This window comes from Mus musculus, chromosome 12 (genome assembly GCF_000001635.26).
Source record: "Mus musculus strain C57BL/6J chromosome 12, GRCm38.p6 C57BL/6J".
Lineage (NCBI taxonomy): Eukaryota > Metazoa > Chordata > Mammalia > Rodentia > Muridae > Mus > Mus musculus.
Window position 1 is genome coordinate 27,139,051 of NC_000078.6, and position 144,179 is coordinate 27,283,229.

The 144,179-nt window shown below is 43.1% G+C and overlaps 2 long non-coding RNA genes across 4 annotated transcripts; both read right to left on the reverse strand.

The window, feature by feature from the left end:
• Nucleotides 1-1,745: 1,745 nt before the first annotated feature.
• Nucleotides 1,746-21,466, reverse strand: Gm9866 (predicted gene 9866). Of its 3 annotated transcripts, NR_045868.1 has the most exons (4): nucleotides 21,180-21,466; nucleotides 14,267-14,555; nucleotides 3,525-3,668; nucleotides 1,746-3,112 (listed from the first exon to the last, which is right to left on the reverse strand). It is a non-coding gene; the product is annotated as a predicted gene 9866 (long non-coding RNA). The 3 variants fall into 3 exon arrangements; NR_045869.1 differs by lacking the exon at nucleotides 3,525-3,668 and having other exon boundaries at nucleotides 14,267-14,324; NR_045870.1 differs by lacking the exons at nucleotides 3,525-3,668; nucleotides 14,267-14,555.
• Nucleotides 21,467-30,721: 9,255 nt separating this feature from the next.
• Gm40872 lies at nucleotides 30,722-69,001 on the reverse strand. Its single transcript, XR_872613.1, has 3 exons — nucleotides 65,078-69,001; nucleotides 34,425-34,593; nucleotides 30,722-31,150 (listed from the first exon to the last, which is right to left on the reverse strand). It is a non-coding gene; the product is annotated as a predicted gene, 40872 (long non-coding RNA).
• Between the last annotated feature and the right edge of the window lie 75,178 nt (nucleotides 69,002-144,179).

Below are 144,179 nucleotides of genomic sequence, written 5' to 3' on the forward strand. Positions count from 1 at the left end.
TCTTGAAACTTCCAGGAATGAAGCCGCACATCCCACTTCATTTCAAATGACAGCGTTTAATGTATTTTTAAAAAATGCTCCCACATATGGAGAGGCCACCAGACAGAGCTCCCAGGAGGAGATGGAACAAGAATGGCCTGGACTACATCTCTAATGTGGTTGTAGTTTCGCCATCCCATTTCTATAGGACCCACCATCTTAGCCTGCTGTTTGGATGGTGGTAGGAGGGAGGCACAAACAAGCCTGCAGGGCTCCCCATGCTAAAGACACAGCCCCACAGGTTCAGCCTCTCTCTCTCTCTCTCTCTCTCTCTCTCTCTCTCTCTCTCTCTCTCTCTCTCTCTCTCTCTCTCTCTCTCCCCTTCCCCTCTCCCCTCCCACCCAGTGATGCATAATTCACCAGTGTGCTCCAGCTGAGTCAGGCAGAGCAGAGACTGGACAGGGCAGCTGTAGGAGGGAAAACATGGAGGCTAACAAAGCCTGTCTCCCTTGCAGCAGCCCTGTGACATTGCGGGACACCAGATCCCTGTTTCAAGTAATGCAATGTGGGCTTTTAACAGGATATTCGCAGTTGATAATTTTTAAAATGTGTATGCAATCTATGAGGGGTCCATTAACTCTCAGACTCTACCCCCTTCTCTAAATGTATGGCATCCATGAAAAAAAATCTACCTAGGGAACAGCGGAGCTTGTTGGGGGCTGTTTGCTGGCAACCAGCCACTAGGCCTGGTCAGGCCTGTACTGACTTCTTCCTCTATTCCTCCCTCCAGCCCTAGAGTCAGCAGCTGCCCTCTGGGCCCTTAACAAAGGAAGCTGCTGCTCAGGATGGGGGAGGCTGCGTTGGAAAGGAATGAGGAGCGGTGTGGGGCTCCTGGCGGCTATAGTGAAAGAACGGTCAAGATTCATTCGTTAACACAGTGTGACCTTCTGGGCCCCAGGTCGAGCCTGCCATCTATCACGTCAGGATGGAGGTGGGCATGGGGCGTTTATGCATGTGTGTGCCTGAAGCATATTAATTCACAGAGTAACCCAAGGGGACAGTATCAGCCACAAAGTATCCTTCCCAAAGACAGACTTGGGAATAAATCAGTGCTTACTCCCTTCCTCCTCCTCCTCCTCCTCCTCCTCCTCCTCCTCCTCCTCCTCCCTCACATACACACACGCACATACACAGACATGAGCGTATGCTCGCCAACACATCCAAACATACAAAAAAACTAAAGTCTGGTCCACGGAAAATCTGACCTTGAGACAAGTCATTTTGAATGCAAATTGAAGTCTAACCTGGTAGGCTGTTGCCCTTGAGATGGCCTCCCACTTCCTGACAAACCTAGGGGACAACAAGCATGCACATGGTCCCACTTGGCCTTGAATGAGGCTGGAAGAGCAGCAGCAGCTTGGGAGCAGCCCCTGTGAAGCGGGTGCAGCTGGCCAGAGCTGCCAGCTGCTGGGCTTCATAACAATGGCTAGGCTGAGGTTTCCTCCGTCCACGCCCACCAATGCAGAATGCCCGAGGGCTGAGATGTGCTTTTGTTACTATTCCCCACTTAATAACCGGCTGCTGAGAAGGGGTGGAGGGAAGCCCAGCCAACTGAGTGAATGGAAGCAGAGCCAGCCATGGCTGGGGGACTCCCTGATGGGCTCTGAGGCCTCAAGGTCCTGAGTGAGCACACCTGTCACCTCTCCATCCTTTAGAGACCATTTGCCACATCTTCCCAACGCACTAGAGAACCAGGCAATGGCCATGCGCTTCCTTCTCTCCTGTATTTGTCTCTATTTGAAAAAAAAAAAAAAAGCAAAAACAAACAACCACGACAACAACACACCTCTTAGGATTCAGGGGAGAGCAAAGTTTCTAATGCAATTGTTAAAACCAAAGAAATGTATAAAGCCTGCTTGTGTTGCAGTAATGCATAGTTTTGTGTATTTATCCACAGAAAACACAGGAAGTCTTCTGCGATACCCACTCTCAGGGAGCTGACAAACGACACCCACACTTGTTTGTCTGGAAGCTTCCAGAGACCTTTGCTCCCATGCTAGGTCCCTCCCTGCCACAGCTCACAAAGCCAAGGCCACATCTTCTTCTCTTCCTTGTCTGGGAGAACGTGTTCTCTGCCTATCTTCTCAATAACACCATTGACAGGACATATTTCCCAAGAACATGAAATCTACTATGCTGGATTCCATTTCTCTTGGTTGAATAAAATATGATCCCAATTTTTCTTCGTCTCACTCACTCACAGCCACGCTTTGAGCCACTCATCCTGGGCTTGAACATAATCCATGTAGTTCAGAATAATCCAGACACTCGAGAAAAGCTGAGGTTTCTTTAGCTCCCGTGTTCCCCCAGGAACATTTTCTATCCCTGAAGACAGGATGTATCAGAATGGAGGAGTCCAACACGGAGATCCTTCCTGGCCATCTAATGATGATTCCAGGAGAAGCAGAGGGGCTCATCTGCACATAGTGTCAGCTCACTGATGACCCTAGAACGAGTGCACTTAAGATCCCCGTGCCTTCTGTGACCCTGTGTGTGAGCAGAGTGCGTATTTCAGAGCTCATCAAACAGCACCCCAGGAGGCATCAACAAGCAACCACCCATTGTCTTTCCCACAGACACATTATTTTCATGGTCCAAAGGCACTCACAGGTTAGCACAGAAGTGTCTGCACCTCTATTGTATTCCCTCCAGTCAAGTCCTGGCTTGCGAATGCAAGCAGCTTGACTTAGCTCCTAGTTGTCTGGACACTTCTGCCTTGGGTCTCATGAGTTTCAAACATCATGGATCTTCAAAGGCAAGAGAGCACACGGTCTTGGGCACAAAGAGAGGGAAAGACATCATGATAGCTCAGAAAGCCAGCTTAAGAGTTGCATTATCGGCACTCTTTGCAGATTTAGTCAGTAGAGTCTTGAAAAGTCCCCAGAACTGCAAAAGAACACAGATCCAACTGGTAGGGGAAGTACAGACGTTGGAGAATATGGTCTGCATGAACTTGGGTTTGCCATTGGAAAGTGGGTTGGTTTCTTCACATGGTGCAGAGGCAGGATGCTGGATAAAGGAAGTGATGCCCCTGCAACCTGGTGACCAATGCTGAACAGGGCTCCGCTTTTCCCTGCAGAAAGCAGAATATGTGTTATAGCCAGAAATCAGCAGCGTTTAGGAGAGTGAAACCCAGTGACTCATTCCAATATTGTTAGCACATTATTTCACACACCTATAAAACTCATCTCCGACGTTAAATCTAAAAGTTCTCTTGGTATGTGTGCATGGGTGGGGGCTACAAATTTATGTGTGTCTGTGTATGCAGAGGGCAGAGATCAATGTCTTCTGTCTCCTTCAACCTCTCCAACTTATTGCTGAAACAAAGGCTCTCAGTGAAGGTGGAGTTGGCTCACCAATACAGCTAGACTGGCTGACCAGTAAGCCCCAGGGAGTCTCTTGTCTTTGACTCCCCAGCCCTGGGATTATAAGTGTGTGCCACTGTACTGCTTAGGTTTTATGAACTTGACACCAACTATAGTCACCTGGGAAAAGGAGATCTCACTCAGCTGAAGAATTGTCTCCATCTGCCTGGCCAGTGGCTATGTCTGCTGGGCATTTTCTTGGATATTGATTGATGTGGGAGCGTCCAGCCCACTGTGGATGGAGCCACCCCTAGGCAGGTCATCCTGGGTTGTATAAAAAAGCAGGCTGAGTGAGCCACCAACAGTAAATCAGAAAGTAACACCCCTTCATGGTCACTGCTTAAGTTTCTACCTGCAGATTCTTTGAGCTAGCGTTCTGACTTCCCTCCATAATAGACATTTCAGTAAGCTGAAATAAACCCTTTGCTTCCCAAGTTGCTTTCTGTTATAGTAATAGACTTACTACCAAGCTTGGAATTTTATGTGGGCACAAAAATGCAGATCCTCCATGCTTGGGTGAGAAGAACATTGTTGACTGAGCCATCTATCCCTCTAGACCCCACCCCACCCCAACAATTTCTCTTTTGATATCTTTTTTCTTTTTCCTGAAAATTGCACTCCTGACATGAGCTTCATGAAGACAAAGCCTACCTCAGGAAGGACTGTGAGGCAGCGAAACACCAGGATGAACAGAAAAGTGGTTAATGTGCTTTTCTTGGTGGCCTGGCAACTGGAGATACCGAAAGGGGCCTGGAAATGTTTCCAAAGGGAGACCAGCCCGTCTAAGCAGAGACTAGAGAAAGGCGTTGGATACCAAGTAGGCGGCAGAGCTGTCTTCATAAATCGCCGTCTGCAGGCCTTTTAATGTGTCAGTGTACCTCAGCCATTAACCATGTTTAATTGCTATCTCCGGTAAGTTCCGTAGATCATTACCATACCAGTCATTTTTCAAAGATCCTCGTTAGCACAGGACTAGGGAACACACATACAAAAAAGGGACCTGACAGGAAATGTCTAGAGAGATGCCGCAGAAAGGGGGTTGATAACAGTGAGCCAGCCCTCAGAGGGGACCTGTCTCTACTGGCACTGTAATAAGATGCAGTGCGCACACCAGGGCTTTTCTACCAGAGCACATCAGACAAGACAAACGAGCTGCCTGCTTCTAGCTGCTATTTCCCAGAGCATAGTTAGCTGTTGTCCACAGTGCCCGCTAGGGCAGAGGGACCTGGCAGCGGCCACTTTTGAACAGTGTCCAATGGGTTCTGGGAGCACCTGGGGGCACACACAGCGGGAAACCATCAACAAGCAGGGATGTGTGTGTTCTGCCACGGCCATTGCCAGGCTGTGCTGACCACCTAGCTTCAAGGTCATCTGAGACCAGATCCCCAAGGCTGTTTCAACAGTCAATCAAGAGAGAGGGAAGAGAATCTCCAAGTGAGCGCACTTATTTTGTTTCAGCGACTATTTTCATGTTGCCACGCCCTCTGTCCATCCAAGGTGTGTAATGTGAGCCACATCATGTTCTTTTATCCCTTAAACCAGAATGATGGAAGGCATCTTCTGTGTTTGCCAGTATGTCTGCTATGAAGACAGTCACATTGGGTACATTTATGTTATGGTAATGAATCCCCACAGGTGATCTGGACTCGCCTTCCTGACATCTTATATCCCTATAGAGTCACAGAAATGGCTCCCAGAGTGCAGGCATCCCACTGGAGTGGTGGTTACCCTCAAGTTTGGGCTGAGGGCCTGGGAGTTCTGGTTACTTTTTAAATCAACTCCACTCCTACCTCAGAATTCATCGACAATGTGGATTGGTGTCTATTGAGGTCTCCATTCCAGACATTGTAGATTCTTCCCTAGGGCCCTCATCTCAACCTTGGGCTGGTGTCCATGAATATCTTATTGCTACCTGCTCAGAGATGGCATGCTAACCATGATGGGATTTATCCAGATCAATCTCGGTTCCTAGCTCAGCAAGCTGCTCAGCTCTAAAGCCTGTGCCACGTGGTGCCTACAATCTAAGACAGAAGTGTTTAAGGGGAGCCTTAAAAGTGAAGTGTGTCGGGCTCTGAGTACATTTCTCATTCCAATAGCTCACAGAAGTTCGGGCTTCCATCCTTGTTTGCTGTTCTAAGTTTCATGTCTTCTATGTGGACTTCTATGGAACTATGTGGCCCTGTGCTCAGTAAGGGTGCTGGGCATTCTCTATAATGTCTGTTCTCTTACCTTGCATCCTGCTACGCTGAAAGCACTCTGAGGGTGAGAGAGAGAATGGGGTATGTACCTGCTCAGATTGTAGCCTTTACCTCATCCCATTTCTATTTCATAATAGTAAAAATAAAACCCTGGCTGTTAAAGCAGAGACAAACCTCAATCAAGTCACACCATCATCCCCTTTCCACACACCAACATACTTAGAGTGGATGCCAGTGAGGGATTCAACAATGGGACCAGGCATTTGGCCTTGGACTATGACATTCTGCATCCTAGCTTCGCTGCTTGGATGTTGCATGACAGACAGTGGGTCCTTTGCTCATTTTTCAATACTTTCATCTCCTACACCACGTGAAAGGGGAACAGAGAGACAGCCACACTTGGGTGCACAGGTTCTGTAGTACAGTGGTTGCACATAAATGTTTGGCACTCAGAGTGGCCAGCACAGCATTGCTTGGCTTCCTCCTTCGGAGGCACAGAGGGCAGGCAGTATGTGATAGACTTTTGCCCAAGAAAACAAACCACCTTATGGGAAGTGTGTTGCTCCTGGAATCAAAATTGAAAAAGTACGGATGGGACAGGATCAGGCCTCACCTGGGACCCAGGGCCTGGGACTGTAACTTTGACTTGTCCTTGATGCAGGGAGTATGATGTGTTCAGGTTTTATGGTGTTCACTTCAAGGGTGGCTGTATAGCTTGGTGGGCTTGTCATTTAAACATGAAACCGGAGTGCCACCCTGGAACCTAAGTAATGGAGAGAAAGGACTGCAGAGAGTCATTCTCTGAACCCTATATGGGCATGCTGTGACAGACATTCAGACAGACAGACACACAGACACACATTATTTTTATTGTTGTTGTTATTAACTACTATTGTTAGTAAATGAAGAAGGACAGAAAACTGTCCTCACAGCAGCCAGTGATGAAGGGCCGATACAGATGTTGATAACACAGCCACTGACCTTCCTATCCAGGCACTCAGCGCATTCTAACACATGGAGTTGTGAATGACCATGTAGGACAGAGTTCTTAATGAAAGTGACATTTAAATATGAGTCGCTCACCCAAAAAGACACTAAGAAGTATAGGGGATGCTAGCAAGATAGAAAGGTTCACAATTCAGGCGAGTGAAGTAACCCTGATTTATCTAATATCTGATTTCATTTACTTGATCCAGTTCCTTATTTGAATCACAGTGGACTGCTACATCAGTTTCCTCAGTGACCACAGTGAGAACCTTCCCTCAATACGTAGCTTCCATGACTATGACACAGAGTCTACATAAAACCCAAGGTATCTAGCACGCTTGGTCTTCTTCTTCCCTTCTGAGGGGCTCAGTGTTCTGGGGGACATGTACCACAACTGCTACAGTCAGCCAAGCCTCAGTTTATACTCTGGTTCACAAGCCAAGCTCCCTGGCTTATTTCCCTTAGACATGAAAGGGAACAGCAAGGAGGATGGATTCTTCCACCTGTGTATGATGGTTCCTTTCCACTGGGAATGTGACTGCGCTGCTTACTTTCCCACTGCTGTGATAAAATATTGTGACCAAGGCAACTTACAGAAGGAAAGGTTTATTTGTCGCTTATGGTTCTAGAGAGATAGGAGTCTGGCACCATCAGGGCAGGGGGCATAGCAGCAGTCAGGCAGGCATGGTGATATGAGCACCAGCAGGTGAGAACTCACACCTGATCCACAAACAGAATACACACACACACACACACACACACACACACACACACACACACACATGCACACACACACACACACACACACACACACACTCAAGGGAGAGAGAGAAGATGCTGGGGATGGTGACAGTCTTTGGAAGTCTCAAGTCACCTGTCCCCATGTCATACTTCTTCTACCAATTGGGATCCAGTATTCAAATGTATGAACTGAACCTATAGGGCCAGTCTCATTTAAACCATCATATTGACACAATGTGGAATCACTTGAGAATGGAGTCTCCATCAGGTTGGCCTGATGGCATTTCTGTAGAACATAGTCTTGATTCCATTGAGGGGAGAAGACCCAGACATTGGGGTTAAATCATACATTATCTCTCTGCTGCTTGCTGAATTCCTGCCTTGACTCCTCCTAGATGATAGGCTGTAACCTGGAACTATGAGCTAAAAATAAGCCTTCTTCCCTGTGTTCCTTTTCTACCTGGGTATTTTATTGAAGCAACAGAAAGGAAACTAGGACAGCAGTAATACCTAAGGAGCTTTTATGAAACCATTCTACAGTTAGCTCAAAAAAAGTATAGCTATGATTATCAGCACTGTTATAAAATCAGCAACAATTTAAAAAAAAAAACTCACCAACAGCAATGTTATGAGAAACACCACAATAAACTAGACCTCAAAGAAATGGTCACATTATTATTAGTATTTGTCTAGCAGTAATCAAGTCTGGCTTGTAGATACAAGCTTAGTTAAAGGCATTTGGATATATATCTGACAGCCATGTTTCCCTACACATGATGTCTCTTTGCTAAACCCCCAAAGAACATTTTTGTTATTATTTTTGTTTCTTGAAACAGTGTCTTATAACACACAGGCTACCCTGGAATTCATTATACCTACAAGGATGACCTTAAATTTCTCCTCTGGCTGCCCCCTCTTCCCTCCAGCCTCTGAGTGCTAGAATTTTACAGGTATGTGCCATCACACCCATCACAGTGAGAACAGCTACCAGTGAGACAACTCTCAGAGATCCATGTTGTTCTACAAGTGTGCAAACTCACTCCACTACCTCGGTACTTAAAATTGAAGTCTTGGCCAACATTACTCTGTAGATCCCAGCCCTGTGCTTCAACTTGCCATCTCTTTAAACTGGCCTAGATGATCCAGGCACAGAGTAACCCCTGATTGCAATTGTTTCTCACCAAACACCATGAAGAACAATTTGCTTTATTTATGACTGAAAGACAAAATTTCTCTCCATCTTAAAAAAAAAAATCTTACCCAGATGGAAGAAACATGTTAGCCTGAATGTTTTTCTGTTCCTCCAAGCAACTTGTAGGACAGGCCCTGGACCCTGGTCTTTTTCTCCCAAGTATGGCCTCTGGAAACAGTGTTAGGTGAAAGGTGTCATAACAGGTCATGGTGGTGGCCCATCCTGAGATGTGGGCAGAGAGGAGATGGAGATGATGGCAGAATCAGCTCTCTCACATGTCAAAGAGGCAAAAAGTTATTTCCCCAAAACAGCAGTGTGGACTCTGGGGTCTTTTCAAGTCTGGGTGTCCACTGATCCCACAAAACAGCTCTGACTCCTCTTGGCACCAAAGGCATTTAGCAAGGGTCAAAGTTAAAAGTCTCAGCATCAGCTTCCACACAGGAGGAGCCTTTTCAGGGTCCCTGGTGTGAGTGGCCTCCTACTACAGCAGCCACCACAGCAAATGAAGCCATTCAGGGACCAAAAAGAAAAGGATAAAATGCAGAGACGAAAGGAAGAATCAGTTTAAAAATGTGTCACTCTTGGGTGGGGTCATCAGGATAGAACCATACAAAAATAGACACCCTTGAACAGTAAAAGAGAAGGTATCAAATGGACAGCAAAGTGTGTCACAGCCACCTGGTGGGGCTTTCCCAACTTTAAAGAATAGGTGGCCCACCCTCCTCCTACAGGATCCTGTACCCTAATACCTGAGGAAGGTTTTTCTTCCTGTTTACTCCACATTATACATGTTCCTTAAAAGGAAGGAGGAAGAAGAGGAGGAAGGAAGAACAGGAGGAGGGAAGAGGGAGAGGAGGTAAAGGAGAAAGAAGAGGAGGAAAGGGGAAGGAGGACTTGGCTCCATTCACAGCCTACCACCTGCAGGTACTTCTCTTACTGCATGTACGGTATGGCCATAGACACCCAAACAGTTCTTACTACTTACAAACCAGTCTACACCATCTGCTGAATATGCCACATGCACCCCAAAGATCACCATCATCCTTCCCCATGTCTTCCTATCTCCCCAACATGGAGTGATCAACACAGGACTCAACACAAATTGCCATCAAGGAAGGGTAGTTTCACAGGGATGAGTCACCTAGTCATCAGGGAAACCCAAGTGCTCAGAAGCATGGGGCTGTGTCTCCCAGTGCAACTGTGCTGGGATTGGATCTCCCAGCTCTGTGCTGCCCTTGTGAACATTATGGTGGTTATTATCCAACAGAAGCCATATGTTGTGACTATCAATGTGACAGGATCTACAGTCACCTAGGAGTCAAATATCTAGACACATCTGAGAGTTTCTACATTAGGTCAATTAACACGAAAAGTCCCACCCTTACAACGCACCAGCAACCACGTGGGAAGCCAAACCATAGTCCCTGAACTCCTGTTCCCTTCCAAAGTGCCTTGTGTGGCAACTTCAGGCACCTTAGGACATTTTATATGACTTCTGCCTTGTTCCCCCCAGACCTATAGTGAACCACCCTGGAATCCAGAGACTTTACATGGTGACACTGTCCTATCCACTCCAGACTTCCAACCAGAGTCCTGAGAAAGAGGAACATTTTGACAGTCTGCATATAAACCACCTTGTGAACATGGCTCCTGGAAGTATGTTATCCCTAAAGAAGACAGCAGGTGTGGGAGCTCCCTCAGAACTGACTCTCATTTCCAAACATGTGATACTGGACTCCCACTCACTTGTAGAAGTGGAGAAAGTGTGTTTAAGAAAGAACTTAGATGCCAGCCTGAGCATGCATAACACAACTCTCTCTCTCCACAACCTGTGTCTGTTCCTATCACGGAGGACTCATTGAGCACTCAAGAAGCTAAATACAAACCTCTTCTATAGAAGGAGGCCTGGATCTGGTCAAAGCCTGTGGCAAGGGACATAATGGTCCCAAGTATGGGGCATATCAGTCATATTTCCCTAGGTGGCCATATTGTCAAACTTTCTTCTAAATATTGATATTTATAACCCACAGACTAATGGCACTCTCATTCTAGGCCAGAGAAACTTCTTTCTGCAGAGTGTGGGCTTTTAAAAACAAAGGTGCATATCTGTCTGGTCTAAGGGCTGAGAAAAAGAATGATTGCTGAGCCTTCATCCTATATAGGACCCCTATATCGCCCCTCTTCTTTAGACCCAGAAACCATAAAAGAAGGAGGGGAGAAATGAGGGAAGAAAGGGAGGCTGGGAAAGGGAGACTGCCATCCAGGTTGGACACAGGACAACAGAGACTGTGATGGTTAGTGTTCTCAATCCAACTCGAGTCATCTGGGAGGAGGGATCACTGACATCAGATTGCCCTATAGCCAAATCTGTGTGGCACCTTCTTGATTGATTGATATGGGAAATTCTAGCCCACTCTGGGCCCTGCTACTGCTCCTAGTTAGGCGGTCCTGGGAGCTATAAGAAAGGTAGCTGATTTTCAAGCTTAGGCAGCAAGTCAGTAAACAGCTTTTCTCTGTGCTTTCTACCTTGACTTCCCTCAATGATGGACTGTGACTGTGACATAAGCGTCGTAATCAACCCTCTCCTTCCCAAGATGCTTTCAGTTATGGTCTTTATTACAACAACTGAGAAGAAAGCCAGGATGGTGGCCATGAACACAAGATGGAGCCCTCTCAAGACCCATCATGGACAGAGGGGTGTCCCCAAAGCCCTATTCCTTCCCAAGGAGCTATGTCTTCAAAGGTGTTGCCAATGGGAGACAAGTTAAGGAGGGGCTCAGACAGAAAAGGAAGTGGGTGGTTAAGGGAGGTGAATATAATCACAATATATTGTATATTGGCATGAAAGGAGAAAGAGAGAGAGAGAGAGACAGTTCCAAAATAATGGAACACTTTTCCTGAGAAAATATGGCACCCATTATCACAGCTGTTACAAGATTTCCTGCTTTCCACAATCCCTGCCTGTGTGCTGTTAAAAAAAAAAAAAAAAAAGTAAATAATTTTAACACTTCCTCCAACATTTAGTATCCCCTCAAAATATCCTGTTTAATAAGATAGCCAGAAAACTGGCCAGTGAAAAGAAAGCTAGTCCTCGATTTTTGGTTACAATTAATTGCTTTAATTTTTTTTTTCTACAATCAGTTGCTTTTGTGATTATTTAATTAACCAAACTTTTCACACAAGCCAGGCGCTCATTCAGTTCTCACCTGTGACCTTTCCCAAGCTTGTTTACCTGGAAAGACACAATGTAACTAAAGCCAGGCTGGAGAGGAGGCTCGGGAAATGGCAGGCTTTGGTGTCCTCTAAACTTTCCAGGCCACGGAGGTTTAATTACCCCCGCACAGCTTACTGTGGGGGGGATGGGGAGGGAGTGGGGGGTGGGGTGACCGAGGCTACAGAACTGACAGGCCCCCATCCTCCACCCACTCTGCCACAGGAGCCAGCTGCACACCCAGTGTACCAGGGACAAAGAGGGGGCAAAGCTGACTGCTGGGGAGTCTGCATTCAGCTGGCAACTTGAAATGCTACATTCCCCCTTTTCCAGTAATTTCTGTATGTTGGAAAGATTGAGGTCTCTCGGCAGGGCTCTAGGCTGGCCTGGAAGGCGGAACTCTAAGGCTTAATTTCCAAAAGGGGTGTGAGCTAGAAACCCCTTCAAGACCCAGGGACTGGGTTTTGTTTTGTGACCAGCTACTGCCACAAAAGAAGGACCCACCCCCACTCCGAGTATTCAATTAACCCTGTGTGTGACGCCTAGGATAGGAGGTTGGTTCAGTCCCCATTCAGGAGATTCCGAGGGGGGCTTTCTTTAAGGATTCTTTTTTAACAAAGGAGGCCAACTAAGTAGCTTTTTGTTGTTGTTGCTGCTGGGCTCTGGCCTATTGTTACCTCCAGAGGGACCTTTTCCACTTAATTGGGCTTTAGAATCCCACCACTATTGTATTTGTATATACGGAATACCAGCTGAGGAAGTCTGCAGGTTTAAGTCTATAAGCACTTGGGCAAGCAGATTCCCAAGCCAGCTTAGCTGTACTGCCTGATGTAACTCATCCCGATAGAAAGAATTTCATAAAATTAGAACCACAACAAGAATGTGTTTCTTCTACTGAGCTGCGGTCAGGCATCAGACACTGCTTTCCTCTTTGTATGCTGGCTTCTAGTGAATCCCTTGTGTTCAGGACTGGCATTTAGGAAGAAAGCAGTCACGATTAGCTCAGCTCACTACAAATGCTTCACCCTCCCCAAAGCACACAACACGTTTTGGTTTGGCTTCCTTTGGGGTTCCAGTATTTTGTCTCTCCAGTTAGATAAGGAGTCCCATCCTCAAACAGAAAAGAAGCATATACAGTAGAAGACACCTTGGAAGAACCAGTGGGGAATATATATATATCAGGCATGATGTCAGACAACAGGGCATGCATGGTGAGGCCTGAGGAAAATCAGGCCTCATCTCATCTCTCAGAGACTCACGTTTGCAGGAATTACACTATTTCACTCCCTAATTTTTTTTTCTTCTTTGAAGCAACAGTTCTACTTCTTGCCTGGAGGATTAGACAGATTTCTCAGAGGGTGGTATATCCTAGTGGTGAGAGTAAGCTGGCATCATAAATAACGGCGGCTCTCTCAGAATTGCTGTCATAGACAGTACTAGGGACAACTAGAAGACTCCATGCTTAATTTAGTGCTCTCTGGCCTCTCATGGGAGTCTAGAATAAGTATTAAAGTCAGGCCTGTCTGTGATGGTGACAACTGTCAGCAGCCAATAAGGAGGCTCTACCTGTGCACAAGGCCTGATTCACCTCACTAGTGGGCATTAGTTGCCTAGCCTGGGTGGCTGCTTGCGCGTGCCACTTCTGTGCCACGCTGTGTATCCAAAATACACATGCGCAGCATACACAAGCTAAGAGTGGCAGCTGGCCTCTGACCCATAGATAGGACAATGTGCTCCAAAAGTAATTTTGACAAACTTTATACAGACAAAAGGCATCCAACTCTAGGGGCAGACAGTGCTGCTTGTGACTTACCCCTTCATGCGCTCTGTGAATGAAGAGAAGAGACGCATTTGATGCTTGGATTAGAATGTACGGGGCTGGGGAGAGATGGCTCAGTCAGGAAAATGCTTGCCTTGCAATCATGGAGACCTGCATTCCATATGCCAGAACATACAAGCAAGGCACAGTGAAATGTGTCTATAATCTCAGAAGTGTTGTTCGGCAGAAACAGGCTGATCTCTGAGGCCCCCTGTCCAGCAAGCCTAACCGACTGTAGTTGAGCAACTCCTGGTCAATGAGAAACCCTGTTTGGAAAAGCAAGATGGACTCCACCTGAGGAACAACTCTCGAAATTGTCTTCTGGTCACCATATACATACAAGTGCACCTCTGTGCATACTTGAGAACTCACACCCACACCACAAATGATACTACTCAGGCTGCCCTTGCATGAAATAACTTTTGCCCTTTGCATCAATGAATACGAGAAGCCATCTCTCTTCATATAGCTTACATCACCCACTAGCCAGAGAGTTGCATGGAGAAAACTCAGCAGACTGGATGAGACTGCGTGTTAGGGAAAGCATGACCTTGTCCAGGACAGGGCTATGGACCGTCTTACCCTTTCCTGCAGCCCCTTCAGGGACCCTTAAAAGGGCTTAATGCATGCTAGTGAGCCTCCTTATAGATTTGAAGATCTGAGTTAAATCTAAACATTTTAAACCTTTTATCAAGTGTCATGTTCATAGTGTACCTCAAAGAATGAGAAGCGAATCTCCAGAAATCTCATCTGTTAGGAAAATGGTCCAAAGCTGCAAAATAGAGAAATGACAACAAGGCGTTTCCATAAAAAGAAGCAGAGATTTTCCATCAGTTGAAGCAGAAGCCAGAAAGCTGAGATGGTCTTCAGTGCAAAGTGCTCTCTCTGGACCCCACTGCTTGAGGTTGACACACACCTGCCAGCTTTCTCAGTCAGGGCTCCGGTTCATACCCAGTAAGAAGATGGCGATTCCCTCTGAATGAAGCTGTTGTGAGGGATAGACCTGTCTCGGAATAAATAAGAACTGACAACAGACAGGGAAAATGCAAGTTGAAGCAGCTGTGAATTTTAGAGGCCTGATTAAAGGGCAGAGGATGTCACAAGGAAAGACAAGGAGATGATATGTTTTAAAGGCTCCTCATTGGGCTGGAGAGATGGCTCAGAGGTTAAGAGCACTGACTGTTCTTCCGGAGGTCCTGAGTTCAAATCCCAGCAACCACACCTGAGTTCAAATCCCAGCAACCACACAGTGCCTCACAACCATCTGAAATGAGATCAGATACCCTCTTCTGGTGTGTCTGAAGAGAGCTACAGTGTACTTACATATAATAAATAAATCATTGGTTTTAAAAAAAAAAAGGCTCGTGCGCACAGTGGAGGCATGGAAAAGTTAAGCTGCTTATGAAACTGGGCTCTGTCTGCAGCTCAGTGGTAGAGCACTGGCTTGTATGTTCTCTGCATTGACATCCAGGGCACCTCAACACAAACAAGCAATAAGTAAACAAGTGCTAGTTTTCTGGGAATTTTTCATTCCCATGCTGACATCTTATTCTGTGGGGGTGGGGTGGGTGGGTAGGAAATGCCTGACACTACTCTCTCTTTTGGGTCATTAAGTCCTTCAGCCTATAAACAATTCAAACTATGTATGAATTGTCCTGGCATCAGCCAGCAGTTAACCTTTCAGGGCATCTCTTGTTTCTAAAGTGCCAGACAGTAACCAATCAGAATGTACGTGCTGTTTCTTTAAAAACAACAGGGCTTCTCACTCCTTCCAGCATCCTTACCCATTAGTAACAGGCAGAAGACCTCAGCAGCTAGGGAGTCCCCCTGGGTGCAGCTGCCAGCCATTTTGTTGAAAAAATGCCAGCCCCTAGGTGGTACCCCAGGCTAGTTCACTTCTTGCCTATTGTCTGGGCACATGTGGCTTTTGTTATTTCTTTGGGTCATCATGACCTTTTGTCAGCTATGGGTATTGAGTGGGGATGGAGGGAAAAAAGGGAGGAACTCCACAGAGAGGGAATTGGATATAGATGCGGAGGAACGGGCATCTAAGGCCAGCTGGAGGGAGATGCCATCCTGTGTGCATGGAGGACGTGCCTCTTTTGTTTATCTTATGATTCCACAGCCTGGAAAGGAACACAGCACCTTCGTGGGGCATGCAGAAAACCAGGCAGGGCTAGAGCAGCAAGGGTAGAGCTGTTCAAGGACCTCACCTACAATACAGAGCAGAAAAACAGTGGGAGTGTTGGCGGTCCCAGGCCCAGCATCCCACTTTCCCAACCTGAACACCAAGAAGTTTCAGACCTCAGTTCTGTCTCCAGCACAGGCCCCCCACAGGCTTTTCCCAGCCTTCCTCTTCCAAGCTCCTCTACAGGACCCCCCACCCCCACCCCCAAGAGGTTAGCTTCAGGCCTTGATATTTTAAAATGAATTTCACCGACCCATTAGCTCAGGTGGAGTCTTATTTATAAGACATCCTTGCCTCTTCTCTCTCCCCCCTGGGGCAGTTAGTGGCTTGTTTACAGGTCATTAAGCCACAATGGGGGTGGTGGGAGTGGCTATGAGAGGCAGGTCTACAGTTCTGGCTAGACCCTGTATCTAGGAAGCCGAAGAGGCAGAGGGGTGGGATAGGTGGGTAGATGGGTAAAAGCTTAGTATCCCAGAAAGCTGGAGGACCCCAGTCCAATACACAGAAGCCCCACAAAAAGCTTGAAGTGATGACAGACATGCCATCCCAGCTCTGCGCCCATGAGATGGGAGATGGAGATAAGACAGTTGCCAGGATGCTCTAGGGCTAGCCTAGAGTACAGATCATCATTATCATCAGCAGCAGCAGCAGCAGCAGCAACAGCAGCAGCAGCAGAAACAGCAGAAACAGCAGACGCAGCAATAGATGTGCTATTGCTGACAGTCATTCTGGGTAAGAACAACTCTTACAAGGGTTGAATCTTTTGAACCTGACATTGTCTGCCCACTTGCTTTCTTGAAAGCATGACCATGGGGGCAAGCAGCCACCGTGATGTCACATGTGTGAATATCACATGATGTTTAGGTAATTTCTTGCTCTCTAGAACATTAAACAATCACTCACCATGCTTTTCCCCAGTCCAATCCTGCCAGTGCACACAGGGGTCTGTGGACCTCTCGGTAGGGGACATTCACTCCTGATCCCCTCCTCACTCAGGGCAAGGCACATTTAGATGGCTGCCTAGATCTCTGCCAAACTCCTCACCAGACTCCCTGTAGCCCACACCAGCCTCCATTAAATAGTCTTCCTGAAGCTTAGCTCTTGAAGGGTTAGAAACTATCACTGCCTGGCTACAACACAGCATGTACATGCATGTACACACGTATGCACATAGGTGCACACCCATACCTACAATACATCCTTCTTGCGGCCTGCGTCTGACTTAATCCCTCCCCATTTCCATGGCCGGCTTTCCTTCTGCTCCTCTGTGTTTCCTGAGAGACCTACCTCCAGGCTTCTGTGCTTGCTATACTCCTATTTCCTAAAGCACAGCCTTTCTTTCCCTTTTGGTCTAAGCAGCCTTCCAGATGCTTGGAACTGCCATAATTTTCATTTTCCTTTGTTTCTCTGTCCAATTTGCTTTCAGCTGCTTGGACATGAGAGCCCCCAACAGTTTCCCTAGACACCACGCTGAGGGAAGACCTCTGCATAGCGTAGGTGACAATGGGCACTTGTTTACTTCTTTTGATTTTTCTTACTGAATTAAATCTGTTCTTGAACGTTTTTTTTCAAACACGTATAAAAATGCATTCTAATTGCTTTTCGCCCACGGCTGCTGCCCCCCTCCTCCTCTCAAGTCCTTCCCTTACGTTCATGGCTTCGTTTTATTTTATGGCCCACTGCATTTAATGAATAAAAAGGTAGATGTGGAGTTCCAGCCTGCTGTACTTCCCCCACGCCTGTGGCCCATTGGCATCTTCCACACTCAGTCTCACAATCCTCTTTCCTCAGCACCTGAGAACTCCCTGCCTTACTCATTCAGGTTAAATACATACACCTTCTCCATCAGGTGGTAAAGTCACCGAGACGAAACCTAAATGGGCTCTCTCTTATATTTTTAAGGATGTATGAAGAGAGCCTTTTGGTAAGCCCTGAAGCCTCTCCAGTGTCTTGATAATGAGAATATCCTGCCTTCCTTGACTTTCCCCACCTGCAGAGGGAAGAATGGGGTTGAGGAATCAGGCAAAAAATCCAAGTACCTTATGGATTTGACATGAAATGAGCCTAGAGGTTTATGTGTTGAAGGCTTAGTTCTCAGCAAGTGGCTCTATATTGGGGGCTCCTGGTGGCGGAACCTAGTTAGAGGAAGTGGGTCACAACAGGGAGCAGGTCTTTGGAGGTTGTAGCTTCTTGATCCCTTCCTCACTCTCTGCTTTCAGTCTACTATGTGGTAAAGAGGTTGTCACGTTACCTACTTCTGTAACCTTAATGTTCTACACAGTTCCGTAAAAGCCAAACAAGCCCAGAACAGATGCCCTGATGCTATGAGCCAGAATGACACCTTCTTCCTTGGAGTCAATATGTCAGGTATTGTGGATACAGCTACACAAAAGTACGCTAACATAGATACATTTAAAGGTCATTACAATATTAAAAAAAAAACAACCAAAAATTGATATGATGGCTAGTGCTGTCAGCTTAACAGAATCTAGAATCATCTGGTAGATCTCTGCATATCTCTATGGAGGACCTTGATTACATCACTTGAGGTGGGAAGACCTGTCCACTGTGGGCAGCACCATTCCCTAGAAAGCTGAGCACTGATGTGTATGCAGTCAATGTTCTCTGATTCAATCCTGTAGATGTGTTGTCATCACCTCCCTCAAGTTGCTGCCTCTGGCACATCCCCAACATGATGAACTATGCCTTAGACCTGCAAGCCAGAATAAACATTCCTTCCCTTGAGTTACTTAGGTCAAAATATTTTATTACAGCAACAAGAAAAGAAACTAAAATTTTGGGGACTAGGATTAAAATAGCAATTATTACTCCAAAATGTAAGTAACATTCACAATTAATATACAAAGCTTTAAAATGCATTTTGGAAGATAGTGAATGTTGAGGGGTATACTTCCATACTTAATCATGATGCATAGTGTCTACATTCATCCTAATAAGGTACACTGAGTTGTTGCTGCTAAGTATAAAGTATTTTCATGGTGTGACTCTCCTCATTTCTCGAATGAGAGCAAGCCAGGCATATCTTTCCTCTTGCCTAGCTAGTAGATAACTTAGGCTCACCAAGTCCTGTTAGTGTATGCTTCCTCTACCTTTCATCTCCCACTCCATGTGTGTGTGTGTGTGTGTGTGTGTGTGTGTGTGTGTGTACACGCACTGCATTCTAGGGCAGGTTCAGTCCTCTGTACACTGTAGCTCCTTAACCCAGGGTGAAAGATCCCCTCCATCTTTCTGCTAATCTGTTCTGCTAATCAGAATTGCCAGAGGCAACATCTTTGCCACCAAATAAGCGATTTGCTTTAGAAAATCACTTAAGGAAAAAAAGCTGGTCCTAGGAATCCACAGTATACACCAGAGCAGCAGTTTCTGGTGACTGCACCATATGTACACAGGCACATAGATCAGCTTTGTACACGTCTTTCTGGTCAGTTGCTTCACTTCTCCAGCATCCAATGTGGAGAGACAGAGACAGGTGCATGCTAATCTTCCCTGACACTAGGTTGCTTGTATTTCTTTCCTATACTAGCTCTGGTGCGTTTGTCACAGCCGTTGGACTAACCCCAGCTCCCGGCTCATATGCCTGCGTGACATCTGGGCTAAGGTGGTGTGGTGGATCTGGAAGGTTAATGGGGACCATAGTCCTCAAGCTTGCTGCACAGTGAAAGAAACGGTATGGTGGCAGCAGTACCCCAACAGATGTGTGGCTTAGTTTCCATATCAAGAACCTAGGATTTGATTATGGGACGAGAATCTAAGCTTTGAGATTATCCAGCTATCTAACTGTTGATGCTGATTTATCATCAAGAGCCACATGATGCTGAGGTAGGTGCAGCCAAGACCTCTCTCTCCGTACCACAATCCAAGCTCAGGGATTATAGTCACACTCTATGCAGCGCAGATCAAGGGTCCTATTGAATGCTATCCTATATGTTCAGGCAGCCTGCAGTGGGCCCTAAGCATGCATCTCATAGCCTCTGAACTGCAGCATTTTGCAGCAGCATCCACTGTCTGCAACTCCTGCTGTCTCCCAGATATACTCCTTGGGTTTGGATTCTCTTTGTCTCTCCCTGCAGTTGAATGAGGTCCCCCCTCCCATGTGCCGCATAATGGTAGTCTCCTGGAGTGTGGAGTCATAGACTGGACCCATGAGGAATATCAGCTTTGGGCTACTACAGATCAATATAATCTAGAACATAGCAAACACTGGGTGCTTCCAGGAAGAGAGACGTGAGCTGGAAGAGCTTTTTAGAGATCATGGCTAGGCTTAAACAATATATGCATATGGCCTGCCTCAGTACAGAATGGCATGAGAGCAGACAGAGACTGCAGGGAAACAGAACCCAAGCTCGTTGTTAAGGAATGAAGCAGACATGCCACCTCCAGCATAAGATCAAGAGGGAGGTCAGGAGTGCATACCCACTTCCATCAGTACCGTGGGTTCTTGCACCTGGCCCTAAAGGTAGATAAAGATCAATGAGTGATTAAATAGCAAACTCTCATGACAGGATGAGCCTGCCTGCTGCACAGTAAAACAAGACTTACTTCTCCATGAGCCAGCACTACCTGTCCAGAACCTTACTATGGACCAGACTTCTAGTGAACTGACCCCAGCTGGGCTTTCAAGACCCCGGAGTCTAACCTAGCCCTTGGCTGCAGCCACCAGGGCAATGTTCTGGCCTAAGTCTGAAGCTGTTACAACCTGAGCTAATGTGATTCTCTATACCAGATACTGCTCTACGACTCCTGCACAGACTCAGCGGTTCCACAAGCCGCTTCTACAATGTGCTGTGGCTATGACCCAAATCTCATATCGCTTTTAGGAAGGCAAACCATTCTCATCTGTGTCAAAAAGCCCTATGCCAGGGATGCAAACACAAATGCGAACCAGGGCCTAATTCTGTCCCCTAAGAATTGCAAGCTTGTTGCAGCAAGGATAATCACCTTTTCCTGTGAAGAACTCAGACACTACCAGCTTATGTGATATTTTCCACCTAATACCAACCAGCTTCCTGTTAAGTCTAGGATGGGTTCTGAATTAGAAATTGGGCACCCCACCCCCACTCCCGTGTATTCCATGGCCACCATCTCAGTCCCTTTTGAAGCATCCCAAGAAATCCCCCTGGGGACATGTTAATCAGATTCTGGGCTTCTGGGACTCCGGCAGAGTCTGGACTACAATTCCTCCTTGGCTAGGTCCCCTCTAAAATAATCCTCCTGGTTTTGGGGGGGGCTTTATGATCCAAGTGCAGGCTCAGCCCGGTTCTTGTTTTTTAACAAGGAATTAGGAAAATACAAGAAATCTTCCGGAATCAATCTGCTTCACCGCAACAGCCAGCCTCAGCAGAATGCCCGCTCCTATCAGCACGGCAGAGGCATGGCCCAGACAGCCCACATTATCTGAGTCCCCCATTCCCGACTCACCTGAGCAGCGCTACCCAGGTCCGGCTTCCCCAGACTCCCAGCCTGGAGAGCTCTGTCTCATCTCAGAGGCAGTGTGCAGTGCGCTTTTCCCTGTAGCCCGGCAGCCGTCAAAACACTCTCCAGACTGCAGCATGAATCTAAATTTGGGGGTCCTAGGCAGGGGCTTCCAGAGGTGCTTGGCACTGCTTGGCACGGGCAGTAAGTGTCTCAGCTCCATTCAGACTGCTGACCTTGGCATGGGCGCTGTGTGGTACAACTCATCTTGCTGGTGCGTGGAAGCTTTAACTGTCTCTTCCCCAGCTCATAACCCTCAAGTCGCAGGCTGAAACAATGTCCCGTGATGCCACAATGCTCATACCCCAAGCTACGTACAACCAACCCCTGCAAAGTGTGCCGGCTAAAAGGAAGCCATCATTTTGAGCAGAATGAGTCTGGGTGGAAGTCTGTTTATCTCCACCCCCTCTGAACGGTATCAGTTAAGTCAATCAACATCTTAAGTGTGAAGATACTTTATTTATTCTCGTGTTCTCCCATAAATTCCTGCCTATTGAAGCCATTTGCCCCCGCCCCCACGTACACACACACAAACAGCTCTATAGCCCTCCCCTTACTGGAACAACATATTGTTCTGATTTAACTTATCTGCTTAAAGCTCCTTGTAGAAAGGATATAGCTGCCAGAGGAAACACAGCTATTTAAACCCTGTAGCCATTTCAGAGGTTAATAATACACACCAGGACAGGACTGTGTAGTTGGAGGATAAAGGGTTATGTGAGAAGAACAGAGTTGAAGCCCCAGAGATCTGATATCCTGCTATAGCAATGATGTCACTGCATAGATGTTGATGCCCTAGCCAGCTAACAGCATCATTCCTGTATTTGGGGTTTGTTTGGTCAAACATATCTACCCATAGCTTGAAAAGTCAATACAGCATAGGAGAGAGTCCTAAAGGGTTTTGGGGTTCAGCATCTCCACCCTTTTCACTTAGCCCTGTAACACTTAACCTGCTTCAGTAACAACAGCCTCAATGTCCCTATTGATGAGACAGGAAAATGGGGCATGGCATGGGCTGACCCCATGTGAATAATAAATGAGCTAACATGTGCAAAATCACCCAGAAACCATGCTCGGTCCACCATGTGATTGATAAATGCAGTGACTACTGCTGTAGGCAATGGTTCTGACTATCAAGACTGTCTATCTCATTCACTCTTATAGGTGCTGGGTGTGCTCAGCATCTGGCTGTAGTCAACACTCTTTATCAACGGTCTAAGAACCTATGGGGTTACCCAACTGTGGTTTTCAAATTCTAGGCTAGGGCATGCCATAGGCATAAAGAGCTTGCATTTATAAGGCCCTGGGCTGAATATTCAGCATTAGAAAAATAAAGGAAAAAATAAAGGAAAGAAAATAACTTCAAAAACTAACTCCTCTAGTGCTGACATGGATGGTCTTTTTCTCATGGTTCCCTAGGCAATGGTCATGCACACCTCTCCCCCATAGTATATAAAGGTACTTGAACATCCATGACTCTGTGAATCCTGTTTCTTGTTGGTCTTTATAGACATCACTTTCTGTAAATGTCACAGCTTTAAAGAAATCAACTTCTACTGAGGCTTTTGAGATAACGTCACACAATTGTGTCTAGCCTATCATAGTGGTTGGGAAGAGAGTCTCGCTGAAGGACTGGCTGGCCAGTCTGCTGTCTATGAGGGGTTTTTCTTATTTGGTTACTTGAGTGGGAAGATCCTCTGTGAATGTGAGCAGCACCATTGCATAGGCTAGATGGTGTAAAAGTGAAAGAAGCAGGCTGAGCAAGCAGTAATGCACGCACACATTCACTGTGGACTCCCTGGACTCCCTCTTGGAAGCGACATGACCAGCTCTCTAAAGCTCCCGCCACAGTGACTTCCCTATCGTGGTGTATTTGTAATTTGAAGCTAAAATAAAACGTTCATCTCCTAAGTTGCTCATTGTCAGGCTATCTTGTCACAGCCACAGAAAGGAGTCAGTAGAGCCTCATCCAAACAACATTCCAAGGGCAGATACTTAGAACTTTCTGTACGCTCAGCTTGACACACAATACCATAGTCTGTGTGTTCACAATCTGTCTTGAGTGATGTTCCTTCCTGGGGCATTTAAAATGCATTCGTGTTTGCAAGACAGTACCAGCACCTCGAAATCATCTAACTCCCTAGGTTACTCTTCTGGTCAGTGTTTATTTTGGCTTGGAATGAAGTTTTCTTTCTTTTTTTTTTTTAAGATTTATTTATTTATTTTACATATATGAGTACACTACTGTTCTCCTCTTCAGACACACCAGAAGAGGGCATCGGACTCCATTATAGATGGTTGTAAGCCACCATGTGGTTGCTGGGAATTGAACTCAGGACCTCTGGAAGAGCAGTCGGTGCTCCTAACCACTGAGCCATCTCTCCAGCCCAGTAATGAAGATTTTTAACTTGATGTCTTTGTCTTCTGTGGCATTAACTGTCTAAGCTAAGGAATATTACACATAGAAGGGAAAGCAGAAAGATGATTTGGGGGGGGGGTGGCCAAGCAATAGTCTTATCTCTTTCTCTCTGCAAATTTGACCACAGGGTCCAATTTTTCAATGCTATATGGATCTTACAAAAACTTTTAAAGTATGGGTCTCCCATACACTTCTTGCTAAATAGTTATAAATGTATTCTGCCCTTAATAGCAACAGCAATGCTAATGGAATCAGAATTCAGTTTGTATTACCTGTCACTTACAGAGGCCAGTAAAGCAAAGATGGAATTTGAATCTTAAAATGTCACTTCATCTCGTCAGCTAGCAGTCTGAGAAGACAGCTGATTAGTGTCCTAGACACCTGTTTTCATCCCATCTCCTGCGCGCAGGTTATATAGGAAGAATGGGGGTTCGCCTTCCGTTCTCTTTGATTCTGTTTCAATATTTCTCAACAAGCATGCAGCCAGTCAATTCTTTTGTGCAGGAAGGGTGACAGGAGCTGGTGTATGAAGGTTCTGGTCTAACAGGGATTTGGTTCATTACAGGATGCTTAGCGATATCCCCAATTTCTACTTACTAGATTCCAGTGCCATCCTCAGTTGAGATAGTAAGATGTCTCACATATTACACATATCTCCCAGCAGGGGTCGGGGGAGGAATCTACCTCACTTAAGAATAGCCATACTAGACAGGCTAATAGGTCAGGTTGATGTTCAGAAAACAATAGTTCCTGAGACAATTTCGAATCATGACAAAACTTTCAAATTATGATTTAAAAAATTATGTGTCACAGGTCTGAGTGATTTAGGGCTTTGTTTCCATCACTCTCATTCTCTATAAGAGCAGATGGCAGAGGTGTCCATATATCCATCTGACTAGAAAGTCAAATGAGTATGCAGGCCACTTGTTTTGGCTTAGGGTCTGCACCAGTCCTAATTTCTGCTCAAACAGGGGTAGACTGGCAAACTGAAAGCCTTCTAAAAGAACCAATAAACACTAATAGATATCATGCCCAGTCATCTACTAGCATATTTATTTAACCATCTCTTAAATGCTATGGTCACAGCTCAGATGAAATACTTATTCATTCAGTAACTATTCAGCCAGAGTGTGACAGGCCAACAATACTACACTGAGCAAAAAGGACATGACCTCATGGAGCAGGCAGTCTAAGGGATAATATACACTAACTGAAAAAAGAGGATACGACAGGGGTCAAGGTAGCTCTGGGCTCTTGGATGAAAGCTCCTGTTTCTAGAAGAAAATGTGTGTGTGTGTGTGTGTGTGTGTGTGTGTGTGTGTGTGTGTGTGTGTGTGTGCGTGCGCACACTTGTGAATGGATGTATGAATGCAGATATACATGGTACAGTGTGGGTGTGGGTATGTCAGAGGCCAGCTTTCTGGGCTTGCTGCTGTCCTTCCACTGTGTGAGCTCTGGGGTTCATACTCAAATTGTCCAGCTTGATGGTGTATTAACCCAAGAAGCCTCCCACAGCTCCTATTCTAGATTAGGAATGTGTCTGTATTGACTTTAATAAGACTGTAAGTGGGGTGTGCGTATGTGTGTGTGTGTGTGTGTGTGTGTATGAGAGAGAGAGAGAGAGAGAGAGAGAGAGAGAGAGAGAGACATATGCCATAGCGTATACACTAATGCCAGAAAAAGGTTTTGTGGAGTTGGCCTCTCCTTCCACCTTTACAGGCATTCTGGGAATCACATCCACAGTGTCAGGCTTGTGCAGCAAATATTTTATCCTCTGAGCTTCTCCCTGACTCTAGGTTATAGGATTGGTGATGTTTCTTCCAGTAAAAGAGGCCTAGTTCACCTTTGGATGTGGGTTGACTTTAAGGACGCCTCTCTAGCAGGATGAGGGTGTGCACCGTGACTCAGAGCTCTGGCTCTGTTTCTTTGCAGATCATTCCACCTTGGAGCTGGGACCCCATACTGTAAGGAAGTTCAGGTCATAGCTGAGGTCCTGGTCAGTGATGACATCAACATACATCAGTGAGTGAGAGAGCTTTAAGACAGGTTCTGCTTCTAGATTGGCTGCCTGAGCCTACATGAGCAGAGAGGAGCAAGTTCCACCGAGCCCTGCTCAGATTACACACGTGTGAGTAAAGTCAACACTGTCATGGTTCTAAGTCACTGAACTTTAGGGTAGCTTACTATGCAGAGGAATAACTAACAATATCATGCATGTGGAATTTTAAAAAATGAAGCTTTATTGCACTGGGCACATCAAGTGTCTTCCAAGTAGCTAGGGGTGGGAGAGGAATCCCACAAGCCAGTCTTAGGAGTTCCACATCAAAATGCGAGTGTATGTGCCAAGGAGTATTAGCCAAGCAAGGGTTGGGGATGACAATGCAGGGGCAGGGTGGCAGTACAGGGGTGAAGGCTGATAGCGCAGGGTGAAGGCTGACAGTGCAGGGGTGGGGGTAACAATGCAGGAGTGAGAGGGACAGTGCAGGGATGGGGGTGATAGTGCAGGGGTGAGGGGTGACAGTGCAGTGGTGGGGATAGTAATGCAGGGGGTGACAATGTAGGAGTGGGGGTGACAGTGCAGGAGTGGGGATGATAGTACCGGGGTGGGGTGACAGTGAAGGGGTGAGGGCTAACAGTGCAGGAGTGGGGAACGATAGTGTAGGGATCACAGTGCAGTGGTGGGGGTAACAATGGAGGGGTGGGGTGACAGTGCAGGGGTGGGGGTGATAGTGCAGGGGTGAGGGCTGACAGTGCAGGGGTAGGGGATAATAGTGCAGGGGTGAGAGGTGACAATGCTGGGGTAAGGGGTGACAGTGCAGGGGTGAGTGCTAACAATACAGGGGTGGGGGTGACAATTCAGGAGTGGGGGTGACAATGCAGGGGTGGGGAGTGACAGTGCAAGGGTGATGATAGTGTGGGGATTGGATGACAGTGCAGGGTTAATGGATGACAATGCAGGGGTGAGGGGTGCCAATGCAGGGGTGGAGGTGCCAATGCATGTGTGAGGAGTGGCAGTGCAGGGGTGACAGGGCAGGGGTGAGGGGTGATAGTACATGGGTAGGTGAGACAGTGCAGGGAGTGCCGATTGAGGATACAGCACTGAAGATGGCTACTGTCTGCCAGTGAGGTCTGAGCGTGTCCCTCTGGCCAGCCCACAGGGAACAGGGCTGGAATGGGAGAATGGGTAAAAGCATACATAACACGAAGTGTGTGACTCAGAAATGTCTCACACTCTCCGCGCCGTCCCAGCACTAGCTAACTCCAAGGCACGGTCATCATCCCCCTGAAAGCACCAATACTCATTCGGTAATCACTTTCCATTACAGTTTCCAGCAACCAATGACTTGTCTTCCATCTCTATGGACTTCCCTGTGGTGGGCAGTGTATGAAGTTGAATCACGTCTTGGGTAGCCTTTTGTACCTGGCTTGTTTACCACTTAGAATGTCTTCCAGGATTACTCCAATAATGGAATCCTATCATACTTCCTTTGTTTTTATGGCTAAATAATAATATCCCATTGTGTGGGTAAGCCACATTGTTTACTCATTTAGTCTTGTGTGATGGCTTGGCAGGATCTGTGAGCCAGTGGTCCAAATTGGTGATGTAAGCAGTGGAGCAGAAGGACCAGCTGATGGAATGGTCAACATCCTGCCAGTGCCCCCGGGTCAGGGCCCTGAGTACCCTGGAAGAAGACTTGTTCGCTCATTCTGACTTTCAGCCTGCTTCCATTTAAATGAAATCACAGGTATAGCTAGAAGAGGTAAGAAAGCCTCCCCTACGACTTTTTTTTTTAATTTTTTATTATTAGGTATTTTCCTTATTTACATTTTCAATGCTATCCCAAAGGTCCCCCATACCCACCCCCCCCAACCCCCTACCCACCCATTCCCCCTTTTTGGCCCTGGCGTTCCCCTGTACTGGGGCATATAAAGTTTGCAAGTCCAATGGGCCTCTCTTTGCAGTGATGGCCGACTAGGCCATCTTTTGATACATATGCAGCTAGAGTCAAGAGCTCCGGGGTACTGGTTAGTTCATATTGTTGTTCCACCTATAGGGTTGCAGACCCCTTTAGCTCCTTGGGTAATTTCTCTAGCTCCTCCATTGGGGGCCGTGTGACCCATCCAATAGCTGACTGTGAGCATCCACTTCTGTGTTTGCTAGGCTCCGCCATAGTCTCACAAGAGAGAGCTATATCTGGGTCCTTTCAGTAAAATCTTGCTAGTGTATGCAATGGTGTCAGCATTTGGAAGCTGATTATGGGATGGATCCCTGCATATGGCAATCACTAGATGGTCCATCCTTTCGTCACAGCTCCAAATTTTGTCTCTGTAACTCCTTCCATGGGTGTTTTGTTCCCATTTCTAAGAAGGGGTAAAGTATCCACACTTTGGTCTTTGTTCTTCTTGAATTTCATGCGTTTGGCAAGTTGTATCTTATATCTTGGGTATCCTAAGTTTCTGGGCTAATATCCACTTATCAGTGAGTACATATTGTGCGAGTTCCTTTGTGATTGGGTTACCTTAATCTCATGGCCTTTGACATAGCCTTGTGACTTCAGTTTCTTTGTGCATTGACAATAATAGCCATTCTGCAGTGACCTGAATGACTGTGTCCCTTACCCCACCTTCCCAGTTCACTTGATAAAACATTAGCCAGAGTTGGGAGGTCTAAGGACTTGGGAGACCTTGGGGTTGTTAGCACTGGGTCGGGTGGTTCCTGGGTGGGGTTAGTACCTTTACAGAGATCATTGAGAGTCCATTTGTCCAGTGCCAAGTCCATGCTGCCTGTGAGAAGAGGCCTGCAGCAGTTACTGTACCTGCCATTTGTGCTTCCCTGCCTCCAGAAATGTGATGGGTAAATTTGATATCTTGTGTGCTCTGTCAGTGGTAATGATGCCATAAACTCCCGAACCGAGTTTGTTCTCACCGGAAAATGGAAGGTAACTGTCCTTCCTTTTGCAAATGCTATTTATCCACCGCCAATTCTCTTCAGGAGGCAAAATAATTCCCCAGACAAAGGAAATGAAACAGCTCGAAAACTGAGTGTTGTAAACTCCAAAGCGTCATAAACTACAAGCGCGCACAGGCAGACGCAGCCAGCAGGAGAGTAAGCCAGAGTGTTACTGTACAGCAGCTCTCAGGCTCTCGACCCTGTCTTTCATTTCTTTCTCCAGGTTCTAGGTGAATTCAATAGCACAGGGCACAAAAAGTCAAGGAAGCATTGACCATGCCTGGTAACTTCCGCAGATGCAAATGGCTTGAGTGATACTGAGGTTGATGCAAATGGCTTGTGTGATACTGAGGTTGATGCAAATGGCTTGTGTGATACTGAGGTTGATGCAAATGGCTTGTGTGATACTGAGGTTGATGCAAATGGCTTGTGTGATACTGAGAGGTTGTCCTTGACAACACAAGGTTAGCCCCCAGAGTGCTTTCTAAGAACCAGCCATTCCAAGCTCTCAGTGTGACTTTTATCCCTCTTTTCCAATAACTCAGCTAAGAATGGGTTACAGAAAAGACCCTGAGAATCTAGACCCTGTGGTCCCAAGGACTGGGGCTCTCTGTCATTACCTAATCAAGGAGCAAGTGAAGGAAGGTGATCTTGAGAGAGACAGAGGAGGAATTCAGGCGAGGGTGCTCATCATCAGTGGGAGGTTCAAACACTGAGGTCTGTCCTCGACAGGACCTACTTTCCCCATCCACCTCACTCCTCAGTCAACCTTCATGGGCTCTTCAAATGCTTGCACAAGCATCCTGATGTCTGTTAGTGCACAGTAGCTTTTTAAGAGTAGCTACAGCGGGTGCTTTTTCCTTCCGGGTTCCCAGACAGATTCAGAAGAGAAGAGCAACGTCTATGAGTACTTCATAAAGAAACTAATGTGGCAAAGCAAAGACATCCCATAATGTCAGGGAGAACTTCTAGCCAGCAGATTTCCTTTCCTCCCTGGGTGAGTAGTTTTCTTTTCTGGCAACTTCCGATCCAGTCAGATATAGATTTAAAGTCAAACCAAAACACTTAACACAGACCAAATATGCAGGGCCAGTCACCCAATGGACTCTATAACACATCACAAGACACAAGAACCAGGGAGATGTTGGTTGCTATGTATGTGTTTCAGATAGGCATGCTGTAAGGAAGAGTCAAAGGTTCCAAGCAAATGGCCCCACATCATACAACGACACCTGAGGGCTAGAATGGACACTTGAGCTATTGTCAGAGACCATGAATGGTAACTGAGTAGGTTGACCAACAGCTTAGGCATTCTAGATTTTTTTTTGTATAATCTGCTTTTAAATGAACTTCCTCTTAGTTTGGCTCTTAATTAGATCACAATTATTGGCTTAATATGCTTTCTCATTTCCGGCTCTGAATTAGAAGTGGAAACAAACCATGAAGGCTTTGCAATTCTACTATATGCCTTGCAATTTTCTATTATCCAAATAACTTCAATATTTTCTAATTGCACAAATCAACATCAAAATGACTAGGTAGTACCTGAAGAGATGGCTCAGCAATTAAAAGTCATGCCTGCTCTTGTAGAGGACCTAAGTTTGGTTTTCAGGACCCACATTGGGTAGCTTACAACCATCGATAAATTCCAGCTCTCTTCCATCCTACTGGTTACAAGAGTGCAAACCTCCACATATACACACATATACACACATAACTAAAAATAAGTCTTCAAAACGACCCGGGTAGGTTTGGGGTGTGGGTTATATACCATGTATCCTAATACATTTGATATCATTTGTAGTTTTACAGAATACCTCTTCAAATAGCCTTTTAACCTCCTCCCAATGAATCAGCTTAAGGAAACTAAGCTCTCTTTTGTTTCATAGTTGGAGAGTCCATGATGAAGAAGATGTGGTAGTGGGAGAGGCTCTCAGCTGCAACAGCAAGAGCATGAGGCAGCTGTCACATTGCATCTTCAGTCAAGAAGCAGAGAGCGCTGGGCATGGTGATGCACGCCTTTAATCTCAGCACTAGGGAGGCAGAGGCAAGCGGATTTCTGAGTTCGAGGCCAGCCTCGTCTACAAAGTGAGTTCCAAGACAGCCAGGGCTATACAGAGAAACCCTGTCTCAAAAAAACAAAACAAACAAACAAAAACAAAAAAGAAGAAGAAGAAGCAGAGAGCAAGTGAATGCTGGTCCTCAGACTATCCTTCCCCCTTTTTTAAAATTTAGGCTAGGACTCCATCCCCTAGAATGGTGGCACTCACGTTCAGTTGAATATTTCCTTCTCAACTAAACCTCCTTGGAAAATCCTAATAGACATGCCTAAGGTATGTCTTCTAGATGATTCTGAATCCAGTCAAGTTAATAATGAAGTATAGTCCATCTTTTGTTAACTTAGGATATGTCGTTTTAAATCAGCTTTATCTTGTGTTATATAACATGGAAATGCTCAGTCTCTGAAAGTGCCCAAGTCTTTATAATTCTAATATTGTTCAGAAGTCTAGAGTCTCCACCAAGGCTCAGTTTCTTCCCCATGAGATCCTATAAAATAAAAGAGGTAACATTAGTAATAAACAACTTACAAAGTTGTGTTCGACAATGGCACATATTAAACATCACATTTCCAAATGAGAGGAATAGGGACACAGAAGTAAGACCAAAGGGAGACTGAAACCGAGCAGGGTGAGTGTGAATTCCTTCAGCTCCATGTGCAGCATCTGGGGCTTGATTCAGCATCACCTGGGTTCCATCAACATGGGGAGCCTGTGGTGCATATGACCTCACTACTGCAATGGGTCTACTATGTGCTTGTGATTTTTCTTCCATAGCCATCCCATGGTCCTGACATTCCCCACATCCTGGGGTCCACCATAACTTAAGCTTCATCTTCACAGCTGTGCTAACTGATCTCTTGGGTTGTCTGACCCAGCCACACATTGCCTGATATTAAGAGCTTTGTGAAATCTTGATGGAAGCCATCGTGACTCCTCCATTCTTTCAACATGCATGCTGAAAAATACAGTTGTGTAGATGTTGCTGCTAGGATTTGCTATCAGCCTCCTCCTCCTCCTCTTCTTCTTCCTCCTCCTCCTCTTCTTCTTCCTCCTCCTCCTCCTCTTCTTCTACAGCTGTAATGACTTCTGTGTACCTCAGTGGTTGAACCTGAGAAAACACTTCCTTGTGTGGTTGTTTCTAAGTTAGAGTCATTACAATTCCAGGTTCTTTTGTATCAAATGAATTTGCATTTTCATATGTTGGCTTTGTTGGACGAGTTCTTTCTCCTGAGTCCTTTCTTATTGTTCTGATACAGAGTAAGACATTACCTTTCAATGACACTAATCTAATCATTTTCCCCCTGCCAATTGCAGCTGCTCTCTTTCTACCTTTCTTGTCTCCAACGTTAAACCTCTCATGCTTCTCTTTTGTCAACAAGCATCTGTCCCTGCCTTTTCTTATTTTAGATATGACTAGGAGCAGTGAAAAATAACCATGCCATAGTCTGCATATTATATTAAAACTTTATCCACCAAACAGCTCTATCTACAACTTTTTTTTTCTTCTGAGACAGGGTTTCTTTGTATAGTCCTGGCTGTCCTGGAGCTCACTCTGTAGACCAGGCTGGCCTCGAACTCAGAAATCTGCCTGCCTCTGCCTCCCAAGTACTGGGATTAAAGGCTCCGGGGTATCTACAACTTTTAATCATCCTCACTTATGTTTTCAGGACTCAGACAGAGAACAGTCAATTGTTCTTGTTTTATTGGTTTTCTGTTTGTTTTGTTAGAATGTAACATAACTGGACTCTAGGGCATTTCCAAACACAGTATTTACTCCTTGTCAATGTGATCTTTGGTGTGTTTCTATTGCCATTCTTCTCTTCCACATTCTGTCAGAATTTCTCGTTAAGCTCTTCTCACAACTTTCTCTATCCTTTACCCAAACTGTTCCATATTCCTCCAGAAAACAAATTCCAAAGGCCTATAAACCACATAGTCAGACTTATCTCATCAATGGCCTCAGTTTTCTGGGCCAATTTACTGCTGCAAGTATCTGCCAAAAGCAGCTTAGGGAAGGATGTGTTTATTTTGACTCTTAGTTCAAGGATGTAACTCACAATGGTAGCAGGAAGCAGTTGGTCACATGACACCCACAGTCAGGAAGTAGAGAGATAAATGCTTGTACTCATCTTACTTTCTCCTTTGTGTTCAGTTTTGGTTCCCAGCCCATATGATGATGATAATGATGCTCCCACTCAAGGCAGGTTTTCCCTCTCAGACTACTCTGAAAGTACACTCATAGGTCCATAAAGTTTCCTAGGTGACCCTAAATCTTCTCAAGATGACAATCAAGAACATCCATCACACTGATCTTGTAGAGACTTATTCTCTTCAAGAAGCCAGGATTCACTTGTTCCTTCTTCTTTTTGAGGTACGACCTTGGCTATGTAGCCTATGACAACCTGGAACTTGTGACACTCTTGATTGTTGGAGTAAGGGAAGGTTTTGAATCTCCTATGTAAATATGTTCCTTCTCAGAGCAGAAACATTGATTATGTAGTGTGTGTCTATGCTTTCAGCTGGAAAGGGCAGCTACAGATACTGGGCAACCACCTCCAAGTGATTATATAAAGCCTCTGCAACCCCCAATACACACACACTTGTTTGAGTTCATATGAAAGATGTTTGACTTAATACTTCTATTATATTTAATTTCTATTCTTTTGTCTAGAGATTAAAATATATTTGTAAAAATTGACATTAGACACATGCACACTTTCTACCCTTACTTCCCTAACAACATCAGCCCCATGCCCTTTGCTCTTGCATCACAGTTTGATGGAGACCAGAAGAGACCGGTTCTGTGTGTGTCAGCTACTGGTCCTGAATATCCAGTTTGCACCAATCACTTAACTCCCAAGAGTCTGCCATCAGCAGGGAGTCATCCGTGATCTACCCAGCAACAATCTCTCTCTGCTTCGTCCTCAGCAGCATTGGTGTAGAATAGGCTGACTGTTGTTGGATGCAGCCTTCGTGATTGGGTAAAAACTCCATGGCCTAACTCACTCATCTCTGTCTTCCTGTTAACTTCAGGGTCTCATTCCTATGTGTGTTCATCTACTGCTGAGCTTTATCCAGTAATGTTTAAATTTCTGAGTCATAGTTCACACAAAGCCCACTATCTGCTCAGTGGGATATAGGTGCACGTATCCTGAATTCTTTGGTAACAACTATAAAGCTATCTTTTTTTTTCCTTTGTCCTACCTCCCAAGTCCTATCCCTGACCTTGACGATTGACAAGTTCAAATTCTAAAACAATAGCCTTGTACCAGTGTGAATGTACTCAAGCAAACCAAGTTACTAATTAAAGATTAACACAGATGCAGGGAAAGGGCTCTCTTAGGAGCTGGCATCACTTCTTTTCTACCAACTTTAAAACACAATATTTGGTGAACATGGAAACTCGCTCATCTCTTCTCTCTTTTTCCATGCTGCCTACAGGAGCTGCCCCCAACCCTAGGTCTGTGCTCAATGTGATTCCATGGTCCTTCTAAACCCCAGGATGCCCCCCAGGGGTTGACTCCAAGCAACATCCCTCCCCTGTTCCAGAGATCCAGTGCAGATAGCCCAGGGTGCACTAGGCTATGCTCTGCTTCTCTTGCAGGCAGCAGTTTGAAAGCTGATAGCTCAGTCATGTTAGGGTCTAGGGTGGTTTTTCTCTTCTTTAATTATTTTGGTCACACTGCATATGCTCCGACTCATGTTACACACAGACCTCTGATGACCGACCAGTCAGAGGCATTCATACAAACCTTAATTACCTTTCGAAATAACATCAGGCCAAGTCCAGTTTTCAGAAGACATCTCAGTGTTCATTTCAGCTCCAATTACTACGTGGGTTCAATTTCAGCAGGCAGTTTTTGCAAATCAATGTGGTTCAGTTGAGTTTGGGTTCATGGTTCGGGTCAGGTCAAGACCCTTGAAGCATTCCTAGATAAGGCGGGTGATATTAATTTCTTACAATAATAATGATGAAGACAGACATGAAAATAACCCTTTGTCTGCAACTCTATAGTCCTTGCAAAAGCACAGATGAAAGATGTCTGAGAGATTTTCCTAGCTCAGCACATGGCTGGAGCTTCTGTGGACATGAGGGTCCATGTGTGTCCACGCCTCCTGGTTTATGATGAGGCTCACGTAACTTCCCTCTAGAAAGACCCATAGTGTTGTATTTGCACAAATTATTTCAGTGGGTTTACCTGAAAAGCTAGACTCATGTGACAAAGCTAAAATGTACATCAATATATGATAGGATGCTTTGGGTATTTAGGTTTTTTTTTTATGACATATTATTAATTTGAGAAAGGCATCTTAATAAAGTGTTAGAGAATATCATCATTGGAGGTATCATCATTCTGAGCTGCTGACTCCGGTCAACCAAGCCTCTGCACTGTGAGAAAGAACGCTTTGATCCTTCAGAGAGTAGACCTCCTCTCTAAGAATGTTCTCCAGCCCTCCACCACCCCTTCCTCCCCTCATGTCTGTGTTTATTTAAACCACAGAGCCCTGCTAATGCCTGCTTGGAAGCTGCTCCTCACACATGGCCCACACCTCCTCGAAAGTTTCCCTTCTGCAGGGACAACGTTGCCCTCCTCCCTCTTCTCATCCAGAATGAAGGTCTTCTTGTCTCCAGACTGAACTTTCTTTTCTTGTTTCTCCATTCCCATTTCTTGGGATAAATGCTCACAAAATGAAACTAGGAGTAAAAATTCCTGGAGGAATGGGAGGGATGGAACAAGAAAAGGAGGAAAACTGATTCTCACTGGTAAAGAGCAAAGAAAAGTTGAAGACATTGTCTCATAATAGGTAGGAATCACAGAGCACGTGGGGCTGGAGCACAGCTGTGGCCAGGGTGGCCTGGACAGAGGCTGCTCAGTGAATATACCTAATGAAAGTTATAAAAGAGACGGCAGCTATATGGATTCCTGGGTGGCAGAGAGTGCGTGTGGCACCAAAGAGGGCTCATAAAAAGTTAAATAGGAAGTTGGTTTCTAGTGTTCTTATGATGTCATTGTCTGGTTTCTGGTTTCTGAGTAATATTGAATTCTTAGAATGAACTGGAAAATATTACTTCCTCTCTCATGCTTTAATTTGTCTGTGGATGAGGATAAAGAGACTTGGCGTGAAATATTCCTTAAAAGTTTGGTTACATTCAGAGAAACTATCTGGTGTGAGTGCGTGTGGTCAGTATTTTTTCACTGAGACAGTTTCATACAGTTCCAACTGAAAAGGTTTTATGCATGCTATGCATGGTACCTAGGACTTTATATTTGTTGGGCAAGCATTCTGATAACTGTTTTATTAACATATCTCCAGCACTGGGTGTTAGCCTACTAACTAGTTACAAGTTTATTCGGATTTCAGCTTCTTTTAAAAGTTACTGGTTTTCTTGGTTTGGATATCTGTCCTCTTTCCTCGAGCCTGCTCTCAGAGTTATGTCTCTTTCTAGAAAGGAAGATCTTGGTGACTGTTTCCCCCCTCCTTCCCTTTGTGCAGATGTTGACTCTTTCTTTCCTCCATGCTCATTCTCCTCTCTGCACTTTCACACGTGGAAACTTGCTTTCAGGGTTGGAGATCTCCCTTAGCCAAGCTCAGTAAGGTGTTAACAGCTGTGATTGTCTGGGTTCTGCTCTATCTGGGCACCATTAACTTTTGATATGTTATATTTTTCTGTTTCATTTGTTCAGACTAATGTTTACTGTCCTTGTGATTCACTCCTCTAACCCTAGATGTGTTTTGACTTTTACATCACAGGGAGTGTCCCAGGTTTCCCCCATTACTCCTATTTTATCTTATCCTCGGAATTTAGGTTTAAATTCTTTTACATTTATTAACTCTTTCATGTTATATCTGGATCTACCTGGGCATATCTCCTGCATGTGAGAGGCCTGCGTGTTCTGTAAAGGTCCATTTGACACGCGTTAGAGCCTGTTGGCTTCTATCACTGGTGTCCGGTGTTGTTTAAGTCTTGTCTTTCTTTGTTGATACTCTAAGTGCTTTATTTATTGTTGACAGTTGGGCATCAAGTTTCACACTGCGGTTAAACTGTCTATTTCTCCTTCAGTTCAGCCAGGTGTCCCCCACAGTTTCCTGCTCAGCGTTTACATGCATGTATTTATGATTGCCAAGTCTTTCTAACTGAGCCATTTGACATTATAAAATGTTCTTTGTCTCTGTCAAAAACTCACTGGAAGTGAAGTGGCTATAGCTATCATTCACTATCTCACTATCAGTCACTACTCACCTATCAGTGGGTTCTATATTTCATCTTTCACCTTTGACTGCCTTCTTTTATTCTCTTACTTCTGGGTTGTTTCTGCCTTTAAACATAAACTGATTTTCTCAGACATCTTAAACTGACACTATTTTAAAATCCATTCTTCCAACCAGTGCCTTTGATTGGAATATTTAGTTACATTTTATTTAATATGGGTATATAGAACCATTATGATGAGGAAGAAGGGGCCAAGAGTTCCCTTCTCTGTGCAGAGCTTCCAACTCTGGTGTGGGACGACTAAGACCATAGGGTAAGGATTCCCAGGGGAAACAAAGCCCCAAAGCACATCTAGACCAGTAAAATAGCAGATGGCAGCATAAAAAGGCCATAGCAACAGAGAACTGATGGGGACTATTGATGGCTCTCTTTCAGTAACTGGATGTGGTTAGAGATTCAGGGGATCAGAGTCCTGCTTCTCTTCAGACTTGATGGTCCTTAAGCTTCAACACACTTTCACCCCTGGAGGAAGAAGACACAAAGATTTCAAAATCCCTTGCCAGGGCCAGACTCCTGGGTATTGTCTTAGACATGGAGATTTGAGATTGACTCATTATGTGAGGAGTACAGGGAATTCTCCAGAGACAGACTTAGTTCCCCATACCCAAAGCTTCTAGTTGTCAGAGAGTTCTCTGAGATGAATTTGCAAGATCCCCATGCCTGAGGTTTCCATCTGGGCAGGGAGCTCACTTAAAGAAGCCACAAAGACTCAACTAGAGGCTGTAGGCTAAGAATCTCATTAGTGCCTCAGACATCGGACACCTGAGACTCCATGTTTTAAGACCTGTCTGAAACAGACCTCCCACTACTCCTGTAGGAGATCTGAAGACCCACTCTGTTGGGACTGATTTTCACTAGCACACCAAAGTTTCCCAGATCTTTGAGCTGTATCACAAGCATCTTACTGCTGCTGGGACTTCAAACTTGCTTCATTTAAATCCCAAGCAGAAGTTCCTTTAATGTCCTTTTACCTGTTTAAAGACTTTAATCCGAAAGTCACAAAAAAGTACCTCTGCTCTGTACTTTCCTTTGTCTGCTCACTCTCTTCTTGAAGGAAGCAGAAAAAAACAAAAAAACAAAAAACAAACAAAAAAAATTGTGGGAGGCAGAGGGTCGCCACTCATGGATGCTTTTAAGGACATCTCCCAGCATTTGTGAACATGCTCCACACTACATATATGAGAGTATGGTGACACCTTAGCCTTTACTTCCTGTCTACTGAACCAATCAGAGGTAAGGGTGTTCATCCCCTGACTAAACTTTGTACAGCACAGTTGGAAATAAGAACTTGCATATCTTTGATGCTTTTTTCCACTTCTGATTAGTCTCAACAGGTAGAGACTCAGCCAGCAAACAAAACTAGATTTCCAAACAACGCCCTAGGATAGAGCTGTTCACAAAAAGCAACTGTGAGTCAGGTCAACCCAAGTCCAGCTCTGCATAAACTCCTCTTCTGCTGCCCCAGAGGCAGGTCAAATGGTTATTGTTCTCTGGAAAGGGGCCTGGGGAAACTTCTGACCCACTCTGCTCACCCTGAAGCATTAGATTACTCACTTTCACAGACCCATGCTTTCTCATCATGGTAGAACAGTCAATTAAATGCCAGGCTTATTTCTCTTTGTGGCAATTCATAACTGGCCGCAAAGATGAGGACCAATAAACACTTACAAAAACTTACTGTTTTTTTTTCTTTTTTAAACCAGGATCCAGCTATTTTTCTAAATACTTTTCAGGTGATCATAAACATTCAATCTTCAGTGTACTGGAAATAGTGATTATGATGGCTGATCTCCTTTGGGACAAAGGAGAAATTGGGCTGAGCACCAGGATTTATATGTCTTTGGTTTTTGACTTAGGACAAAATATGGCTAACTACTTCATACTCCTGCCACCATGCCTATCTCACTGTGATCAACTATATCCTAAAAATAATGAGCCAACATAAAATCATAATTCCATATATATATGGTCAGGCATTCTGTTACAGCAGAGAAATGAACTAATTCTAAATACTGGTATCAGGAGTGGGGTTCTTGCTGTAATTAACTTGACCACATGTGGGTTGTAGGTTTTGCAGCTGCTTGGCAGGTAGAATGAGGAATTTCTTAGAATTACAGAACCCCAAGAATGTTGTAAGTAGCACTAAATGAGTCACTCTAGTGAGATCTTGGAAGAACATAATTTCAAGAGAAATGTGGACCTTGGGGGCCTTGTACAGAAGACACCAGTGGGAATAAACACTCTACTGTTAACTGGGTTAGAGATCATCATTCTATATTCTGGCAATTGATATAATATATTATGCCTATGTCCCAAGAACTTGAATGAGGAAGAATTAAAAAGGAATGAATTAATGTATTTGTTGGAAAAAATTAAAACAGAAGAACATTTGGGCTATGCTGCAACTGCTGCTTGTGGCTTTTACTCAATGCATGTCACAGAACAGAAAATAGCAGGAAATTTAAAAATTGAGCAGCTCAGCATGAAAGCAACATGAGAAATATAAAAGTGAGGATGAGTATATGGGCAAGGCACCTGTAATTGTGAGACACACAGAGACAGACAGACAGATATATGATAGAGAGAAGATAGATAGATAGATAGATAGATAGATAGATAGATAGATAGATAACAGACAGACTGGTAAATGATATATAGATAAATGATAGATTGATGATAGATAAATAATAGATGATAGATAAATAGATAAATTAAGGAGAGATAGATGAGAGAGAGAGAGAGAGAGAGAGAGAGAGAGAGAGAGAGAGAGCTTTCCACTGATACAAACTACATCTCAATCTGACAGCAGACCTTGGCAGTGATATCCATGTGTTTTTGCAAAAGGAAAGAGTAATGGAGTCACAGAGGCTTTCAACAAATTCCAGATAGTCACCAAGACTATACAGTGTGTGGCAGGATTCTTCTAAAGGAGTGTCTAAGATATATGAAGCTGTGAGGAGGAAAACAAGAGAGTGACAGAGGAAAGTGCTCACCCTCAACCTCCATCCTTCACACACATGTACCTACATACACACATGCAAACCATGTACATATGAACACTACATACATTACACATATATGTACCTAAAGGTTTAAATTAAATTAAAAGCTTAAATACTTTTCTTTTAATAAATAGACAGGAGCATCAAACAAATTAAGCAAGGAAATTATGTTCAGCTGTTCAACAAACTGTAAATCTTCTCTGGGGCCAACTTTTGTCTTGAAATAATGTTCATTTCTATTGTATTTTAAAACATCTCCTCTGTACCATGCTTTTCATTAATCTCAAGCCAGTCTGATGATTAATCCTTGTGTGTTTACACTTTTGCCAAGACTTAAGAAAGCAACCATGATGGCCAGTTTTCAAGGGACAGCAGAAAAAAATCCAGATACTCAGAGGATGACTATACTATAGTCTCCCAGACACATGTATTTGAACAAGAATGTCACAATGTAAGCACACACACACACACACACACACACACACACCAGAAAAACCATATAAATGGACACATAAGTGCTGAAGTAAATGAACAGTTGTTGGGCTGGAGAAATGGATCAAGGGTTGCTCTTACAGAGGGTCCAGGTTTGGTTCCCAGCATCCCATGGTGACTAATAACTGTGTGAGGGGACCCAACAAACATTTCTGGTGTCTGTGGGTACTGCATGCTCTTGGTACACATGCATATATATACAGGTAAATACACATACACAAAATAAAATAAAGATTAAAAAAATCAACTAACAAATCTAGTTAGTGAATAGACTAACAAAAAATTTAAAATACACAGAACATTACTATATTACACTGGAGTACTCTTGGTTATTTAGGAAAAACTGTTTTTGTTTTTGTTTTAATTTTTATTGAGGTTCAAAATTGAAATGGAAGGAAATTAAAAATCCAGGGTACTCAACTTCTCTTTGTGTTCCCCTTTAGAGACACTGAGACAATCAAATTGTCCTTGAGCTATTGTCCTGAACCTGCTATTTCTGTCCTGCTCAGTATAGCCATCTACTGGGTGTTGGACATTCCCAAGGGCTCTGCGGAGGATTCCCAAGGCTCAAGTGGCTAGCAGTTTCCCCACGTACCTTGGAGACTTTCTTTGAATATACCATGTTGCATCTTTTTTTGCATAGATTTCATAGACGGTAAAGTACATATACAGCATTATGAGAATCCACAGAACTTAATTTTATTTATTCAGACTTTGTAACCTTTCACAGTTCCTTTTCCAAAACAAACAAACAAACAAAAACCCAAAAAAACAAAAAACATTGCTCAATGAAGTTTAAAAATAATGAGAGATGAGCAGGAGAGTCCATCTAAGGGAAGAGATTGAGTCATAAGTAGAAGATTATAAGACAGTACTTAGAGAAAGACTGACCAAGATACTGTAGACTGTACACAAAGAGGAAGGAGAACAGATAGGAAATCCATAGGAAGAAAAAGAAAAAGAAATAGCAAGGAGATAGCAGTCTGAGTGTGCTTTGGATCTGAAAATGTACCACATCAAGCCATTAGCTCCTCAGGTGTCACCTTAGCAGTGACTTTGAATGATTTGTCTGCTTCGGTCAAAAGCAAGAGAGTAGCTTAGGCCACCCATGGGACCAGAACGTATGGTGACATCTTCCTGGATAAGCCATAGATAATTCCATTTGACTAGGGAAGTGGGTGTGGATGTACCTGTGCAGTTCCACATACTTGGTGCCTGCGGTATTTATTATATGTAGCACAGAGGGGTGGAGGAGAAAAAAAATCATCAGAGTGAGGCTGGGTAGGCCCGTGACTGTGAAGCCTTCACCAACAGAACCCCTCCCACAAAGCTGTCCTCTGACCTCCACAGTCTTAGCACGTGTGTCATCGAAGGTGTCAATTGTTGTGGAGAAACTGGAGAGGCACAACACAGAACTTTCTCCAGCAGGAGGATTCAATCTTTAGGAGCTTCCACCTACAATCAGACTCCTGACCATGCTGCAAGGGAGTTTCAGGAATGATCAGAGTAGAGTGGAATTGGCAAGTTCATTAAGTAGAGAAAAGGAATCAGACACCAAAGACTTGGGCACGGTCCTTTCAAGAGAGAAAGGTGCTGCCAAGGAGAGTGTAGACAGCCCCAAGATATGTTTGGAAGGGTCTTGCCCAGGGGTATGCGTGTTTCTGTGGCTTTCTAAGTTACATTTATCCAAGGTAAAGGACTAAACAAAATTTTTAAATTTTCTGTTATAAAGCTAAGTTTAAAAATAGATCATTGAAGTAGCTTTCGAGTAAAGGCATTGCTGTCAACTCTAACAATGTGAGTTCATCACTGAAACCCACATGGTAAAAAGAGAAAACTAACTCATGCAAATTATGCTCTGGCACATATATATATATACACACACACATACACAATGGCATGGAGAATCACCAACATACATGCACACTCATATACAAAGTAGATATAATAAAACTTTAATGGAAAATGTATTAACCAATTTACATGTTACTGTTAGCTTAAAAGGAGTCTTTTAATAAGTGAAATTGTTAGGTGACTTGGTGCAGTTTAGATTACAGGGTTAGAGAGAGTTAAAACAGTAAATCCTGGCCCCACCTCAGTACTTTTATGTTAACATCCTTGATTGAGCATTCTTTCGGAAAATGTCCACCATCTCAGTCAGGAGTACTACCCTCACTCCTCTCAGCAGCCTGCAGCTCTGTTTTGGTTATGGACCATGTCTTTGTGAGGCTTATCGGTAGGTTCTATGCCAATCACACTGGCTACAATCTCCCCTTTCCTTAAAGTGTTGGGGAACACCCTCAGCTGGTTCCTATTACTCTTGTCTTTCCACTTCCCAGGCTTGCCCACCCTCTTCTGCCGTTTGTAGTGAGTACAGGAGGGAGGGACTCTCTCCCTCAGATGGGTCATCCCTAGGCTTGAAACCTTCTGTTAGGACCACTACACTCAACAGAGACCCCCTACCACCTTGGCATGAAGGCAGGGGGATAAATGTTTTGGGCTAGGAGAAGGTTGGACAACAGTTGCTTTATTTTAGTTTGGTTTTTGGTCTGGGGGCAGGGGGCAGGGGGCAGGGGGCAGGGGGCAGGGGGCAGGGGGCAAAGGGCTGGGGGCAGGGGGCAGGGTGTTGAGAACCAGAGCAAGTCAGAAAGGGTACGGCAGAGGAGAAGTAGATGACAAGCTTGAAGAAACCTCCACTTCTTCCTCTCTGCACAGTAGATCAGTCTATGTCTGGCCTTGGAAGAATGCAGCCTCAGGAGGAAAGGAGCTTGCCTGATGTGTAGGCTGGACCCTCAGGCCATCATCTGAATGACACAATTCTATATATCTAGAAACAAAAGAGAGGCCAGGAGAAGCTGTGTGCCCTCAGAGCAGATTTTCATGAGTGGTGATAAATTAACACTTCCTTCGGCCTAAATCTGTAAGTCTGGCAGGACTTTAACGCAGAAGAAAAGAGCAGTCCTTTGCTAAAACAGGAGCTGAAACCTGCAGTGTGCCTGTTGACCACAGAAGCAGCTGGGGCAGCATCCCTGCCCTCATCCAGGTCACATGCTTCATCTCAAGGACTCAGACTTGGGTCACAGAGCCCTCCTGTCACTCCCTGGCTACCAGACACAGCTGCTTACAATCCAGCAGCCAGCCTGGAAAATCCCTGTAATTTTAAACAGACCTCTTCTTCCAACCATGCTCCCCATGACCCTGAGACTGCAAGGCAGAGACTCTAGCTGGGTCTGTCTTGGCTGTAGTTTAACTTACTGACATCGCAATAGGAAATTGCAATAGCCCATAGTTGTATGGGGGCTCAGACTTCAGGTATGGGACATAGGGAATTCTAGAGGAGAGGTGCTCTCCCTGGGAGTTGCTGGCTACAGTGGTCCTTTAAGCCTTGTGTACCCTTGGAGTACACAGCACTCAGGAATGTCCCCTGCACAGCTGACAGATGGGTCTGCCTTTCACTCAGAGTGGGTGAGGTTGCTGGCTGCCTGACCCTCCCTTCCGGTTTAGAAGATGCCAGCAAAGCCTTGAAGATGAATGGAATAAAATGTTACAGTCCAAGTTTGTGTTACTCTCACTGTTACTCTGAACCCACCCTGGCTGATGTAGACATGAGAGCAATACTTTCTATTTATTCAGTAAGCTTTCTTGTCCATTAACACACGTGATCCTCCAGACAGCCCTAGGAAGCCTGAGGGAAGCTATTATTAGCCTCCCTCACTCCCCTTCCGTCATTCTGCATGCATACCTCCTCTCAGACACTTATCTCTTGGCTCTCTGATGCTTGAAGCATATAACAGAAGACAGAATACACCCCTTAGTCTCCAGAAACCTGCCTGGGAACCTGGTCTACCACTCCTTTGCCCTATCTCAGATCAAGGGCTATATTATCTCCTCATATCAAGTCAAGGTGATGCTACTGAAGGCTTTGACAGCTATTTCCAGGATTAAATAGTGGCATTAAACAGTGACACAGCTGTGGAAATCCGAGGACTTTGTTTAAAACAGCCAGCATCCCACAAAGACGGCATCCTATCTTCTACAAGAACGATCTCAATGGCCTGAAGGTCAGCCTACATTTCTTATTTTGTATTAACAAATCTCCAGAGCTCAGCACAGAATATGGCCAGCTGACATTGTTTGAAAGCAGGACAGGGTGGGGGAGGGGCAAAACAAGCTGGTAAAGTGCTGAGTCTAACCTCCAGCAAGTATGTACAAAAGCTGGGCCAGCTAGCCTAGCTTTAAAAAGAGTGATCTTCAATCTCACAAAAGACCCTATCTCAAAAGATGAGGCAGATAGCTCCTGAGGACTGATGAGGAATGAGGTTGACCTCTGCCCTCTACCTAAACACACACACACACACACACACACACACACACATATGTACACACATACACACACACATACATGCACACACACACATTTGCGCATATACATGCACACATGCACACACGTGGTGCGAAGGGGAACAAACATAAGCAATTAAGTTTTCAATGTGGCTCATTGTAGGGTCCACATCAGAGTTGTGCTACTGTATCCGATTTTCTTTCCCTCGTCTTGGGCTGACAAATCTCTGTGATCAATCTTCCCATTACATTATTTGATTGGACTTCTCCAAACAAGGACCCTGACTGCTGCTGCTCCTGGCTTTTCCCAACTGAATCAACTCTTCAGAAAAACTAAAGAAACTTTGCTACAGAAAATGTAAGAGAGCCCATTTGCCCAGCATCTCTCTGGCTCTCAACTACATCTGCACAAAATGGTCCAGCTATTGATCCGCAAAAGTGCAGGAAGAAGGCTGGAAATGGCGTGTTCTAGGTCTAGGTAACTTGCAATTGATCCAAAAACTGTTTCTGGTTAGTCTTATCTGGGAAAGTGGATGGCGAATTGATCCTTTCAAGTTCAAATCCAATTATGTCAACCTCCGGCTTAAAACCTTCAGTGGCCTCTCCTTTCCATTTAGGATCAAGAGCACAACTCCTGCGGGGATGAACCCCTCAGCAGCCCAGACTTCGCCCCAGCCCTCCCTCTCAGTACTTCTTCCACTCACTGGCCTCCAGTGCTACAACTAGACTCATGGCTCCAGGATCTTGCAATCCACCTCAGGCTTATTCTGTTCTGATTGTGGGTCTGTTGTCATTTCTGCAGGAAGCCCGGCCTGGAGACCCAGGTGAAGTTTTATTCTTTTATTTTATCATAAGTAGTATGTCCCTTTCCTTCAGTTCTCTCTCTTATATCATGGTGTGTGTGTGTGTGTGTGTGTGTGTACGCATGCGCACACACACACACATTTGAGTGCACATCTATCTGTGCACGTAGAAGCTAGAGGCCAAACTTGAGTGTTAGTCCTCAAGCACTTCAACTGTTTACTGAGTCAGGGCCTCTGTCTAGCCTGAAGCTCACTAAGACTAGGCAGGCTAGTGAGGGAGCTCTAGCTCTGCCTGTCTCTACTTCTCCAGCTCTAAGATTATAAGCATGCACCCCCATGACTGGCTTTGTCATTCACTCATTTATTTATGTATAAATTTGCTTAGTTTTTTTTTGTGCCTGTGAGGGGGTGAGAGGGGGGGATGTATATGTTTGCTACATATTCTCGTAGAGGTGAGTGCAAGACATTGGGTAACTTCCCTTGCTACTACCTTAGTGCCCTGAGACAGGCCCTCTCAGTGAGTCTAAACTTCACAATTTTGTTCAGCTGGCCAGCTATGAGCTCTTGGAGTCTGACAGTGTTCATTGTCCAGTGCTGTATTTCTGGCTTTTTTCTATGAGTATTAGGGATTTGAACTCAGGTCCTCATGCTTGCAGAGCAAGTAAGCCATAGCCTGACTCTGAAGGCATCTGCACCCTCAGTGGTTGGCACTAAGTAAGTACTTGACATTTGTGCCTGGCACCTAGTGGGTGCTTGGCACTTGTTGAACAGACCAGTGTAACTAGAAAGACACAGGTTTGACTGCTGTAGCGGGCAGGCCATCTGACTGTTGGCCCCTCCACACACCCCAGGTTACAGGGTGGAGGCCACCCAGGTCATTGGCTTGGAGAGGTTTCTTGAGCTCAGACACTGTTGAGAACAAGCTATGGCCTTCTCCAAGTTACTCCATGTTGAATGTATCTATGATGTTTCAGGCTACACTCTACCCTAGTAGATTTCATTTCACAAGCAGATACAAACTCCATTTTGAGAGAGACAGCACTGTAGGCCCTGGACAGACACTGAAACTGTACCATATTTCAGACACCACAAGACGGATTAATGATACTCCTAGGAATAAAAATGGAGTCAGTCTTTCTGTTAGTGGGTTGAATTGAAACTATGGAGATGCATTGATTATTAAAATCTTATCAGGGAAGCCAGGCCTAGGACCTTATGGACACATCAGACTGAGGAAAACATATAATGTCCTCACCTATACCCCATTAAGTGATAGGCACCTATCATTGTGATGGTTGTGCCTTACAACACCAAGCATTGTCTGAGACTTGGTATATGCATTGGGGGACTAAGGATTGACTAGACTCAGTTCCATCCCCTGCTGTATACAAAGAACCTACTCAACTGCCTCGCTGTCTGTCCTTTCATCCATCTAGACCTGGACTTGACCCATCAGGACCCCATTTAACCTTTTACCTCTCAGCCAGATTCTGCACTTTCACTCTCAAACCTGACCCCACAACTCCAGCATCAGCTCTAGAAGCCATATCCTTCTGCCATGGTTTATCATATCAACATAGACTCTTTTAGCCTGCTTCAAACCCTCTTGAGCCCAGTTCCAACATCTTTGACATGTATTTATTCTGTAACCTGTACATATGCATATGGATATGTGGATATACTAAGTGTGTGCTGTGCATTAGAATGGTTAATATTAGCATTGAAGATTAAATAGGAAACTGTATTTGCTTTAGGCAGTTGACTGAGGTAAGTGTACTTTATGACAAATTGTTGCTATTGAAACCTCTAAACCTTATGAGATTTATTGTTATTCAGAAAGTTCTGACATTTCAGAAAGAAACACACAAGCTGAATGGTCTGTGTTTCTGCATGATGCACTCATGACAAACATCTCTTGTAAAGTGATGATATCAGAGACGAAGATATCAGGCATGACTCAGTCCCAATCCCCTCTCCTTTCAAAGCTGCCAGGGCTTGCCTCCTGCCTCACAAACAGCCTCCTAGCTTTTGCATGGGCTCCATCCATTCAAGAGCCCTACATAAATATGTAATAGGATTCCACTACCAGGAAGAACCTATAAGAAATATATAAAGACAGGTAAGGGATGAGAGCAGCAGAGAAATTTGTCCACAGTTGAGAACAATCCACGTTGCACCTAATGCAATATCAGCATCACGTTCTTGGAAAACGGACATCAATGAGTAGAGCTGGTGTTTTAACCTTATCTTCTAGTTTCTTCCTTCTGGAATAATGAGCTCTCCTTTCTCCAGATTCATCCCCACACATCCACCCTCCTCCTGTCCTCCACTCTCTCATCCTCCACCCCGTGCCCAGCTTGCTTCATGTAGCTGCACTATAGAGTGTTGGTCTCAGAATTCCACCACCGGTAACAGATGGTGAAATAGCTTGAGCATTGGTCGTTTCCTGTCGAGATATTTGATCAACTGAGGACTCTCTGAGTCCCTCTCATTTGCTCAGAAGTCCACACCTAAAAGATCAAATCTTTTTGCTTAAATTACAAAGGGTTCACCATGTGCTTTCTGTTTCCTTTGCAGAGCCTCTGTGTTTCATTAATCTCCATGTGCCCAGGATCTGTTTCAGCACCCTTGATTCACACCAAATCCTCGTTCTAGTTCAGTCTAATTTCTAGAGTGAGACCCCAACACGGAGTAACTCTGATTTTTGTAGACACACAGATGCCAGAGGACCACCCCTCCTCCAGCAGCTTCCTCCAGAGTCCATAGATATCTACGAGGACCAAGAGGCTCACAATCATTACACACGTAATTATTCTCAGGCTGCATGTAGCCTGAAAAGTTCTCTTCTACTTTCCATATGTTCTTTTCTCTTGATCCATCCCCCTCTCCTTATTTTTTGCTACAAAAGTCCCTTGACAGTGTCCCACATTACAAATACACACTTGCCCCAGGCTCTGACTGAATTTGCTGTCTGTTTAATACTTACTCCATATGGGATAGATTAACACAAAAAGCTTTAGCCTTGTACAACACTCAGATACTTTCATGTAGTGGCTGGGAGTTTGGGGGGTGGGACATGAGCACATAAGTGGGTGCATGTACCAAGAACAGAAATCCATTGAGCTCCCCCAGACCAGACGTCTACATTCTGCAGGGCTCTCAGCAGCCAATAAATTTGACTTGAGCTGGTGAAGCAAACCCTTCTCTCTAAACTAAGCATAATTGCGAGATGCTATTCTGAGTGCCAAAAACGTCAACCTTGAGTTGCAAACATGGACACATTTAAACAGAACCATATGTAGGATTGAAAAGAGAAATTAAAAAGAAACCAACAATTCTACCTTTTGCCCCACAGATAAATTACAAGGCAGCAGCCATGTCAGGAGAGAATTACAAAGCCAATGATGATCGGGCAGCAATGTGTGGATGTGTTTTCAGCGGGGAGAGTGTGATCAGTGTTCTACAGACACCATCCATAGGGACAAGCCTTGTGAGAATACACAGGTATTGGACACAGTGGATGATAGTCCTGAAGGGTATTCAACACATTATTAGCTTCCTATTTTCTTCATCAGTGTCACTGGACTCAGAAATAAGAATGTTTCATTGTATCCATGGTCTGCAGTTAAATAACCTTGAACGGTGGCTTTCTATTCAGAATGAATCCAGTCTTCATAAGGGCCTGTGGCCTCTTTAACCAGTAGCACCCCATCTTAACCCTTCTTCCTTGAGCTCCTTTGACACCCAGAAATATCTCCTGAGCTCAGCTGTCACTTAAAGTACAGTCCATCGTATAGGAAAATTAAGTTTTACAGACCATAACCAGCTCCAAGTGTCAATAGTGGGAATCTGAAGGATGAGGCTTAGATTACAATTTCTACAGTAGAATCATGGTTTCCCCATCAGTCCATGGGCTATATTTTCTATTATGTTAATATGACATAGCACCTTTAATTGGCTCACCTGAAGGTAGAGACATTGGTTCACAATTTTACCTCCCAGTTCTGCTGTGTGCACAGGGGAAATATGCCAATTATTTTTACATGGTCATGGGTATGTTTTTCAGGGGAACTGTTGCATTTTCACAGCATAAAATCAGCTTATTAAATTCAAGGTTTATTGTATATTATTTTTAAAAATAATGTGAAGCCAGACAGTGGTGGTGCGTGCTTTTAATATTACCACTCAGGATACAGATTAAAAGGCAGGCAGATCTCTAAGTTTAGGATAAGACCAATGTGTTCTACAAAGTAAGTTCCAGGAAAGCCAGGGCTATACGGAAAACCTTGTCAAAAAAAACCAAAAACCAAAAAACATACACAAAACAAAAACAACAAAAGCAAAAGAAAAAAACAGAGAAACAAAAGCTATTTGTAATAAATGAAGTAACTGAGTGGAGTGCAGGGACTGTGTGTATGTGTGTGTGTGTGTGTGTGTAGGTTAGTGTGTGCATGTATGTGTGCATGTATGTGTAAGCCTGTGCATGCATGCCATCCAGAAATAAACATTTAGTGTCTTTTAAAATATTTCTCCACCTTAGGTTTTGAGACAGGGACTCACAGTAAACTTGAAGCTTACTGATTTCAGGTCTCCTCCTGTTTCTGCTTCACCAGCTGTATTTCCAATATTTTTGTTGTTGAGATTAAAATAGTGTGACTAAAAGTCGCTTGAGGAGGAAAGGGTTTATCTCAGCTTACAGTTCTGGGGGATAGAATCCATCGTGGTGAGGAGGACACCGCAGCAGTCAGGGAAAGCGTGGCCATGGGAGCAACAACCTGCCTAATTACATTGTGTTTTTCATCTGCAAAGAGAAAACAGTGTGCATGTGTGTGTGTGCTTGCATGCATTCACGAGCGTGCTTGCTCGTGTGACTGTGTGTGCATGCACGGTGAAATGATGCTGTTAAAACTCTCAAAATTTTCAAACACACGTGTCTGTGGGGAACATTTCTCATTCACACCACTCCAGGAACTCTGAGGCTGCAGGTATGCACTGCTGAGCCCAGGTTACTACATGGATCCTGGGGCGAGAATTCAGGGACTTATGCTAGCAGGCTGTCTACCTAGTTCCCCCAAAAAGTAATATTTGAAAATAGGTAGAAATATGGGGGTGAGGAGCTTGTTTTATGTTCTATCCTCAACAATGATAAAAATATATTGGGGATAATTGTAGTATATATGGACAATGAAAACACAAAACCGGAAGCTGATCCTTGATGGAAAGTTAGTGAGATGAATAACCTAAGACCACTCTTATCTCTGATATTTTAAAAAGTAATGAGATCCCTTCTTCTGAAAGAGAAAACAATATTTTTTAAAGCAAGAAAGCCCCACTTTAGACTAATTTAAAGATGGGAGTGTGGGGATCCACCAGAATACAGTAAAACCCATTGCCTATTGCATCAAGGACTTGGAAGATTGTTAATCTATCTGTCTTCTTTCTGGAGTATCTCACATTGCCACTACAGTGGCCACCTCTCTGCATGTCTAGAACTTTCTGCACTCTCTGTGGGGTCAGCTAGTGATGGATGCAGCTTCCAAGTCCCAAGGTGTGCACAGAGGCCTGGTGGCAGTTAAATCAACATCACCATTGTGCCGCTCAGGAGAATTTGCCAGTCCTTCGGTATAAAGTTATACCGAAGAAACATAAATGGAAATAAGGTTTTGACAAATGCTCTGCCTTTAATAAGTAGCTTTCTGATGTGTGGCTTGTTTAGTTGCTTATTTGGTTGGTTTTTCAAGACAGAGCTTCTCTATGTAGCTGTCAGGGATCAGGCTGGCTTCAAACTCAGAGACCTTCCTGCCTCTGTTTCCTGAGTGCTGGGATAAAGTTTTCTGCCATCAAAAGCAGATTATGGTGTGTTTTAAACATCCGCATAGATAATCTTAACAAATTAATGAAGCATCCTAGCTAATCTCAGAGCAGTGCATAGAATGTAGGTAGCACGGGATATCTAAATTCTGTGAATAAAACTGGAACTTCATTCCTAATAGAAGAAGAGCAAAGCAGAATATCTCTATCTTCTCAACACATACAGAAAATAGAATTGTCCAGAGAATTTACTCATTAAAGAATGTGGTCCCCAAGTCTCAGTCTGGCCTTCAGAATATGCTATAATTTCCTCTCACTGTTGCCCTTGGACATTCCTTAGCCACAGAGGACCATTTAGAGTTCTTAAGTGCAAAAACTGTATTACCCTCACAGTTACTCACTGTATCCTTTATCTAGAGAGGCATCCCTTTCTCTTCTCTTCCTCAGCTCAATCCCCTTCCTATTTCCTGTTCAGCTTCCAAAATTCCCTTGCTGTGTTTTGTGCACCTTTCCTTAATTAAGCCTGCTGGTGAACTGTTTCCCTCAGCTTGATTTTTGGGCACTGGTTCAGATCTCTGTAATTTCTCAAACATTTTGCCTGGCCTGTCGTTACAAAGGAGAATATAGCAAACTTTGCCTTCAAGTATCCTATCATATAGAAACTGGTAGAAGCCAAAGAACCATGAGGCTGACACTAAGTGTAAAACTGGGCATCAGCTGGGGCACAGAGAAAGTCACTAGCCAAGACTGGGAGCATCAGGAAGACTTCCCAAGGTCAAGGGGGTTGAGCATAGCTTTTACATGGCATGAGAAATTGTCTAGGGTAGAGAGTGTGGGTGAAAGTTACACTTCTTGGCAGGGTATGTGAAGAACAGCTATTAACAATGGTGTATTTAAAACTCATTAATTTCCCAAGACATTGTGGTGCTTGCACACATCACTGTGACTTGGAGGTTTGTGAACTCAGTTTCTTCTTGGGTGTGAGTACAACTCCTTTTGCTTGGGAAGGCATGTTCCCCTCCATTATTCGTAGAGCATTGTATTGGAAAGATGCCGATCTGTTTCTGAATGGACAGGACAAAGCCAGAGTGTTTTCTCCAAGCCAAGTCCACTGTGTTTCACATCCTTTGAGAAGCTCTGCCCCTCACTAATAAAAGACAGCAGCCAGGAAGCATTCACTGCAAAGAATCCTTGTTACTTCTTGCACATAGCTCTTCCCTTTCTCAGGCCTGTGAGGCTAAAAGAGAAACTATGCAGTTGTAAGCCACCGAGCCCAGGAGCCCAAAAGAAGGGGTGTTTTGTTCACCTAGACTCTACCATGTTGCTCCATCCCTTTATCTTATACGGCACCTTCAAGGTGACCTTCAGGAGCATCATTAACTAATGGGAAAAAACCATCAGTAAAGGTGGCTGTATTCATGCTTCCGGGAACAACTGGTGCAGTGTGGGTAGGTTTCAGATGCCAGGAACTTTGTTCAGGGTGAGGGGTGGTCACTGGAAGCCCTTAGAATGCTGGCATCTTTCATTCATTCCATGTCTTGCAGAGCACGGACTATTGTGAAAACCATGATAAGAAGCACAGAGCCCATGCATGTGAGCTCACACGCAAATTGTGCATGTACCCAGAGCCATAAGTGATGTGTTCAGTCTATTGATTGCATTTATGTAGGAGCCACGGGAGAGCCTTCCTCTCAGCGTGGGTGCAAGTAAGGGATTCGGCAACATCTGAAGGCTGATGAAGGCTCTCTGGCTGTCGGGAAGGCTAATTGGCTGGTATTTTTCAATCCTGGCAGGGGTGGATTTTTTTTTTTGAAACAAAGTAGAAATATCACAATAATTCAACCAATAGCATTTTTACAAGGCTCCTGAAGGCTCTCTTGGGGACTTCTATTTCTTCTCTTCCAAAACCCCTTAAAGGTTATCTTTTTATCAATAGAATGCTCATACTTCATTTTTCAAAGGTCTCCAGTGCCTGTAGAAGGGTTGAAATAACATAAGCCTGGAAAAAATATGCTTTAGGGACAATGGTGACATTTCTTGGCAAACAATTGGCAATTTCCAACATTCAGTTTGCCTTTGATTGGTAATTAGTTCACAATGTTCAACTCGGTTCACCTTTGAGGAAGTTGGGAAGATAATGCCGTTCTATTGCCTTTTAATTATTTTAATCATTAAAACTTTGCACAGAATAGATACATGCTGCTCTCGTTTTGTGGGAGGTGAAGCCTGTAAACTCAGAGAGGGAAGCCAATTTAAAGCTAACAGAGGCAGAGCGGTAAACTCCATAGTTAATTGAACAAACTCTCATTGGGCACCTCTCATGTGCCAGGAACTGTGCTTAAAGCTGGGGAGACATAAAAAAGAATTGGCACATTGAGTACCCTCTAGAGGCATGCAGGCTCACATAAGTAACTATAAACCATTTGCTAAAGACCTAAGTGTGCTATCTCCCAAAAAAGGCATTGTGCTGATGTGGCGACAACTGTATTCCAACCTGCCTGGAAGAGCTGGCAAGAAGGCTCATCACTGTCTATCTTCTGTGGAAAGTTCTCCAAAGCACAGTGCACACCAGATTAAAGAATCCAGTGTCTGTAACGGGGATGCTGAGACCAGGGGTGGGGCCGGATTCAGGTGCTGAACTGACTTCAGCAGGCTCTGCTCTCACATCCTTGACGGGTTTGTTTCCCAGCTAACGGTTGGCTTTGTTGTCAATTCCTCTGCTAAGACAAGGTGCTACAGTGCCACATTTCTCTTAGGCTCAAGCAGAAGCCCAGTGATTCTTGCATGTTGCAGAAGGACTCAAGGGTAACCTTTCTGTACCTTTCGGATTCAGAGTCAATTCTGGGGGAGGTATTTTCCTGATTATGTCAATTAGAGCCAGCAGCCAAGCTGAAAGAAGTATCTACTCTGTCCAAGCCTTCTGGGTTAAAGACCTTAAAAGATCAATCGACTTCCTCCTACATTAAAATAAACAAACAAAACCACATTATCCGTTTGGTACACATTTGAATAGATGTGGGTGAGAGAAAAAAAGAAATGAAATGTTTGCTTCATGTAGAAGTATAAAGAGAGCATTGACAGGTGTGTACAGAGGGAGGCAAATACAACAAGAGAAAGTATACACACACACACACACACACACACACACACACACACACACACACAACTTCCATACACAAATTAGTGTTCAAACCCAAAGGGATGGAGACTAACTTATTTCTAGAAAGCAGCAAATGTTTGGGGTGGTGTTAGGATTTGAGAGGAGAGTCATGGGTCAGTCATCATCTTACTGTCAAGGTAATTTGCATCTATGGTCTTTAGAGTACACGGGTTGTCTGTTCAGAGGCTATTACACAGGGGTGGCGCTTGGGCTCTTTGAAGCACCTCCTAGCAAACACTTGGAGAGGGAAAGGAGTGCTCAAGTCCTTGTGTGCAATGGCAGATATAAATGTTTTGGCTTGATCATCAAATTAATTACAACCAACTAAGATCTCTCTCTCTCTCTCTCTCTCTCTCTCTCTCTCTCTCTCTCTCTCTCTCTCTCTCTCTCTCTCTCTCTCTCGTGTGTGTGTGTGTGTGTGTGAAGGCTTTTTGAGAAGGAACCCCTGAGAGGTGAATCTCCCAGTAAAGTGGGGTGTTCCTTCTGATGGTAGGTCAGATGCAAAGAGGTCTCAGGAGAAGGGCATGTTGCTTGCCTGCTTGCTTGCCTTCACCTCCTGGTGGCCCTGCACCTGCCTTTGCTCACATCTTTCATTGCCAAGTTGGACTGAAGACAAGAACTCTGCAGGGATCCTACACTCTGGGCCAATCAGTTACAGGGTCTGCAGATCTCCATCATGCAGGCAGCCATTGTTTGACTACCTATCCTGTATCACATGAGCTAACTTAATAAACTCCTGTTAGTCACACACACTCTTTTTATTGGTTCAGTTCTTTTGAAGACCCCTAATTAATATAACATGTTCAAGTAAATATTTCCAAAGCCATGTTCTGTGCACTTCTGACCATCATTTCAAACTGAATGGGAACTTGTTGTCTAGTCTCGGAGGCTTTCAGTAGACAAGGAGAGATTCTTGGCAGCACAGTACTTCCAAACAGGAGTAAATCTCACCCTTTCTGAGTCAACAGTAGAATCCACTCTGCAGCTCCACACTCAATTCAGCCAATGACAGATATGTGTGAGTATGTGTGTGTGTGAGTTCATGTGTGTACATGTGTGCATATGTGTGTTTTGCCTCACTCCTGGGTCTATAGTATTGGTATTTTTTCAATGTATATATGTGTGTTCCTACTTGTCTGTATGTATGCACATCCCATGCACGAAATGCCCACAAAGTCCAGAAGGGAGGATCAGATTGCCTTGAAACTGGAGTTGCAGACATTCATAAGCCCCCTGACATAAGTGCTGAGAATTAAAGTTAGGTCCTCTGCAAAAGAAGCAAATGCTTTTAACTGAAGAGCCATTTCTGCAACCCCTAGGAGTATAGATTGGTATTGCAAATCATCTAGAGCTGATTTAACCCATAATCTACTATTGGCAAAAGCCACAAGTAGAAAACATCCCACAGTGTCCACAACTTTCCCGGTGATGGAGAAAGGGTATGATTCATATATGTATATGCCTATTTCTTTCCATGTGCAGACTTCATGCCTCAGACATTATGGAAAAACTGTGGTTTTGTAGATAGGCTCATTGAATCAACTACCTGGGCTCATTTCATGATTGTAAGCCCTGGTAAAGTTTCCTTCTAGAGGTCTTGGCCAATCAGAACAAATAAGACCATGGGATCCTTGAGTTATACTCAGCAATCACCAGGAAGGTTGCTTTCTTTAACACTGCCCCCCCCACACACACACACCAGCACCAGCACCGGCACCGGCACCGGCACCGGCACCGGCACCGGCACCGGCACCGGCACCGGCACCGGCACCAGCACCACTACCACAATGCTTCAACTTTACCTGGCTGATTCTTTCTTACACATGAAGTCTTAACTGACCTGCCAGCTGGTTCCTTTCTGAAAAGTAGAGGCCCCAACAATGTTAATGGTGTAGCATTCTTGGGCGTCTCCCACAGAGACTCACACACCCCCAGAATCCTCAGACACCTGATTAGTGGAAAACTGAAAAAGACTGATAAACTGAGCAGCTAAGCCACACACCCCCTGGTCAGTCCTCCAGCTTAACCTTAGGGACAGAGTTTGACTGTGGTCAGTTTGAACTCAACTCAAGAGACACCAGTGAGCTTCTACATGATGCAAGCTCCTTTAGAACTCCTGGGGTCCTCATGCCTTCTGATTCAGTCAACCAGTGACATAGCTAACTCAAGGCAGTTCTAACATAGAAAAGAGAACCAAGCTTTGGAAAATCAGGTTCTAGCCATGCACAAACACTGAGAGGTCCTATCTCGAAACAGGAAGGCGTAAAGCAATTGGTGAAAGACACCAGTATTTTCCTTTGATGTCAATATGCATACAAATACACATGAACCTGAACACATATGTACACATGCATTAACATGCATTCATACAAATGACTTATTTCTGTGTAGCTCAAGATATGTTTTCTATAGGATGTACTAATGTTGAGTAACAAATATTAATATGTATATACACAATACATAAACTTAGACATATATTATATTCCTATTAGAATTATTGTGAAAGTCGCATGAGGAAATAAGCAAAAATCTCTGTAGAATAGGAAGTGACATTTATACATGAGTAATTACAACTATGCCCAGCATATATGTGATACAACTCTTAGAAACCATTCAGATGCAGTCAGTAAGACATGGTCAGTTTTCATAATAGGAATCCACACAGCCCCTCTCTGAGCCCTGTTCAGTGAATAAGTGATCATTGGCTACCAACATGTTAGCTTTGCATGATTTCCTGCCTGTCACTTAGATAAAATGGCCTGCCTCGGGGAGTGGTTCCAGGAGGGTGGGTTTCACTATGGGCACATGCACTTCTCCTCAGTGTTTCATTTGTAAACTGGCACAAAACATAAAGAAAACTCATTGCATCTTCTGATTTTTCTGCTTTTCTGTCACGAAAATGTTTCCACAAGCAATTTCATGTCCCAAATCCCTTGGGTTCATTTTCTAGGTCCTGTTACAATATTTTTGCTTCAGAAGCAGAAGAAACAGGATTATATTCTGCATTTCCCCCCTCTCCTTCAGTACACACTTAAACAAACCCCCACAGACTTGAGATTGGTTTGACATTTAGATTTCAGTATCCATGCTGATTCTAAACGCAGTGAAGAGCACCCTTCTCGCTTTCAGTAAATGAATTTTCAATTTACCAACAAGAAAATCACAGTATTGGACTTATAGAACCAGTCTTAACTTTGCATTTGCTGTATAATTAATATTAATTGAATATGCATTGATTTTGTTCTTTGGACTAATGGAGTAATTTTAAAAAGAAAAGCCTGTTTCAGTAATTAAGCAGATTAAAATAGATAACATATATTTCTTACTTAATCAGTCCAATAATTGAGTTCCACTAGTTTAAATTCACATCTACTCTTTATTTAATCAAAGCTAAATGCTGTGTATATTCTGAAGCTAAATAATATGTGGACAGTGAATTTAATTCAGAGAATAGCATTTCAAAGCCACCATTAGTATATTTATTATTACTCTATGAACATTATCTATTTATGAACATTTCAAAGAAAACACTAGACCACCCTCTTGGGGTGACAGCCCAGTGAGAGTAGATCCCACCTTTCATCAGAGAAATTCCTTTTGACAGAAGACAGAGACAATAACTACAATATAAAATACTAGTATATTTATTATTATTAAAATCTGCTAGAATTGCATTTTCTAGGTTTCTTTATTTATTTAAAATATATCATCTTCCCTCCTTCCATACATAGGAAGTTTATAAATATATGAATGTAACTTAGTATTGCTTATATATTTTCAGGGCTGACCACTAGATATTGGATCACCATTTAGAGGCATTGTCTCTGGGGAAGACTAATTCCCCTCTTTCAACAATCTTGTTTCCTGTAGTTTTTTATCTAGGGGTGAACCCTACTGAGATATTCTCTACCCATTCACATTGGCCTGTCAACCATTGTGTGGGTCTTGTTTCATCAGCCATACTATGAAACTGCATAGGCTCAGCTTCTCCATCATACATAAAAGATATTACCTCACAGCTGACTTTAGGGCACTCTGGCTCTTACAATCTCTTTGTCTCCTCTTCTGCATTGTACCCTGAGCCTTAGGTGTAGAAGTTGTGTTGGAGATTTATTATTATGGGCTGGGCACCACATGGGCAGTTGTTCTTACTCTTCAACATAGTTGTGGTGCCTTGTTATGGTCTCTGCTGCAAAAAGGAACTTCTTTGATGAAAGGTGGGAGCTACTCTCATGAGGCTACCATGGCAAGTGAGTGGTCTAGTGTTTCCTTTGACATGTTCAACACATGCAGCAATGATTGACAGAGAGACCCAAGGGAAATTATTGAGCCCTTTTCTGGGCCTCAGTTTCCTCATTTGTAAAACAGTATCACAATGCAACCTGACACATACTGGCTTTTGATTAAACAGGTGACCAGTCCTTAGATTGAGTGTCACATAAAAATCCTGCTAGTATTTGATACTATCACCTCTTTTATTGTTGCAACCATACCTTGGATATTCTTCAGGATACTGGTAAAGTCAGGAGTCACAGAAGCTGAGCCACAGGCCTCCCTTCCTCTGGAGAAACTTGCCATGCTTGCCTTGCTCAGAAGTAGAGGTACAGCGAGAACCTTTCTCTGTGTGTGGACCTCACCTTCAGAATTATCTCTTTGAGAGCAAGCTCGTGCATTTTGTATCACCATGACTCTCCTCTGACATGGCAGCTGCCATGTATAGATCACCTCTGACTATGGAGGCTGATAGTGCTGGGTTTTACATGGGTGAAGTAACCCTGAAGCTCCACACTCACACACTGAAAAAGCAAACAAGACTTCCAGGCATTGCATAGTACAACCTGTGACTTCATCTTTTTATCAGATATGCAGATTGTATAGTAGTTCAATGTGTTCCATGATATTTAACTGGTAGAAATGAAATCTAATTTAATTTTCCTTTTACTGTGAGAATTTCATTTTGAAACTTAGCAAATTATGTAATTCTTACTGGGGAAGAAAACCATTTTAGTACCTAAAGTTCATAAAAGAAGACAGTATTTACAGTTGCTCTAGGCTGCACCATGGCTCAGTGGAAAAAAGCAGAGGGGGCAACTGGTCTAGCGTTACATAAATGTTTTCTTTCCTTACCTCATGTCTAAAAAGGTTGCTAAATGCTATTTCCTTTAAACGTAAATGTAGAAATTTATCAAACATCAAAAGTCAATTCTTGATAGGTAAAAGTACCAGGAAATACTTCATATATGCACATAAACATCATACTGTGCATGGCTGATGTTGTATGCTTCTCTAGTGAACCACGAGACTCTCAGGATGGGTTTGTTCATTTGCCAACATGAAGACCAAAAGCTAAAAGGATAACAAGTCTCTCTCTCTCTCTCTCTCTCTCTCTCTCTCTCTCTCTCTCTCTCTCTCTCTCTCTCTCTCTCTCTCTCTCTCTCTCTGTATTATAGAATATAAGTCCAGTCAAAAATCGGAGTGGTGTAAATTACAGGCTGAGTTCTACAAAAATTCCAGACAGTAGATAAGGCAGAGGGAGAAAATTCTCTTATTCAGTCTTGTGTCCTGTTGAGGCCTGAACAGTTAGGGTAAGTTTAGCTCACATGGAGGAGACCAGTCTGAACCAAGTGTAAATCTTATTACAAAACAACCATGGACATATTTAGATAATGTCCAGAAAGAAATCTTGTTGCTTTGTGATTCAGTCATGTGACACATAAAACTAACCATGATAACCCAAGCAAACAGAAATTCCCAGAGAGCCAGCCTCACACCCAGAAGGCCAGGAGCTTCACAAGTACAGGAATACAGATGTGATAACTCATTGGTGCACAGAGCCCCAATCAAAGTGTGCAGCTTCTGAAGTGGTGCATCTGGCTGGAGGGGAAAAATTAATAGCTCTGTGGCTACAGACCATGGATGAAAAGCTGAATCTCAGACCTCAAAGCTCACTTCACACAAATATAATGGGAACGCTGCATGCTAAACCATCCAAAGGTATGAGTCTGGTAGCAAAAACTATGCTTCTACTATCATTACTATCATTATCATACATTGCTCATGTTTGCCTATGAAAATTGATTGTAATTCAGCAATCTTCACTTTCACAACAATAGGTATTACCTTAACATGGCAAAAGCTACCACTTAGATCCCCAGGACACTGAAGAGTTTATAAGGATTCAGCTGGAAGAGAGGTGCTCACAGTTGAAGGTATTTACCTTGAGAACATGATAGCATTATGTCCCAATCAACTTTGTCCATTCTCATTCCTCAGGAGATAATTACAATGTACAAAACTACCATTTTTAAAACAGGCTACTGGGCTTAACCAAGGCTGCTTGCATTCATGTGGCTGTGAGGTGACTAATGGGGACATAGACAACTTACCAGTAGTCACACCACCAAATAAAATGACTTCCCTACGCAAGCACCATGAACTGCCTCAGGTGGGGTGCAGCTTCATGAAACCTACATCCACCCATGAGGGTATGTTGACAGGCAGGCGAGACCTTGGACATGTCTTACACAATATCAACAGCTACACAGAATTTCTGGGTGGTACCATCATGTTTTGCAGCCCTCCTCCTTATCTCCTGGCTCCCATAGCCTCTCTGCTCCCTTTCTCCCTCTCTCCAACAAGACTCCTTAAAGATGTCACGTGACTGATACATTACATGTGCCCCAACTCTCAGATACTACAGTACCTAACACTTGACTTCTTCAGGAAATGGCCAGTGCAAGGTGTTCTAGCTCTCTCATTATCCAGAGCACCCTGGGAGGGTATCAGAGCACCTGTTCTCCATGCTGCCATGAGTCACTCCTAAACTTAGACTCTGCCTCTCATCTTGCCTGGCAGTAGAATTTTACTTGCAAGCAAATACCTTTCCATTGAATCCTAGGAAACAATGACTAAACAAAATTCAAGGAATTTCTTAGGATAGAAGAGGTACACAGAAAAGTGGCAAGAGCATGAGTGAGAGGAAAACACCACATAGAGAATTGGGAAACAAACTAAGGTCATAGTGGATGAGGTGTAAAGGTTGTCTGGAAATCCCCATACCCCACGTCTAAGCAGGCTTCGTGACTTCATAGGCAGCAGAGCGTAAAGGAATTGATACTTGAGAGCAGTTGAGGACTGTCTTAACAGTGCTCTGGTGCTCCCTGCTTCTTGGCTGTTGTAATCTTTGTTCTTTAAATTCCATTGCCATTCTGTGAACAAGTCAAAGGAGAGGCTCACAGGCAGAGGTGATGAGCAATAGGCCAGCTTCCCAAATAGCCATTACTGGCCCTTCTGTCTGGGGGAGCATCTTAGAACAGACCATCCAGTCTCTGCTACACATGCCATAAGCAGGCTGTTCCCACTGCCCATGCTGGACCCATAGGAAATAGAAATGATTGCTGTGATATGAGCTACAGGATTCTGAGGTGACTTTTTTTTAAATATCTCAACAGATTAAGGGAGAGCTCTCATTTTAAATACAAGTTGCCACTGTGGAATCTTGTGAATCCATCTCCATGTTAGCTAACTATGTGGCCAGCCTCAGATCCTTAGACTAACCAAGCAATTGCCATACATTTTCCTTTCTGATAGAAACCTGCAGTCTAGCCATGCTCCTGCCCAAACCCTTTTCCTCTTCTTCATGGTATATGAGAAATGCAGGCATACACAAGGAAATGAGGAACAGATTTCTTATCCAGGAAACCAGAGCTTTACATAATAACAAACATCGAGCTTCCTGCTTTGCGTGCCCTCGGGGACCAGTGGAGATAGTACATGTGCACATTGGAGCCAATTGTTCTGAAACTCATTCTGTTGTATACGTGTGACAGATTGGCATCTGGATAGCTTCCTCTGGGAACCCCCCTCGCCTTACTTCCTGCAGGGATCCACATGTGTGTTTAGCTGTACATACCCGAGGGTGCTGGGCCTTCTAGGGAGGCCATTATACTAGGCTGGGTGTCTGGCTGTCACCAGACTCTTCTAATGGACTCGGCACTGTTGAAGAAACAACTGCAGAGTAAGAATACAGGGATGAGATGCTTCGGAAAGATGAGCCCCTGGGGTACTCAGTGAAAGCAGAAGAAGAGTCTGATCTGTATGATGATGTTACAGGGTGGACGGAGAGACATTTAACCTCTTTAATCTCTTGTACCTCAGACCCAGAATAACCAATGTCATTGGTTTGCTTTGAAGCTGAATCAGTTTGAGATTCCTTCTACCTTCGGGACTGCTTCTTTGGTCGCCAGTCTGGAAAGACCTATTTGGAGACAATTGCCACTGGAGCTATGCCCCCTCTGTGCCTTTTACTGGATGCATCACTCCTGACTATTAAATCCTTGGTGGTTTGAGATTATATCTATCACGGGTGATTCGATGATCTAGCTTCAAAGAAAACTATTCTGTTTGATTCTGCAAAAAATTAGAAGCAATGGTCATGTTGTTTCTTATCATAGAAGTCAGAACAGATCACAACATGAGGAGAGTATCTGTTCTTCTGGTCTTGACAGAGGATCTTAACAACCCTCCCAACCCTCTAGTGACATGTTCTCATGTATTGGTGTTAGAGAATAGCCTGATACTTCTAGACCACACTGTGAGTGTTAAATCTTCCAAATGAAAGAGCTGAGTCCTGTTAGCTAGGAAACTCACCAGCCAGCAGGTGCAGAGCATGGCTCTTGCATGCTTCTCCCCTTCCTGATTCTCTCTGAATCTAATACAAGACTGAACCAGCACTAATCCCAACTCCTTTCCACTCAAGATGTGTCTCTTTATTACTTCTGTAGTAACTCTCATCAGGATGGGCTCCTGGGCTGCCCAAAGTCTATCGCTGCAGGGGTATCCATTATATCTTGCCTTTGACTTTGAAAGTTCACTCCAACTGCACAGATACTAGCAACTGGGCTCCCAAATGCCTAGGCAAGGCAACTTTCAATTCTAGATTACAGAACCTGCCACCATCATCTCAGTTGCCTCTCAAGTGTCCCAGACCTTCCCAATAAGACCCACAATCTTGGCATCTTTACCAGGAAGACTTGGATGCGTTTGTTTCTCAGAAGTTCTGATAGCTGACAGAACCATTCTTCATGTTGATCTTTATACAGTACATTTTATAGTTTTTCTGTAACAGCAGCTACATAGGAACAGAGTTTGGAAGGGAAATGTCCCCTCAAAGATTCATGTGCTGGTGCTGTTTGGGGAGATTGTGGAACCTTGAGTGCATGGAACCTAGCAGGAAGAAACGAAGTTCTGGAAAAACAGACCTTCAGATAGTCTGGCCTTTCTTCCTGTCTTCTAGTTCCTTCCTGATTTGCCCACTTGTTGGTGAGGTCCCATCAGCAATGGCCCAAATCCCATCCCATTGTCATGCCTCCCCTGCCATGATGGGGCATGCACTCTTAAAATCATGACCAAGAAAGGTATTTTCTCCCTTAAGTTGCCCTTACCAAGTATTTTATCACAAAATGAGAAAAGTAGCTAAGAAGTCAGTCAACACTATCATAGAGTTGTCTTTAGTCTTTCTAAGAACACTTCTCCTACTCTCTGTACCTAAGTTCCATGCTCTGATGATTCCCTGCACTCATAGGAAGGAGGTTCTGTCTTTATACAAAAAACATAGTCAGAATTCAGGAGCTACTTCACACACATGGACCCAGTCTTAACACAGTGTACTAAAAGAACAACTGGCACACTTCTGGAGAATTCTGTAGGTTAGCTCGATTCACAAGTTTATAAGATAGTACGTGATGGCTCTCCTTCACTATTGAGCATTATGTAAGAAGAAATGTGACCTGGTTTTCTAGACACTTGGTAAAGAAGTTATCCAAAGAAAATATCATCAGTTCATTCAAATTGAGTGTATAACATAGGAAAGTGTTAGGGAATGTATTTGAAATATAATTTTAAGAACATATAAGACAAGATAAAACAGGAACCACAAAATCTACACATATAAGAAGATCTAGAAAGAGTTTGCTGGAGCAGATAGAGTGATTTACAGTAGGCACTGGGATTGTTTGTGTGCAAATAAATGATAATACAGTTTTCTTTTTTTTCCAATTTTTATTAGGTATTTTCTTAATTTACATTTCAAATGCTATCCAGAAAGTTTCCCTAAACCCTCCCCTACCCCACTCACCTACTCACCCACTCCCACTTCTTGGCCCTGGTGTTCCCCTGTACTGGGGCTTATAAAGTTTGCAAGACCAAGGGGCCTCTCTTCCCAATGATGGCTGACTAGGCCATCTTCTGCTACATATGCAGCTAGAGACATGAGCTCTGGGGGTACTGGTTAGTTCATATTGTTGTTCCACCTATAGGGTTGCAGACCCCTTCAGCTCCTTGGGTACTTTCTCTAGCTCCTCCACTGGGGGCCCTGTGTTCCATCCAATAATACCATTTTCAAATCTATAAAAATTTTTTTTAAAAAATTCCCCTGAAATACTGTTTATTCTTTAAAAGAAGACTTTCGCATTAATTTCTGCAAGTAAGTCTGCCCAAATTAGGGTTTCTATAGCTGTGATCAAACACTGACCAGAAGTAGCTTGGTGAAGAAAGGGTTTTGGTTTACAGTTCCACATCACAGTCCATCATCAAAGGAAGTCATGGCAGGAACCTGGAGGCAGGAAAAAAAAAAGCTGAGGTCATGGAAGAGTGCTGCTTACTGGCTTTCTCTGTATGGCTTTCTAAGCCTGTATACACAACCCAGGGCTACTGCCCAGGGGTGACATCACCCAGAGTGGCCTCAATAATAATTAACTAAGAAATTATCCTATAGAGTTGACTACAGGCAATCTGATGGAGACATTTTCTGAATTTCTCTTCCCAGATTACTCTAGCATCTGTCCAATCATCCCCAAGTTAGAATCTGCCCAGTCTAGGCTTACAGCTCGTAAATGGAATAACTGGATTGTGTGTCTTTTATATGGACTAACCAGAATGTTCAGTTCTTTTTACAGATTGTCTTGAGCTTGAGGCCAGTTTGTAGCACGTAATGACGATGTGAGACCGCATGTAAGACCATGACTCACACAAACAGGACAAACCAAGAGAAACTAAAGAAATAATAATAACATTTGTAGATAGTCCAGAAAAAAATGTATCATCACTTGTGCTTGCTTGGGCTTTAAGTAGCTCTGGCAGGGAGACTCAGGGTCTGCATCACTGGCCTCTAGCTTTTATCCAAGGAACTTTACTTACCCTGTTCACAGGACCTTGCGATACTTAATTGTATACCTGAGATTCCATGAAGATTTTAGATAGGGTTTAAAAAGTCTTAATAGAACTTTATATTTGATATTTATATATATGTATAAACATAATGCAGGAATATCAATATCATACACATATAACATATATGACATGTATAACATAAAAAAGAGAGGGTTAGGGAGCATAAAATCTAGTATCCAAACCTTTAGGTTTCATCTTCCTCCTTCTGCAGAGCAGCCGCTGTGGGAAGGTCTCCATTTTCTTTTTTTCTTCTCTTTATATGGGAAATCCTTACACCATTCTTGAAAGAACTCTAGACATCGTTGCTTTGAAAAGACTTGTGACATTTCAAGATGATGGCATTTCTGCCATCGGGAAACCCAAGCCTCAGTAGAAGCCAAGCATCTCTGGGTTTCATGCTACCTTGAGTGATCCCAAATGCTCTGAGCTTTATCTCAATGCAGCTCACTGTCAGTTAGCATCATGTTACTAATACTCAACCAGCTTCCCTGGTACAGGGGACATGTTTATGAGGGCTGATGCTCTGGGTCTCTTTTATGATGTCCTCTGACACCAAGACTTCTTCTCCTAAACATCTTTTCAGAGATTATGTATCAATTATAAAGGCCAAACTATGCTGGTCACCTTGAGGCTGCTTGATCAAATATTATTCCCCCGTAAATAAATTTACCTAAATGTATAGTATCCATATACTTCTTCCATGTAGTTCTCTTCAAGACTTTCTGATAAGCATGTTCTATTTTTTTCTCCTTGTCTCACTGTTCTCTCCTTTCCCCTCTTTCTGTCCTCTATAGAAGTCTCCCTCAAAAGGCGAGTCATCAGCCATGAAATAGCCTCTCTTGTCATTGAGGAGAAGAGAAAGGCTGTGAGCTTAAGATTCAGGCTGAGTGTGACATCACAAGTGGGTGTGCTGGTCCCCAAGTGAACTCTGCACTTAAGCAGAGGTGGTTCCTTAAGCAGAACTATGCCAGCTCTCCACAAGCAAGGACCCTGAGGTATCTCCATCTATATTTCATAGTGAAAAAAAATTCAGGTAGTTACCAAAACAAACAACCTTATATAGCTGGCTACTTCCAAAGGACTCTGGAAACTTGTTTGAAATGCCCTTTCTGTGACAGTCAGTTGTCAAATCTTATCCTAAAAGAGATTTCCATCCATGGATATTAAAATGTCAGCTTTATCGAGCATCTTTCTCTTCCCCCATATGACTTGGCTTCTTTGACAGTGGCCCCATGGCTCTTCTGTGTTTTTACCTTTATTCTGAAAGATCAGAAAATATTAAAACACATACACACACACACACACACACACACACACACACACACACACACACACACAAACAACTTTAAGAATGGGCTGCATAAGATTACCTTTCCCTCTGCTAACTGTTCTTGCAGAGTACAAGACAGCTCTTCTGTGTGGATTATTTTGACTGGCATCTAACCTGGCTGCATGTATTCCCACATACTAAAATAGCATTAGCAAGCCAGATCAATTGGGTTGTGCCTACAGTCTCATCATGGGAGGATGAATCAAGAGTATTGTTGTAGTGGGTTGGTCTGATGCTGCTATGTATTCTAATGGCAAATACTGGCTCCCAAGATCTGATTGTCCCCCACCCATGTGCAGATCCTCACACCAGGTAAAGCTATGTAACCCCTCCCCCCCCCCAATTAAACTGTTCAGTCAAAGGCTACAGCGTGTGATTGGGCTGGAGAGGAAGAAAGGTGGGACTTGAGAGTCAAATGAAGGTCTCAAAAGAGACCAAGGGGAGAGAAGAAAGGATACCAAGAGAGGAGGAAGCCACCATGAGAGGAGATGGACCTTGAGCACAAGGCCACGAAAAAAACGGCAAATAATAAGGGACATAGTGGCTAAGAAATAAGTTAGAAGAGCTCCAAATCTGCCCAGTCTAGACTTCTAGGCTACAGCTTGTAAATGGAATAACTGGATTGTGTGTCTTTTATATGGACTAACCAGAATGTTATAAAATTCTTTTTAAAGATTGTCTTGAGCTTGAGTCGAGTTTATAGCACATATTGACTATGTGAGATCGCTTGTAAGGCCATGACTCACACAAACAGGACAAACCTAGAGAAACTAAAGAAATAATAATAATAACATTTGTAGATAGTCCAGAAAAAAATATATCATTGCTTGTACTTACTTGGGCCTTAAGTAGCTCTGGCAGGGAGACTCAGGGTCTGCATCACTGGCCTCTAGCTTTTATCCAAGGAACTTTACTTACCCTGTTCACAGGACCTTGCGATACTTAATTGTATACCTGAAATTCCATGAAGATTTTAAACCTTGTCCCTCATTTCTCTACAGGAGGGCACTAACAGAGTTCACTGTGCCTTGTCACAGAATTGATGGCTACTGTCAGCACCAAGCTAAGCTCCAGCTTCATTTCAACCTTCATGACTAGCTGAGCTCATGAATTAAAAATGGGGCTTCCTGTATCTGCAATGTCTTCCCTGAAGGCTTTCATCCATGAAAGCCTCATCCTGCACCCTAGCTGGGGCCTGCACATCTTCGCCGTGGCTCTCCTTCGGCTGAACAGTATCTCTATGAAGAGGTTTGAACATAACAATTTTTCTTGTACATTTGCTCTTATTAGCACAGAATTACTTTAAAAAGAAAGAAAGAAAGAAAGAAAGAAAGAAAGAAAGAAAGAAAGAAAGAAAGAAAGAAAGAAGAACCTGCCTTTCTATAGTACAACTATTTTTTAAAATAAAGACTGTTTATTTTGAGGTAGTGCCCAGAGTACAGGCACATTGGTTTTAGTACCACTTTAAGCTAAAATAAAACTGTACATTAAAAAAAATGTATGTATCTTGCCAATATTTCATAATGACCATGGATTATTTTTGAAGTCAGAGCAAAGAAAAGATCACTTCAGAATGGTTTTCTGTTCAAAATATGTGAAAATGACACCACTGTGGTCTGGGTGACAGGCTGAGCAAGGGTACCTGGTGACCTTGATTGTTTTAACTACAGTACTAATATCTGTGCATTTGTAGACACCTTCCACTGTAGATAGGATTCGAGAGGAATCTAGTGTCAAGCAATGTGTTCATACAAGCACAGCTCAGTGCCTTAGGTCTGGGGTTTAGCCTAGTTCTCCCATGTGTATGCAGCCCCTGGCTTCTGTGTATCTCTCTCTGTCTCTGTCTCTGTCTCTGTCTCTGTCTCTGTCTCTGTCTGTCTCTCTCTGTCTCTCTCTGTCTCTGTCTCTCTTTCTCTCTCTTTCTCTCTCTCATTCTCTCTCTCTCTCTCTCTCTCTCTCTCTCTCTCTCTCTCTCTCTCTCTCTCTCTCTCTCTCTCTCTCTCTCTCCCCACTTTGTGCCTAAAGGGGATTGTGCTAAACATCCATGCTCAGACCTGGGCTGAGACCTGAGGGTCTACATGCCTGTTGATTCCCCAAGTGATGGTGCCAATCTCAAATCACACTCCTAGTGGCAAGATTCCATGCTCATTGCTAAATCAAGCTTTCCAATATTATTTTCTGGTCCTCTAGAATATTATCTAGAAACCCAGGGAGCAGATTATGCACCCCTTTGCTTCATAAGGCAACTGCGATGTCTTCAGTGAAATCAGTTCTCTGAGTTTTAAAATCGCCAGCAAATCAATCTACATTTGTGATGTTCCAGGGTCCAAGCTTATGCTTCCAATCTCTGTTTGTCTACCTCAGGTTTATATGAGTTTATATGAGCTCCGGGTTCAGGGAGAGACCCTGTCTCAAAAAATAAGATAAAGAAGCATGGTAAGGACATTCAGTGTCAATCGCTGGCCTGCATATACTCAAGCACACATAGCAAACACTCAATAACATCCTCTTCAACTGTGTTACTATGATTTAGTCTCACTGGAAATCCTGTTGTTTCTGCTTCTGGACGATAGTCTTGCTGTTGCTGGTTTGAGGTTTTATACACTGCAGAGAATCAAATTCATTGCAATAACTCTACCAGGGTCTAACACTAGGCTACACGTGCAGCAGGAAAACATTCTTATTTATTTAAATTTTATTTATATGTTTGTTTGTTTATTTATTTTGTGGGGGATGGTACTTCTATGCCACAGCAAGTAAGAAAACAACTTTCAGAAGTTGGTTTTTGCCTTCTGCTACACAGGTTCTCAGTATCAACCTTGAACTTCACGTTTGGCAGCACTGGTTTGGATACCCATTGAACCATCTCATAGGCTTAACTTTCATACTTTTAGGACTTTTCATGGCTTAGACCATCCAGATATGAGTGTTTTTCAAGCCACACATCTTTGCTATTGAGAATCTTTGGAGTTCTCAAGTTGGAAGACGGGAAGAATAGTGACTAAAAAGTATGAAGGGGAACTTGTGGGCATTTTGAGAAGGTCTCCTAGAGCAAATGGCTTTCATGTTCTTCCTCCTTACCTGGAGTTTTCTTGTTTGTTTAAGGCACTCTTGATGTGTAACCCAGACTGACCTGGAACATGTGACCTTTTTGCTGTGGGCTCTTGAGTGTCTGGAATTTCAGATGTGCATCACCTTGCTTTACAACTTTTAGGTTCATAAGCTGCATTCCTTATTTTAGCCAATAGCAAACATGATTTAAACCATATTTAGGAGACAAATGCATGTGTGTGTCCACACACATGTCTATGCATGTGTCTATGTGTCTGTGTGTCTGTGGGTCTGTGTGTCTCTATGTGCACACACAGACCCACAGACACACACAGACACACACACAAAATAACATTTTGGAAAAAAAACATTTTGGGGTCTCCTAGAGCAAGTGGCTTCCAAATAGAAAATCTGATGGCAGAAATCACACGAAAGAAAGAAAGAGAGAAAGAGGGGAGAGAGAGAGAGAGAGAGAGAGAGAGAGAGAGAGAGAGAGAGAGAGAGAGAGAGAGAGAGAGAGAGAGAGAAGAAAGAGAGAAAAAAGAAAGAGAAAAAAGTATAGAAAGAATTTCATAGTAGTTTTCAGTAGCAAAAGCCCTTTGTTTGAAAATATGCTTGTAGATAATGCCCCATCATCAAAATTAGATTCTGAGCTAAGAGGAATGGGTGCTATGTGGAGCTGTGCATTAAAGAGAAGTCATTTATGTTGAGATAATGAAACAGAATTATGGACAAAATGGGGCTTAATGAATGCCTTCACCTTGTAAGTGAAGAGATAAAAATGAGATTTAGCTTTAATTCTTCCAAAATATCATGGTAAAAAAAAAATCTATCCTTGAACATTGGTAGCTGAGCCCTTCATTGTGCAGTATTGTTGATTTTTGTAAGGTTTGAACAAATATTTGAACTGTATAGGAAAGTATGTGTTTGTTTGGAAAGAGTTCCCAATATGCTCTTTTCAATTAAAAAAAAAAGTCTGTAAACAAGTGTGATTACTACTGTGTCTCATGTTGTTTGATGTTTACAGCCTTAATAAGCATGTACACTAACAAGACTCCTATCCAGTGATGGGAAATTGATGGCATGAGCTTATCAAAGATACTTTAAGCAACACAAGCTGTTTGGTACTCAGAGCAAGGCTTGCTTTACCCAACACCTACAAGCCTACACATGCAATGCTCTCATATTTATTTATGTGTTCCATGTCACCATGCAGTTTAATGTGATGCAGACATCAAGTCCTGTCTGATTTTGATATATTTTGAGAACTGGACATTGAATTATGGCTAAAATATTATTTTCAAATTTTTAAAATAAAGTCATGAAAATCAGGCAAGATCCTTTTCATTCTGGATATGAGATTTGGGATTTTTTTTTACTCTGTGTGTGTGTGTGTGTGTGTGTGTGTGTGTGTGTGTGTGTGTGTGTGTGTGTGTGTGTGTGTATGTGTGTGTGCTCGCTATGATACATAAGTCCATGCATACCCAAAAGCCAGAGGGGACATCAGATGTCCTGCTCTGTCATTCCCTGCTTTACTCCCCTGAGGCAGGATCTCTCATTGAACCTAAGCTGGTAGCCAGCAAACCCTAACATTATTGCTCTCCTGTCCCTTCCCTGACAGCCCCCAACCCCATACACAGTGATGGGCCTGCAGGCATGTGCATGACCACCCCTGTCCTTTTATATAGTTACTTTCTGGAGATTTGAACTTGGGTCTTCATGTTTTCACACCATCTCCTAGTTGCTGCTTCTGCTGGTTCTTCTTCTTCTTCTTCTCCTTCTTCTTCTTCTCCTCATCCTTGTCCTTGTCCTCCCCCTCGTCCTCCTCCCCCTCTTCCTCTTCCTCCTCTTCCTCCTCTTCCTCCTCTTCCTCCTTCTCCTTCTTTACAAATTCTAACTTGTATAGGTTGGCATTGAAATCATTGCAGTCCAGACAAGCTGAACTTTCAATCCTCCTTCCTCAGCCTCCTAGTTAGAGTTCAGGACCTGGCTCTTAGCCTTTGACTGCACTTTCCTGTTTCCTGGTGATACAAAGAAACTTGGTGGAATGGAGAGTGAACATAATAGGGAGATTGCATGCTTTCTTTGGCAGATTCCTGAACTTGTGTGAAAGATTTCTTCTTGTTCACATCTGCTAAGAACACCTGAGGAGCTGGCACCCCAGGGTGAGCCTAACATGAGTTCCCTGATAACACAGGAAGAATGGCCCTTCTTTGGCTATTTGGACAGGGGCACATTATTTATTTTTTATTCTTTTAATTCTATCTTAATTAGGTATTCTCTTCATTTACATTTCCAATGCTACCCCAAAGGTCCCCCATATGCTCCCCCTACTCCCCTAAGCCCCTACTCCCACTTCTTAGCCCTGGCATTCTCCTGTACAGAGGCATAAAAACTTTGCAAGACCAATGGGCCTCACTTTCCACTGATGGCCTACTAGGCCATCTTCTGCTACATATGAAGCTAGGGACACGAGCTCCGGGGAATACTGGTTAGTTCATATTGTTGCTCCACCTATAGGGTTGTAGACCCTTTTAGCTCCTTGGGTACTTTCTCTAGCTCCTCCATTGGGGGCCCTGTGATACATCCAAAAGCTGACTGTGAGTATCCACTACTGTGTTTGCTAGGCCCCGGCATAGCCTCACAAGAGACAGCTATATCAGGGTCCTTTCAGCAAAATCTTTCTAGTGTATGCAATGGTGTCAGGGTTTGGAGGCTGATTATAAGATGGATCCCTGGATATGGCAGTTTCTAGATGGTCCATCCTTTCGCTTTCGTCTCAGCTCCAAACTTTGTCTCTGTAACTCCTTCCATGGGTGTTTTGTTCCCAATTCTAAGAAGGGACAAAGTGTCCACACTTTGGTCTTTGTTCTTCTTGAGTTTCATGTGTTTTGCAAATTGTATCTTGTATCTTGTATTCTAAGTTTCTGGGGTAATATCTACTTATCAGTGAGTATATATCATGTGAGTTCTTTTGTGATTATGTTACCTCACTCAGGATGATGCCCTCCAGGTCCATCCATTTGCCCAGGAATTTCATAAATTCATTCTTTTTAGTAGCTGAGTAGTACTCCATTGTGTAAATGTACCACATTTTCTGTATCCATTCCTCTGTTGAGGGGCATCTGGGATTTCTCGAGCTTTTGGCTATTACAAATAGGGCTGCTATGAACATAGTGGAGCATATGTCCTACTTACAGGTTGGGACATCTTCTGGATATATGCCCAGGAGAGGTATTGCTGGATCCTCCGGTAGTACTATGTCCAATTTTCTGAGGAACCCCCAGACTGATTTCCAGAGTGGTTGTACAAGCTTGCAATCCCACCAACAATGGAGGAGTGTTCCTCTTTCTCCACATCCTTGCCAACATCTGCTGTCACCTGAAGTTTTGATCTTACCCATTCTGACTGGTGTGAGGTGGAATCCCAGGGTTGTTCTGATTTGCATTTCCCTGATGATTAAGGATTTTGAACATTTTTTCAGGTGCTTCTCAGACATTCGGTATTCCTCAGGTGAGAATTCTTTGTTCAGCTCTGAGCCCCATCTTTTAAGGGGGTTATTTGATTTTCTGGAGTCCACCTTCTTGAGTTCTTTATATATATTGGATATTAGTCGCCTATCTGATTTAGGATAGGTAAAAATCCTTCCCCAATCTGTTGGTGGTCTTTTTGTCTTATTGACGGTGTCTTTTGCCTTCCAGAAGCTTGCAACTTTATGAGGTCCCATTTGTTGATTCTCGATCTTACAGCACAGGCCATTGTTGTTCTATTCAGGAATTTTTCCCCTGTGCCCATATCTTCGAGGCTTTTCCCCACTTTCTCTTCTATAAGTTTCAGTGTCTCTAGTTTTACAAGGGGTTCCTTGATCCACTTAGATTTGACCTTAGTACAAGGAGATAGGAATAGGTCAATTCACATTCTTCTACATGATATCTTCCAGTTGTGCCAGCACCATTTGTTGAAAATGCTGTCTTTTTTTCACTGGATGGTTTAGCTCCCTTATCAAAGATCAAGTGACCATAGGTGTGTGGGTTCATTTCTGGGTCTTCAGTTCTATTCCATTGGTCTACTTGTCTGTTACTATACCAGTACCATGTAGTTTTTATCACAATTGCTCTGTAGTACAGCATTAGGTCAGGCATGGTGATTCCACCAGAGGTTGTTTTATCATTGAGAAGAGTTTTTGCTGTCCTAGGTTTTTTGTTATTCCAGATGAATTTGCAGATTGCCCTTTCTAATTCGTTGAAAAATTGAGTTGGAATTTTGATGGGAATTGCATTGAATCTGTAGATTGCTTTTGGCAAGATCGCCATTTTTACTATATTGATCCTGCCCATCCATGAGCATGGGAGATCTTTCCATCTTCTGAGATCTTCTTTAATTTCTTTCTACAGAGACTTGAAGTTCTTATCATACAGATCGTTCAGTTCCTTAGTTAGAGTCACACCAAGATATTTTATATCATTTGTGACTATTGTGAAGGGTGTTGTTTCCCTAATTTCTCTCTCAGCCTGTTTATCCTTTGTGTAGAGAAATGCCATTGACTTGTTTGTGTTAATTTTATATCCAGTACTTCACTGAAGCTGTTTATCAGGTTTAGGAGTTCTCTGGTGGAATTTTTAGGGTTACTTATATATATTATCATATCATCTGCAAAACATGATGTTTTGACTTCTTCCTTTCCAATTTGCATCCCCTTGTTCTCCTTTTTTTTTTTTTTTTTTTTTTTTTTGTTGAATTGCTCTGGCTAGGACAAGTACAATGTTGAATAGATAGGGAGAAAGTGGGCAGCCTTGTCTATTCCCTGATTTTAGTGGGATTGCTTCCAGCTTCTCACCATTTACTTTGATGTTGGCTACTGGCTTGCTGTAGATTGCTTTTATCATGGTTAGGTATGGGCCTTGAATTCCTGATCTTTCCAAGACTTTTATTATGAATGGGTGTTAGATTTTGTCAAATGCTTTCTCCACATCTAAGGAGATGATCATGTGGTTTTTGTCTTTGAGTTTGTTTATATAGTGGATTATCTTGATGGATTTTTGTATATTAAACCATCTCTGCATCCCTGGAATGAAACCTACTTGTTCATGATAGATGATTGTTTTGATGTGTTCTTGGATTCAGTTAGCAAGAATTTTATTGAGTATTTTTGCATCGATATTCATAAGGGAAATTGGTCTGAAGTTCTCTCTCTTTGTTGGGTCTTTCTGTAGTGTAGGTATCAGAGTAACTGTGGCTTCATAGAATGAATTGGGTAGGGTACCTTCTGCTTCTATTTTGTGGAATAGTTTGTGAAGAACCAAAATCAGATCTTCTTTGAAGGTCTGATAGAACTCTGCACTAAACCCATCTGATCTTGGCCTTTTTTTGGTTGGGAGACTATTAATGACTGCTTCTATTTCTTTAAGGGATATAGGACTGCTTAGATCATTAACCTGATCCTGATTTAACTTTGTTACCTGGTATCTGTCTAGAAATTTGTCCATTTCATCCAGGTTTTCCAGTTTTGTTGAGTATAGCCTTTTTAGAAGGATCTGATGGAGTTTTGGATTTCTTCAGCATCTGTTGTTATGTCTCCCTTTTCATTTCTGATTTTGTTAATTAGGATGCTGTCCCTGTGCCCTCTAGTTAGTCTGGCTGAGGGTTTATCTATCTTGTTGATTTTCTCAAAGAACCAGCTCCTCCTTTGGTTGATTCTTTGAATAGTTCTTCTTGTTTCCACTTGGTTGGTTTCGCCCCTGAGTTTGATTTTTCCTGCAGTCTAATCCTCTTGGGTGAATTTGCTTCCTTTTGGTCTAGAGCTTTTAGGTGTGTTGTCAAGCTGCTAGTGTGTGCTCTCTCTAGTTTCTTTTTGGAGGCATGGGACAATTTCAATATTTTTGTATCTGTTGAGGCCTGTTTTGTGACCAATTATATGGTCAATTTTGGAGAAGGTCCCGTGAGGTGCTGAGAAGAAGGTATATCCTTTTGTTTTAGGATAAAATGTTCTGTAGATATCTACAAAATCCATTTGTTTCATAACTTCTGTTAGTTTCACAGTGTCCCTGTTTATTTTCCATTTCCATGATCTGTCTATTGATGAAAGTGGTGTATTGAGGTCTTCCACTATTATTGTGTGAGGTGCAATGTGTGCTTTGAGCTTTACTAAAGTCTCTTTAATCATTGTGGCTGCCCTTGCATTTGGAGCATAGATATTCAGAATTGAGAGTTCCTCTTGTAAGAGTTTACCTTTGATGAGTATGAAGTGTTCCTCCTTGTCTCTTTTGATAACTTTGGGTTGGAAGTTGATTTTGTTAGATATTAGAATGGCTACTCCAGCTTGTTTTTTCAGACCATTTGCTTGGAAAATTGTTTTCCAGCCTTTCACTCTGAGGTAGTGTCATTGCCATTCTGTTCTTGTGGCTGTCTTCTTTTAGGGTTGTTGAAGGATTACTTTCTTGCTTTTTCTAAGACGTGGTTTCTGTCCTTGTATTGTTTTTTTATTTTTTTTCTGTTATTATCATTTGAAGGGCTGGATTCATGGAAAGATAATGTGTGAATTTGGTTTTGTTGTGAAATACTTTGGTTTCTCCATCTATGGTAATTGAAAGTTTGGCCGGGTATAGTAGCCTGGGCTGGCATTTGTGTTCTCTTAGTGTCTGTATAACATCTGTCCACAATCTTCTGGCTTTCATAGTCTCTAGTGAAAAGTCTGGTGTAATTGTGATAGGCTTGCCTTTATATGTTACTTGACCTTTTTCCCTTACTGCTTTTAATATTCTATCTTAATTTAGTGCATTTGTTGTTTTGTTTATTATGTGTTGGGAGGAATTTCTTTTCTGGTCCAATCTATTTGGAGTTCTGTAGGCTTCTATGTTTATGGGAATGTCATTCTTTAGGTTTGGGAAGTTTTCTTCTATAATTTTGTTGAAGATACTTGCTGGCCCTTTATGTTGATAATCTTCATTCTCAAATACTCCTATTAACCTTAGGTTTGGTCTTCTCATTGTGTCCTGGATTTCCTGGATGTTTTGAATTAGGATGTTTTTGCATTTTGCATTTTCTTTGATTGTTGTGCCAATGCTCTCTATAGAATCTTCTGCACCTGAGATTCTCTGTTCCATCTCTTCTATTCTGTTGCTGATGCTCGCATCTATGGTTCCAGATTTCTTTCCTAGGTTTTCTATCTCCAGCATTGCCTCACTTTGGGTTTTCTTTATTGTGTCTACTTCCCTTTTTAGGTCTAGTATGGTTTTGTTCATTTCTATCCCCTGTTTGGATGTGTTTTCCTGTTTTTCTTTAAGGACTTCTACCTCTTAGGTTGTGTTTTCCTGTTTTTGTTTAAGGACTTGTAACTCTTTAGCAGTGTTCTCCTGTATTTCTTTAAGTGAGTTATTAAAGTCATTCTTGATGTCCTCTACCATTGTCATGAGATATGCTTTTAAATCTGTGTCTAGCTTTTCGGGTGTGTTGGGGTGCTCAGGACTGGCTGAAGTGGGAGTGCTGGTTTCTGATGATGGTGAGTGGTCTTGGTTTCTTTTAGTAAAATTCTTACATTTGCCTTTCGCCATCTGGTAATCTCTAGAGTTACTTGTTATAGTTGTCTCTGGTTAGAGCTTGTTCCTCTTGTAATTCTGTTAGCCTCTATCAGCAGACCTGGAAGACTAGGTCTCTCCTAAGTTTTAGTGGTTAGAGCACTCTCTGCAGGCAAGCTCTCCTCTTGCAGGGAAGATGGACAGATATCTGTCATTCGGACCTGCCTCCTGGCAGAAGATGAAAGCCCGAAACAAGGCTTTTCCCAGAATCTGTGTAGCTTCTGTAGTCTATACTCTCACCTGCGCAGACAAATCTTGGAGGGATCTGGAACCAAGGTGGCTTCCCCAGGTGCTGCAGCAAAGCCCTTCTGGGCAGGGCGGACACCTCTCCTCTAGCAGGGAAGGTGCCCAGATGTACGGAGCCCGAAATGTGGTCTGCCTCAGAAGGTCTGTGGCTTCTGCCTGTCCCAAAAGTTGTTAGCCTCTGCAGTTCACACTCTCACCTGCGCAGACCAGTCTCAGTGGAATCCAGGAACCCAAGATACTATTTTTTTTTATCAATTTTCTGTGTTCATATATGTTGATCTCTTTTTATTTAATACTGAGTCAGATAACTGCTCTATATAATCTAGATAGAAACAATATAAATTTCCAAATATACCTAGAATATTTTCTACAAGTTAATGGGAACATTTTCTACCAGTTGTTGCCTTTGCTTGTATACACATACACATACATATACATATTTACTTTGTAAATACATTTCTGTATTTGTGTGTGTACATACACATAGGTGGGCATATGTGACACAAAGCAAATACGGAGGTCAGATGACAACTTGTAACAGTTAATTCTCTCCCACTAGGCATGGAGAATTTAGGGATCAAACTTATGTTTTCAGATTTAGCTGTAAGTACTCTCACCCAGTAAAACCTCATTCCAGTCTATGCTTCTTATATTTTTAATGGTTTATTTTAAAAAGCAGAAGAGTTTAAGTGAAAAAGATAACTGTATTTTTCCATGATTTATTCTTTTTGTCTTATCTGAGAAATAGTTGTATTCTTCAAAATGCAGAGTCTTTCTCCAGTATGTTTTATACAAGAAATTTCAATTTCTATGTTTAGATTAACGTAAAAGTAAGACTTTTAAGTCTGGTTGAACTAACCTTCTCAACTCTTCAGGATATCTAGATAGTCTATGCTCTCTGCATATATACAAGTTTTAAGTATCGCTTTCCAACTTCCTCCAGAAACTTTCCAGGAGTTTCTATTATGACCACAGTTAGACTGTAGCCCTACATATTGGGAAATAGATAACATCCCATGATTTATTTGTCTCTTCTTACCTTCACCTTTCCATCTTCCCTTGTCAATATTTACCAGACTTTTTGAGTTTTTGGTTTTGTTTTCTGAGACAAGGTCTTGCTATATGTATTCCAGCCTAACTGACCTCAATCCCACAATCCTTTGGCCTCTACCTCCCATTTGTGTGATTCTCTGCTAGAAAGCATCATGCTGGCTAACAATCATTATCATCATTTTATATATTATCACTCATAAAACATGTTTCTGGGTATTACTGAGTCTGTTCTGGTTATATGCTATGGTCTTTTCTCCACTATTTGAGTTTTTATATGGCATGTTATCTTACAGTCTTGTTAAATCTATTTGTGTTCCCCAGTGGGCCTTATATTCCTGCCCACAGACAGCTAAACCATCTGTGAAAAGAAACCCTGGCTACTACTCCTTCCCCTTAGCTATTTGCATTCCGTCTCTTTGTGTTAGTGATCTCACTTTAACCTCAGCTACAGTCTCAGTGGAAATGGTGAGTGTTAATCTAACCCATCCATCCCAGTCTCCAGAGGAGAGACCTAACATGTCCCCCAGCTCTAGTTTGCTTCTCTGTTACTGTGATGACTAAAAGCATCTTGGAGTAGGAAAGGATCTATTTCAGCTTATAGCTTATGGTCCATCATGAAGGGAAATCAGGGCAGGAACTAAAGGCAGGAACTGAAGTCCCAGCCATGAAGGGGGTTGCTACTGGCTCACTCGCCATGACTTACTCAACCTGCTCTCTTAAACAATCCAGGATCACCTGGCAAGGGATAGAACTGCCTAAAGCAGTTTGTACCCTCTCACATCCATCAGTCACCAAGAAAATCCCCCCACAGATATGCCTGCAAGCCGACCTGATCGAGGCATTTTTTTTAAAATTAAGGTTCTCTCTTTCCAGATGTCTCTAGCTTGTGGCAAGTTAACATTAAAGCAAGCAAGGAAACAAAATCTATAGTATACTGAAACATTTTTCCTTATTGTTCTGCTGAGGGATTTTTAAAATTTTGTCACAAATAGCCAGCTAAACTGTAGATTTTAATTAGAGTACATACGTAAGGAGAACCTTCAAAGTTAATGTGGGTTGTAAGAAACAGAAAATACTAATGTTAAAAATGAGCACACATCTCCCTAACTAAATATGTACCTATTTAGATTTATTTAAGTTTATAAAACAGTGCTAACTTGCTTTGCTAGGCACTTTGTCACAACCATGAGAGAAGTGGCTAACATATTCACATTTGCCACTATTGCCACTGGGAACCAGTGAGAGACCTCAAACCTGGATGTAAGTCCTTGGTGTCAGGAGGAAGTGCCCCTTGGTACCTTCTGAGGAAATTGGCATGGCCAGGTGGATACCAAGTCAGGGTCATGGCTGTGACAGTGCCTTCAACAGGGCTTCCTTCCTGATGACTTTCAACTCCTACCCAACTAGCCCTGTAGTGAAGCCATCTCAGATGGTATTGCCCTGTTGCCAGCATACAGAATACTGCATGCCCAGTAGTGGACACAGATGGCTCTGGTGTCTCCATGAGGAGATATCCTGTGGAACAGCACTGATTGAGGACTGCCTATATCCATCCTTAGTCTTTAAACAAGAACAACTCTTGTACATGATGATAGTGTGCAGTTTTCTCTGGCTGCAGCCCATTGGAACAGAAAATTAAGACAGGGCAGCCATCCCTGTATGCTACACAAGGGCAAGTATACTGCCTGTGCCAATCATTGTGACTAGCACCCAGGACTATACTTCTAGGAGCTTGAGAGGAAGCAGGCAGAGAGAACAGGGATGAGTATCTCTTGGACCTTTGTGGGGGCATATATGCTGACTAGATCTATGTCGACTTGACACAAGCTATAGTCATCTGAGAGGATGGATCCTCAATTGAAAAAGTATTTCCATAAGACTCGGTTGTGGGACAGTCTGTAGGTATTTTCTTAATTAGTGATTGATGGAGGATGTTCCTCATGTGGGAGGTTATACCCCTGGGCTGGTGGTCCTGGGTTTTCATGAGTAGGCAGGCTGAAAAGCCATGGAAAGCAAGCCAGTAAATAGCACCCTTCCATGGCCTTCACATCAACTCCTGCCTCTGGGTTCCTGCCCTATTTGAATTATTGTCCTGACTTTCTTTGATGATGAACAGTGATATGGAAGTGTAAGCCAAATAAGCCCTTTACTACCCACCTTACTTTGTGGTCATGGTGTTTTGTTGCAGCAATAGAAATCCTAACCAAGTTACTGTAGCCACAAAGCAATCTGAACTTTGATGCATGTGATGATGAAGTTCATGTTCTCCTGTGGGGCAGAAACTCAGAAAAGTCCACATGGAACTGGTTAAGAGCTGAGCTGAAATAGAAAGTTAGCACTATGCCTGGCTAAGCATAGAAAAATTAAGTCTACAAAGCACACGCAGGGTGCCACTAGTATGTTCCCATTACCCTAGGGATTCAGGAATTTCCCTGAGTGGGGCCTGGTGTTGAAAGGGTCAGCAGCATCTAGAAGAAGCACTAGAGATCCTTATCATAGCACACTGCACTGTGAACCCACAGCTTCCTTCTCTAAGCATGGAGCCTGGCACACTCTCCAGCCATGACCCAGCTGACTTCAGAACACTCAGCAAAGATGGTTGTGTGCCTTTGCAATTTTGTGAATACAAGACTGAAAAATAAATAAATAAATAAACAAACAAACAAACAAACAAACAAACAAACAAACAAACAAATCCAACTCTGACAAAAACCAAAGGACTCCAGTGTGGGTGAGAAGCACAGCTTGAAGGTGTGGTGAGCTAGTTTGCCAGAATGCCCCAACACTGACCCACAGTACTAGGAATCTCTGGTTCTCTCTCCAACAGCTGTTCTGGGCCGTGCATAGGAATGTGTGAGGAGTATGTGCAGAATGGCAGGCCAGAGTGTCAGAGGCTCATTCTTTGCAGATTAAGAAGCCGTTTTCATTAAAAATGAATTGATGTAACCTCCCACCATGGAGCACGAGGGTGTCTTACATGCCTTGTTTTCAACATCCATCACTTTAACACAGTCAAATAAAATGGAGATTACTTGAAAATTCAAATTCTACAAAATAAAGCTCTTTAGAGATGGAAGACTAAAACTCTTTATGGAAAGTGTTCTTGAGATCCCCAGATGAGACCAGAAGACACCCGACAAAGCTGATTTCTTAACTTGTCCTCAACTGTATTGGGAGAAGCTGTTGTGTTTTGTGTTGTGGTATCACACAAGGTCTGACAGCCATCTGTGTTAGTGAATGGGTGAGTGGGGAAGCAATGGACCTGGGTATCCTTAAAGCAGGTAAGCCACCCTGTCCCTCAAAGGCTGAGATCATAGCTGCCTGATCTCCAGGGTACCTGATGTTGGAAGGAGCCCAAGGGAGTGTGGAAGAAGAAAAAGCAGAGGAGAGACAAATTAGCAGCCCCAGCTTCACATTTCCTTCTTGTCCAAAGCCAACAGACCTCTAGACATTTGCCTATTCCTGGCTAAGGCAGCACTCAGGGTGGCCACACCCAGGATTTTCCAGGGATCATGAGCAATTAAAGAGCACATATTTTTTTCCAATTTCAGCAGTAGATCCCCAGGCAATCCCCGGAAGTCCAGAAGGACACCTCCACAAGAATGCAGCGACACCCTTCCTAGAAGAAAGCATCAGGTCCCAGGTGGCAGCTGTGCCCTGGGCCCACCCTTATCCAGACTCCTCATCATTTCATGACCTTGGAACCTGTGGTTGTCCCTGCATATGGGCACAGATGCCTGTGGTCAAAGCCAGTGGAGTCTCTGGAAGAGTGGCTCCTAGTATTTATATCTATTTGTTTGTCATCGTTTCCCCTTTGGCAAAACAACAATGTGTCATAACTTAACCCATTCTTGTCTGCTCCTCAAATACAGGCAGAGAAGAACACAACTGGCCTACACAGCTTTACCCTGATCAGTACATTCCTTTCCACTCCTGGGAAAGGAGAGCTAAAAAACAGAGGTGCTCCTGTGCCCTGCCCAGTGGCTATCCATTCCACAGTATAATGAAGCCATGTGCCCCAGGGACACTTCAGAGAAAAACTTTCTTGCCCCATTCCTGTATTAGCTGCCATTTCATTGCTGTCAGCAGGTGCCTAGAAGTAATCAAGCTAGGGAAGGAGGGGTTTATTCTGCCTCTCAGCTACAGGATATAGTCCATCCTGGCAGTCAAGGCATGGCAGCAGGAGCATGAGGCAACTGGTCATGTTAAAGCCAGTTAGGAAGCAAAGATAGAAATACAGGTCTTCAGCCTACTTTCTCCTTTTTATGTAGTCTGAGGTCTCAGTCTAGGGAATCGTGCTACCTACATTTATAGTAGGTCTTGTTTTCCCAGCTCAATCAAACCATCTAGACAGACCCAGAGGTTTGTGTCCTATGTAACTCTAGAACAACCATTGACAATCACCATTAACTATCACAGTTTCTCATGCCTGTATCTAAGGATATGATCATCCCATGTAGCCTCTCTGTATGGGGAAGTGAAGAGAACTCAGTCAAGATGCACTTCTCATAAAAGAGCAAAGAGGACTCCCCAAGTTCAAAGACTGCTTGTACTGGGTCTAACTTCAATGAGTAAGTGCAAAGAATTAGATTAATCCAATGGTTCATTTCAAAGGAGCTGGAGCCACGTTTCAAAGATTTTAATGGCCATATCACAGAGAGTCATCACTATGTTTTGCAAGCTTTTAGAGCTGAACCTGGTACCCAGCTTTGAGAACTTGAGTATAACTCTTCTGTACTGAGTCTCCACTTTTAAGAGAAGTTCAAAGAATTATAGCTGATTTCAGGGGCTTGTCAAGAACAAAAAAAGCCTAAACTTCAGCAAGTCAATATGCAGAGAACTCAGTCAATGTATGAAAGGTAGATAGAAACATTGACTTTCGACAGAAGAAAAAAATGTAATGGTGATATCTGTTGTCTGATGCAAGTTGATCTTGTTTGGAGCCCATGATGAGTTAAGTTTTAACATTTTTATCTCATCCAAACAATAGGTCTTTTGTCAATCTTCTTCTGTGTGAGGGACTGAGAAAAAATGGTGGAATTCACCATAGTTCAACACTGTGGGAAACAGACCCTCCCATTTACCACCTCATTCTGTAGGAATCTCCGTCATGTGTTTATGGGCAGATATTCCCAGAGCATCACATTGGGTACTGAAGAAGCGGAGTGAAGGGAAATATGCTTATCTGAAACTAGATGCTGATTGACAGATGATAGACTATAGACCTGGGATTTGTAGGTTTATGGGCATCTTAATGAAATGACTTAACTTTGAGAGCAGAGTCCACTTCCATGTGTCAGCAGGACATTCAACACAAGTGGAGGCTTGCTGGTTCATTTTATGAATGTCTTTCCCTGAGTGAGAGATAGGGGACTATGGGATTATCAACCAACAGAAGGCCTCAGCTTCACCACTGGCTACAGCACCTTCTTTGTTGCCTCCTACACAGCAGACAGATTAACTAGGAAAGAACAAACCGGGTAGATGCCAAAACAACACTTGGCCTTTGGATCCCAGCTATTTCTATGCTGGATCTGCCCACACAGGCCCTCTTGGCAGGGTACAGAGTATAATGCTTTCAGCTGCCCTGTACACTGATGGAGTCTGGATAAGATTGCCCAGTAACTATCATGTCCCCAAGGACAGGGAAAATGTGTTTAGCACACAGAGGACTCTGCAGCCCAACCTTTGCCTTCCTTGCCTCCAATGTACTCTGTTTAAAGAGCCTGCCTAAAAGTGGAGTATGAAGTATTGAGCAAAGAAAGAGTGAGGTTTTGAAGGGGATGAATGTTATCAAGAGACCTCTGATGTCAGAGAGATGGCATGGCCAGGAGAGGGTGGAGAAAGAGGATAGAATCATCTGATAAAGATTTTCTGTGAGTTCCAACAATTGTTGTCAAAGGGTATCTTTCAGTTCTCAATGCCAGAAGCCCAGCATCAAGGGGCCATTCAGACTGTGCCTGCTTCAAATATCTCTGTGGGAAGTCTTTCACCCTTCCCATTCTCTGGTGGCTTTGTGTCCCTATGCTGTTCTTTCATTTACACATGTCATACTCTGACTCTTGACTCACCTTCTATGGTGTTTCTCATAGCATTGCCCCTCGATATTATATGTCTCTATATTCAAACTCTCCAATCTTATAAAGACAGTAGTCATAGGGGTAGGGTCCACCCTACTGTTGACTTCGTACTTCCTAAAGATGCTGTGTCCATATAACTTTATATCCTGATGTACCAATAGTCAGACTTTGAGTGGACTTTTGAAAAGGCTTAGTAAAATGCCTGATACCACTCTTCATACGTTTTTTTACTCTTGATTTTCTTTAAAACCTTGTAGACTTGATATCATTGTGTCCCCTTTACAGCAAGAGAACACACTGTAAAGAAGACTGGTGCTGTTGGGTGTGTTGGCACACACCTCAGTGTGCAGATAGATCTCTGTGAGTTCAATGCTGGCCAAGAATACATAGAAAGTTCCTGGATAGCTGGAGGTTCATAGTAAGAGCCTGTCTTGAAAACAGACAAACTTACAAACAAACAAACAACAAACAAACAAACAAACAAACAAACAAACAAACAATAAGAGCTTGTTTTCTAGCTCTTTATTTTTGCTCTTCTCAAGCCCTTACCATGCAAATTGCAGTGGCACATCATATGTTCCCCAATATTCAGTATGAACTACCCTACTGCAGGCTCCTGGCCTCCTCACCTATATGTCTCAGCCTATAGGAACATATACATGATCAGCATGCCAAGGTTCACAAAGCAGGCTTCTACCTGTACTTATTGAACTTGGCCACCATACAAAATGACCTGTGCCTTTACATCCTTGAAATCAACCCATTGCTACTATAAAAACAAGACTGTTGGTGAGAAAGATAGATGTGTTTGGATCCTAAACAGAAGACCCCTAACCCTTGCATCAGCAGGATATAGGAAATGAGCACTACCCAAATGTTCACAAGTCACCTAAGGTACACCAAGTAGGCACCACACTTTACAAAATTTCTGGATTCAAATTCCACCCATGATGCCTCTGTAGACTCAGACCCATAGGCTTGACCCTCTATGAAATAATCACACAGAGTATTGCTTTTGATAATGAAATTCAACAGCATCATCACAGCTCACACTGCCTGGCACATCAGGCAATATAGATCATAGAGGCAGAACAGCTAAACTTGTAGCACAAGATGGAGGATGGAATATCCCGTTCACTGCCATGATGGGAATGGGCTGAGCAGCCCACCTGGAAAGGTAGGAGCATAAAGGCTTCTTTGCTCCCAGTTCTAGAGAAGCTGGCATTGCTTTCCAAGGCTACCTACAGTGAGATGCATAAGACCAACCAATGTACTAGTGTTCCTTAAGATCAGGTATTGAGACATTCCATTGTACCTGAACCCTCAGAGGATAACGTCACAGAGTCAAAGAGGAATGGAAAGGCAAAAATGAATGACAGGGTATCAGGTTGAAGAACACTGTCGAAGAACAGAAGTATGAAAGACACAGACACAGCAGGGCAAAGAACAGAGTCCTTTCTAGGCTCCCAGGTTCCTCCTCTCTACTGTGCCCTTAACCCTCATCCTGAACGAAATCTGCTGTCAGGGACCCTGACTCCAATTAAAAAAGAGTACCTGCTCTGGGATGGCTGGGGGATTGAAGGCTAGTCTGCCCAAAAAGAATGAGGAAGATTTAGGCAAGTTCCATTGCAGAATCCAAGGAGTCAGGTGGGGTTGAAGGTAGAGTTGTCTAGGTTTGTTTTGTTTTAGAGACAAAACCTTGCTGGCCTGGAATACTAATAAATTCATCCTACCCTTGAATGTACCACAACTTTAATATGCTCTCTCTCTCTCTCTCTCTCTCTCTCTCTCTCTCTCTCTCTCTCTCTCTCTCTCTCTCCCTCTCTCTCTCTCTCTCTCTCTCTCTCTCTCTGTGTGTGTGTGTCTGTCTGTCTGTCTGTCTGTCTGTCTGTCTCTGACTCTCTGTCCATATAAACAGTTTCTTTTGGAAGATTGACCATTAAAGTAAAAATTTGTGCATTTCACACACTTTAAAATGTTCCTCCTCTAACTTTACATCCAAAGAAATGGTGCAAGGATGGGCTGCCCCTCCCATGTGACAGAAAAGCAGTGAGCCCCATATCTCAAATGATAATTGCCAGACAGTGAACACTGGAGTGTGAAGTACTTTGATCTCTGAGAAAAGGAATTTAAACCAGGTGTCTCCAAAGTCACTGCTTCCTCCCTGGGTCAATAGTTAGACCCCATGTGCAAGGAGAGAAAACATAGCTCAGCCTCCATCCTGTGCTGAGCAGGTAGACATGGGAGACAAGGAAACCCATGCAGCTGGATTAAGGAGTAGCAAGCTGTGTGGAGATGAGTGAAGCAGAAGAGATGCCCTGGAACCTTCAGAACAAACACCTCTGTCCCTGGTGAGTGGCAACCTGGTATGAAGCAGGAATTGCTCAGCCATAGGGAAAAGCCATCCACAGGCAAAAGGCAGCTCACATGACAGTGGATGACCACACTTTCCAGAAAGACAAGACAATATGTGGTGTTCCTGGGAAATTTTGGGGTACTACCTTAGTATAGAGACCAAGTCAACACTCATCTAAAAGCTTCCAGAGCCCTTCCCACTAATGTCGTGAGCAATCAACCTTTAATGATTCAACAGAAACATGACATCAACTCTCTGGGTCAAAGAACACTATGTACAATACACAGCAAAATCTGGGAATGAACAATATACAATCCACTGTATCCACTGTGTCTATGTCTAGTAAATGTGGGTCTGTGATAGAAAGATGCAAAGTCATTGGCTCACAAGCAGGAGGAAAAGCACTTTATACAAAAGACTCAGAAAGCCACAGTGATGGAATTGAAGGACAGGAACATTAAAACACCAAGGATATCACAAGCCCACATGTGAGTGGCTAGCATGAGAAGTGCTGGGGCCCACCAGAAGCCCTTCCACCACACTGTGTCTCTGAGTAACAGGCAATAGTTCTCACCTCCTGTGATGAAAAACAAGTCTATACAGACTACATCCCAAGCCTTGTTGAGAATTTGTGTAGTTAGGACTATGGCCTGCAATTCATGCGCTTGGTTGTGTGAGACTTCCATCAGTTGATCTTGCCTTTTATTTCATTTTACTTTTCATAGATAATATTGAGGTTATCCCACTGCAACTAACAACAACAGCAATATAACTAGACTTTATCTAGGTTTGGCTAATGTTGAAAATCTGGTCTAAAAAATGGGACTGATCTACCTGATATGCTCAATGATTATTTTATTCTTACATGGGAGCATTTTCTTCAGACAAAGTGACCATTTGGTCTACATTGATACAGGAAGCTGTACATGGTAAGCTATTCATGTGCAGTATGTGCCCAAGAGCACACAACTAACATGTAAGTAGCCATATGAGCAGACGAAGCCCAAAGATGGGGTCAGAAAGAAAAGGCCGAGATCCTGTCCTGGTTGACACAAACACAACTTAGAGTCATCTGGGTAGAGAAAACCTCAGTTGAGAAAAGACTGCTATCAGACCAGCCTATAGGCAAGTCTGCAGGAGCATTTCCTTTATTAATGTCTGATGTGGGAGAGATAAGCCCACAGTGATCAGTGCCATCCCTGAATAGGTAGTCCTGAGTTAAGTAAGTCACCAGTCTGAGAAAGGCACAGACAGCAAGCTTACTTATAAGCTGCTTGGCCTCAGACTTCATTCTTGCTGCTAGATTTCTGCCTTAACTTCATGGTGGGCTGTAAGATGTGAGAGACCCTTTCCCCTCTGAGTTCCTTTTGGTCATGGTAATTTATCACAACAATAGAAAAATAAACTAAGATATATTCTAAGTCTGTGGATGGAGTCTACACTACAGAAATCAATACAAGATTGATTTCTATGTAGATAATATTTAAAACTATGAGAATGAGTGAGATCTTGAAGAGGATGAGTTGGGAGAAGCCCAAAGATTACGATCTTGAATATATCTAATGTTAAAGATCAAAGGGGTGAGGAGAAACCACTGAAGATGATCAAATATGAGAGTAAAGGGTTGGATGTCTGGAAGGCACAGCCATGAACCCCTAGGCTGACCACTGTGTGCTGCTCAAGTATCTGACTACTGTCTTCTTTTTTTTATTATTCTTTGATCCATGTGTCTGTTTGTTCTTGACAGGAAATTCAAATTTACTCATATATCTTCCCAATTATGAATGGTAATGTCTCCCTTGCCTGGGCTCTTTTTTTCCCTAAACAAACCTAGTTTTTGCACTCTGCTGACTCTAAGCACTAACTGTGCCTCAGACTTCAACCACAGCCTTTCTGGTTAATGACCCAATCCCTTTCACAGACCCACAGCTGCCTGTGAGTTAATAACATCTGGTCCAATTTTGAAGGTCTAGCAAGATTTCCCTTGGTGAACTGCAATTCTACTGAGGCAAAAATTTCTCTAGTTCTCATTGCCTCACTCCATAGTCTGGATGGTAAATTAAACTTAATCTCTGTGGACAATTCTGCTTTGTTTATTAGTCACTGCCTGTGGTAGACACAAAGAAGATGAGTGAGGCTGTGAGTGAAGGCCAGCCTAGGATGAGCTGTACAGTGAGAACAGTTAGCACAATTGCCATTGGCAAGGGATTGGTGACCTTGCTGTCACCAGCAGAGAACATGAAGATGTTCCAACCACAGGATACATTTCCTCTGGATTCTCCCTACTCCTGGCTGAGGGCAGATGTCCCATATGGAGGTAGAAAGTGGAAGAATTTAGGGGAAGGACCACCTGCAGTTAGGTCACCGAGAAGTCATTTCCTTTCCTCCTCCAAGATCCAGTTTATGTTTATTTATGTGAGTGTACACACGCATGTGAACACATATGTGCACATGCCTTTGGAGACCTTGTGAGCCACTTGACATAGGTGCTGGGGATGAAATGTGGGTCCTCTGGAAGAGCAAGAAGTGCTTTTAATTGCTAAGCCATCTCTCCAGTGCTGACCTAGAATCTCAGCATTGTACAGACTGTTCCAGGTACATGACTTTTTTCCTCAACTCTAACATTATTCCCCTTACCCATTATGCAGGTTTGTATGAGGACACATGTGTACAGAATGGAGAAGATGAACATGTCCATAACTTTGCTTATACTTAACAATGTCAGACTTCCTGGGAATGGCAGTAAAATAAACACAGCTCAAGGATGCATGCTCCACCCACTTCCACTCACCATGGTTTGGAACACTCAGTCTTTTTCTTCAAGGTGTTTGTGAGTTTTCATCATGTAATAGGAATTCTTTTTCTTTCACATACAATCTGACATAATCGCTTACTTTGGGGGCCACTGAAACACATTGAGTTTTCTCTTGCCACCCTACCAGCCACCACTACTGTCCTTCCATTCCCTAACTTGAGCTGACATCAGGTCTGCCCAGCTTCTGTCTTTACTTTCATTCTTTCTGTTCAACGATGTAAGTGATCTTTAAAATTACAAACCATGTAATACCCTCTATGCATACGCACAAGCATGTACACACATGAATGTATATATATATATATATATATATGTGTGTATGTATATATATGCACATATATACATATATACACATATATATACATACATAAATATATATATGCACACAAGCACACACATATATATACATATATATACGCACACATATATATATACATACATAAATAAATATATATACACACACACCACACACACAAGCACACACATACATATATATACATATATATATGCACATATATGCATAAGTACACACATTGTGTTAGTCATACTTCAGAGAAAAAAGCCAATAGATTCATACATATGTAAGAAGAATTTTATTATAGCAATTGATTTCTAAATATTATAGTAAATGACTATGATTAGCTGATCAGGAGCTGAGGAATCTAAAATGGTGGTAGAGTAAATCACTATAAGTCTAAGCCTGAGGAACAGGGGAACCAATGATGTTCAATGCCAGATCAAGGGCATAGGCCTAAGAATTGGAAATAATAAGTCTGAAGGCATAAAAATTTGGATATTCTTGCTCAGGTGCAGAGAGAGATGCAGCCTTCTTCTATCCTTTTGACTGACTGGATGGGGCCCATCCACACAGGGGATGCAAATGTCCCTAAAGCCATGTCCCAAAATACTGCTTTGTCACATGTTTTAGCCCAGTCAAGGTGACTCATGCACCTAGCCAGTGTCTTAATCACTGTTTCATTGCTATGAAGAGATACCATGACCACAGTAACTCTGATAAAGGAAAGAATTTAGTTGGAGCTGGCTTACAGTTTAGAGGTTTAGTTCATTGTCATCATGGTGGGAAGCATGGCCACATGGAGCCAAACATGGAGTTGGAGAGGTAACCAAGAGTTTTATGTCTGGATTGCCAAGCAACAGGAAAAGCAAGACACTGGGCCTAGCTCAAGCATCTGAAACCTCAAAACCTACCACCCCAGTCACATGCTTTCTCCAACAAGGCTACACCTACTCCAACAAAGCCACGCCTCCCCACAATACTGCCACTCTGTAAGAATCTATGGAGTCCATTTTCATTCAAGCTACTACAGCCAGCATATACTCATACCCCATTTAATGTTTGAAATCTTTCATTTTTCTACCCTCCTTGGCAATATGCAAATGTCTTAACCTGGTATATAAAACCCATTCTACTGAGGATGCCCACATGCCCAGAGTTGATCAGCACCACCCCTCCTTTGCCAACCCTCCCTCTTCATATTCTCTGTATTTCCCTCTGTTGTATGAAGTCACCAATCCATTTTTAATTCAAGATATTTTTCTTGTTGTTGTTATTGTTATTGTTGCTGTTGGGTCTGAAATAGAACAGTCTGTGGTAAGCATGCTCATTGTCCTCGTCTTGGCTTACCTGTCAGTTCCCCAGAGAAGTCTTCTCATTGCACTGTGCTGATTGAGCTCTCAGTCATCAGAGGCCCAGGTCCTATTAGCATCATCTGCAGAGGATGGTTATTAGCAGGCATTTTTCTCCTGTGCTTATATAAGTTGTTTCAGTTCTTTTCTCTATCTTAGTCCAGTGGGGTTTTTTCCCCCTTGGCTAGGCTTTTCCACATGTCTTCTTCACTACATCATTCCCAGCATGTATACCCCATCATGAAGAAAATAATATTGAACCAAGTATTTGTTGGACAACTAGAGAGATGAGGGGTGGATGATGGATACATGGATAAATGATAGAATTGTTATGAATGATGGGGTATGTATGTAGATGGATAGATGATTTATGGTGAAAGATATGAGGGTAGATGGATAAAGGAAGGATAATTATTGGATGAATGGATGCTTAATTATTGGATATGTAGGTGGACGAAAGAAGGGATGATCGATGATGATGCATGTATATATGGATGGATGGATGGATGGATGGAAGGAAGGATGAATGGATGGATGGATGGATGGATGGATGGATAGATAGATGGATAGACTATAAATGATTAGATGGAAGAATGGATGGAAGATAGACAGATTTGGGAGCATCTATCTTACATCAGTTTTGCCAGGTGCCAATTCAAAGCAAATCTATTAGTTAAATTTTCTTAGGCAAAGTTATTATATTGTTCTACCATGATAGTTTGGATACTTTGTGCATGTCTAGTATGTAGTATCTAGATTGCCTCTGATACCCAAACCCAACTATTGTTTAAACTCTAAACAAATATTGTTCTTACCAGAGATATCTACCACTTTGCTATCAGAAAACTGAGGCAACTGGTGTGTTGTGGGGTAGGCTTGAGTGACATTAGCTAGTTAGTTCATCTTTATTAAAGATCTACAAGGATCTCAATCCTATGGGGAAAAATCATCAAAACCAAAAGAATTTAAATATACATGCATGTCTTACACGCGTTCTCGCGACCGGCCAGGAAGAATGCAGCAAACCAGAATCTTCTGCGGCAAAACTTTATTGCTTACATCTTCAGGAGCCAGAGAGCAAGAGAGCAAGAGCGAGGGCAAGAGCGCAAGAGTGCAAGAGCGCAAGAGCTTTATTGCTTACATCTTCAGGAGCAAGAGTGCAAGAGTGCAAGAGTGCAAGAGTGCAAGAGCAAAAGCAAGAGCAAGAGTGCAAGAGAGCAAGAGAGCAAGAGAGAGCAAGAAAGCAAGAGCAAGAAAAAGAACAAGAACAAGAAAGCAAGAACAAGAGAGAGAGAGAGAATGGCAAAACCCCGTCCCTTTTAAGGAGAATTATTCTCCGCCTAGGACGTATTACTCCCTGATTGGCTGCAGCCCATCGGCTCAGTTGTCATCACGAGAAAGGCAGAACACATGGCGGGAAAACTGCCCCTGCACGTGTGCAGATTATGTTTACTACTTAGAACACAGCTGTCAGCGCCATCTTGTAATGGCAAATGTGAGGGCGGCTCCTCACAGATCCCCCTTTTCTTTTAATAAGAGCAATAGGCCACCCATTTTAATGAGAGTGGAGATAGAGGTCAAATCCCCAGTGTGCAGGTAAAGGAGCCATGTACAGGATTAGCTCTTAGGCTCACAGGCTTTTACCCAGAGCAACCCTGACCTGCTCCCGTGTCGTTTTACCTGGGGAGAAGGACACTTGGACACTCAACCTTCTTGAAAGATGACATGTCTCCCTAGAATAGGCTCATATGTGTCGCAGAGCCCTTCTATTGCAGTGCTTAGCCGTGCAACTCTCTCGGGCTGCTGAAGCACACTCACTCTATCCCGTGCAATGAGACTAGCCTCGTGGGGTGCAAGAGCTGAGTGGCCAGCGACCTATTGCTTAAGCATAGATATATCAGGGGAAGCACCATGTTCTAGTACTGCAAGTGCCTGGGCAATAACCACCTTGTCTCTCCTAGTTTGGGCCTTAAGCTTACAGACCAACCAAAGAAGCAACACTAATCCACAGCAAAGTATATCTCCAAATAATATCAATCCCACCCATTCTTTAAAGAAGGAAAATGCTGAGGAGATCCAATTGGGTAATCCTTTGGTCAGGGACAGGTCCAAGCGCGTGGAGTTGACCTGAATGATGGCAAGTCTCAATTCCCGAAGGGTCTGTTCAAATTCAGCCGTCCAATTCTGTAACATATACTGAGAAAGACTTTTTGACAAATTAGCTGCCCTAGTAAAATTTCTCATACTGAATGGAAGTAACGCACAATCCCGGAAACTTTTGTTCACTTCCCAGCTGAGCTATTTGCCATAATACATCTAGTTGTTCCTGGACAAGATCTATGCGTTGATTCATTTCTGCCCATGGAGCATTTTTTGGGATTGGAGGATGGCGGCCGCTAAGCCTGCATTGGTGAGAGGTCCGCCAAGCTCCCGACAAACCCTGAGCCAGTCTTGTAAACCTTTGTTCTTTCTTGGGGCTATGGCCGCTCTGAATTCCTGCGTGGCTTGCTCATAAATAAGCTATTCTACCAGAGGTGCGGCTTGCTCTGAATCTCCAAAAATACGCTCTGCTGCCTCTGTCATTCTGGCCACAAAATCTGAGAATGACTCCTGAGGTCTCTGGACGATCTTTGTTAGTTGTCCAGTGGCTTCACCTGCTCGGGAGAGCGCCTTCCAGGCCCTAATAGCCTTTTCATCTGATTCAGAACTATTAAGAACTGGCTCCTTGAGCTCACCTAGTGATGAGTATAGGCTCCTTCTCCTAGAGACCTCCGCTGATTGATCTTTTTTCTTTTCTTTTTCCTTCTCCTTCCTTCTAATCTCTCCCCAGGTATTCTTACCTGACCTAAACTTTTCCTCAGGTTCAAGACCCATGGAAAGGCCTGTATACTTATTTTGTGCGCCATATTTCCTCTTTGCTCCTACTCTCTCTCCCCGCTTTACTTCTGATAGATTGCCCTGAATTTCATCCAGAATCCGCCCTGCCTTAACCACTTGATAACATGTGAAAAGGAACAAAAGGGCTTCTAACACTAGAGAAAGTTCAAGGCCAAACATACCTTGTAAAGCTATTTCCCACTTTACTTCTGATAGACTGTCTTGAATTTCGTTAGAAAGTTCAAGGCCAGACGTACCTTGTAAAGCTATTTCCCACTTTACTTCTAATAGACTGTCTTGAATTTCGTTAGAAAGTTCAAGACCAGACTTACCTTGTAAAGCTATACTTACGGGTACCCTGTTCCCCAGCTGAAGAGTTCTGAATTCACGCAGTTGAATCCTTCTCAACAGTCTGTGTTGCGGGAACACTTCATTACCACCGTTCCCCAGCTGAGGAGTTCTGAATCCAGGCTGGATCCTTCTCAACAGTCTGTTTTACGGGAACACTTCATTACCATGACCATTACCATGGAATGAGGGATCTTCCTTGCGCCGGTGATGGTAACCGTCCCAGGTTTTCTCGTCTCAGGATTTCTCGTCCCAGGTCTTCTCGTCCCGGGTCTCAGCACCAACTCTTACACGCGTTCTCGCGACCGGCCAGGAAGAACGCAGCAAACCAGAATCTTCTGCGGCAAAACTTTATTGCTTACATCTTCAGGAGCCAGAGAGCAAGAGAGCAAGAGCGAGGGCAAGAGTGCAAGAGCGCAAGAGCTTTATTGCTTACATCTTCAGGAGCAAGAGTGCAAGAGTGCAAGAGTGCAAGAGTGCAAGAGCAAAAGCAAGAGCAAGAGTGCAAGAGTGCAAGAGAGCAAGAGAGCAAGAGAGAGCAAGAAAGCAAGAGCAAGAAAAAGAACAAGAACAAGAAAGCAAGAACAAGAGAGAGAGAGAGAGAATGGCAAAACCCCGTCCCTTTTAAGGAGAATTATTCTCCGCCTAGGACGTATTACTCCCTGATTGGCTGCAGCCCATCGGCTCAGTTGTCATCATGAGAAAGGCAGAACACATGGCGGGAAAACTGCCCCTGCACGTGTGCAGATTATGTTTACTACTTAGAACACAGCTGTCAGCGCCATCTTGTAATGGCAAATGTGAGGGCGGCTCCTCACATGCATGAACTTATACAGATTTATCCAGCCTAATTCTAGGAAGTCAGAAGGCCAGTGAGGAGAAAAAGTACAACTTACCCAAATCCTGGATGCCAGATCAGATATTAATGTAAGTTTAGGAGCCTCAAAGATGATCCAATGTGAGATGAAAAAGGAATAACTGGGCTTACAAGATGACTTAGAAAGAAAAGATGTATCCAAAGGCCACAGTTCATATAGAAAGAAAAATATCATCTCCCTATCAAACAATTGCCTATGCCGTGGGTCACTGATAAAATATTATTTTGTTTCGTCTGCAGTTAATTCCATTCCATATGGATTTCCTGCAGCCCAGGAAAACACCATCACCCCTGAGCCTGGCATGCTGCCACTTAAAGATCAGCAGGCCAACACCTCTGTTTCTCGGTTTAGTTTCCATCACAGAGTGAGGGCTGTGTATTATTGACCTTGGCCTCTCAGGCTTGACACAGCCAGGTCAGTGAAGCTACTGAGACCAGACCAAGTACCCGTGGCACACTAGGTGTTTGTTGCCTGTACCTAGAGGGTGATTGCCATGATCTGCTTTGTGACTGTTGCTCTGCAGATCTGTGCTATCAAGGAAAGGGCTTGTGCTATGTAACATATCTAGACAGGTATGGACCAAGTGCCACACACCTGAGATTTAACGCTCTTTCTACCTACCTCATTCTCCTCCCACGCCTGGGCCTAGTCAAGTCTCCTAACCGAATATCACATGTGGAGAGTATGCAGTTTATACCTTTGAATCCCCAGAACACACATCTTATCCAGTGTTTACTCAGGTGTCCACTCTTACTACATTACTGAGGCTTTTACCCAGCTAGGCAGTCACCTGCTTACCCTCAGGCTCTGTCAAGCAAAGCCAAGTGCCACACATGTTAATTTACATTGCAAGTTAGCACATGCAGAGGGTCAGCTGCCTCTGTGGTCTGTCTACACAGCCCTGTCTGGGTACTAGCCATGCCCTGTCAGTAGGCTTTCTGAGAATGGAAGTGGTATGTGACTTATTTCCCTGGTGTGTCTGGCATGTGTCCTCTGATGCTTGGAATTCTAAGGGCTCTGTTATTATGGTGCAACTGGTCCACTCCTCCAACGAATCACTACTGGATACATAGATACACCCAAAGGCAGCTGTGTACACAGGGCACAAAAGTTCATGGACAGAGGCACACATTAAGAATCACACCACCACTGAAAAGCAACAGAGATGTTTTCAGATGGGCTCAATGGGGCATTATCTTGGTTTTGACAAGACAAACCAACCAAAGTGTTGTTTTAGCAGAATGATCATCCCAGTTAATCCAGAGGCTTAGCTAGTTAAAATCCACTCTGGGCAATTTAGTAAGACCATGTTTCAAAATTCAAATAAATAAATTAGAAGAAGACTGGGGTTGTAGACGTAGCTCACCCTAGGTTTAATGCTTAGCACCAAAAAAATGTAAAGATCCTACTTTATGATTACAGTACTTGGTGAAATTTCATCTGACAAATGTTTTATGAATATAAGTGACTAACAAAAGGGAAATGAAGAGCCTGACCCCACAGTGCAGCTAAGGGCCTCCATATCTAAAGCCCAAGGCATCAAATGATGAACACTGAGTTCCACCCTCTCCTTTACTAAAGGGGAATTATCGTTCAGGAATCAGGTACAAGAAGGAGCTACATGGACACTCATGGCATCCAACAAAGAGTGCTCACAATTGACCTTCATAAGGCAAATGGGAAACTTCATCCCAGGTCTGGGGGATGCTGTACAGGTGGGATCCAGTCTCACAGAAAAGAGTCAACAAATAACACAAAACATTCAAAGACTTGATGGAAAAGAAGCTTTGTAAAATCAACATGGGAACCTTTATTTGGAAAGCTTGACGTTTGGCATGCTATTGAACACAGAACTCTGATTGAGTATAGTTACATTTCTAACATCTATATTTGCCTGAATTCATATGGTAAGACCACAGTGACTCCTATTTCTTCTTCAGAATCACTAAGAGCACCCAGACATGTAGGAAGACCCTGAGTTGTACAAAGACACAGCTTTTGTCTTTTTCTTCCATATCCACTTATTTCTGATTCACTAAATACAAAGAACAAAGAAAAAAAAACCCACAATGTTCTAAACATCAGAAAAGTCGGTTGTGTACTCACTTGTTCTATTGTTAGAGTGCTTTGGCTGGCATGCAGGAAGGCCTTAGCTTGATTACCATCACTTCATCAAGCCAGACTTGGTTGCACATAGCTATGATCCCAGCACTGGTGAGATAGACAGAGGAAGATTAGAAATTAAAGATCATCCTCAGCTATATAGGGTTTTTTAGGCCACCCTGGACTGTAGAGATCCGAAGTAAATATGTAAACAAATAAATAAAATTTTAAAACACAAGCTGGGGAGACCGACTGTAAAGTATTGGCCACACAAACAGGACTACTTGGATTTCATCTCTAGAGCATATACAAAATGAACAGGGAATGGTGGTAAATGATTGCAATCCCAACTCCAAGGAGGACAGACAGACCCTTGGTGCTCCATGAAAAGCCATTTCAGTCAAAATGTGAACTCCAGGGCAATAAGAAGCCATGCCTCAAAAAGCAGCATTGACAGAACCTGAGAAATGGAACCCGACACTGGCCTCTGACCTCCACAGGCATGCTTATGTGCCTGTACACATATGAACTCCCCACAAAAGAAAAGCTTGTTGGATATGATTTAGATACAAATTCTCTAAGAATGATTGTCTGTACTCTTACATTTTTCTAGTTCTTGCTTTGTGTATGTTGCATGTGGGTCTGTGGGTGTGTGTGCCCATGTACATGAGTTAAAGCAGTGAAGGATTGAGGCTGTCTTCCTCGTCACTAACTGTAATTTTTAAAGAGCTGGTCTCTCTCACTGACCCAGAAACTCACCATTCCAAGGCTGGCTGGCCAGCCAACTTCTGGGATTTGTCCATCTCTACCTTCCATCACTGGAATTACAGACACACACAGCCATGCCCACCTTTCAAATGTTGCTAGAGGTTCGAACTCGGGCCCTCATACTTACACAGCAAGTACTCTTATCCACCCAGCCACCTCTCCATCTAACATCCTGGAAATCTAAGAAGAGAGGTAAATGCCACACCAATTTCAGAGAAGGCCGCCTTTTTACCCAAGGATAATTTTCTGAGAACTTTCCATGTACTACATTTCCCAGAATTCAGATCGTTCCTTGGGGGTGAGAAAAAATCCAAGTGCATTATGGAACAGCCCAGAATTCACCAGAGTTCTGAGAACCCAAGCTGTTCCTGCATTGTCTAACCTCTTAAGATGATATCACCCAGCAGTATGGACCAGTCAGCCACTCAGAGGATTCCCCCAGTGTTCTCCTGTGTTTGTTCAGTCTTCCACTGAGAAACAGATGGTTCAGATAGCTAGTGAGCTTGCTGTCCACACCTGTCCACACACTCTCCTCTATAATTGCTTCTTTTATCCAATTCTTACTTTACTTTCAGGGTATGCTTGTGCCTCCAAATGTCAGATTTACAGAGCATTTTAGTACCGTAATTGGTCACTGTAGCTCTGTTGACTCACCACTCTCAGAATTTTCTAGCAGGGATATTCTTTCCAATGAAATGACGCTGAAATATGCTGGATAACACAAGGGAATTCTCAAATGGATGGCATGAGGCAGATTTCCTGTCAGGAATGAGATAACAAGGTGCCCTTCCCCACCTGTATTCTCTGAGCCATTTTTATGTTTGGTCTTGTTTTTTACTTTTTACTTTATTGACCACTAAAGGACTTGACAAAATACCCAATTACTAAGTAGTGTTGACAACCAGAGCTGGTACAAAAATCACCTATCATTCAAGGACTCCTTGTTTGATGCATGTTTACTCAGCCCAAGACTTGAACCAGGTGTTGAGAGCTGAATTTTAAAGCTCTAATCTGGCTACTTTTTATTTTTCTCCTTAAAAGCCTTGGCTATCATAAAAACTGTCTCCTGGTAATTACACATCACAGTCCCCTGAAATTTTGCGGGAGCACAAGATGCTTCTGAAAGCTGACCACTACTGCTCACAGCACAGCACAGCACAGCACAGCACAGCACAGCACAGCATGAGTGCTAGGACATCTTGACCTTGGTACTGAAGATTCCTCTAGCAGCCTTCAGCCACAGTCTTCTCTACCTCAGTTCCATAAAATTTCTCAAGGTTCTCTGAATGTTCAGGGATATTAGTATTTTGTGATTTCATTTGCACTGTCCTTTCTGAAGATATTCTTGTTCCAGCATTCCTAGAAAGTCCTGTGTAAACCCATCACCATCTGTGAAGCACCTGTAATGTCCTGTGCTATGACTTAGGGCTTGGTCATCTCACTTGCAGACTTCAGCGTTCCTGACTATCTCTCCCCAAGTTCTTCATCTTAGACACAAAGACAGAACCTTGTTCTATTGCCTGATCCCTTAACAGGACATCATGTCTGCAGATGGTAAGCCACAAAAGTAGCTCTCAGACACAGCCCCTGCTCTGGGAGAGGAACCCTCATTGGTAGAATTCTCAGCCTTCATTTGGGAATGGCCATCTCCAGCAGAGTCACATACTGCTTTTCACGGCCACAAATGGGTCCACTATGAGACACTGTTTGACTCAAATCTATCAGTAATGACCCTACTCTGGGAAAGTTGGAACACAGGCACCACGAATGTCTATTCTGATGGCCTGAGCTGGGCTAAGTTCTGTTCCTAAATCTCTGTTCTGTTATCTAAAGGAACTTCATACGCAGAGTCAACAAGGATTCTTGGTTGATCCCAGATAATAGGCAAATAGTGAGTGAATTCATGTTGGGCAGAGAGGACAGAGTACTAGTAGCATGAGACAAAGAATGGGATAAAGAGTTAAACCCCTCCATCCACAGGAGGGCCATGTGAAGAGTAAAATATTAATTCATTTAGTTGATCTATGCTACCCATAACTTAAATTATCATGGCCTGCCCACTCTCTCCAACTCTGGTTCATTACAAATAATCTCTCCAGTAGATTTCTTCTTGTCTTTAAAGATCATCCTGTGGGTTCTAAGAACATGAGCTAAAGCATGAAATGTCTTTCTGTGACAGGCAAAGCCCATATCTTATCTTCCTCTATACCATACCTGCTCTATATCATCTCAAAACATCTCTCTCCTGTTTCCTACCAGGGCCCAACATATCCTACAGCCTTGGTCCTGATCAAATCCACCCCCCTCCTTGCTCAGACAAAACTCAACATCAGTTTCTCCAGTGGGTCATTTTTACTCCCCTGTGACTAAACTAATTAATTTCCTTCAACGTCTTATGTAGTAAGGTCAGAACTTCTCAAGTGGTCATCCTACAGTCTCAATCAGAAACCTATGGCTCTGACTACCAACCTAAGAGTTGTGAGGTGGGAAAATACAGTATCTACCCCATTGGACATACCTGTGCCCCCTGGCGTCTTAGATGTTTAGGAGAACACAAGCATGCCTTTCATAGCTGTGACATTCCTAAATATATTTAGTATAAGCAAGTCATTTACCACAGATATTAAATAAATCATACCACTGAAGAGAGACATACTCAACATAAGTGATGTTTGAATAACTGTTCCTTGGAAACTGACAAAGGAAAGGGTTTCTGATTGGAGCACAGATTACAGAATGAGCTGTATCAGCTTCCTGCACCTTGTCTTCACAGACAGATCCAGGCCACACAGAGTCTGTTTGTACTTCTTTGTAAAATGGAAAAATAAACTCCTATTATGGTGCACTTGCCCACTTACTTTCTTTTTTTTTTTAATTTATTTTTTAATTAGGTATTTTCTTTATTTACATTTCAAACGCTATCCCAAAAGTCCCCCAGACCCTCCCCCCCCCACCTCCCACTTCTTGGCCCTGGCATTCCTCCATACTGAGGCATATAAAGTCTGTAAGACCAATGGGCCTCTCTTTCCAGTGATGGCCGACTAGGCCATCTTCTGATATATATGCAGCTAGAGACACGAGCTCCAGGGGTACTGGTTAGTTCCACCTATAGGGTTGCAGACCCCTTCAGCTCCTTGGGTACTTTCTCTAGCTCCTCCATTGGGGGTCCTGTGTTCCATCCAATAGCTTCTGTGTTTGCCAGGCCCTGACATAGCCTCACAAGAGACAGCTATATCAGGGTTTTTTCAGCAAAATCTTGCTTGTGTATGCAGTGGTGTAAGCATTTGGAGGCTGATTATGGGATGGATCCCCTGGTATGGCAGTCTCTAGATCGAGAATCGACAAATGGGACCTCATAAAATTACGCTTTTGTAAGGCAAAAGACACCGTCAATAAGACAAAAAGGCCATCAACAGATTGGGAAAGGGTCTTTACCAATCCTAAGTCAGATAGGGGACTAATATCCAATATATATAAAGAACTCAAGAAGGTGGACTCCAGAAAATCAAATAACGCCATTAAAAAATGGGGCTCAGAACTGAACAAAGAATTCTCACCTGAGGAATACCGAATGGCAGAGAAGCACCTGAAAAAATGTTCAACATCCTTAATCATCAGGGAAATGCAAATCAAAACAACCCTGAGATTCCACCTCACACCAGTCAGAATGGCTAAGATCAAAAATTCAGGTGACAGCAGATGCTGGCGAGGATGTGGAGAAAGAGGAACACTCCTCCATTGTTGGTGGGAGTGCAGGCTTGTACAACCACTCTGGAAATCAGTCTGGCGGTTCCTCAGAAAACTGGACATAGTACTACCGGAGGATCCAGCAATACCTCTCCTGGGCATATATCCAGAAGATGCCCCAACAGGTAAGAAGGACACATGCTCCACTATGTTCATAGCAGCCTTATTTATAATAGCCAGAAGCTGGAAAGAACCTAGATGCCCCTCAACAGAGGAATGGATACAGAAAATGTGGTACATCTACACAATGGAGTACTACTCAGCTATTAAAAAGAATGAATTTATGAAATTCCTAGCCAAATGGATGGACCTGGAGGGCATCATCCTGAGTGAGGTAACACATTCACAAAGAAACTCACACAATATGTATTCACTGATAAGTGGATATTAGCCCCAAACCTAGGATACCCAAGATATAAGATATAATTTGCTAAACACATGAAACTCAAGAAGAATGAAGACTGAAGTGTGGACACTATGCCCCTCCTTAGATTTGGGAACAAAACACCCATGGAAGGAGTTACAGAGACAGAGTTTGGAGCTGAGATGAAAGGATGGACCATGTAGAGACTGCCATATCCAGGGATCCACCCCATAATCAGCATCCAAACGCTGACACCATTGCATACACTAGCAAGATTTTATTGAAAGGACGCAGATGTAGCTGTCTCTTGTGAGACTATGCCGGGGCCCAGCAAACACAGAAGTGGATGCTCACAGTCAGCTAATGGATGGATCACAGGGCTCCCAATGGAGGAGCTAGAGAAAGTAGCCAAGGAGCTAAAGGGATCTGCAACCCTATAGGTGGAACAACATTATGAGCTAACCAGTACCCCGGAGCTCTTGACTCTAGCTGCATATATATCAAAAGATGGCCTAGTCGGCCATCACTGGAAAGAGAGGCCCATTGGACTTGCAAACTTTATATGCCCCAGTACAGGGGAACACCAGGGCCAAAAAGGGGGAGTGGGTGGGCAGGGGAGTGGGGGTGGGTGGATATGGGGGACTTTTGGTATAGCATTGGAAATGTAAATGAGTTAAATACCTAATAAAAAATGGAAAAAAAGAAAAAAAAAACAAAAACAAAAGCAAAACCCAAAAAAAAAAAAAAAAAAAATGGGGCTCAGAACTGAACAAAGAATTCTCACCTGAGGAATACTGAATGGCAGAGAAACACCTGAAAAAATGTTCAATATCCTTAATCATCAGGGAATTGCAAATCAAAACAACCCTGAGATTCCACCTCATACCAGCCAGAATGGCTAAGATCAAAAATTCAGGTGACAGCAGATGCTGGCGAGGATGTGGAGAAAGAGCAACACTCCTCCATTGCTGGTGGGATTGCAAGCTTGTACAACCACTCTGGAAATCAGTCTGGCGGTTCCTTAGAAAATTGGACATAGTACTACTGGAGGATCCAGCAATACCTCTCCTGGGCATATATCCAGAAGATGTCCCAACCGGTAAGAAGGACACCTGCTCCACTATGTTCATAGCAGCCTTATTTATAATAGCCAGAAGCTGGAAAGAACTCAGATGCCCCTCAACAGAGGAATGGATACAGAAAATGTGGTACATTTATGCAATAGAGTACTACTCAGCTATTAAAAAGAATGAATTTATGAAATTCCTAAGCAAATGGATGGGCCTGGAGGGCATGATCCTGAGTGAGGTAACACAATCACAAAGGAACTCACACAATATGTACTCACTGATCAGTGGATATTAGCCCAAAACTTAGGATACCCAAGATATAAGATACAATTTGCTAAACGCATGATACTCAAGAAGAATGAAGACAAAAGTGTGGACACTGTGCTCCTTCTTAGAATTGGGAACAAAACACCCATGGAAGGAATTACAGAGACAAAGTTTGGAGCTGTGACGGAAGGATGGACCATCTAGAGACTGCCATATCCAGGGATCCACCCCATATTCAGCTTCCAAACACTGACAACATTGCATACACTAGCAAGATTTTATTGAAAGGACGCAGATATAGCTGACTCTTGTGAGACTATGCCAGGGCCTAGCAAACACAGAAGTGGATGCTCACAGTCAGCTATTGGATGGATCACAGGGCTCCCAATGGAGGAGCTAGAGAAAGTACCCAAGGAGCTAAAGGGATCTGCAACCCTATAGGTGGAACAACATTATGAACTAACCAGTACCCCGGTGCTCTGGACTCTAGCTGCATATGTATCAGAAGATGGCCTAGTGGGCCATCACTGGAAAGAGAGGCCCATTGGACACACAAACTTTATATGCCCCAGTAAAGGGGAACACCAGGGCCAAAAAAAATGGCAATGGGTGGGTAAGGAAGTGGAGGGGAGTGTATGGAGGACTTTTGGGATAGCATTGGAAATGTAATTGAGGAAAATACGTAATAAAAAATATTAAAAAACATGGTGCTCAGAGCTAAACAAAGAATTCTCACCTGAGGAATACCAAATTTCTGAGAAGCACCTGAAAAAATGTTCAGCATACTTAATCATCAGGGAAATGCAAATCAAAACAACCCTGAGATTCCATCTCACACCAGTCAGAATGGCTAAGATCAAAAATTCAGGTGACAGCAGATGCTGGCAAGAATGTGGAAAAAGAGGAACACTCCTCTATTGTTGGTGGAATTGCAAGCTTCTACAACCACTCTGGAAATCAGTCTGGCGGTTCTTCAGAAAATTGGACACAGTACTACCAGAGGATCCTGCAATACCTCTCCTGGGCATATATCCAGAAGATGTTCCAACTGGTAAGAAGGACACCTGCTCCACTATGTTCATAGCAGCCTTATTTATAATAGCCAGAAGCTGGAAAGAACCCAGATGTCCCCCAACAGAGGAATGGATACAGAAAATGTGGTACATTTATGCAATAGAGTACTACTCAGCTATTAAAAAGAATGAATTTATGAAATTCCTAAGCAAATGGATGGGCCTGGAGGGCATGATCCTGAGTGAGGTAACACAATCACATAAGAAGTTACATGATATGTACTCACTGAGAAGTAGATATTAGCCCAGAAACTTAGAATACCCAAGATACAAGATACAATTTGCAAAACACATGAAACACAAGAAGAACAAAGACCAAAGTGTGGACACTGTGCCCCTTCTTAGAATTGGGAACAAAACACCCATGAAAGGAGTTACAGAGACAAGGTTTGGGGCTGAGACGAAAGGATGGACCATTTACTTTCTTCAAATTGGAAAGGATGAACAAAAAAATCTCATGTCTATGTATAACATGTCAGACACTAAAATATCATGGGTGATCCAAAACTGTTAGTTGAATAAATGTATTTTATCCTTTCTGAAGAAATTATTTCTAATTTATATCTCACAGTCACAAATTAATATCATTTTTGACAAACTGTCATAATTTCCTTTGTTGCTGAAGTAAATAATTGAGATTTCCCCCTTCCTTGCTCTTTAAAATTTGTCACTAGCACCCCATACTCCAGTCTTCTAAGTGCTTACTAATCTTGAAAATTGTTATTAGCTTACTGAGACATCTGAAATCCTGGAAAGTTTGTCCTCATCTCTCCTTTGGTTATGTAGTATACTCCCAGATCTATGCAACCTCCGTAATTCACATTTCACCTGAACCAACCTCTAATTTTATTTGAAGTTTATTGGAGAAAAATGTTCCACACATAACTGGTAGCCCAAGGTCATCTAATAGGTGCTCTATTGATTCTGCCTGAATGCCTCATGGGGTTGACCATTTCTTCCTAGTTGACTCCTAGTAGACTCAGAAAGTCTAACTACCTGAAGTCAGCTGGCTTTTCCTTTATGTAATTTTGCTCATCAAGGATGAAGAGACAAGAGTTGTCCCCATAGCTATAGCTTTAAGGTACATTGTTCCCCACCCCCACCTACACATGCTAGGCTCTAGAAACCAATAGGCAAAAGGCAAGATACAAACAGGACAGAAATAGAGGTAAACCTAACTTCCATTTGGTCATAAGTGTCTTGAGATCAACAAGACACTTTCTTTCCCTTTACATTTTCCTAGCTTAGCTCGTGAAACTGACTGAACAAACAAAACAATAGTTAGCCATCAAATTCAATTGATATTTGATATATTGTAGTACATTCCAGAATTAGTAACTGATAATACAGTGTGGTTATTCCATTCCAACATTGTAGACCCCAAAGAAGATAGAGTAAGTCTCCATTTATTGAGGACACCATTGACAAAACCAAGAATTTCCGAAATCATTTCACCAAAATACCCTAGGTTCAAACTCTCCTCAATCACTCACAGATCCCCTGGTGGTCTTCAGTGTCCCTGGTGGACATCAACACTGACTTAACTATATAGAAAACTAAACTCTGTTATCATTTATTTTTTACATCTTTCTAAATGAGAATGAAATGAGTTAGGATTTCACATATTCCTCTGGTTCTGGTCTCGGGAGATCATACAGAGCCCAGGGATATCAAAGTATTAACAAGGATTATTGGCCTAGTTTTCTCCGAGGGCCTTTGTAGCCAGTGCTTCTACAAAAGAGTTCTTTTTATTGTTGCCTTAACCACAGGTGAGATATTCATTCAGATGGTTATCTCAGGCCTCAAGCACCGAAGCTCACTCCCAATGACAATGCCTAGTCACATCATTCCTCAGGAGAGTGTACTCCATACCCACACATGCCCTCCTGCAAATCAGTTGTCTGTTGCATGTACTTCGTATTGGTAGGAAGGTGGAGAGTGGTGGGAAGAGCTTTGGCATAGACAGAAGTCACAGAGGCAGACCCCTCACGATTGTGAACTATCTTCCACAGGTGCTTCACTTAGAGGTGACAGTGGTATTATGATCTCTCAGGATCCTGCTGCTCTGAGACCCTGAGGATATACTTACCTGGCTATCTAGCCTCCTCCACCTTGTGCTCACTGGAAAGGTTTACTAAATTGGCCACTCTTTGGTCATCACCAGGGCATGGCCTTGCCATGTACCTGGGCTGCAACCACTATCCTCTACCCAGAGCAACAGAATGAGCACTTCTTCCAGGAATGTGTGCCATGTAGAAATTTCTTCGACTTCAATGCCATGCAATCAATTCCCCACCTGGATGTATCACTGGTTGTATTTTTCTGAGATGATCACATTTGATTGACACACATAGTAGAATCTCAATAGGCATGTGTTATCTCTTTGTCTCCTCCAGTCTCCTAGCTAACCTCACTCTCATACTGGTTCCTCGATCCTTTTTTCCTTCTTCCCTTCTTTCTTCCTATCCTGTTGCACCATCTGCCCTCCCATTCCTCTTCAGTGAGGGGCTCCTTCTTTTCTAATAGGCAAGTGTGTGGCTAGGAATCTATGGCTCTTTTAGGTGCCTACATCCAAGGCTTGATTCAAGTACAGATATTCCTTATGCCCACAATGCCACATGGACAACTTCTGCTACCTCTGTCATTCATTGCACTTAGACCATCACTCCTAGTTTGGGGTCATCCTTTCAGCCCTTCCCTGAATATTTAAGGAATTCTAGAAGAGCAGAAAAGTAGGATTCCTGACTGTTCTTGTCCAGTTTGCAAGTGGAAATTCCTGCCTCAGAAGGAAAGAAAATGCATGAAGTTAATTTTTATACACAATCTAGTGAACTGAGATGTACTTGAATGAATTCAATAACATACACAAAAAAGTAAAATTTGGAAGTGTCCTGGGCTTTGCCTGACTTCTGTAGTCCAGTGCTAACTTCCCAATGGCTGCCAGGGACAGGGTCACAGAGATATTGCTACTATACAAAAATTACACAGCAGTAGAGCCTGGCTAGTTTGAGGAGAAAAAGAAGATTCCCTTTGTAAAAACAAAACAAACAGACAACAACAACTATGACCACAGCACTGCTTAGAGACTTGCTATTTTTTACAGACCAGCAGTGGAAGGGAAAGTAAAGGGTATAGCGGGCTCCTGCCTCTTAAATGCTGAGATTTGAAAGAAAGACACCTGCTTCAAGTAGGACCTAACAAGAGACTTCTTAGTGCTGTGGCCACACACAGCCGACACAGGCTCTGAGAAACGCTGACCCTGCCCAACAACCAGATACACTGAGCTCCGTGAGAACTCTTCAGCTCTCTGCCAGCAGACATTATTAGCTCTTTCCTTCTGCCCTTTAAAATGTTCACCCCTTTTCAACAACAGATAAGGCCACACCCATCTTTGTCTGGGTTCTGGACAACCTCAGCATCTCCAGCAGGTCCTCGGGAACTCCGGGCTTCAGATTCATGTGTTGTACATGGCAGTGTACAGATACAATCAAATAAATGTCATTGTCTGTCTCTATGCCCAGTATGCAGTGGTGAAATGTAATTAGAATAAGGCCCAGAAATCTGCCTTTTGAAGTGGAAATGGTTTTGAAATGCTGAATATCCTGTTGTCAACTGTAAGGATATCAGGTTTCCGGAACGATGTCTGGGTTTTATTACAACCATTTTGTATACCTAAGTCCTGCCTCGCCATTTATCCAGCATCTTTTTATGTATTCTGTTTTGTCCTCATTTGTTGGGTGCATCGGAGGGAGTCTACACAGTCACACATCTGGACACCCATGGTCCCTTGCGACTCCCTCCTCACCCCCCAGATCAGGGCTGAGATCACACCCAACCCAGGCAGCTGCACATCTTTGGTGTGAAATATGAAGAGGGAAAGGAGGAGATGAAAGAATAAAAGAAGGAGAAAATGTGTAATTATGAAACCTTGGAATCCATGGCGACCAGGGAAGCACACTGCTGAGAGGAGCCTGTGAGCTGGCAGCACTATCGAAACCACACATTATCTGTTAGGATTTTAAACACTGAAGCCCTGACAAAATGTCATTTTTATTCTTCTTTACAAATAGGGGAGGGTTTTTTGTGGGGGGGAGGGTTTCTTTAAGTGGCAGAAATAGCAGGAGGGACTTGGAGGGAAATCAGCAGCAAATGGACTGCAGGTTAATGAAGAGAGAGCCAGCTCCCCACCAGCTGGTTGCCAAGGCAACCATGAGCTGGACAGCACCATCTCCTTTTTTCTTCCTCATCACAGCCTAGGAGAGGAGGGCAAAGATGATGGAAATACTCAGACCATATTGCCAGCGCTGTTCACAAGTGCGAGGAAGGGAACTGGAGTGACGTTGGAGATGCTTCCCTGTGCTACTACACTGTAGCCTCTAAGACATTTGGGACACATTAGACTCAAAGGGACAATTCCAGATAAAGATGTAAATTTCCAGGAGACCTGTTAGGAAAGTGGCACAGCTAGAGAAAGTCAGAAGTGGCTGTCATTTTGCTGTGGTTTCCAACCTTGCCTGAGCTATCAGGTCCACCAGGTCCTAAAACAAGTTGCTTTGGGAATCTGTAGGTAAGAAGATATGTGGCCACAGCCACTGAAACAATGAATACCCTGCCCCCTGAGATGAGGACGTAGTGAGAAGACTTTGGAAACTAGGCTAAGAATCAAAGCAGGGCCAGAGTTAGGAGTTTAAGAGCAAGTTGTGGGAAACCTAGGTGGAGACTAACAACCAAGTCTAGAGATCTTGGAGAAAACAGAGGACCCAGAGTCAGGGTGAGCAATTAAAACCATAAAAATCCTACAGATAAGAATCCTACACCAAGGAAGTGAAAAGTGTTGTGCCCCAAGAATAGCAAGGGGTGAAGGTAAGAAAGTCCACAGAACTATCGAACTATCGATCAAGTGTCTGGTAGCTGCAACAGTTTTGAAAGGTTGTTGGGTAATAAATATATTTTAAGTTTAAGACCCATGACACCCAAAATTGACCTCTGCCTTCCACAGGCATGTGTACTCATATACATGCACACCCCACACATAGCTGTGCACACATGTACATGCATGCAAGCATGAGTGCTCGAATGCGCGTGCACATGCGTGAGCACACACACACTCATAGAAGAACTAAGGTAATGTGACAAATGATTCTGTACAATGAACATTTCTGGCATCAGTCAGCAGGAAGCCAGCTTTGGGAAAGAAATCTTAGTTTTCTCAAATACAGGAGGCTCTGACTCCTGATCTCAACCTCTATTTCCCAAATGTCTTTGACAAAAGAGTCTTAAAGAAGCCCTCAAGCTCAAGCCAAGATGGGGCAGAGCTGTCTATAGCCCCACATCATCGGGGGTGGGGGTGGGGGGGCAGATCATAAGTTCAAGACCATCCTGAGCTACATAGCAGTTCCAGGGCAGCCACAGGCTGCAGAGCAAGATCCTATTGAACAGAAAATAATGTGGAGACTCAGAAAAGATCTCACAGAAGCACTCATGAGTCCCATGGCTGTATAAAGTTTGGGGAGTCTTCCTGACACAAATGTACATAAGTCCAACCTAAGCATTCCCTGTATCTTTCTCATTGAACGTTGCTCAGTGCCAAGAGGTTTCACTGTTTGGGTTTTTGTTGTTGTTGTTGTTGCTGCTGCTGCTGCTGCTGCTATTTGTTTGTTTCCTTTATTTTCTATGCAGTTTCAACGTGTCAAAATTCAATCACAGACTTGGTCTATAAAAGTGGGGAAATAAGCCCTGGGGAGATGGATCACTGGGTAAGGTTCTTGCCATGCAAATATAAGGATCTAAGTTCAAATTGCAGTATCTAAGTTAAAGTTGGGCATGGCCATACATGTCTGTAACCCTGGGGCTGAGGAGATGGAGACAGGAAGTCCCCTATGGTTTGCTGGCCTTCTGGCTTAGGTAAATCAGTGAGGTGAGCCCCCCAGACATGAGAAAGCATGTGTACATACTAACATGCACTACCACATGCAAATGTACACACACACACACACACACACACACACACACACACACAGACATACACACAAGGCTTGGTTTTATTTGGTTGTTAGTTTTGGGTTGTTTAAAGAAGACTTGCAGATACAAGGAAAGTCCTTGATGGATCTCTGTGTCTCCTGCTCACCTCTGTCAAACTTACTGCAAGCATGTAAGATGTTGTGATTGCAAAAAAATGGGAAGAACATTTCTGGGCTACACCTTTGAATTTAAACCACTTAGCCAGACAGGGACCTCACAAGGCTGTGCTAAATGTGATTCAAGTATCTGGCATGTGAAGCACTGACATCATATTAAGGTTTTAGTTCTCCTGCGAGGTAGCCCCAAATCCCGTGGAAAAACATATTCTCCCAAGACGATACTAAACCTATAGGAAGTGATGCTCTCTGCTCCAATCGAGACCCAGATAACTTAAAAAAACCTCTTGCTAAATGGCATCACCGCAGCTGCATAGAACTGTTGCTGTTTCTTCCCTAAAGAGACACGGATGCTGGACACTTTCTTAGCTGTGCCTTCCTTGGCTATGGAACCAGACATGACATGATGTATTTCCAAGTGCTGTGTTAAATTCCCCCAAGCAGCACACTCTCAAAATTTGTCCCTGATCCCCATCACTTTGGTTTCAAAACAAATGATCTGAGTTTAAATTAAATCATATAAATATCATCATCTGGCTTGAGATTCTTTTCAGTAATGTTTAATTGCGCTTTCTAGATATGAATATCCAATACGCTGTAGAAACTAAAATTTAAATGTCAACAAATATTTAGTTAAAAGGAAGAAGGAAGGAAGGAAGGATGGGAAGAAGGCTCAATCTGTAAAGTGCTTAGTGCAAAAGCCTGATAATCTAGGTTCAGATCTCAGCATCCACAGAAAAAGCTGGGCTAGACAATGTTCACCTAGAGCTGAGGAGGTAGGGAGGAAAAGAGAGGAGGGCTTCCTGGGACCTGCTGGTCAACCAGCATACTTAAATCCGTAGATTCCAGATTCAATGAGGGACCGTCTCAAAAATCAAGGTGTAAAGTAACTGAGAAAGGCAATTCATACAAACCAGTGTACACATGTACATGACACATGTACATGCAATCGAAAAGAATCGGGGAAAGGGAGGAGGAGGGGAGAAGAGGAGGATTTCCTCTAGTGAGAGTGTTGTTAGAGCCCCTTCCTAGGTGACCTGTTTGAGTGCAGGCTGTCAGTCCACTTCAGTTTCCCCTGCCAACACGCATCTCGTCAGAGCTCAGCTCAGCTGCCAAGCCTGACATGCTGAGCGGACAGGTAATTGAGAGTGAAGAGACAGCTCCCTGGAAAAGACACAGTGTCTGTTGAGTGGGCCAGCAATGGCTAGAATCTCACAAGTGCCATGGCTCTTGTCCACCTCATCCACAAGCCCCATCAGTTAGTCACTGCCTGCAGAGGAGAGATCATGGCACCTGATACATATATATATATATATATATATACACACACACACACACACACATATATATATATATAACCACAGCAACGGGGTCCCTCTGTGCACACAAAGCTCACAGGCTGTGTTTCCCAAGGCAATGCCCATTTTACAGCATTCGTTTTTAATGAATATAACATTTAATTTTTCACTTCATTTATGCCTTTATTTCCGAGTGCCTATTATAGTTCCCCTGACAAAACACTCAGTGTAATAAGATGGAAAAATAAAGAAAAGCACGAAGAAGAAATTTCTAACCCCGTGCATGTTGCACACTCTGGAAGCAGTGGCCATTAACATGGGTGGCTATTTGAATTATTGACACCTAACAGGAATGTTATGATTTCACCTTCTACTCTTTTATTCGTATTTTAATACATATTCTTCCATGTTATTTTTACAAACACATTGAAGGTATTACTTTAATGGCCACCTAAATGTGTTCTATCATTTACTTAGCTAATACCCTATTGGTATACATTTAGATTGTTTCAGATTTCTCCTGTTCTAGAAAAGATAGCAATGGATAATTATTTATAAACTGTCTTCAGGAATGAAGATGCTTAGCATGGATTTCCAGCAGTAAAATGGCCTGATTGAGTTGTTTATAATGCCCAGCAGGTCCTGACATTGATTGCCAAAATGCTGTCCACCATGAGAACTATCTGTATAAAGAATTTCTACCCTTAAAATATATACATTTGAATATGTATTTGGGGCCAAATATGAGTCCTGATTATTATTTTGAAAATTATCTTCACTACAACTATTTCATGGATTAAGCTTATCACATGGATTTTTTTAAAAGAAACAACTTACATATATCAATTAATGTAGAAATACATTAATTAGAAAAAGTGCAGTGGGTCATATTATCTTAGCTAACAACATTATTCTGCTCCCAACATAGTTAGGTATCAGAATCCTATTAGATCAAATGTCCCACTTTGAGGAAAGCAGCCATGCAAACTCGCAGGTTCACCTATTTATCTGCTCAACCATTTGACTGTGTTCAGTCCCCAAGCTGGCCACTATGAGAAATGATCCATGGACTAGCCCTGTCTGCCACCCACATGGATACACAGACAGCCATACCAGAAACTTCAGGGCAGCTGAACCAGATGTATACTGAGTGAATGTAGCATCAATCCACAGAATTGTGACAGTTCTATAGAGAGGTCTCTGATAAAGGAGGTGGGTTACCCAGCTCTAGGGGCTGCATCTACTAAAACTTCCAGGGAATGTAATCAATATGTGGCTGCTTATTTAAGATAATGCACTAAAGAACACTAAAGGTCTTCCTAACCTATACGCGTCCTCTTCCTGGGTTAGCTGAGACAATCATTTTATAAATCTGAAGGAGACATGCTTCTCACCTCACGGGTATCAGCCTGCTCTGTCCTCTGATGTCCCAACAGTGGTCAGTCTCTGCTCCAATATCTATAGCTCCAATAGGGACTCTTATATATCCTCAGATATCTTAGCTATCCTTGAAAGCATATCTAAGTGGAGATTGAGTTTGCAGTATATCAGCACTCCTCAGCTATTTTAGGTTGTTTTTACTGTTCTTTCTAACACACAAGTATATTCCCAGTGCAATTGATGTAGAGTCAGCATACCATCCCCTTCTAATGCACTTCTGGGTTGACTGCCAGGGCCAGACCTCTTCTTGGTGGAGGAAGGACTCTGATTACAGTAGGTGAGCACAATGACCACTGTGGGACTTCATCATGTGTTGAATCATAGCTTCACAGAGTGTTCTGTGTCCTCACCTACACAGATGTGGATATGATACTATTTGCAGACACAGTCTTAAGAGACATGGGTCATTAGGGTGGACCCTAATCCACTATGAATGGCATTGTTAGAAGGCAAGACACAGATACATGGGGAGAAGATAACCAGGGATGGAGGCTGGGATAAGGCATCACAAAGGCGACTGTTTCCAGAGTTGCTGACTATCCCAATGGACTAAGAGGAAACTAAAAAAGTGGCCTCCCCTGAGGCCTCTGCAGGGTGTGCTACTGGGTTAGGAAACCTTGATTTCTGATGGTGAGCCTCCAGCGCTGAGAGACAATATATTTTTTTTCGGTTATTATATGCCACCCAGTTTGTGGTCCCTGTACAGTGGTCCTGAGGGATTAGTGTTCTTGCCAATTTTGTTTCCTCTCAGAGGAAGGAGACTTACTTATTAGTTAAGTACAGTTCTTTGTTTGAGTTCTGACACATGGAATACCAGTCCAAAGGGTCCATACTACTCACACACAGACCCAGTGGGAGGACAGTGGGTCTGTGACCTGCCTTTCCTCAGATGCCAACCTGAAAGCAAATCAGAAAAAAAGCCTACGGTTTGTGCTGGCATGTGCCAGCTGGCAGCCAGCCTTCCCCTGAGTGCAGGCTTGTAGTTTCCAGGATTTTTTTTCTCTCCTTGCTCTCACCTTGCCTTCCAGCATGCTAGCTGCAGAGAACTTGACTCCGTGGAATGTGGGACTGTTACAATAAAACAGAGTAGCTCATGTGCCTCCCAAAAACCACTCTGGCAGCTGTGTAAAATAACGCTGCTCTCAGAAACTGGGCTCTGCAATGGTAAATCCTCAGACATTTCTTGGGAGATTTGGGAGGGAAGAGGGTGTTTGAAGCAAACCCGGTAGCTCCAAACAGGAAAGGCTGGAATGTCACAACCTAATTCATTAATAATACACAGAAAGAGGTTAGAACAACTGTGATAAATAAAAAGGACAGTTTTAGTCGTATGGCTAATAAAAATACTGAAAACTCAAGTATTAGTTTATTCTATTGCTGAAATAAAAACACCAGACCAAGGCAACTTACAGAGTAAGGTATTTGACCACAGCAATAAGGAAATAATGAATGCAGTTTCTAACACCGGGGTCATGAGTAAAGAGTTCTGATGCAATGTGCTTCCACAGACCATGTGATACAGAGCTTGGGGATGTTGCAGGCAATGCTCCTTCCCATGGTGACTTGTGGATCCAGGATCTTCACTCCTGAGACAGAGCTTCCTTCAGTACGTACCTTCTTGTTTCAATAGGATGATAGAGAAAGAGCACAGATGGTTCTTCAGTACGCTTGCTGGACAGCCTACAGGTGGGATAAAGTTACCATTTCCCATCTATATTAGAATGAGTTGAAAGGGATCTTCAAGCGGTGGGGGATACTGAACTCCATATAGATCGTATGCTGTGATCAAATACCTGACAGGAAGCAACCCAAAGGGGGAAGGGCATACTTTGGCTAACAGTTTGAGGAAGGAGGGCATGGAAGCAAGAGCACGAACAAGGCAGCTGGTCACATGGCATCTGCAGCCAGGAAGCAGAGAGAGATGCAGGCTGGTACTCAGCTTACTTTCATTTTCTTATTCAGCCCAGGATCCCAGTCTGTGGGCTGGAACCACAGGAGCAAGCACACAAGAGCAGGGCCACAGAAGCAGGTTCAATTCTCAGCACCCATACGGCAGCTCACAAATGTTTGTAACTCCAGTTCCAGAGGATTCAACATGCTTACTCAGACATAGATGCAGGCAAAACACCAACACATCTAAATTAAAATAAATAAGTCACATAGATAGATAGATAGATAGATAGATAGATAGGTAGATAGATAGATAGATAGATAGATAGATAGATAGATAGATAGATAGATAGATAGATAGATAGATAGATAGATGCTGTAGTGAAGGCTAAATTTGACTTGGAATGGGAGCTGCCCAAGAGTGATGATAATAAGAAATAAAGTGTCCAGGATGGTTCCTGGAGATTTTTTTTTTCTGCGAACAAAGCGTAATTCAACACTCTTTAAGGGAACATAACAACATTGTATATACTAAAAACATAACACTCATGGGAAGTATCTAGAATCTAAATAAAATGACCTAGCAGGAATAGAAACTGAAAAATGCAAATGTATTTAAAAGTTAGAGACCGGTTATGTGACTAAGTAGGAGGTGGCTTGCTAAATCTATGGTTTAGATTTAATTTAGTAATTCCTTAGACTTGATCCTTGGCACAATGAAAAAATAAATAGATAAACAAACAAACAAACAAATAAAATCCCCACTTGTAAGCGCTCCAGCAAGCATACTGAAGAATTGTCTGTGCTCTTTCTCTATCAGCAGATAGATGATAAATAATATACCAGCACATAGAAAGATATTTAGGGATAACAGGGGTGATAAGGTTATTATACAAAGCTTTTAAGAGTTATAAATATGTTCAGTGACTTTGAATGATAGAGACCCACAAGAGAATACATTGAAGACTCAAAAAAATAAATTGTAATGTTCCTTTAAAATAAAAAGCCTTCCTTTCATGGAATAAACATCAGAATGAATGCAGTAAAGTAAATCGCCAGTGGGATTGAATTAATTAAAAGAGAAAGATGAAAAAGTCAGAGAACAAAGCTCTCTCATTTTGTAGGGTTTTATCAAGTGTGGCCTTCTATACTGACTCACCAAATCAGGCTCCATCTGAGATGTCTGTGGTCCAATTGCTTAGAGTGACTCAGATAAAACATTTCCTTGATAAATTGATGGTTACAACTTTCCATATTTATAAATCTATAAGCTGACAGAGTCAGGGAGTGCGTGCAACTTAAAGATAACTAAAAGATAATAACCCAGTGAGTCAAGCCATAGTCAAGTTGATCAAAGAAGATGAGTGGAAAGCAGTCTGAACAGAAAGGTAGGGAGTCACCAGAGTAAAGAAAGGGAAAGGTCATCACAGGGATCTATCCTGGTTAGCTCTGACAACCTCATATGGCCTGCAAGAAAACCTCCACTGAGTGTGTGCCCAGACCCGATTGGCATATGGCTATGTCTCTGGGGGACTGTCTGGACTATTAATGATACAGGAAGAAATAGTCCATTGCAGAGGGCACTGCCTCCAGGGAGCTTGTCTCAGGCAACATTAAAAAGCTAGCTACACGCCTGCAAATGAGCCACCAAACAGTATGACCCTACCTCTAGGTTCCTCTGCCTTGACTCCTGTCCCAACCTCCCTTAGTGATGGGTTGTGACCTGGAAGTGTAACCCAAATAATGCCCTTTCCTCCAGAGTTGTTTTTAGTCCTAGAATGTTACCACAGCAACAGAGAGAGATGAGAGCAACTTTCTATGAGGAATAATACAAACCACACAATAATAGGCTACCATCTTTTAAGCACAGAAGGGGAAAATTCTGTAAATCTCCAGTTTCTTTCTCATGAAAACAGCCTTCCAATTGAAGGCAAAGTAAAACTCTTCTGAATAAAGGAGACATGAGGTGAACCATCACCATGAGGTCTGCACTATGTAAAAACTCTAATTTTCTAAAGCTAAGCAGACAATGATACTAGAGAGAAAAATGGATTCAAACAGGGAAATAAAGTGCATTAAAAATGGTAAATAAATAGGTAATGGTAATCTCATTTTTAATTTTATTTGAAGAATTCACTGAAATTGAAAGTTGTCAGAGAAATTGTACTGACACATATATTTGTAGGAAAGAAATAGAATATGTAAAGACATTCTAGCAAGGGAGGGAGAATGGAGAGGAATGTGATACAGCTCTCTCACTTCGAGAATGAAAATAGATCCCAAGACTCACAAAGCACGGTAAATCACTTGACTTTATTATGCCAGCACAGGGGTCTGAGTTCCAGCCCCAGAATGCACATGAAGCCAAATGTGGTGGCGTGCATCTGTAATCCCAGCTCTGTCTCTAGAAAGCTTGGAGGCAAAGTCAGAGGAATCTCAAAGGCCAGCTAGCCTGGGGTGGACAAGAAACCCTGTCTCAAAGTGGAAAGCAAAGACTGAAACCTGATATTGGCATGCATGTGTCCAGATACACACACACACACACACACACACACACACACACACAAACACCATACGTGTACATATATGAACATGAATGTTTTAAAGAAGAATCTAAATAAGAATAATAGATAATGAAGGAAGGAAAAAAGATAAGCTCAGCAAAGTGATGCTCCACAGTTTCCAGTGGGGATTAGGGATGGTACATCCAAGACTCATTCTCTCTCTCTCTCTCTCTCTCTCTCTCTCTCTCTCTCTCTCTCTCTCTCTCTCTCTCTCTCTCTCTCTCGTGTGTGTGTGTGTGTGAGAGAGAGAGAGAGAGAGAGAGAGAGATCTCATCTCTCTCTCCATTATGGTCACATGGAATGACAGGGGACACAAAGTGCAGAACAGCCATGAAACCATCATCGTGCAGTGAACAGAAAGGCACAAAGACGATGCTCTTCCCAATTGCATTAGGCAAACACGGAGATCATCAGGGTGGCCTTAAAGGATTTGACTGTCCCAGTAACTGTGTGTGAAGGACAATGGCTGTCCCATTGTGTTAGAAACAAGGAAGCTGCATGGCTAGTGGGTGGCCAAGACAAGATTCAGACCCACCTGTTCATTATGGACCAGGTCATCAGTTTCTCATGAGCATATGAAACCCATTCATTGAACAAGGCTCCACTTTAGAAATTCTGACAGGAGGCTAGGTGTCTCCAAAGCAGTATATGCTAATATTGAACGTGTCAAAATATTGCTTTCTCAGCCTTCTTCACAACTTAGCAAAGAAAATCTTTGTCAAGAGCTCAATGCAACAAAAAAGTCAGCCAAATGACCATTCTAGAAGTGAAAGGAGAAAATCTGTGTACAGCATACAAACACATGCACACAAACCAATATATGCCAAAGTGCTCCTGACAGCATTGATCATAGTCAAATCATGGGACAACTCCAAGGCTATTAATCGGTCAGTGGGGACATAGGATTAGGGCTATCTATATGATGGAATATCGCCTCCCTACAACTAGAACAGTGATGCATGCAATCACATGAACCAGCATTGAAAACACATAGCTTCATGACCAAAGTCAGCCCCGGAAGTCCACGTGCTGCATATTATTGGTGTAAAAAAATGTCCAACACATGCAAGCCCATAGGAATAGAGAGTAAATCAGTATTTGCTTAGAACTAGGGTGTAGGAAGCCATTCCAGGCTGTAAACAGGCCAGCCGGATGGAAATCTATTCCAGGCAGTAAACAAGCCCATGTTTGGTGGATGGCCCGCCCTTAATCCCTGATTGGCTGAGCAAGCCTGCCTGGTGAGGTGATGTGACCTGTGGTGATTGGTGGGGGCGTGGTTGTGGCTGGAGTGGAGAAAAACACTTGTAACGAGAGAGGCTGGGGGATTTTAAGAAAGAAGCTGCCTGAGTAAAAACTGATTTAAGAAGAACTGGTGGTTGCGTTTCGCTTGCTTGAGTGGGACGCGACACTAGGGTCTAGAGGAAGAGAACCTAATAGGTACATATCTTCTTCCTGCAATTCTCCAGCTGTACTCCAAACATCGTCATCCATTTAAAGTAATGAAGTTCATGGCATGTGACTTATAGCTTAATAAAACTGCAGTTTTAAAATAAAAGAGTGCATTCTGGGAGATGATGACCGAAAAGCCAGGTTGATTGGCCACGCACACATATGTAGCAGATGTGTAGCTTGCTCTTCATGCAGGTCCCCCAACAACTAGAACAGGGGCTCCTCAGTGGGGCACGGGGCTGGGGGGGATGTTCCTAAGCCTGCAGTGCTGGGGTAGGTTGGTACCAGGGAAGGGCTATGTGAGGAGACTACTGGGAGGAGGGAGGGCTTCAATTGTGAAGTAGATGAATAAATGAATGAATAGATAGATAGATAGATAGATAGATAGATAGATAGATAGATAGATAGATAGATAGATAGATAGATAGACAGGCAGGCAAATGGAAATGTGAATGCCTGAAATTATAAAAATAAATAAATAAAAATAGAAAAGAAAAGTCAGGATGAGTTGCCAGGATGGCTGAGTCCTGAGGTCCTCTATTGTCCCCTTCCTGTTATAACTGAGCTGGGTAGCTCTGCTTTGACTATGACGTCAGCTCCATACTGTGATCCTATTCTTGCCCATGTTCAGATCCTTGCTCTCCTAACCATGGCAGACCTGATTTACAGTCAATTAATTTCCTGTCTGGTTAAACCATGCATCACTGATTTCCCTTGGATGCTGTCAGATATGGTGCCAGATACAGGTACAGAGTGTTTTCAAGGATTGAGTGTGGGGACAAAGGAGAAACGAGGAATTGCTATTGTAGACTGTTGCTCTTTATTTTATATATGTGAGTCACTGTAGCTGTCTTCAGACACATCAGAAGAGGGCATCAGACCCCATTACAGATGGTTGTGAGCCATCATGTGGTTGCTGGGAATTGAGAGCACTAAGTGCTCCTAACCTCTGAGCCATCTCTACAGCCCGACTGTTGCTCAAGAGAGGACTCTTGACAGCCCTGTGTAGGAGGAGTCTGATGGTTATTTTGAGTATCAGTTTGATTGAAATAAAAAATACATCATGCCTTAGAAAGGGAGACCTTTGAGTCTGTCTTTGAGGCCTTTTCCTAAGAGGAGGTAGGAAATCCTCCAAGAATGTGCTTAGCACCACATATGAGCTAGGAATAAGCAAAACAATAAAAGTGGGGGGAAAGGAGAAAGCCAGCTGAGCTCTTGAAGTCACTTTTCTCTGGTTCCAGAACTGAGGAAATATGGACAGACAGCCTCACACTCCACTGAGAGATGTCGCTACAATCATACTTTCTCTGTGAGGCTGGACTATCCCCTTAAACTGTGAATCAACATAAACTCTTCCTCCCTTAGGTGCCTGATGTCAGGTAGTTAGCCAACAATCATCCAGGCACCTAATAGAACTATCTCATGTGCTCTTCTACCAGAAACCTGACATCACAGCCATCATTCAGAAGGAAGAACTTTCATGGTCACATAAAGAGCAAGAGTTTCAGTCCTCCTAGGCTGTGTAAGTATTCTCAACCATTCTAGTCAGGATCACTTCTGAATAGACAATGAGTTTAACTCTGTAAATATTTTGGTGAGGAAGGAGATGGACTCAGTACCAGAGATTTATAATGGGTAGTGTGGGAGAAACCCAGAGATGCGTACCTATAGGGCTGGACCATTTAGAAGCTAGCAAACTGGTAAGGCTAATTCAGCATACACTGAATTTGGATCAATGTCAGGGCTCTTCCATGAAAGTAAGGGCATCAGTTAGGAGAAGATAAGACTGCAGAGGTGGACTAAGGGTGTGGAAGAGAGCAAATTCAACCTCTGTAAGACTGCTGCTGTCTGCTCACGGAGGGACCCCTGAGTGGATTAATGATACTGAGAAACCTCTCTGAGCAGAGTTCCTTTCTGAGAAAGCATCTTTGTGTCAATGTCCCAGCATTTCCTGTTGGTGAGCTTGTAGCAGGCAATATTCTATGAGCAGGAACCAGGGGAGATCTTTAGAGCTTGACGCAAGCAAGCTCTTGCCCATTTCTTAGGTTTTAAACAATCACAACAGAACATACCACATACCAGTGTCTTCTGAGAACTTTGCCTACCACCAGCAGAAAGACGGTTGCCACCCAGCCTAAGGCCAAGCTTCTGCCTGCAGCTCAGTCATGGTGCTTGTTCTTATTTATGACGACTTTTACAGTGCACAGTGGAGTTGAGGTCTCCTGACAGAGACCACACAGCCTGGAAAGTCTAACACGTTTACTGTCTGACCCTTTAAAGACAAGCCAGCCCTTGGCATGGATCAAGGGGAGACGAATATAATTTTACACCAAGCTATATTTGTTCTATAGCTGCAGTAATAAAAACCCTAGTTTCAGGATGTTATATGGAAGAATTGAAAATACTAAATGTTTTATGAGTTCTGAACATATATGATATCATCTAAAATTTTCGAACCATTTGAAAGCTTCACAGCTTTCATTCTGAATGCTTATTCTACCTGTAGAAGTGGTGAGCTGTATACACAGGGGTGTGATTAATTTGTTATGTGTTGTTCTCATTTACTTGAAGAGTGTGGGGATTTTTGTTGCTTTTACAATGAATTGTATAAAAATGTTAAGATGTAGGTAGAATTAAAGATTTAGAGTAGACAATATTATTGCAAATAAAAACCTTAACACAGTTTCCTCTCCCGAGGCATCAGAAAAGAAGCACCCTTGTAGCTGTCCCTGAGTGTCTTGCACTACCTCACCTCACTTCTGCAAGTATCAGGCAATGTACATCTCCTCCCCTGAAGTGTCTCCTCCCCAGAAACTCCAAGGAAAGGCAATAAATCAGAGCCTTGATGCTGGAAATTGTAGATGGGGCAGAACTGCAGGTGGGGGACCATGGGATAGAGTCATGTGGGTAGAGGCACTAGAGCAGAGCCACAGAAGCAGTCCACTAAGGTGAATCTTGAAGGCTGTGACTTTAGTTTGTACTTCTCAATGATCACAGGCAAGCCATGAGCTCCTAATGCAGGACCCTGTGAGGGCCTGCTGGGGCAGGCTAATTCTACCCAAGCCTTCCCTTCTATGAGCTGAGCTCAGTTCAAACAGCTGCTTTTCTGGATCAGTAAGTGCTTGTCTTTCTTTCTTTCTTTCGTCCTTTCTTTCTTTCGTCCTTTCTTTCTTTCGTCCTTTCTTTCTTTCGTCCTTTCTTTCTTTCTTTCTTTCTTTCTTTCTTTCTTTCTTTCTTTCTTTCTTTCTTTCTTTCTTTCTTTCTTTCTTTCTTTCTTTTTTCCTTTCCTCTTTCCCTTCTTTTTCTGTAGTTCTCTGCTACTGATCTAAACCATCAGGCCTTCTTTTACTTTCATTTTGAGACAGGAACTTACTGGGTTGCCCGGGCTGGTCTTGAACTCAGCACTCTCCTTCCGTAAGCTCCTAATTACATAAATTAGGTCTGAGCCACTAGGCTCTGATTTTTTTTTTAATTACAATCAATAGATGTGGATTACTCCAGTCTATCATGTCTTGGAGGTATTTATTTATTATTTACTTACTTTCTTTCTTTCTTTCTTTCTTTCGTCCTTTCTTTCTTTCTTTCTTTCTTTCTTTCTTTCTTTCTTTCTTAAGCTAATACACATGATTTTGTGACTTTGTGCTTTTGCTTCACCTATTTCAAAGAAGAAAGAATTTCACTACTCTATCTTAAAAGATAAAATGGTAGTGATTCCACCTGGAAATTCCCACCTGAATCTACCATAGACTTTAAAGAAAACGGGTTTATTTCACTTAACAGTTTCTCTCATCCCACGAGTAATAGTAAAAGAAAATCTCAGACTTACACATTGACACCATCGCCACAAATTCAGGCAATCTATGAGAAGAGAAAGACAAAGTCCTCTTCAACAAAGAGAACTGTCTTTAGATGTAGAAAATGCATCTGTGCCCGATCCACACCCTCCTCCTCTTGCTGCCGCGTGAGCGTTCAGGAGAGCTTGTCCTCAGCCCTCCCTTGACCCTTGGTTTTATTTTCTATGCTCTTTAACACGGGTGCATATTTCAGCTTGCCAGGCAAAATCAGAAATTGGGTCTTGCTGTCACGGTTGTACACCTGCTCCAGCTGTGCCACTTGCCAGCTCTGCCTGTGACTGACATTGGGCATCTGGCAGCACATGTTGTGGTTCCATGGCATGCCTCACCAACACTGGTCTTGCACATTAGTGTGCAGTTCTCAGTCTCCTGCAAGACTTGCACTGGCCCAACAACAGACTCCTTGGAGGGAAGAAATATTTGACTAGGGCCTCATCTTCTTTTGTTCTAGCAAAAATGTTACAACAGTGAAGGGGTGCAGCAAGCCTGTTACAGACTTTTATAAACCTAGAACATGATGAGGTGTTACTGTTTTGTCTTTCTGACACTGTGTTTCATCATCTCAGAGCTAGCTTATCACCTGTCAGTGACCACCTGTGGCAAGACACCAACAGGAAGATGGATTCTTCCAGAAGAATGATCCTAGTGAGATGAGTTGTCGTCTGCGGGTGGCGTTGGCAGTATGATCACTGTGGCATTTTTAAAAGGACTACATCATCATTCAATCAGCAATAAAACAACACTGCATAGTACCTTTAATCAACAAAACCAATTATTCAGAATCACTTATTTTGGAGACTGGCAAAAATCACAAATGGTCTAAGATTAAACCATATTTCCGTGCTGGCTTATCACAGGTTCATGTCTGTGGGTGGAAGATGCAGACTCTTATATCTGAAACAAACAGATTCAAACCATATAAATCAGTATGATTCTAATAATTCTATTGGTCTCCTTTGCTGCTACACACCAGAGACCTAGGCCTACATCTGATCCCCAGGTTCCACAGGGTAGAAGCTAATTCCCACAAGCTGTCTTTTGACTGCCACATGTACCCCTTATTATGTGAATACTCACAAACACGCACACACACGTAAGCATAAACATACATGGCAAATAAAGTACTAAAATGCTGAAATATGAATGCTTCCATAACTCTGCCCCTAACCTCTCTATTAAGTGCATGCTCCAAAGATGGCCACACTCTTACCCTGTACCTTATTTATCTAAGCTGCAGTCATTTCCTATCTGTGTTGTTCTCCATTGAAATATTCTTCATCCTGCTTTTCCTTTAAGTGCCCCCTTTTTGCTTACATCTTTCAAATCAATTTCCCTAATCAATTGATTATATAAACAGAGTTTAAATTCTCCCTGTGTCTATTGATTTCTTTTCTTCAATCTTCAAACCATTGATCAAACTATGCAAGAAAAAAAAAATGGAATAAAGTAACCTGTATGACTTGCCATGTTACACAGCCAGTAGTACTTGAGGGAGAGAAAAAAAAATGCAGATGTTTCTTTTTATTCTGCAAATGATGACAGCCTTGAGTGAAGCCTTGGATGGACACATCAATATGCCCGGAAAGCATTCCTATCTATTTCCTAGGCTGTATCTGAGGCTTAGGAGCATAACCAGCTAGGCAATTAAATTAATTTTCTATTTACACAGATAAGAGTGTTTCATTTTGTGTGTAGCAAGCTCAGCCTGGAGCTTTTCATCCAGTCCCTCCTGGTGCCAATCTCACTGCCCCATAGCACTATTCTTGTTCCACTAACTTGGGGCATACTGGAAAGTTGATGTGCATTACAGAAGAGTGGACGTATGTTCAAAAGGAAAGCAGGAATAGAGAGAAGGAGCACGGAGAAGAGAAAGGAATGATTTCTCATAAACTTAAAGCAGCTGACCCTATAAATCTGGGCACATTTAGGAGCATAAAGGAGAAGAAAATTAAATATTATTAAATATGACCTCATCAGGCCAGTCAAAATTCTAGCATCAATAAGGAAGGGTGCACCAGACCCCACCCAAGCTGAGCTGGTGACTGCTGGGGGGGAGGGTGTCAGTTTTCATTAAATGTGGCTCCTGGAACATCTACCAATCTCCAGTGACTAGCCCCACACCAAAATACATATGGACAACACAAAAGATGCCCATCAAAGTGGACTCCTAACTAGCACATATCTCACAGTCTAGACCTAGAGGGCTTTCTGCAAAGGACGTGCAGCAAGCAGCTCCCCCAAGAGAAGCCACTTCTAACCTCGTATTTCCATGAATCCCATTACCCTCCACCGAAAGCAGAACTGGATGGACCAATAGGGACCTTCTCCCTGGAGCAGAACTTTCCAGCACAAACTTGTAGGTCACCCCTGCTGTGTGTTTTGTATGGATGCTTCCAGGATGGATCTTGGGAGCATGTTGGAATGTGAATGCCTGAGTCCTCTGCAGTTTTCTGGACACAACACATTTATTCCTTCATGTGTCCAGATATGTGTTTAGTTAGTGTCCAACACTAACTAAATATCTAGTACATGCCATTGAGTAGAAAATTAAAAAATGCAAAAAAACAAAACAAAACAAAAACAAAAACCAGGCTTCTCATAGTTCACCTTCTAAAAGAAAGAGGGCCAATGGAAAAATAGTGAGAAGAAAATGTATGAAACATTAGATGCTAATCATTTCTATTAAGCAAGTCAGAAAACAGAGAGAAGAGCAGTTATTCGCTGAATAACTAACTGGTGGTAGTAAGACAGGTGGGTGCACCTTTTTTTATTGGATATTTTCTTTATTGCATTTCAAATGTTATCCCCTTTTCCTGACACAACACCCACCCCCACCTGGAAGCCCCTATCTCATCCCCTCTCCCCCTGCTTCTATGAGGGTGTTCCCCCAAACACCCACCCACTCCCACCTCCCTGGCCTGCCATTCCCCTACACTGGGCCATAGAGCCTTCACAGGATCAAGGGTCTCCCTTCCCATTGATGCCCAGATAAGACAATCCTCTGCTACACATGCAGCTGGAGCCACGGATCCCTCCATGTATACTATTTGATTGGTGGTTTAGTCCCTGGGAGTTCCTGTGAGTCCTGTAAGTTGATATTGTTGTTCTTCCTATCCCTTTCAGCTCTTTCAGTCCTTCCCCTAACTCTTTCCTTGGGGTCCTGTGCTCAGTCTGATGGCTGGCCTCAAGCATCCACAACTGTATTGATCAGGCACTGGCAGAGCCTCTCAGGGGAGAGCTATATCAGGCTCCTGTCAGTAAGCACTTCTTGGCATCCACAATAGTGTCTGGGTTTGGTGACTGTATATGGGGTGGATCCTCAAGTGGGGCAGTCTCTGGATGGCCTTTCCTTCAGTCTCTGCTCCACACTTTGTCTTTGTATTTCCTCCTGTGAGTATTTGTATTTTGTTCCCTTTTTTATTTGCTGTGTGCATACATGCATGCACACACACACACACACACACACACACACACACATGTCCCAGTGTACAGACTGCAGAAAGTTAATTAGGACAGATCACCTTACCAAATGATAATTCAAATCTAGCAAATTTCCAGATTCTAAAGGCTGAAAGAACCCAGGAATACCAGCCCTTCAAAGCCTTGGTGCTCAACCTCCCTAGCGCTGTGACCCTTTAACACAGCTCTTCATGTTGTGGTGACCCCCAACCATAAAATGAATTTTGTTGCTACTTCGTAACTGTAATTTTGCTACTGTTATGAGTTGTAATAGAAATATCTCCACTTTCCAATTGTCTTAGTGAACCCCTGTGAAAAGGTCATTCAGTCCCCAAGGGGTCGTGACTCGCAGGTTGAGAACCACTTCTCTAGATGTCTTGAGGTGGCATTGTGATAATGAACTCTCAGCCTAGTTTTTTGATTTGAACAATCCAGCCCACTAAGCAACTAACACAAGATAGCTTTCAGTGAGGGCAGCCTGATTGTTTTATGTGTACTGTCGTTTCTCTCTCTCTCTCTCTCTCTCTCTCTCTCTCTCTCTCTCTCTCTCTCTCTCTCTCTCACACACACACACACACACACACTGAACTCTGAGATCCACCTGCCTCTGCCTCCCAAGTGCTGGGATAAAAGTGTGTGCCACCATGCCTACCTCTGAATGTGTTTTGGCATAGTGTATGATAACTGACGTGGAGCCAGAGGGAGACTCTGGAGGAGTTGAAGACTCCCTGATTCCCCAGGGAATATCGGTGAGATGATTGCCTTTATTGCTGCTAGGGTTCAAACAGCAGGATAGATTTAGGTCACATTCAGTCAATACAATTTCCCTGCTGTGGGCCCAGTCATTGTCACTGGGAGTTAGCACATGTACTTCTCAGCAAGGGCTGTCCCTGTTATTTGAATGTACAAATAGAATATTCATGCCTGTGTTTTGTCCTGGTGACACACATCTGCCCCAGATATTCTATTAATATGTCTCACTATATCTTCCCAGACTGTATCCTGTGCTGGAGGCTGAGGAAAGCATTGGAGTTGAGCAATCTTGCCCTTAAACTTTTGTAGATGAAGGAAACAACACTTTCAAATGACCCATGGACCCACAGCTTGCCTGTGGCCTGACTCTATGCCTAACCCTGGCCAAGAACTCTCTGGAGTGATCTTGGATCCTTGAGTGCAAAACGAAGACCAGAGATCCTTTTGGAATTCAGGCATTTGTCTAAGTATAAAGATATTTGAGTGTGTGTGTGTGTGTGTGTGTGTGTGTGTGTGTGTGCACGCGTGTGAGCTCTCGAGTGTTCATGTGAGAGCCAGACATCAACACTGGTGTCTTCCTCAGTGTTCTCCACCTTATTTTTGACAATCTCTTGCTGAGCCCGGGGCTCCGTGCTTTAGCTAGATGAACTGGCCTGTGAGCCCCAGAGGTCCTCCTGTCTCTGCTTCCCAAGAACTGGCATTCCATGTAGGTGATGCCACATCCTGTTTTGAGTGGGTTCTGGGAGAGTGAACCCAGGTGCTCATGACTGCACAGTAAGCTCTGTACCAACTGCATCACTTCCTCAGCCACGTGGAGTTGTTGTTGTTGTTGTTGTTGTTGTTGTTGTTGTTGTTGTTGTTGTTGTTGTTACATAATTAAGAAAACTAAGAATGGTCTCCAAAATTTTTTATGCATGCCTACTATTCTGTTGGTACATACTGCTATTCTCTGGTTCAAGTCCTGTTTCCTAAAATACCTTCAACCTATCCCCCAGCTGTGTGACTCTTTCCTCTTCCTACTTCCTGTTTCCCTCTTCCCTCTGCAAGCACCCATGCAACCATCCCTTTGCTCCAGAAAGCCCTCTTCCATCCTCTCAAGTCACCAAGTACTCACCAAGCATGCAGACACCTGCCTTTAACATTTGTTTCACTGACCCAATGGTAATGGTGATATTATCTTCCCGTTTTCCATCCTGCCTTACCTGCCAGGCCATGATCTCCTTGAATACTGAGATTATCATATTTGCCTGAGTATCTTTATTACCTAACAGGCATGTAGTAAGCCCCACAACAAATGAGTCTGATTAAATGGATGAAGCTAACATATGTTCACCTGTCTATGAAGATATTTAATCTAGAAGCCAAATAAGATTAAATCATGAGAGATGCTTAAAATAGCAATAGGAAGAGAAATTGAGTGTGGTGGTGCAATGTCCCTTGTCAGCTTGGCTTAGATGAGCTGTGAGATTTGTCCTGATCAGGTTCTATGATGCTGTGATTTCCATCATGATACACAGTGGGAAGGCTTGTTCTGCAATGTCATGAGATTGGTTTCTCACCATTTCAATACAATGCCTTCACCTTATTGTCTTTCTGAGGCAGTCTGAGCATTTTATAAATAATGATCAAATCCTTTATGCCCTGGTGGCATTTTAAAATGAGGTAGTGTCTACACACTTCTGAAATTGCATACTGCAATCTTGTGATCTTTAATAAAAAATATTACATACACAAAATCATATAATATATTATCCTGAATTGTTATTCAGAATAATAGTTAAGCAAACATCCTGCCTTGAGAATGTGCCGCACAGAGGTGGAGAAAGGGGGTTTTACTGGCAATTTTAAGCATACAATGGCCACCCCTGAGTCACAAATCTCATCATCACTTAGGAGCACAGAGGCAACCCCATCAATTTCAGACTTAAACCCTGTCAAATATTTATCACCTACTGGGGTTTTTTTGCACCCCTCACATAGTATTTAATTCTATATTCTCAATTGGTTATGCTATTTGAATTATTTTGAGAGTTACCTTTTAACTCCCAGTCAAAAAGTGTGTGTGTGTGTGTGTGTGTGTGTGTGTGTGTGTGTGTGTGTGTTCATATGTGTGCAAGTATGTGAATACATACAGAGACCTTTGGCATCTTTCATCAGGTGCCGCACCCCCATAATTTTGTGCTTTATGTATTTTGCATATGTGTGCATCCATGTTGAAGTGTATAGATGCATGTGCACATGTATGCACATGAATGTGGAACCCAGAGGATGCTGAGGAACTTGGGATTTGTCAGTTCCACTAGTCTGGCTCACCAGCTTGCCTTGGAGGGTCCCTTGTGTCCTCCTCCCAAGTACTGGGATTATGGGTAGTTTGTTATACTCACCTGACTTGTTTTTTGAGATTCTGTTTTTTAAATTTTGTTCATGTATATGTAGGGTAGGAAGTGTGCATGTAAGTGAAAGTTCCAGAGGAGGCCAGAAGAGGGCCTTGGATCCTCTGAAGTTGGAGTTATAGGTGGTTGTGAGTCTTTTGACATGGATGCTGGGAATGGAACACATAACAGTTGGTTCATCTCTGTAGCCCCATACCTGGTGTTCTCTGTGGGTGGTGAATATCCAAAGAGGAAGAAGCTTATGTGCTGAACCATCCCCCAGTCCAACAATCTTGTTTTTGAATCAGGGTTTCTCACTGGCTTAGAACTCACTGAATAGATTTTGAATGTGTGTTGCGGCCGGCCAGCAGCTCGCAACGTGAACGGTTCGACTGAGATGGCCACTCGAGCTAAGGGAGGAACTAGACGGGGAGAAAGAAGAAATGGAGCCAAGACAAGTTCATCCTGTTCAAAGCTCAATTTTACTAGTTCCGACATTTAGTTATAAAAGAAGGGGGAGGGAACCTGATTCCCGCCAACTGGTCTCGGGGTCCAGTAGCAGGGTGAACATGTGTGTGACTCCAAGCAACAAAGCGGCACGGTCCAGCAGTGGGCGTGGCAGAACGAATGAGCAGGAAACTCCACCCCTGAGCCAACAGGTTCCAGGCTGGGGGTGGGGAGGCTACAAATGTGGATTCTGGAGTCTAAATTCATGTCTTCACTTGACTTCTTAGTGGAAGGTCACTCTATTTTCTGGTGTATAGCATTCCCATTTGTTGAGTATATCGCACTGAATTGATGATGTATGATCTTCAGTGTTCTTGCTGAAGTTTCCCTCCTGGTACACAGGCAAGAATTTCTATCTACATAAAGGGATTGCTAAATCTCTCTTTAGGAGGCAGGACCAAACAGCCTCCTAGTATGGTTGTATTAAGGTGTACCTACAGCAAGTAAAGATCCACCCTGCCTGGAAAACCTCTTTGTGTATATCATCAGTGTAGGGAACATGGGCATCCCAGTGTGTGCATGGAATAGCCACTTCTGTACCCTGAAGTTGGATCTTCAGCATCTCTCTTTCACTACCTTCCTAGGAGGGAGATAGAAACTATCAGGAAGCATGCAGGAGTTCAGACAGAGCTTTGCTTCTGACAAGGACTGTCACCTTAGCCAAGTCCTCCATTCTCCCTAAAATGAGAAATTACAAATGAGAATGAGTGTTCTACTTTGTAAGCTGACTGTGAGCAGCAAAGGAGATGCTGGGTGGTAAAACACAAGTACAGAAAGTGCTCAAAGATGGCAGTTTTCAGTTCTGGTTGTCACAATGCCTTCTGTCCCCTCCATTGTTCATCCATTCACCAACCCCAGGACATGTGCCCTGAAGGAAGGGCATAATATCCAGGACTCAGCTCACTGACATGGAGGATTTTAGCATTTTAGAGTTTTGCCTGCTTAACCACAGGCTGGGGCTTTCAGAACAAGTCTTTCTTGGCGGAAAGCTATAAGGTTGGCTGTCAGGTTCCCCTGACTCTCAGGGAGCAGCTCAGAGGCAATAAGAAAATGGTAGGAACTCAAACTGAGGAAGTAAGGATGGGTGACATGCCTTGTCTCACTCTGGTCCCAGAGAGGTCCAAGTCTACTCCAAGCCAAAACAGATGAAGCCTTCACTAGAAGAAAGGCAAGGTCTGTGGGAATTCTGGAAAGGAGCTTTTCTAGATTCTAGAATGTCAGACCAAAGGAAGATAAAGTGGGACAGAAGGTCACAGACTAACATCAGAACATAGGACATCAAATCTATCAGGGACAGCTGTCAAATCTGACTTCCCTGGAAGTGGTCAATCATTGTTAACATGACTTGTGAATGAGAAGGGGTGGGCCAAAATATAGCTAGGCAATGCCAAGTGCCTTTCCACACTCTGGGAATAGAGACATCAGGGCTCATCTGCCAGCACTTAGAGTCTAGCAGAGGGATTCGGTGATAACAAAGAGAGACAGCAGTGCATATGTCCACAGCCAGGCAGAGTGTGACAATTCTGAAGAATGCAGACCAAAAAGGAAGGGAATCTAGTGGCCTCTCTAAGAATGAACAGGAAGAAGTCAAGTGTACAGAACATTCCAGGAAGTATCCACTAGACAGCAGGCATGGTAGAGGAAATGAAAAGAGTGTGGGTGGAGAACAGATAGTGGAGGGTCACCGTGTTCCAGGAGTCAGCAGATGCCAGGGCACATTGCCTGGAAGCCAGGTCAAGACATCGTGGCTTGTACTCCTCCAGTGAAGGGTAACCACTAGTAGTTTGGTAGTAGAGACACCTCCCTGCATAGCCTTTATGTGTAGGGTGTAGACAGAAAACATTATTCTATAATCATCAGATCCATAAATACAATCATCTGCACATTTTTAAATGGCAACATATGAGTCAAATGCAAAGATGCTATTTCAGGTAATAAAGGAGAGCACTTCAGTTGTACTATTAGTAACATTGGACATGACCAATGCATTTCTCATGTTCTGCATCACTATTCATAGCCAGTGCATTGAAGTTCTTCAGTGCCAGATTTCTACAGGCAGACTCGGAACTCACTCATCTACAAAGTTAGACAAGCTCCATGGCTCTCAACAGATTTCTCTTCCACATCTTCCTAAAACAGATAAGGCAAATGCTACTACTCCAGCTGAGTGGAAAGTTTGCTGAGATCATGGGAGAAAGAAGGAATTAATTAGGCTTGAGGTTGTACAAGTGATAAGCAAAGAAGAAAGCATGAGATTGGATTCCTGGGTCCATGGCACCCATTACATAGTCTTAATGATGGAGTTGGGATAGACAGGGAATCACAACTGATTCAGAAGGATAACCTTCACTCATGCCTGCTCAAAATCTATGGAAATCTGACCGAAAGACAGTTCCCTTTAATTATCCTTTAGCTTGGGAAGTGGGGTCGTTAAATGATTATAGGAATCTGTGGAAAGTATCTTCTGTGTCACAGCCAAGCTCAGCATCCTCCTCCAATATCTATTGGTAGCATATCTCATAAGGGTGGGTGGCATTCAGAAAGATCCCTGTAAAACATCACTCATTCCAGATTCTAGGCACTTGGCTTTCCTTGATGGTGATCAAGAGCCCTTGCCATCAAGAAAAGCCTGAGTGGTATTGATAAGTAGCCAGGCAGAAAAAGGGTCTCTGGAACAAACTGAAAAGGACAAGCAGGAGGGCAATAGAAGAAAGGTGCATAGCTGATCTTCATAGTAAAATCTAGGAAAAAATTAAAGGACTGTTGTGTAGAGAAACAGGAAGAAGGTGGTATACAATGGGAAGAATTCAGTGTAAGATGGATTCCTGTAGAAATGAAACAACCCTGGCTTATGTGACTAACGAACACTTGTGCTGGTTCATTTCTGTTAACTTGGCACAAACTGGAAACATCTGGGAAGACAAAACCTAAGAATCGCCACCATCACATTGGCCTATAGGCAATTCTATGGGACACTTTCTTGGTTAATAATTGATGAGGGAGACACCAGCTCACTGTAGATGATGCTTCCCCAGGGCAGGTGGTCCTGACTTGTATAACAAAATGGGCCAGGAAAGCAATCTTATAAACAGTACTCCTCCATTTCTGCTTCAGTTTCCACCTCCAGGCTCCTCCTGCCTTGAGCTCCTGTCCTGCTTCCCTTGATGATGGACTGTGCAAGAAAAACATAGCTTTAACCAATATGCTGACTTTGTTATAAATTGTACATGTGTGTAAGTGTATGTGTGCATGTATGTGTTCATGTGTGTTTGTGTGTGTGTGTGTTTGTGTGTGTGTGTGTTTGTGTGTGTGTTTGTGTGTGTGTGTGTGTGTGTGTGTGTGTGTGTGTGTGTGTGTGTGTTGTGTGTATGCAGATACCCCATGGAAGCCAGAAAAGAGCACATTAGATTCTATGAAGCTAGGGCTACAAGAGATTGTGCATTACCTGATGTGGATTCTGGACCCAAACTTGAGTCCTCTGTGATAACACTATTTGCTCTTAACTGTTTTAGCCATCTTTATATAAAAAGCCTTGTATTGACTTTTTAGGCTAAAACACTCACTAAATCCATAGGCAAATAGAAACATCAGATAGAATGAGGGTGAAAAAAACTCCAAATCTGATTTCACATTTTAGGCAAACTCATGTCATACTAACTATATATCTGCAGATACAATGAGTGTAACTGCCTTTCCTCTGGCTCTTTATCAGCCTACAAAGGACTGGGTACATATAAATAAGCCAGGACAGCATGTGATACAGACAGCGCATCCAATAGTAGTCAATAGTTGTTTCATTATAATGTTCAATGACTAATCCTCTGCTAGACTGCAATGATGGAACATGTTCCTTTTCTATACTGCAACCTTCGCAGCTGAAGTTGTTGCAAGCAGATGTGATTGTTGCTTTTGTAATAATAATCTGGACTTAAAACACACATGGAAAATCACTGCTGCTAAAGAGTAAAGATGGTGAAGTGAGTACAATCACATCAGCACTGTTCTGCTGCTGTGGTGGCAAATATTGATGCCATCTTGGCTGAACAGGGAGCCGCCTCGGAGAAAAGCCTTAGAGGATATCTGTGGAAGAATGTCTAGACTGATGTAACTGAGTTGGGAAATTGCACCCTACTTGAGGGCAACAGCATTCTATGGGTTAAGGGCCTGGATTAAATGAAAGGGACGGTATGACCTAAGTGCTGCCATTCATCTCCCTCTGCTTCCTTCTGTGGATGCCATGGCACCAGTATCCTCACACTCCTGTTGTTGTGACTCCTCTGCCATGCTGGGTATACTCACCCTCAAACTGAGACAAAAATAAAACCACTCTTCATTTGGCTGATTTGTTGGGTATTTTACAACAAGAAAAGCCTCTACTACATCACTCTTCCTCAAAAGCTCCATCTGAAAGAGTTTTCTTTTAGTATGTGTGGTGTGTGTGTTTGTGTGTGCATATGTCTGTGAGAATGCATCAGTATTCATGTGGAGGCCAGAGGTGGAAATCAGGTACATTTCCAAATCATGTATTGACCTTATTTTTGAAATAGGATCTTTCTAAACCAGGATCGTAAATGAATTGCTGAGGCTGGCTAACCAGTGAGCCTAGAATTACAAATGCTTTCAAGAAAGACACATGATCCAATGAAACACACCTTGAAGGAAAAAGAAAAAAGAAACTGAGGAAAGATCATACAGATTAGGAAAACTCAAACAACCCAAACAAAGCAGTTACTACATTTATGAAGAACATGGAGGAAATGTAACAAGAACTGGAATCTCAGACATGGGTAGTATTTGCCTAGTATGATGATATTAGTCCATACTGACGTAATCACTACAATACAATATATTATACAATACACTATAATACAAGAATTGAGGAAAGACAAGTAGAAGAGAATACTGAGCAATTTCATTTTTCAGGTTGCTCTGTGAACGTGCCTACAAAAAGTTGTCTTGGTTGTTCATCAATGTAGGAAGGAGGAGGAGGAGGAGGAGGAGGAGGAAGAGGAGGAGGAGGAAGAGGAAGAGGAGGAAGAGGAGAGGGAGGAGGAGCTTTCAGTCCTTCCCAGGGCTGGGCCTAGCACCATACACTCCTTCGGTTTCCCCAAACAAGCTGACCTTCCTCTGGTTTTCTGGCTTTGCCTTCTCTTCTGGGAAAATCTGAGGTCCAGACATGTGGATAGCTGTTGAGATACATGAGTGTGTGTATCATGGTTGTCTGCCAAGCTATAAGATAAGATCCACTGTGCTGGCACCTCCTGCTCCAGGCACCCATAGGACCCATTTGATTCAGAACTGAATACAGCTCTGTATGTTCTTTTCCTCTGGGGACCCGTGACCTAGAATGAAGGATAGACAGTGATTTCTATACAGTGTGATGGGTGTTGTGCTAACAGCATAAAAAGGGTCTCTCGTGCTTATAAACAGCAATGAAAGAATTAGGAAGATGTTGTATCCTATGCACTTGATTTCATAACTGGTGTCTTCTGCATTCATTTTTTACAGCTATTACAACGAGAGCTCATAATATGCCTGCACAGCACTTATATCAAATTGCACTCATAGATTTATTTGTATTTCTTTATTGAATGCCTTTCTTTTTATGCTAACCAGAAAGCTATGCAAGAGCAAGAAGGGTGCCCATGTCTCGATCCTGAGTAACACCAAGGCCTGTGTAGTGGCTGACCCAGTCATGATGATATTGCTGAATGTCAGTCTGTGAAAAGTGACTTGTGAACTCGTTCTTTCTGGTGGAAATGCACCTTTTCCAGCCTCAGGATTTCAAATCTAATTACTGGGGACTAAGAATTAAACATTCAATCATGCAGAATTACTTTGTTAGGAGATAATCATAATGTGGTGATTAATGAAGGCTACCAACTTTACATGCTTCGAAGCCTCATTTTCAATCAATTAAAAGTCTAATTCGTTTTCTGAATGTTGGAGATCACTGTGTACATAGTCAGTGGCATGTCAATTGACGTCATATTTCTCTCCACTCCTGTGGTCTTTGCAGGCTGATGGAAGATGACTAAATGTTGTGGAGAACAGTGGAATATCCAGAGACTCACCTTATCTCTATGATCCTTTACTTAGGCCAATCTAATTATTTATTGAATTTCGGTCACTCTTTAGAAAGTTCAGATTGCTTCCCCCAGACCATGGAGGCCAGCTGTCTCAGAACCCTGAAAGCCTCCTGGTTCCTATTAACCAAAGCTTATCCACCAAGATAAGCAGTTCACACCAAGTTAGGTAGACAATAGAAAGAAGCAATGCCTTAGGGGTCCCTAGTAAACCTATCAGACACCACCTAGTAGTTCAGAGTAAAATTAAAGTTGTTAGAGGTGGACAATTGCTCCTTAGTAAGTGACCCATGATGGCTCTCATAAATTCTCTGGCCCTTCATCTACAACCTCCTCCCCCATCCCACCTCTTCTACCACTTGCATCCTACCTGCCTTAGTTTTAGTGTATTATTGCTATAAAAAGACACAATGACCACAGTAACTCTTATAAAAGAAAGTGTTTAATTGGGGCGGGTTTACAGCTCAGCAGTTTTGTCTACTGTCATCATAGAAGGTAGCATGGTGGCATGCAGGCAGACATGGTGCTAGGGAGTTAGCTAGGAGTTCTACATCTGGATCAGCAGGCAGTAGGAAGAGAAAGTGAGCTAACTGGGCCTGGGTTAGGCATCTGAAACCTCAGAGCCCACCTCCAGTGACACACTTCCTCCAAGGCCACACCTACATCAAGAAGGCCACACCTCCAAACCTTTAAAATAATGCCACTCCCTCTGAGCCTATAGGGGAAATTTTCATTCTAACAACCACACTACCTCTACACATGCCAAACCTCTGAACCCAAACTGTACTGAGAGCAAGACAGGGATGGAGGTGATTAGGGCTGCTCGGTAGCACAACCATGCACTAATGTGTCCCAGGGGTGCTCCCTGCAACCAGAGCAAGTCTGATACCTCCTCATCATTGGAAACTGAAAGCAAATCACACCAGCCGGAAGGAAAGATGCTTAGAAATATTAGCACTCCTGGGGTCTGTTTGTGCTGTGAGATTGCTCATATTGACGGTTTACCAAATCTCAGTTCTTACAGTTGCTGTGTATAATTTTATTAGTTACTTTTCTTGCCACTGTAACCAAATATGTGACCTTGAGGAACTTAAAGGAGAGAAGACTTACTTTGGCTCATAGAACAAGGGTGCTGTATGCCATGGCAGAGAAGGCATGGCACAGGCCCATAAGGTCATAGGTTACATTGTACTGATCACAGGAAGCCGAGCAATGGCTACTGATGATGTTACAGATGCTCTCCTAAGATTCCTGTCTTCATTGAGTCAGAGAGCCAAGCAATGGATGGTTTGTGTGTGTGTGTGTGTGTGTGTGTGTGTGTGTGTGTGTGTGTGTGTGTGTGTGTGTGTGTGTATCTCCCAGGTGTTTGCAAGTCCAGACAAAGTGACAGCAAAGAAGATGAGCCACTGAACAGTGAATGTTCCTCTCTTCCTTTCAGAAGCTAGAACACTAATAGTCATAGTGCCTGTGTGAACTAGCCTAGAGCACAGGGCGTTAGCATGGCAAAGAGCATCACAGACGAGTCTACATCCAAAGCCCTACTTCTGAAACAAATCCCATGGTCCTGCAATTGCCTGAGATTTACTTGGTAGCTATTAGTTAGTCTCTGACAATCATCAAAATGGTAACAAGTGGAATTGACTTATTGGTTGTTGTTCTTGACAATACTAAGTTTTCCAGGAGGGCTCCTGATAGGAGGAGGGCTTTCAAATATTCAGGGATGTATTCCCAGTAACAATACCTGTTTTTTTGTTTTTTGTTTTTTTGTTTTTGTTTTTTTTTTTTGAGAACTGTTTGCCCGTGTGAAGCTTGCAGCTATAGAACAATCCCAGCCCATAGAGTCCCATTCTGCTCTTCTCACTACTAACTGCACTTGTCTTTTGCTACTGATGCCTTCCTCTAAGATAAAGTTTCATGTCTTCACTCTTCCAAGATCTGACAATCAGAGTCTGTGAAATTCAAGTTGTGTGGCAGTTCCTCTGACTTGAATCACTCCCTGTGTGAAGAATCGAGAGGCTCCTGAGACTCAATAGGAAACAGGGAAAAAGTCACAAGTTTCAGAAAATGGAAACTTGCACAACTTTGGAAAGCCACTCTCCTCAACCTACAGCCCCAGCTTTACAAAGGGATTTACAGTTTCTAGGGAGGAGACTGACCAGCCAGGCTGCAAAGGGGTTAGATCATTGCAAAGAGACCTGCCTCCTGGTAGAAGTGACTCTCCTCCTGGCTGCCTGCAGAGGACAGTCTTCTCCTGGCTGCGTTCAAATCAAGATGTAGAACTTCTGACTCCTCCAGCATCATATCTGCCTGGACGCTGGCATGCTTCCAATCTTGATGATAGATGAACTGAACCTCTGAACCTGTAAGCCAGCCTCAATGAAATGTTTTCCTTTAGAGGAGTTGCCTGGATCATGCATGGTGCCTGTAATAAAACCCAAACTAAAACAGATGGCAACCTGTCTCATCTGATTATCATATTTTTATCTGTGAATTCATTTCTGTTTTTATTTATCTTATTGGGAATACAAATTAACTTTCTGGACTGAGGAACCTTCAGTCCATTAAGGAAACTTCTAAACCTTTATGTAGATTAACATGGTCCCTTTAATAATCACTATGTTTTCTATTACAAGACTTCTTTGCTTCCCCCATAGCTCTCATCATATGCTCATATCTCCTTCTCTGAGTGCTCCTTTCTTTTGCTTCCCTTAGCTCTATCTTCCAGCTCATTAAATCTCTCTCCAGCTGTGTTTAGTCTAGTATTTATTTCATCCTTTGAGGGTTCTAATTTCAAATTCATTTCAAAAATTCTTTCTTATTCTTAAAATATTCTGTTTCATTGTTTTCTAGTTCCTCACTTTTTATCATAATGTCTTCTTCCTTTAATGAAATATTTCCCTTCCTTTAGTTCTTGAACCATTTAGCACACTTTAAGATATTTTAGATCATTAAAAATGTTAAACTATTACTATGTGTAGTTTATCTGGTGAAAATAAATTATCCTGAAGAACTTTGAATTCACGAGTCTTTTCTTCCTTCATTCCTTCCTCTCTCTCTCTCTCTCTCTCTCTCTCTCTCTCTCTCTCTCTCTCTCTCTCTCTCTCTCTCTCTCTCCCTTTGTCCCTTCCTTCCTTCCTTCTTTCCTTCCTTCCTTTCTTTCTTTCTTTCTTTCTTTCTTTCTTTCTTTCTTTCTTTCTTTCTTTCTTTCTTTCTTTCTTCCTTCCTTTCTTTCTTTCTTTCTTCCTTCCTCTTTTCTTAAAAGAATAATTTATTTATTTTATTAATGAGTACACAGAAGCTGTATTCAGACATATCAGAAGAGGGCACTGGATGCAATTACCAATAGTTGTGAGCCACCATGTTGTTGTTGGGAATTGATATCATGACCTCTGGAAGAGCAATCAGTGCTCTTAACTGCTGAGCCATCTCCCCAGACCCACCAGTCTGTTCTTAATGTGAATTATTGTCAACTGGACCCAGCACTGGATCATGTCTTAGTTTTCTTCCCTGGTTCTTCTCTTGAGTTACTATCAGTTCCATTTTTCTTCTAAAAATTAAATCTCTAAGCAAACAGAACCCTAGACGCTGCTCTTCCTTTGGCTCCATTGACTTTTCTCAATAAAACTTACCCAGTATCTATTGTTGAATAGGTACCTGATTTGGTTGCCTTTTTTTGGGATCCAATACATTTATTGTATTTGTTTAGAATTTGTAGACTACATCTTTTGATTGTCACTACTTGGAAGTTGACAGGAAAGATTATATAGGGTCTAAGACTATAACAGTTGGACTGGGGAGATGGCTCAGTAGTTAAAACACTTGTCCCACAAGCAAGAGGACCAGAGTTTGAATCCCCAGAACTCATATAAATACTAGGTGGATGGATGCATCTCCTATAATTTAAGCCACACAAGCTGGCTGGTGAGACTACCCATATAGACAAACTTTGGGTTTGATTGAGCATTTCCTATTCCATTGAACAAGGTGCAATAGCAATCATGGATAGTTCTGGATATCAGTCTGAGGCTTTCACATTCACACACACACACACACACATGCACCAATATGTATGAGCATACACGTACACACATGTGCATGCCTATGCATATACAAACACCCCATATATATATATGTATATATATATGTATGTATATATATATGTATATATACATATATATATATATATATATGCCATTGTTTAGACAGTTACAACAAACATAAAACTGTTTCCTGTTGGCAGAAGAAGAAGCCAGAAATGTAGACATGGACTGCAAACCTACGATGTAGTCTGGGTGGAGTTTTAGTCCTCAACATTTGTTCTGTTTGGCTCCCTAGTGAGAATTCTGTCCCATTTCCATCTCCTAAGTACAACACATGTATCCACTCTCACCTGTCATGTCTGTCACGTTATGTGTTAGTTGGTAGCATCTGATGAGAGCACAGATGTGCTAATGCTCGAGGGAGGTAATCTCACAGGGAAACATGCTGTACAAACTCAGCCAGTGTCTCGTTATCCACATGACCCTTTGGGGGATGTTTGCAGAGTGAGCAGTGGATGAGATGACAGAGTCGGTAAAAGTGATTCCACACAGAAGGATCTGAGACAGGAGCTGATGCTGACTTGCCGTGGGGTGATGCTTGAATGCTACAGCAAGTACTACCGGTACTTATTATGCTGTTACAGTCAGCTTTCCTCAGAGCCAGGAATTTCAGGAAATGCTAGTCCCTAATGGTCCCTAGTGATCTGCTGATACTGGCAGTCTGGGTTTGCTGCCAGACAGAGGTAGGTCGCACAAACTTTTAGGAGTCTGGTGTGACATTTTGAGGAGCACCTGACTTATATCTGGAAAACTCAGTAGCCAGTCTGTGTACAGGATTTCAGAAATCTTTGTGTGAGTCTCTGTGTGTGTGTGTCTATGTGTCTGTGTGCATGCCTGTGTGTCTGGTGTCTGTGTATATCTCTGTTTGTCTGAGTGTGTCTGTATGTCTGTGTGTGTGAGAGAGTCTGTGTGTATGTGAGTCTGTGTGTATGTGTGTTTGTCTGTATATCTCTGTGTGTGTGTGTATCTGTGTGTGTGTTTGAGTCTCTGTAAGTCTGTGTGTACATATGATTTTGTGTCTGTGTATATCTGTGCGTGTGTGTGTCTGTATGTATATCTGTATCTGCATGTCTGTGTGTATCTGTGTGTGTGAGAGTCTTTGTCTGTGTCTGTGTGTCTGTGTGTATCTGTGTATGTCTGTGTGTCTATGTGTATGTATCTGTGTGCCTGTATATGTGTATCTGTGTGTGTGTCTCTGTGTGTGTCTGCATGCATGTGACTCTCTGTGTGTGTCTATGTCTGTGTGTGACTCTGTGTGTGTGTGTGTGTGTGTGTGTGTGTGTGTGTGTGTGTATGTGTGTGTGAGTCTCTCTGTGTGTATCTCTGTGTGGATGTGTGTGTGTGTCTGTGTGTGTGTCTGTGTGTCTGTGTGTCTTTTCCTGCATGCACTCATATGTGAGAGGCAAAGATCAACATGAAGGACCTTCCTCCCTCTGTCCTTGTGTACCTTATTATCTGATGCAAAGTCTCCCCTGGACAAAGCTAGCTGGCCAGGAAGCCACAGGGAGGCTCCTGTCTCCATCCCCTAGTGTTGAGACTATGGGTGGTCAACACTGTTTTCAGCACTGTGGTCTGGTCCACCAAGCCATGCTTGTACAGCAATACTTCACAGACAGAGTCAGCTCCCTCATCTCTTTGGCTTTTCTTTACCTTTCAAACCATGAACACTCGCACATGAAAACAATTTTTAGAAAATAGGTCTAGGTTGTTTACTTTTCCCTAGTAGTCTGCTTTATATCTTTTGCTTTTAAAAATTCCTTCTCTGCATCTAGAACTATGTGATGTCCAAAATGTTGTAAAAATAATTACAGAAAAAAAAATAATTACAGAAACCTTGGAACCTACAATAAGATTAGTAAACATAACACTGCAGACGAACAAAAACTCCATCTGACTGTTGCTTGTTTTTACTATATGTGCATGGTTATGATATGTGTGAATGTGAATGGATATGGTATGTGTTCCTATATGTATATATTTGGGGGCACATGGGTGTCACAACATGTCAGGGGTCAGTCATTGCTTCTCACCTTATACCTTATGAGACAAGATTTCATTTTGCCTGCCACTGCTCATGTTAGACTAGCTGACCCTCAAGTTTCAAAGATTTTCCTGTCTCACAATCTCATCACACCTGTAAAAGCATGTCTATGATTACAAACACCCCTGTCCCTGGCTTTGTATATGTTCTGAAGATTCAAACCCAGGCCCCACACTTGAGGGTCAGACACTTTACCCACTGAGCCATGTTCCCAGGCCTTCTGTTTACTTTTGTTATTGTTCTATCTCTTCACTGTGACCAGGGCTGAGCATGTAGTCCCACTGTTTAGCACAATTCCTGGTACAGAAGTACAGTGGGCATTCATGAAATGAACCATTCCACAACTAACACAAAGGGAAATAGACACCTTAACAAAAAACAAAATAGAATCATGAGCATAATTCTAGGTTTCAAATTTCTTAATAGACAGGTTTGTAGAACATCTCAGGAATGTAAGCCAGAGAAAGAGAGACACAAAGATCTCCAACCTCAGTAGACCTGGATCCTTGTGCTTGAGCAGGGTAAATACTGTGGATCTAATACTTGGGGCCTTTTGGAAAATGTAGTAAAATTGGATTTGGTCTTCTCCAGAGTCTCTTCCAGCTGTCAAGATAAGTCATCTTAAATATAAAACCCCTTCTTACTGTTAGAAACCTCCCCTCTACCCAAGCATATTTTCTAATACCTGGAAGGTAGACAAACAGAATTGTCATGGTATACTTGATCATAAAATTACAAGTGAACTTGAAGCTTTCAGGGGGGCATATGTGACAATGGGTGAAGAAAGATAGCTCACTACATGTCTGG